The sequence below is a fragment of the Polypterus senegalus genome, chromosome 8 (genome assembly GCF_016835505.1).
Source record: "Polypterus senegalus isolate Bchr_013 chromosome 8, ASM1683550v1, whole genome shotgun sequence".
NCBI lineage: Eukaryota > Metazoa > Chordata > Cladistia > Polypteriformes > Polypteridae > Polypterus > Polypterus senegalus.
In genome coordinates, this window is record NC_053161.1 from 171,339,049 (window position 1) to 171,483,227 (window position 144,179).

Consider the following 144,179-nt stretch of genomic DNA (forward strand, 5'->3'; position numbering starts at 1 on the left):
GGGCCGAACTCAAAATGTGGTATACAAAGATCCATAACAAATAATTATTGGTATATTTTCCCTCAGTTTAGAAAGGTTTAATTTTTTTCTTTAAAAAATTTTAAGTCAGTACTTTGCTGCTGCGAAGTGCGGGTATTTTGCTAGTACTACTTAAAAATAATATGCGTCTGGCTAAATAATTTAGGATTCTTTACATGATTTATTCAAGTAAATTCTTCTAAAAAAATCAAGCCTTAAAAACTGCTTAAAAATAATATGTGCAATATTGTTACCATATTTTTTTTAAGTAGATAGCACATAAGATTTTTTACAGTGTAATTTGTTTATATAGTTTTACAGTTTATTTGCAGTGTGTAAAATGATCAGCGTTGCAGTAATTGTGATGCTCTTTGCATGAAAAAAAAAATACATGTTCCATTAAAATTTCACATTTTCTTTGGAATTGTAACGTTTCCTTAAAATGTGCAGCTAAAAAGTATTTGTCGTTCAAGGGTGCATTATACACCAAGTATGTGTCAGTTTAAAGGTTAACTATCATTGTCAAAACCTTGATATACACATTATAGTACAAACATCAACGTTAACACGTCACACTAATTTTACTTGATAAAACTTACCTCTCGAGAGATGGCGGTGGCATCACAGCTCCTGGATGCTTTCTTTGGTACGACTGTGTGCAGTCTTGACAAACAATAACAAGCGATACTGCCCCCAGACGTTTATGTAGTGCATTGCAGTTACAAAAACCAATGTTGTTCTTTGTGACTGGAGCCTCTATTGAAGGTTCTGTTTATGACGCGTCGACAATAAAAAAAACCTGCTTTATCAATGCAGCCTTACCAATCAATGGCATCAATTCTTTCATCCTCCATTAGCTGCCTGCATACTCTCATAAACAAATGTGGCCAGGCATTGTAGTGCACAAGGAGGAAACCAGGACGCACTGCACTAGCATAGGGTCTGACAACGGGTCCAAGGATTTCATCCCAATACCAAATGGCAGTCAAGGTGTCGTTGTCTAGCCTATAGAGGTCTTTGCGTCCCTCCATAGATATACCTCCCCAGACCATCACTGTCCCACCTCCAAACTGGTCATACTAACGATGTTAAAGGCAGCATAACTTTTTCCAAGGCTTCTCCATACCCTTTCATGTCTGTCACATGTGCTCAGGGTGAACCTGATCTCATCTGCAAAACGCACATGGCGCCAGTGGTAGACATGCCAATTCTGGTATTCTGTGGCAAATTCCAATAAAGCTTCATGGTGCCAGGCAGTGAGCACAGGGCCCACCAGAGGACGTTGGGTTCTCAGGCCACCCTCATAAAGTCTGTTTCTGATTGTTTGGTCAGAGACATTCACACCAGTGGCCTGCCTGCTGGAGGTCATTTTGTAGGCCTCTGGCAGTGCTCTTCCTGTTCCTCTTTGACAAACGGAGCTGATAACAGTCAGTCCTATCCAGCTCTCCTACAGTAACGCCTGTCTCCTGCAATCTCCTCCATGCCCCCGAGACTGTGCTAGGAGACACAGCAAACCTCCTGGTAATGGGAGGCACGTATTGATGCGCCATCTTGGAGAAGTTGAACTACTTGTGCCCACTCTGAAGGGTCCAGGTATGGCCTCATGCTACCTGTAGTGACACTGATCATAGCCAAATGCAAAACGAGTGACAAAACAGATGAGGAGGGAAAAATGTCAGTGGCCTCCCTCCACCTGTTAAACCATTCATTCCTGTTTTGGGGGTCGTCTCATTTTTGTCCTCCTTAGTGGACTTGTTGTTCATTTCATGAACACCAAAGCAGCTGAAACTGATTGACAAGCCCCTCTGCTACTTAACTGAGCAGATCAATAGCCCACAAGTTTCATTGACTTGATGCTATACTCGGATTAAAAAGTGTTCCTTTAATTTTTTTCAGAAGTTTCTCAATATAAATAAAAATCTGTTTTGCACGTTTACGAGATTACCATATTTTGATTAACAGTAGCTTATTCATAGTTTATTATAATCCATTTTTAGTTACCATTTTAATAATCAGTTTATCCAAATAGCAAGTCAAACAACAGTTCGTGTGAGCGCGCTTACCTCTGCATGATTTTAAGATCGGAGTGTGAATTTTGAATGCCATCACCTCTTGTTTTTATGGCTGGGACAAAAGGCGACTCATTCACCAAGGCTCGATTTTGTGCCAGCCACTTGTAAGGGGCGTATTTTCTGACCTACTTGTATCTTTTATATCATTAATAAGGCCTCCGTTGCTTCACATTGGTTTGACGATATCTTCGCTGTTTAAATCATCACAGTTGTTGCCTGAGCTGTTCCTTTAGCTTCTCACTCTTGTACTTAATGTTTTGTATACACAGAAATCAAAGAGATAAAATGTGAAAATAAATAACAAGGTGGTCCCTCAACTTCATATATACATGAGAATAATTCAGTAAAATTATATGACCTATATTGCACTATTTTTCAGAATGCAGAAACTTGTCGGCAACATAGTAAGTTATGAATATTTTATTTACTTTTTAATTGCAGGGAGCACAGATTTTTTTCCTTTGAAATGTAGTGAGTTAAAGTAAGCCTCAGACAAATAAAATACTTGAGTAAATATACAAGTAGGCTACAAGAAAATTCTATTTAAGAACAATAACATATTTGAAAATTCTATTTAAGAACAATAACATATTTGTTTTACTTCGTTTCCTCCCACAACTGATCCATTGCAGCATCGTTAAAAAATGCTTTACCTTTATTCTGTGCACATTTTTCTTCATGAATTTTCTTCTGTTTACGTTTTTCATGCCATCTTAGGTATCAATGTAACTTTCACTCCTGTTATTTTCCTCCTGACGTGATGTGCGGCTCTCAGAGAGTCCTCGCATCATACCTGTCGGTAGACGTCATTCATTGCACGACAAGAAAGCCTGGTGATAATCAATGATGGGGCTTATCTGGCTACAAACAGACAGGTAATGTTCATACTCCCTAAATATACTGAGGCTGAACTTACAGCTTGGGAGGCCCTTAGTGGCTTCAATGGCCCTCTGCTTCTGCCGAGTCTGCATAGTGCAAGAAACTGCTCTGTATATTGTACACATTTTTTATGATTTACATTTGTAAATGTTACAAATTATATGTATTTGCTTGAGGGCAGCTGTTTGATTAAAAAATTCAATTGCAATTATTCGCACAGTTCAAGTTTCTAATCAAAGGTCACTTTATATTAATTGCAATTTATCATATTTCTTTCAAGGAAATTTATATTGTTTTGTATAAAGCAGAAATAACTCAGTGATTGCTTTCTAATACAAAACAGTTTTAATAATCAGTTGCTTGAATGTTAAATTATTTCAGTTAATTTATTGAACACTTTCGTGTAACAGAAACAATTGAACAAACAGTGAAGCACAAATCAGTGAATGTCTCAAAGTAAGATATTTTATTTATGTATGTATATGTTTATTTATTTTTGTAGCTTTTAGTTATGAATTTCCCCAAAAGCAATTCTTCCTGTGTACTTAGTATCATACCAATCGTATTTGTAGTAGGGATGCTAATTAATGTTACACCCCACAGACTTCATGAACTCCCAGACGCATGGTGGATGTTGTAGTGGTAAGTCGCATTTTCAGCTTTCCCCAAGCCCCAATTTCTACTCTTATTCTATTTAATTGACATGTTTATTATTTGGTAATTCTCAAGTGTTAAATAACTTATGTTCTTATATACAGTTTTGTATGTTTTAGTAACAAAACAAAAAAAAAATAGCATTTCTTCTTTTAGTGTATTGCCACAGCATTTTAACATAATTCAGAACGATGTACAACATGGCAATATGTACATTTTATTTTATATTTTTTATCTTACATTTGAATATATTTTGTATTAATAGTTTGTGTTTATGATTATTAGTAATTGATTTGATTAATTATTTAATAAACATTGGCGAGAATTTATTTGTATGACACCCTGTTATTTATTTATTTTTTTGGGAAAGGTATGCTATTTTATTTTTTGTTATATAAAAATAAAATATATAATATTATAAAGCTGAACTATTATTTATTGTGTGAGGCTGTGTATATTGCAGATTTTTTTTTCTTTTTTTCTGATGAAATATGTATAATATATTTTAATAGTTCTATATGTAATATGTATGTTATGAAAACAGAGCTAGACGCATGGTGGAGGCTGTAGAGCCTTTGGTGAGAAGCGGTTTGTATGACGCCCTGTTCTTTTTTTAGTTTCTGGAAAGGGATAAAGGATATAAACTTCTGATTCTCCTCTGTGTTAATTTGTTTTTGACACAACACTTTGTAGGATGGATTCCAGTCAGTTACATGTGCTTACTGTCCAGGCAGGAGTGAACAGCACTCTTCAGTCAAGACAGTTCAGTTGTGCTTCTCTCCGGTGTGAATCCCGGTGTGTCTCTGCAGAGAACTCCTCTAACAGAATTGTTTACCACATTCAGTACAACAATATGGCTTCTCTCCCATGTAAACTCTAGTGTGGATCTGAAGACTGATCATTCGTGAAAAATGTTTACCACATTCATTACAGCAATATGGCTTCTCTCCAGTGTAAACTCTAGTATGTCTCTGAAGACTGATCATTTGTGAAAACTGTTTACCACATTAATTACAGCAATATGGCTTCTCTCCAGTGTGAACTCTAGTGTGTCTCTGAAGACTGATCATTTGTGAAAACTGTTTACCACATTCATTACAGCAATATGGCTTCTCTCCAGTGTGAACTCTAGTGTGTCTCTGAAGAAGGTGCATTTGTGAAAACTGTTTACTACATTCATTACAGCAATATGGCTTCTCTCCAGTGTGAACTCTAGTGTGTTTCTTCAGACTGCTTATATCTGAAAACTGTTTACCACATTCATTACAGCAATACGGCTTCTCTCGAGTGTGAATTCTAGCATGTTTCTGAAGGTTGCTCATTTGTGAAAACTGTTTACCACATTCATTACAGCAATATGGCTTCTCTCCAGTGTGAACTCTAGTGTGGAGCTGAAGACTGTCCATTCGTGAAAACTGTTTACCACATTCATTACAGCAATATGGTTTCTCTCCAGTGTGAACTCTAGTGTGGAGCTGAAGATTGTCCATTTGTGAAAACTGTTTACCACATTCATTACAGCAATATGGCTTCTCTCCAGTGTGAACTCTAGTATGTTTCTTCAGACTGCTTATATCTGAAAACTGTTTACCACACTCATTACAGCAATGCGGCTTCTCTCCAGTGTTAACTCTACTGTGGATCTGAAGAGCACTCCTGCCCGAGAATTCTCTGCCACATTCCACATTGCAGTGATCTTTGTTTCCTGTATAAAGTTTAAAAGGAAAAAGAAAAAAGTGCTTATTTTCAATCCACTGCCTTACTTCAACATTAAATCACATATAAATACATTATGGCTGAAATTAGGAACAACCTTTGATCGTCATAAGCAATTATAAAACATTAGTTTCACATGGAAAGACACTTCATTTTTTCATGTTACGTTCTCTATTACAGCTACTCACCAGGTGCATATGTATAAAATTTACTCATTCTTGGAAGCCATGCACGTAAGCCATTTCTTATCCAAAAGTCAGGATTTATAAAACAAGAACTTGCCGTGAAAATTGGCTGAAAGTTATCGCAAGGTTTAAGCATTCATAAGTCCTATGTGGACATTTGTGGTGTTGGCATTTTAGCAACTCCAGGTGGCAAAAAGAAGAACTGAATAGAAAATCTCATTTCACTGCACATTTCACATTCTGATGTTTGACAGGCTACATAAGGAGTGAGTTTTGATGTATCTCAATGACATTTTGGCTCATGATGATGACTGAATTCTAAGCTGATTTAGACTCCCTACTGTCATCCTCTTTGAATTGTGTGCTGAACTGCAGCCTTCGTTACAGAGACCATCACACAGAAATCACACAATCCCAGTTCTCTTACAGGTCTTAACAGCTATGAGTTATTCAGCGATGGCGGCTTTTCAGTGTGAACTGCCTGACCGGTGAGGAATCTCTCAGTCACCCTGAGGCACGTCATGCCATCTGTATGGGTTAGAATATTTAAGATGTTAGAGATACATGCAATATCATTACCATTGGGCTATGTAAGCTGTGATCAAAATGCAACCTGCAATCTGCAGCAACTTCTTCTGTCATTAGCAGTGGTGATCTTCATTGGCCTACCAGTCCCTTTGGAATTACTAATCTCACCAGTGCATTATTTTTTCATAATGATATTCCAGACGATTGGTTTAGGTCATCCAAATGTTTTACTGATGTCTTGAATGGTCTTATTATTGTTTTTCAGTTTCATAACATTCATTTGACATTTATTTGCACAACCCATGTCCTCATGTTGAACAATGGCAACTACAGAGTCCAAAGGTAGTAAACCAGCTGAGGTGTCTTATTCCTGCTTGACTACGGCAATGAAACACACCTGAGGAATCACAAACACCTGTGACACCAATTGTCCCAAATGTTTTTGTGTCCTGAAATGGGGGGCATCAATATAGAAAAAGTGCTGTCATTTCTACAAGGATTAACTGAAATGTTTGCAGATCCCCTTAAATGAAAATCGGTAATGTGTACTTTAATCACAATTGAATTAATTAATTTGTAATTTTAAACTGTGGAGCAAATGGTTAAATGAAAGAAAAATGTTTCTTTGTCATAGCCATAATGGAGGGTCCTGTACATAACACAATGCCACGCCAAGCATGAAAAATGCACTTTCAATAATAATAAGACTGTGTCCTGACATTTGTCCTCAATTAAACTAAAACAACTTGACACAAAAACAAACATCAAAATGGCTTCTTTAAATCACCAAAGCAAAAGAGAGCAATGGATGATTGACGCCTCCATGCGAGGGCCTATAGATGATGCTGTGACCTCGGAGAAAAATTAGAAGATGAGAAAACCGAGGAAGAGCGCAGTTGTTGGTGTTTCAGCTCTATAGGGGAGTGGCAGGTGACACTGAGACTGGTCACCTTTGTGACACACTGGTGACATTTATATTCACCATTATAATGTTTACAGGTATCTAATTTCAGGACATATTTATGTTAAGTAAAGTAAAATTTGCCAGGTTTTACTCTCTGTTTGATCCAATGTGTGTGTTCATGTATAGAATTATTATCTCTGTTATGGCTGCAATCATCAAGCAGTCCAAGCCTGCACTCAGTGAAGAGTGCTATGAAGAAGAAATACAACTGAAATAAACAGTAGCGTTACACAAATTAATCAGTCTTGAATTAAAATTGTTCAGTTTTTTCTCATTATTCTGAAATCAGCTTGTAGTTGGTTGACTGGTCTATCGATTTCATGCCATAGAATATGTTAAACTGATGGCACGCGCAGCACTGACAGAAATAAAATCAAGTATTTCTCATAAAATAATTGCAATTTGTCATTTTAGATAGCCAACCATTTTCTTTGTTTTTCTTTTTTTAATTTTATTAATTTTATTCTAATCATTCCATACAAATAGATCAATTTTTACAAAAAAATAGGATTGAAAAACAAATCGACTCCCATCCCTGAGAGAGAGAGAGAGCATGGCCAACAAGGTAAAACTTAAGGCCTGGAAATATACCTAAATTGAGGAGTTTTATAGGGCAATAGAGATGGATGGAGAAGAAAAAGAAATACGAAGATAATTGCTTCCTCGGTGCCTTAAGCACTTATTCTAAAATATTATTGATTATATCGTGCCAGGTTTTGAAATATTTCTGTACAGATCCTCTAACTGAATATGATTTTTTCCAATTTCAAATAGTATAAAACTTCGGTTTCCCATCTGACTTAAAAGAGGTGAGTTAGGATTTTTTCAGTTTATCAAAAAAAGTCTGCGTCCCAAAAGTGTAGTGAATGCAATCACAGTTTCTTTGACTTCTCCACTTTAAACCCATCTGGAAGGACACCAAACACAGCTGTTAATGGATTAGGAGGGATTGTGACACCGAGGCTGTCTGAAAGGCACTTAAAAATTTTGGTCCAAAATGATGTTAATTTGGTGCAGGCCCAAAACATGCGACCCAGTGAGGTTGGGACTTCATTGCAGCGTTTGCAGGTTGGATCCTGCCCTGGAAACATTTTGGACAGTTTTAGGCGAGACAGATGTGCTCGATTTATAATTTTGAGTTGGATAATTGTATTCTCTGCACATATGGAGCTCGAGTGAATTCCCTGCATTGCTACCTTCCACTCCTGTTCTGATATATTGATTAAAAGATCTTTTTCCCATTGTCCTCTTGGATATTTAAAAGGGAGGGACTGTAAAATAGTTTTATATATTGCTGAGATGGTGTCCAAGTCCTCGAAATTGAGCAATATTTTTTCCAGCATGAAGGAGAGTGCAAGATGAGGAAAATCAGGCAGGTTCTGTTAAACAAAGTTCCTAATTTGAAGATAGTGAAAGAAATGTGTAGCTGGAAAGTTTGATATGGAATGTAATTGTTAATAGAATGCAATGATGTTGTGTATATAAAGATCTCTAAGCAATTTAATCCCAAATCTTTACCAGATATTAAAAATTACATATGTTTACGAGGGTTGAAAAAGGTGGTTCTCTTGCAGAGGTGCCACAGATAAAAGCTTCTCCATCTTAAAATGCTTTCTACATATTCTAAGTGAGTGAAGTACAATTGGGTTATTAGTATATTGCTGATAACTTGCATTTATTGGGGCACAAAGCAGAGAATTTAAAGAAGTAACATGATGTAAGCACAAAAGCCAAAATGTGCTTACGCACAGAGAAACCCAAATGCAGGAATCTGTGCGTTCGCCAACTTCCACGTTCTTCCGCTACATAAATCCTGGTCAGCGTGAAAAGTAACACTAGTGCATGCACCTTCTGTCCCACCTCAACTCTCCCCAGAATTACGCCTTTTTGAATATGCAAATCAATATAAATAGCCCTTAAGCTGAGCCTTCTGTGAAAAGACAATGAAAAAGGACAGGTAGAAAAGCACAAGGGAAAATATAAGAATTTCAGCAAATACCATGTGGAGGTAAAGAAAAAATATACTATGTGTTAATTTAAACTGTGGTGTAATCAACAAAAGGAAGTTGATCGAGTGACAGTGTGTTGGAGAAACTTGAAAGCTCATGTTCAAAAAGTCGCACAGTGCCGGAAATAAAAAAGAAGTTGTCACATATCAAAGTCGGCATGAAAAGCCGAATTGTAGCCCACTATCTGAATGTCATATGAAAGCTTATTAGGGTACAGAGAAAAAAAAAGGCACACAGTGGGAAAAAGCACAAAATGTTAACTTCAATATCGACATTTCCACTTATTTATTTCATTATTTTGTCATTAAAGTAGAATATCATAATAGTTTAATTAACCAGTTTCTCATATCACATCGTAAATAGAAGTAGCATTTTAAATGCTTTGTTTTGTATGTGATCTTCTATGTGCTCTATGTGTGTGAATTATTACGTGCTTCTTAAACCGGCTCTCTTCCTCTGACAGGACACAGAATCCATTACATTCGTGATATTACAACCCTCTGAATAACTAGAATACTGAGATGTATATGTGATATCATTTTCATGATGATAGGAGTTAAAGCACATTATTAAACATGGGTTTCACGGCGCAGTGATTGTGCGTGACCTTTAATGTAATAATTTATTGCAGCAGTACTCAGGGGTGGCTCTAGGCTCGTGGCGGCCCTGGGCAGAGGAAGAATCGGTGGCTCCTTCACCCACCAATGTCATTATGGTATCTTATGCACGGCGGATGGCCACGTCCGCTGCGGAAACTGCATAGCTGCCTTGTGCTCATGACACAAGCGTTTAACTTTTGTAAATTTGCCGCTGCGATTTTAGCTGTGTCGTTATTTACTCTTTCTGTTTTATATTCAATATATATTGGCATGCCCCCCCCCTGCAGTACTGTCTCTTTCAAACGTACTAACCTCCAATTCATGTCCTTCCTTTTCTTTCTCCAACTAACCGATCGCAACACAATCAGCTCTGTAATAGATGTTAAGCCACCTGTAAGCTTAGAGTGATTCCTCAAAACTTTTAAGGAACATTGAAATATCTATCTATCTTCATAGTACATATTTAATTGTTCTGTCCTTCACACCAGTCCCAGTGAAGCAGGGCGAGGCAGGAACAACCAATAATTATTAACTATTATTAATGTATTTGACTCTAGGAAGAAACTGATTTGTTTGGATATAAATTCTGTACAGTCATCTGCTAGGTGAGTGTGTGGGCATAGTGACTTTAGCTCCAAGATCAGAGGTGCATGGTTTGAAATAACAACAGCATTGTACTTGCAAGATTTCATCATATGCAAAAAATTATTATATAAAAAGAAATAATCAATTCTTGAGTAACATTGATGTACTGGTGAGTAGAAAGAATATGTTCTTGAGTTTGGGCTTAGAAACCTCCAGGGGTCTGATAAGTTGTGGTCAGTTACAAACTGTGTAATTGTCTTTGAAATGTTAGATCTCATCCCCCCATGACGGGAGTCCTATCTAAGAGTGGATTTAAAACACAATTAAACTCCCCAGCCATTATAATTTTATGAGTGTTCACATTGGAAATGGATGCAAATACATTTTGCATGTATTCCTTATCATCGACATTAGGTGCATAAACATTTATCAAAATCATTTTACAGTTAAATAAGTTGCAAATGACCATCACATATCTACCTTCAGGATCAGATACCACATCTGAAGCTACAAATGAGACTGTTCTATGTATGAGAATTCCAAAACCTCTAGTTTTCTTTGTAAAGCTAGAATGGAACATTTGCCCAGTCTAGTCCTTTTCCAACCGGAACTGATCCTTGCTTAGTAAGTGGGTCTCCCGTAAAAATACTATTTTAGCGTTTAAACCTGTTAGGTGAGAGAATAATTTCTTTCTTTTTAATTAATGATTCAGGCCATTAACATTCCAACTCACAAAGTTAACTGTCCCATCATGGAGACATTGAATTTTTGATGTCATTTTATAGTCTTAGCACTAGAATTACCAGAGCCTACGAAAAAACTCGTAATTCCGTCCCACCTTAAACTGCTTCTTAAATCCCTTCACACCTCTCCGCCAGCGCCCTTTGTCTTCTAAATGTGCTGATAAAGAGAAGCTAGGAGCAGCAGGCTATTCCATCCCCCCACCAATTTAGAACGTGCACGAACTTCACTCAGCTCATGCCTTGATTGAGTATCTGGGAGTGAAGTGAAGTTTTAGAGTGGAAATAATAGATTGTTATTTGGATCACACACATTTCATGTCTGTTCCGTTTCTACAGTAATCTGTGTCAACACATTGTTAAAAAAGAAATGTTTTTTATATTCTAGTAGTAGATGACAAAATGTAGGCATAAACTATATAATGTATGAAGCTTGAAGTCCAAATAGCAAAGAAACATTTTCACAAGAATAACACAATTGCGCTTTTATTCAAAAATATAACTGCAGAAACAAAAATCCGCCTTAAGATGCGACATTGACAGCAGTTTATTGTAACTGCCTCTGTGGTTCAATAGAATTAGTTCCCGCTTGGGAATCAAAAGGTCACGAGTTCGATCCTGCGCCACTTCGTTTTAAAAAGTAAACTGCTCTTAGTCTTACTGTTTTAGAATGAAAGCATACACTGGATTTCAGTCTGTAACAGCCGGTGCAATTTATGATCCTTGTAAAGGTTAGCTTTTTTTTAATTCACTTTTCATTCTCTCAGTCGCGTTCACAATCAATCCATACAACCCCATCTGACACGGCTGTTTTCACTAAAGACGTGCTATAGCTCTGCAGTGTACCACGATGCATATTAACGCCCCACCCACCAACCGGGTTCTGACACACAAACGCTGGCGAAGCTGCCTTCTTTGTATCTCACTGTCACTTGCTTTTCTTTTTATTCAGTTTTATTGAGTGTTCCTGCCAGTCCCCGCATGTTGCTGTATGCTGTTTCTTTTGTACTCCAGGACATGCAGAGGAAAGAATGGTAAAGAGCAGTAACTTCGGCGCTATATGCAATAATCAGACACTCCCCATCTGCCCGTGTCGTTCAAACACAGGAACATATATTGGTGTAAAGTATAACAAAAGTGCACTTTTATTCAAGTGCACTTTTTCCATCGCCTTTTCCTGTAAGAAGCAATGTACACACTTCTCTCTATGCTGTGGTTTCTATTACACACCTGAAAGAAAGAGACAATACATGTGAAAATATAATCGCACTAATGCAATATTATTTGAAAACGAACAGCGTCAGATCAGGTGTGAATTTATGCAGGAACTGGAAATTCTCTGATACGGGACCGTGTTTTAAAGGTAAAACACGAGATAACTAGTTCGATATAAGCCCCTCATACACACACACACACAGTTAAATAAGATGCAGCAGAACCCTTTTAAATTACGTTTGAGATGTCTAAATGCTATATGAATTAATATATTTATAATTTGTATTAAAATTGATCTAAAACAAACCCCTATTCTATCCAATTTCAACCATGTTAATCCTCCCCTCATGAAGAAATCCGGTTAGTTTTTTCTAAAAGTTTGAATGCCTTAATCAGATCGGATATCTCGGGCTAGAGAAAGGAACTTTAAAAATACTCCCAAAACCGCTTTTTCGAAAGCGCAACACCCACTACCTTAGCTCCAGGCGGCGGAGTTGGGATGTGGGCTCTGCGGAATCATACTTCAGACGTTAGGACCGCTCAGGCCGTTTATGACCCTTAACCTTGTGGTCGGAGCAAAACAGATGCGTGCGTCTGTTTAATCAAATCTACGAGTTACAACTGAATCTATTAATCAAATTCCGGATAACCATTAACCTCGTGGCCGGATCAAAACTTTGGGAAAGGTGAAAAAGGTCTTACGGAGATACGTACAGATGTTTAAACATATCTATTAAGCAAATTCCAGACTTTTTTAGCGTCCGCCGAAAGTTGTTGTATTTAGACACCGGACAAAGGCCATTACACGGATGTCCGGTTAAAATGATTGGGGAAAATATCTGATATTACAGATCACAGGGGTCACATTCCAAAACAGCCAGCTCTTTCGGGTATATAAATAAGCCGCTGTCGGACCCCAAACCCATTTCTCTACGCTTCGTTCAGAACAAGAAAGATGAATTTCTCCCAATACGGTTTGTCAGCACGAATTTATTAGAATAATGTATTATAATTTTAATGACTACATCTAAATGAAACCTAATTTTTCTTCATACAGACGAATCTGCAACAGCCATCATCAACGACCCCCAGGTAAGGCTATTCATGATTCTTATACGCGTTAAATGAACATGTTTTAAAAACTGAGGTCTGAATTCTTATATTTTTTCTTTAGAGCTGTTCATACCAGTCGATTCGCAAAATGGTAAAAACCTTTTTTAATATATCTTGTTTAATACACGCATGGCATGCTTATTAGCATTTAGGCCGAGCCTTCGTGTATCGGCGGTAGCGCGCGCGTGCATGTATAAGCGCTTACGTGTTTGTCAATATAAAACTGTTTATAACATGCTTCTTCTGGGCTGATCCGCTCATGAAATGGGATGATGAGTCTATAAACGTGTCTTAACTAACTGCATGAACGACGTGCGTGAGTGAATATTTGAGTATAATTACTGGGTTGTAATGGAAAATGTCCAGGAATACAATAAAGTTATTTCAAAATGTGCGGTTGATTCCTTTATTTTCTTTTCTGTAGAGTTATATATACACAAGTAGAATCGCGAATCGATTTTGATTGCCCAGGTGAGAATTTTTATTAAAATGATAAAATGTTTACAACGTGTCTATGTGCGTACGTGTGTGCATGTGCACTCTTGTCGTGCCTGCGATTACTAGCTTTCGCACATGAGCTTTGCTAAATGAAATGTAATACATACTAGGGCCTCCAAAAGTCCGGGTGATTTTAGACGTATCAAAAGTATTGTTGAATCATCGGGTAAATGAATATTATGACGTGTTTCTGTATTTATGAGATTATATTTAAAGACCTTGAGACCCGATTATTTTGAAAATGATTTTATCCAACTTAGTTTAGGGGCTGCTCATGCAATTTGTTAAAGTGCTTCGGGTAGTTACAAGTAGACTATTTGGATGAATAGGGATGATGCGTATTAAAACATTCTGTGTTAATTAACCGGTTGAGATGTGTCTGTGTGTGTGTGTGTGTAAGCACGTGTAGATCAGCTTGTGTATATGTGTGTGTGTGTGTGTGTCTGGATTGGAGCTCGTGCATTTGGTTTCAGCCACTGCAAGAGTTGGAATTGGGAAATGTTATTTTAAATAGGTATGTATTTTTTTTGTAGATGAAAATTCTGTACAAAACTTCTCAAAGGGATTACCCTGATTTGTACAGTCATGGTAAGTGTCCTTTTCAATTTATGGATGAAACTTTGGGGAGCACACTTATCTGCAGATTTTGTGAAAAGAGTCCTTTAACTGAGAAGGTTATAATTTTATTTTCAGATTCAACTCTCCCGGGTGTTTTAACGCAATTGCTGCAAGGCTCAGACAATCTAGCACTTTACGAAAGCAGGCAGAATCCACAAACACCAACCCCGTCAGAGATCAGCATTCGGGGTCATTCTCCAGCACCATCTCAGAACAGCCGGGGGTATTCTCTGACATCATCTCCGAGAAGCCTGGGGCATTCTCCAGCACCTTCTCTGAGAAGACCTGGGCAATCTCCGGTACCATCTCAGAGAAGCCGTGGGCAATCTCTGACACCCTCTCAGAGAAGCCGTGGGCATTCTCCAGCGCAATCGTCGGCGTCATCTAATTCTAGCCAGCGTTTAGATAGATAGATACTTTATTAATCCCAAGGGGAAATTACCAACATCGCTTCACTCTGAGCGAGGATCTCGGCGAAGAAATCGTTATTCATCCTGATATTCCCATCGGCCTGACCATGCCCGAAGACATCGCGAAAGACTGGTGCAGTTGGGCGACGTTCTTCGCTGGGCACTGGAGCAATTTATAGAATTAGAGTCTCCTGGGTACAATTCCGTACCCGACATGAGTTTACATTTGCTGCATCTGTATACTTTTTCCAAGGTTCTACCCAGAAATTAAAGGATAGGTTTTATATTACTTTTTTTCATTAAAAATAACATTGAATGCAAATTTTTATTTTCTGTGCTTATAACTGTAACCTTTGTTTAAATTTTTATTTTCTGTGCTTATAACTGTAACCTTTGCTTAAATTTAGGTCATGCCTGAAAATGGGTCTAGCGGTAGCGGCAACGAACGCGACAGCAGCGACAGTGGTACAGACAGCTTCCGTGAACATCTTATAGGGCGCAAAGGTAGGAAAAGGCCGTCCAGTGAAAACCTGAGACTATTAAAAAAGATGTCTGATAACCTTGAATATTCTTTAAAACCCCCTAAAATACCTACCCATCCGCGATCACCTGAAATTGTTCAATCACCAACCCCAGTGACATATCCGGTCGACAATTTTGATCTCATTGATACTTCGCTCCAGGTTTTAAATTCTGATTAAATAGCCGTAGTTAACGCTCTGTTGGAGCTTTTGAAGATTACCTCTTCTCAGGACAGAACGTCTTCAGGCCCTTCACAACAACCAAATGCCCTAAACACAAACGTGAAATCCCCACAACCTTCTACCTCAGGGAACTCAGGACCTAGTAAGATCAGTCTTCAACACTCACCTGTTGATGACTTAAAAGAGCCGGATACTTCCGCCCCACATCATCAGACAGGATCAGGAGTGACTAATTCGTCCGGGGTAAACTTGAGTCTCGAAACCAACTCTCCACAGCCATCTACCTCGCATACGGTGAATCCATCGTCTCCAGAGCCGTCGGTAAGTTCCCCACATCCCTCTACCTCGCATATGGTGAATTCGTCATCTCCAGAGCCGTCAGTAAGTTCCCCACAATCCTCTACCTCTCGATTCAATAATTTGTCTATAACGGGGCGTCCAAAATATAACAATATCGAGATTAGACACCGATTCAATTTTTCTGAGGCCTACACACTTGATTCATTCGCCGAAGTTTTTAATCATATACACGAGACCCTTCAGCAAATATTAGACAGTTTTACGAGCACTTTGAATCCTATGGATCTAGTTCAGTTAGAATTACGTGCCGAATCTCTCAACCCCAGTGTTTTTTCCCTAACCCCCGCGGGCATGCTTTCTGTTGAAGACTTTTTTAATCAAATTGAATTACTTCTCCAGAGTCACGCTACTATTTTAGCCGATTCCAGTCTGATGCTAATCGTTCAGGTGGTTAGGGTTCCATCTGGTGGCGACGGGGGTAGGCGTAAAGCCTGTTCCCTTTTCAACGATGTAATCCTTCAAAAGAAACGGAAGCACCTATGGATCTCTTTTAACTGGGATGATCAGTGTTGTTTTGCCAGGGGTTTGCTGGCTGTATTAAACGATAGGTTTAGAAACAATCAGAAATTGTGTGAACAAGAGGCTCGCCGTCTGCACGTCGGGGCCGGTTTATCAACGTTTTCAGATGTCGAAAAATTTGAGAGGCTACTAGGAATTAAAATTATCGTCTGGTATAGGGAACCGAACACCAGCGCTCTATTAAAATTTGAAACGTGCCGGGTCAGAAAACCAAAGACGGCGTTCCTGTTTTTGCACCAGGAGCATTATTACGGTATTTTGAATCTAAAAGGCTTTCTGGGATTTTCCTATGTCTGCGATTTCTGTTACACGGGATATTCTATACCGTCACGACATCGCTGCGAACAGCACTGTGACATCTTTTTATCTACAAACTGTCATTTGGTTGACGGGGAGGCTTTTCGATGTCCCGACTGTTGTCGTTTCTGTCGATCAAGGGTTTGCTTCGAGCTCCACAAAACACCGAAATGGAATGAAAAGACGTGTCGGTCTGAAAGTATCTGCGACGTCTTTAAAGTCTGCGCTCTCTGTTATGAGAGATACAGCTTGAAAGCCGGTTCAAAACCTCACAAGTGTCGACCCAAACACTGTCGCGTTTGTACAGCGGTCGTGAAAGAGTCAGATGAAAATCATCAGTGTTTTATTCAAAGCTTACCGCAAAGACCAAACCACTAAAAATACATGTTTTACGATTTTGAGTACCTTCAAGATGACGGTACTCACATCCCCAATTACATCCACTGCATGCATTGGAACGGTCAATCGTGGAGACGGTCCGGCGAGGACTGCGTAGCAAAGTTCTTTCACAGATATCGATGTCTGAAATACAAAGATTACACGTTCATAGCTCACAATTCTAAGGGGTATGACGGATATTTCCTCATGAAATATCTCGTCGAAAGCGGGCAAACTCCATTTGTAACATCTCAGGGCTGTAAATTAATGTGCTTTATAGAAGAAGACTAGCAGAATACCCGAGCTTCGCAGCGGAGAAGTAGTGTTTTAAAGAAGGTACAAAAAAGAAAAGGAAAAATTTTAAAAATAACGTAACATGATTGTTAATGTAATTGTTTTGTCATTGATATGAGTGTTGTTCTCATATCTATCTATCTATCTATGTTGTTCTCATATCTATCTATATATATATATATCTCTATCTGTCTATCTATATATATCTCTATCTATCTATCTATATATATCTCTATCTATCTATCTATCTATCTATCTATCTATCTATCTATCTATCTATCTATCTATCTATATATATATATATATATATATATATATATATATATATATATATATATATATATATATATATAGCAAAATACCAGCTTGTCAGCTGAGAAGTAGTGTGTTAAAGAAGGAAAGAGAAAGAAAAGGAAACATTTTGAAAATAACGTAACATGATTGTCAATGTAATTGTTTTGTCACTGTTATGAGTGTCGCTGTGATATATATATATATAGCAAAATACCAGCTTGCGATGTCATGTGTTAAAGAAGTTATGAAAAAGAAAAGGAAACATTTTAAAAATAATGTAACATGATTGTCAAAGTAATTGTTTTGTGTATTTGGTGGCAGCGACACAAAGTTGTTTTTGGTAGCTGCATCAGAAAATGTACCACAACGTCTGACACGCCTCCTTTTTACTGTTTTCTCACAGCTTGGATTGCTGCTGTCATATATATATATACACACACACACATACACACATATATATATAATATACATATATATATACACATACATATCTTCATATCTACATATCTATATACATATCTACACACACAAATTATATATATGTTTTTATGTATGTATGTATGTATGTATGTGTGTGTGTGTGTGTGTGTGTGTGTGTGTGTGTGTATATATATATATATATATAATCTAGATAGGGGTGTGTGTGTATATATATATCTATACTAATAAAAGGCAAAGCCCTCACTCACTCACTCACTCACTCACTGACTCATCACTAATTCTCCAACTTCCCGTGTGGGTGGAAGGCTGAAATTTGGCAGGTTCATTCCTTACAGCTTCCTTACAAAAGTTGGGCAGGTTTTATATCGAAATTCTACGCGTAATGGTCATAACTGGAAGCAGTTTTTCTCCATTTACTGTAATGGAGATGAGCTTCAACGCCGTGGGGGAGTTTCGTGTGACATCATCACGCCTCCCACGTAATCACGCAGTACATAGAAAACCAGGAAGACCTCAAAAAGCGCTGAAAACATGCATTATATAATTGAGAATGCAGCGAAACAATAAGAAGCGAGCGAGTGACATATGCAACCATATTGATGAGTTCTGCTACTTCGGAAACAAAGTACGGTGTAAACCTACACTTTAAATTAAGTTCATAGACAGGCTGCCGCTGGCGTTTGTAATTTAGTGCCTGCCCATATAAGGCCGTCCGTCAGCGGCAATCCAATAGCAAACTGCCACTAAATATTCACGGGTTAAGGACTGTGCTTATGGAGAGGAAGATGAGATGGTCAGGGTGGTGTTTGACACAAACTCAGCGAAACTGCGAGAGAAAGTTTTAAGTGCCAGGACTAAGGTAACATTAAATACAGCCACGGACATAGCACCAGATGGCACCAGCACAGCTGGGAACCTTCGATGCATGTACACCGAGCGGCTCACGTGAACTGACGCAGTGCACAGATAAAAGGCAACAGTTCCAAAGAGTGCTGAACAAAAACCGAATTACACAATTGAAAAGGCAGCAAAAAATATGAAGCGTCTCATACATACAAGCATATTCATAAATCCAACTACTGCGAAACAAAGCACACGTTGGAAAAGTCAATGTCCGCTAAAGGAAGACAGTGTAAAAAACCCGTGCATGCAGTGTGTCAGGTCTCAGATAAAGAAGAAGACGAGCTGTTTATTGATGCAGTAAGAAACGAATCGATGAATGAAACCTGTCCTCTTTACAACGATTGACAAACACGGAATGTAACTTGAACACAACACATCCTACAAATACGAACCTGATTGAAAGAAATAATGATAATCAAATCCTTGATGACAGCAACACTCAGTAACACTCACAAAACAAATACTGTATATTGACAGTCATGTTACGTTATTTTTAAAATGTTCCCTTTTCTTTTTCTACCTTTTTTAACACACTACTTCTCCGCTGCGATACGCGGGTATATATATATATGTATATATATATAACCCGATCTACATACTCGAATAATGGATACTTTATTCGCCATCAGTGATTGTTTTGGTAAAGCCATACTCAGTGTATTCATTAGATGAACGGTAAAAAAGTAAGGGCAAGGGGAGGATGACTTATTGATGCATGCAGGCTGTAGTGCGCGTCAACTCTATCTGAATTGCGAGATCACATTTGAAAAAATATATCTTTTCAAGTTCTATTTAGTCCATATGTGTCAAACTCAAGGGCATGGGCCACATCCGCCCGGCGTAATTATATCCGCCCATGAGATCATTTTATATACTGTATTATTGTTATTAAAGCCCGGGTATATGAAGCGCTGGTAACACAATAAACTACAGATCCCATAATGCAGCGCTTCAGCTGCCTTGCCGAACAGTTACCGCGTTAATCAAGTCTACCTTAAGATGCTGCAAGTTATTGCGAAGCTAGCTCACACGATGCTGAAGAGAAAAGTTGATTCTGAAAATAGAGCCTTTAAAACCGATGGGAGGCTGAGTATATGTTTACTGAACCCGTGTGTCTCATTTGTGGAGCTAATGTGGCTGTAATTACAGAATTTAATCTAAGACGGCACTATAAAACAAAACATCAGGGTAACCTGAAAGACCTGAATGCAATGCAGAAGATACAGAAAGCAGAAGAATTAAATAAGAATCTGACACTTCAGCGGACGTTTTTACCCGTGCACAATCACAAAGTGATTTCAAGTGAAGCTGCTTTTATGGGAGACACAAATGGACCAGTGCACCTTGCCCCACTTTCCCTGTTGCCAAGTAATGTTAAACCAAGTCGTCACTACGGTGTTCCCAAATCGCACTTTGCTGATAAACTGAGCGCACTGAGTTTGCACGGCGCTTTGGTGACTTGAAGAACAAAAAAAGTCCGTCTACATGCGGCTCGAACCTTGTGCATGTTTGGTAGCACATATCTGTGTGAGAAGCTCTTCTCAGTGATAAAGACTAACAAAACAGCACACAGGAGTCGCCTCACTGATGAGCACCTGCAATCCATCCTGAGAATCTCCACAACACAGAACCTCACACCAAACAGAAACAAACTTGTTGCCAAAAAAAGATGCCAGGCGTCCAGCTCTAAAATGACATATGAGCAAAGACAACTGAATGATTTGATTTGTTATTGCTGAAAGGAACACATTTTATTTATATTTCCAGGTTTTGTTATGCAGCATGTTCATATTTGAATTTGTATAATTTTGACAGGATATATTTTTATGGAGAGCAAAATCTTTTGGGATATTTAAAATCTAAGTTTATTTTTATAAAATATAAAATTACATAAGAGTAAAGAAATTTGAATGTTTGTTCTTTTAACGTTTACTTTATTTCTAACTTGTATAATTTAGACAGGATATATTTTTATGGAGAGCAAAATATTATAAGTTGTTTAAGGTTTGAGTTGATTTATTCAGGAATAATATTCCTGTCTGTTTTTACCATTCCTACCAAAGATATTTCTGTCGACTAAATAAAAATTCCTTCTATTTAAAATTTAAATAGAACTTGAACAAATACGATAGTTCATAATATCCACGCAGACTTGCACGTAAGAGCGGGTGTAATCCGTTTTAACAAACAGCGTATTGCACTGATACGAAATAGCTGTGTGTGTATATATGTAGATATGTATGTATATGTATATATATGTTTATATATGTGTGTGTGTGTATGTATGTATATATATCTGTATTTGTGTGTGTGTGTGTATGTATGTATGTGTGTCTGTATTTATGTGTGTGTGTGTATGTGTATATATATGTAGATATATATATGTATGTATATATGTGTATATGTATAGATATGTATATATATATATGTTTGTGTGTGTGTGTAAATATATATATATTTATATTATATATATATATATATATATATATATATATATATATATATATATATATATATATATGACAGCAACACTCATCGCTCACAACAGTGACAAAACAATTACATTGACAATCATGTTACGTTATTTTCAAAATGTTTCCTTTTCTTTTTCATTGCTTCATTAACACACTACTTCTCCGCTGCGAAGCGCGGGTATTTTGCTAGTATACATATACTTGTGTGTATGTTTGTATGTGTCTATATGTGTGTGTATAGCTTTGGTCACTGAGTGCAAGGGAAAAATAATGAAATATAGTCTATAAGTTATTAAACAGTAAAACATTAACGTTTTAAGAAGTACAGGTACATTGAGCACTACCAGAGTGGTTGCGGGTAAACTACATTTTAAAGACTGTGTAACAAAACAGGTAAGTAACTAACAGCAGCTAAAATGTATATGGATCATCTCTCGGTAGTAGATCCCTTTTGAAAGGCGCTACATGACGGCTGTGGTATAGAAATTACATTTTCTATGTGAATGTTCAAATTTGTGCCTCTGGTAATGTGCCTTACCGGCATTTAAAGAAAATTATTTTTGTGTCCTCTGCCGTGTTAAGAGAGAAAGGCTTTGGTTTGGGATAAAAGGAAAAAAGGTGTAAAGAAAGGAAAGTTGCCTTTTCTTTTATATAGTATAGAGAGATGTGTTCGCTGACGTTATGATCGCCTTTTGGCGACAGTCGCGGTGGGTCTTGTGTAGACTGGTGAGACGTCCCCGCCATTAATCGGCTGTGATGGCACTGTGAGTCCTCCACTCGTATGCGTGTGTTCATAATCTGAGCTAAGGACCTGATAATCGTATACGTGCAAAAGAAAGTGTGAATCGCCTTAATATTATTTTGCCGTGGTGTAGAAAAGGGGTCCCGTGTTTGCACTTGTCTGGGCTATAGCTCAGGGGGCGGATGAAAAAAATTAAAAGTGCTCACTTTGACTTAAGGCAGAAGCACAGTCAGCGTCTCAAAGGCCGGCACAGCTATGCACGCTGGCTGCTCGACTTTGCTGGGCAGGAGACCACAGTTTTGCAGACACGTTCATGATATCAAAAGTCTCAGCTCTTTGGAGGTCATTCATATATTATATATATAGCAAAATACCCGCTACCAGCGGAGAAGTATTGTGTGTTAAAGAAGTAATGAAAAAGAAAAGGAAACATTTTAATAATAACGTAACATGATTGACATTGTCATGAGTGTTGCTATCATTTATATTCCTGCCTAAATAAGTCACCCTCGCTCTTACTTTTTACCATTCATTTAATCATGGCTAGTGGCGGAAAAATTATAAAATGGAAGGAGGATGGCTTTACCAAAACAATTATTGATGGCGAATCGATTATTCATAAAGCTTGAATTGGTGATCTGTTTTTCTGTGTTAACCTCATATTTTTTCATACTTCTTCTCAAACTAAGGTGGTGCGAGGGTAAAATGAATCGGGATGCGCTGATCAATGTAATCGGTGTACCAGGAAATCATGCATTGACAAAGCTCCCTTTGCTTGTAATGCAAAGTGTGATTAAATGCATTATTTTTCAACGCGTTATGGAGCACATGCATCGAAGCTTCTCAGCTGTGCTTGTGCTAAGAAAAGGAAAGATTTTAAAAATAGCGTAACACGCTTGTCAATGTGACCTTTTGTAAGTAGTGCCTGGAGGATTCAGTGTGTTGAAAGTCTAGATACAGCGTGTGTATTAACTTGAGGTAAATGGGAGGGGAGATGATGACGTGACTCCCCCACCCGCCTTAACTGTCAATCCCCACAAACACAGTCTCTCGGAATTTGCATAAGCACACCCCTTCACCTACAATTTTAACTTAGTTACAAAGTGATCAAAACTCTCGTTTATATCCTGGCGTCTCTCATTAAACTTGTATCCCGCATTACCTGTGGGCATGTGAAACGCCAGCGGTAGCCTGTCTATGAACTTAATTTAAAGTTTAGGTTTACACCTTGCTTTCTTTCGAGGTAGCAGCACTCATGAATATGGTAGTATATGCCACTCGCTCGCTTCTTATTGTTTCGCTGCCTTCTCAATTATATAATGCATGTTTTCTTAAGCGCTTTTTGTAGGTCTTCCTGGTTTTCTACGCACTGCGTTGACAGTCAGTTCACGTGATTACGTGGGAGGCGTGATGATGTCACACGAACCTCCGCCCCCTACGTCTTTGCAGCTCTACTCTATTACAGTTAATGGAGAAAAATACCTTCCAGTTATGACCATTAGGCGTAGAATTTCGAAATGAAACCTGTCCAACTTTTGCAAGTAAGCTGTAAGGAATGAGCCTGCCAAATTTCAGCCTTCTACCTACACGGGAAGTTGGAGAATTAGTGATGAGTGAGTGAGTGAGTGAGTGAGTGAGTGAGTGAGTGAGTGAGGGCTTTGCCTTTTATTAGTATAGATTACAACTTGAGATTTATCGACTCGTTGAACTTCTTACCTATGAAATTGAGCAGTATGCCCAAAGCCCTGGGATTCCATGCTCAAAAAGGGTACTTTCCCCATTTCTTTAATACCGCTGAAAATCAAAATTACATCGGACCATACCCGATCCTAAATATTACGGCATTCAACACATGATGAGCCAGGAAAGAGAGGAGTTTTTGTCTTGGTACGACTCGATTAAAATCGGTACCTTCAACTTTAGACAAGAAATGGCTACTATTGTCGAAACGACGTGGTTATTTTGAGAACTGCCTGTATGAAATTTAGAGATGAAGTGATCGGGATCGGTAATATTGATCCTTTTCAGTGTATGACCCTAGCTTCTCTCTGTCTGTCCATGTACAGACAAAACTGCATGCCTGATAATGCAATTGGAATCATTCCTACTGATCATTACAAAAGCACTCACAAAGCTTATTCTAATGCTTCTATTCAGTGGCTAATGTTTCTTTCCGAGAAGGAAAAAATAAACATTCGACATGCGGAAATCACGGTGAAGTCAAGATGGGGTCCTTTTATCTAGATGGTTACGCCGAAGTTCAGGGTGTCCCGACGGCCTTTGAGTTTGCTGGCTGCTTTTATCACGGATGTCCAGAGTGCTACGATGCGCAAGCCAAGCACCCTCTTACGGGGACGTCTTATGCAGAATTGTTTAAAGCGTTTGACGATAAACTCATTAAATTGCGGAAAACTTTAATCTGACGGTGAAAGTGCTTTGGGAACACGAATGGGAGCGCATGAAAAAGAGGACGGAGCTTCAGGATTTCTTAAGGCGCTTTGAGTTTCCTGAACCTATCAATCCCGTGATGCCCTTTATGGAGGCGCACCAACGCTATCAAATTATACCATAAGGTCAAGGTGACGAGCAAATGCATTATTACGATTTTACAAGTCTGTACCCCTACGTCAACAAAACAAAAACCTACCCGATCGGCCATCCGACCTTTATTTTTGAGGAGTTTGGCGATCTTAAGCAATACTTGGGCTCATTAAAATCACCATGCTAGCCCCTCGCAATTTGTATTTTCCGGTCCTCCCTTTAAGAATTTGCAATAAATTGATGTTCGTTCTGTGCCGTACGTGTGCAGAAACCCAGACAACCACCGGCCTTTGCCATCACAATGATCGGGAAAGGTCTTTAACAGGAACCTGGTGCAGCTCGAAATACTCAAGGCCTTAGATAAAGGGTACAAAGTTTTAAAATTCATGAGATATGGCACTACAAGCAGAGTACGCAGATTTATTTTCCGAGTACATCAAAATTCATCTGAAAGGCAAACAGGAGGCCTCTGGATGGCCATCTTGGGCGTGGACGAAGCGTCCAGCGGCGCTATGTTGACGACTATTTCTTAAAAGAAGGCTTTATTGGGCGTGAAAACATAGCCTCCAATCCCGCCAAGAGACAAATTTCCAAGTTATTTCTGAATTCTCTTTGGGGAAAATTCGGTCAGAAGCCTAACCAACTGACCACGACGTTTGTTAAACACACCCAAGAATTCTTTGATTACCTGTTCTCAGACATGTACTCCTATTTTGGCTTTGTCAGTGACGAAATCGCTCAGGTGCAGTGGAGGTATGCGGATGACCGATACGTGGTACCCGGCCCTGTCAATGTGGTGATCGCCGCTTTCACCACGCCTATGCCGGCTAGAATTGTACAATTGCTGGATCGTTTAGGACCGAGGATTCTGTATCATGATACAGATTCCATTATCTTCACAGCATCGCCGGACAGTACACACCGCGCTCGGCGACTATTTAGGCGAACTCACCAGCGAACTAGATCCTGATGACTACATTGAAGAATTTGTTTCTGGAGGTCCAAAACGTACGCGTACAAAACGTTCAAAGGCAAGGTCTGCATGAAAGTAAAGGGTATTACTCTCAATCACCAAACGGCTCAAGAGGTAAACCTATATTCGTTAATGGATCTAGTGCATAGTTTTGTAGAAAACGATCTCACAAAAGAAATAACCGTTCATGGTATGCAGATTCATAGGAACAAAAGACCCTGACGTTGCAAAATCGCCCACTCAGAAAGAGATTCAGAGTGGTGTACAACAAAAGGGTTCTCTTGCCTGATTTCACATCTCTACCCTATGGATACTAAAGAGGGCTTTGATGTAAGACTTCAACACCCGTTCTCAAAAATAGTCTCGGGACCCTCCTGTTGGGCAAATCGCATTATGTGAAAAAGCTTTTGGAGCACACAGACCATGTGCTTTCTTGTCGCCCTGACAATATAGTCTGGTTTTATAGTTGTTGGCAGCCTCTGTACGACGAACTATTAGCCAGATTTCCCAAAATCAAATTTTTGGAGGGATTACCCGCTTCCTTAAGCGACGATGAACTACTACCGCCTGATCGAGTTAACTTGGTGATCGTCGGCGATTTGATGGAACGGGCGAGCCATAGCCAAGAGATAGAGAGGGCCTTCACAAAATATACTCATCACAGGAATTTGTCCATCATTTACTTGGTCCAAAATTTATTTTTCAAGGCAAGAAAAGTAGAATAATAAATCTGAATGCCAATTACATCACCCTTTTAAAACCCGAGAGATAAGCTGCAAATCACTAATTTAGCGTCAAATGTACCCGGTAGGGTGAAATTTTTCTTGGAGGCCTTTGAGGACGCTTACGCGACAACCTTACGGTTATCTGTTGGTGGATCTGAAAGCCCAGACGCCTGACAATTTGTTTACGTATCGGTATGTTTCCCCGATGGCCTGCGCGTACGCCATGAAAAGATAAAGACGCGATTTTCCGGTATTTGAAAAAGAGGCATGTCGTGCAGAATAAAAAGAAATCTCCCTTTGCTCAAGACCCTGCACAGGGTCTCCTGTCGCCGAAGAAAAGCGATGCTGAGCGAGGCTCCTGACGATTTCATTTATGCTCTGGCCGAAATAGCTCTCAATACTTTAAAAGGCCATGTCCCCCTGACTTCTAGGCAGTTCAAGTTGCTGAAGAAGCATCGTTGCGCCGTTAAAAAACTCAGCGATAAAAAACTGCCCGTTAAAAGAAAAACCCTTTTAAATCAGAAAGGAGGTTTTCTCGGAGCCCTGCTAAGCGTGCCATTCCTTTCATTACTAGTTTAATAGCTTCGAGTATAAATATGGAATACACGTAAGATGTACCTGGTCCCTCAACAACAAATGGCTCGGTGGCATCAGAAACCCCCGACTTCCAACGGCATTTTAAGCGCTACGGAAAGTGAACTGGATAAACAGATGAAACACGTACTTGAACGATGATTTGACGTCGATGCAAAAGTAAATCTTTATACACCGTCTTGCAAAGATACCTTACCTTTGTGAAAAAGCGGATAAAGAAACCGGTTCTCTGACATTATTGATGCCTGTCAGAGCCAGGAGGTGCCGCCAGAGGCACTCAAAGATGCCCTAGTACCCCAGAAGAACGGGTGTATGACGAGATTTTAAAAGTGCTCGGATAAATCAAAGAAATATACTGAAATAATTTTACAGAAAATGGCGCATCACCCTAATACAACCTATTGGAATGGCTTGGGAGAGTTTGTGTTTCGTGGAGAACCGTTACCCGGAACGAATATGGTCGATCTAATGCGGAACTTACCCGCCCGTCATAACATACCATCCTATCGGAGACCTAGGGGTTGGAAAGAATTTATTAAGGCCCTGGCTGGATTGAACATTCCGACCTCGGCCGTACCAAACATGGACACTAGAGAACTTCTAGAGAGTTTCAAACCAACCTCCCCAGACGGGCTTCTGCTCTGTCTCTGCTGCCTCTGCTGCTGCGCTACCGATACACCTGTTGGCAGGAAAACCAGATCTCAAAAAGAATGAATGGATTCCTTATTGAAATGTAATTATATTTTTGTTTAATAAAATATTATTTTTTTACACAGTTTGCCTATTCTTTATTAAGATAATTACAGGGTCCAGAACTTTGCATGCAGGGTTGATCCTGAAAGCTTCTTAAAGTGTTCTTAGACAAGGTGTTGACAAAATTTTGAACCATATCATCGTTCTTGGTGACTTCATTAAAATACAGGTTCATGACCTCTTGATAAGAGCGTCCTTTTCCTCTATGATGCAGGAAACAAATACAGTGTTGTCCGAGACGGTGGAAAACCAGTTTTGAAGCTGCCGGGTATGGTGAATAATTTCTTTACAGTTTCTGTTTAAAAAGCTGTATATTTCCTCAGGAAAATAGATAAAGTCTGGTGGAGCTCCATAGGAATCAAAAAATTCTCCAATTCCGTCTTCTCTGAGATGTATCGCCAGCCAGTGTTCTCGGGTTGTTTTGACGGTGAGTATTGACGATGATCATGGTCGGAGCTCCGTAAGTATCTTTTAGGCAGTTCGTCAGAGCCAACACTCCGTAAAACAGATTTTCTGTGTACGGATTACTGGACATGAGTTTGTTGATCTGCAGGGTATTCATGCTTTTTAGTAATCATAAAGTATATTTCTTCTCTGGTTTATTTCAATAATGTTGTCAAAGACCGTACACTATTAGATTCACAGTATGGGGTAGGGGCTGCCGAAAGCGGATTTCAAATCTCATGTTCCCTGTTTTCATCAATGAGAAATGGTCCCCGCATTCTTGATCTGGCGTCAAATCAAAGGCAAACAGGGTGTAACCTTTGAGAATTCAGAACGGCTGATGGCTAGAGGCTGGTCTTTCAAGTGTTTTCCGTGGCCAACACCAGGTTGTAATATTCTCGGCGGTGGTGTCATTAGCAAAATTGGGCTGAAATGGTTTGGCGGGAATCTGTTCTCCGTCCAAATACAAGGCCAGGAATTCCACATGGTTATGTTTGAAATTGAAGGGGTTTCTGGCGTAATCCCGGAAAAGGCATTATCCACCATGCCTAGGACCACGTATTTGGTAATTGTCCCAAGAACAAATTCTCCTGATTGCTCACCCGAATCCCGGCCGGTAAACTGAGAACTTTCATATTCACTCTTTCCAAGGGGTACTTGGCGTTGGCGTTTGTGAGTGCGTGTCGTGCCCCAATTTCACCGCCGCTGAAACTTTAACTTTCTTGACAAAAGAGCTGCTAAAATGTTTACTTTGTAACGCTTCGGCATCTCCGGACATCAGACAGAATTCATTTTGCTCGACCATTTTTATTCTGACGTCCACTCCGTTTAGAATTAATTTTTCTTGAAAAAATAGGTCGGAATGAATAGATCCAAGGAGTTCTACTGTCTTACCCTGGGCCGTATAACCGTTTCTTTTTTTGAACCCCTCATTCGGACCGTCCCAAGGTTGTGTTTTCATGTTCGTCGGCTGAGTCTTTGTAAAAAAGACCCGTACCAAATTGGTACTTGAGAGTTTCACTGCTGTAATTTAACAATCCCTCAAAAGGGCCCTATATGGGTAAAGGTTGGAACTCTGTGATATTAGCGATCTCCCAGGGTTACATCCACTTGTGAAAATAAAGCGGCTATCGGATAATTAACAAAGGCTACCTTGGCCACGGGGGGTGGATTAGTTCCGTCGGCATTGACGATTTTGCATCGGACGTGTAGAAGCGTGTTATTCAGGTCCAAGTAGTCTTCCCCATTCCGGTAATCAGAAACTCCAGCGGGGCGACTTCAGATAGAGCTGAGAGAGGGGGGACCTCGACATAGATGCTTTTTTCTACACTAGTCTGAGTATAGGGTACCGTAAACAAGTCCAGTTCGGATTTCACACACTCTTGAGACATTCGATGAACGAAAGACATCTTGAGTTAAAAAATGTTTTTCGATTTCTTTTTCTCTGGTAGCGGACTTATCCTTGTGGCGGAGAGAAGAAAATGAAGTAAAAGCTGAACGCGTCTTTTGATGATCGGGCTGTCGACCCGGAGGCCTCTTACGTTTAGTTTTCCTCATCACCATTAGACCAGCCCCAGCTTGATTTTCTTCGTTTCCTCGAGTCATCGCTCCTGACATGGCTCCAGCCACCACGTCTTTGACAATATTCTTAGCGGCTGATTTAATGTGTGGTTTGACAATTTCGAATCCTCTTTTCAGAGAGGCAAAGCTCTTCTAAATAGTCCTCGAAATATCCCTCCGATCCCAGAGCCGTACATCACTGGGGATCCAGAGAACCGGGAGTCCGTTACCGGCTTGGGCTTCATAATAATGCACGTAAGGGTTGGGGTCCAGGTAAGATCTCATCTCAGTATTAGTCGTGTATACACCTCTTGGAGGGTCTGAAATGTAACTTGACTATGACCTTGCCAAACTGAAATGGAACCGCTTTGTTCTGATCCGTCTTTATTTCAATGGTCAAAGTATCAAACTGATTCTTGCTGACCGAACGTAGTGCGGTTTGTCGTAGGTGATTGTGGTAATCTTATTCATCTCATCCTCAATATGTACGCATCTCAAGAGAGGGACGTAGCTGTCTCCGACTCTTTGGTGAGAAACAATGTCGCTGTAGGCGTACAAGGAATAAAACCCGCTCTGATATCCGCGGGTAAGGAGCTTCATTCACCAGACCAATAGTTTTGTCCGGATGAGCTCCTAGAATCCTACCTAATTGTCCCTTGACATGCAGAGTTTCATCCTTCACAGTGTTTGAGAAATAGAATCTACGCTTTAGAGCTATAGCGAATTTGAGGGTCTGATGAACGGGACTCCAAGAATTTGAATCTTTCAACACCACTTCATTCATCTTGTCTGACACTTTCTCGACACTAGAGTAATAGCCCACGGGAATACTATAAAATTTAGCTATTAGCGGATTCACCAACATAAATTCATTATCCGGTTTGTCTAGGGTATTCCAGGTGTGCGGATACTGAATTTCGGCCAATCCAACTTCCCAGGGGCCCTGTAGTTCGATTGGGGCTAATTTGACGGTAAATTCGCGATGGTATTATTAGGGAAAACATCTTGGGAAGAATTGCTGGGTAGTACAATGTAAAAGCTTTTTCTCTCCATTGTGACCAGACCGTGAATGAAATACTATTTTTGATTCTCAGTATTTAACGTCTTGCGCGTAGCTTTCAGGGATCCAACTGTTAAACTTTTCGGGCCACGAACCATTTCACCAAAATATGCTTTTTTCTACGGATATTTTTTTTCGCCAAAATCTTTTCAATCCTAAAGACGTCCGTACCTCGAATCTTTTGTAACTCGGCGTCGTAAAAGGAACCTATAATGTCTTCGCCGTCATAATCCTTGAGCTTGTAGACGGGCGGATCCCTGGGGACTAGTTCAGAAACGGTAAATACCTCGTCTGAAAAGGTTTGTTCGTAGCCCTTGGTAAAAGGATTCGGGATTTTGATACTCTGACTATATCGGCGACTTTGAATTTATATTTTAGATTTCTTTTGGTTTTAGTTAGGCCGTATAAGTTTTTAAAGACTTTCCAAGAATTGGAACTACTCACCTCAGCAGGGGCCATTTTTATACCTCGGTGATAGCTGAGATTATAAGATTTCACCAAGTCCTGTAGCCCCGGCAGATAGGACCGGGTATTCCGGGAGCTGAAATAACGCCACATTTTGGTCTTCAGAGTTCGATTGAACCTCTCCACCACCGAAGCCTTTAATTCACTAGCTGTGGTGAAATGTTTTATCCGTGTTTGTTGATCAGGCTTTGAAATTCCGATTGAGAAACTCTTTACCGCTATCCGTCTGAAGTTTGACGGGTACTCTACCTTCCTCCAAAATTTCTCGAAAAGCCCTGGTTACTTCTTTACCCGTTTTGTTTTTCAGAACCCTGACCCAAGCGTATTTAGAAAGAATATCTATACAAGTCAGTAGATACTTGTAACCTCGGTTATACTCGGACAGGTTTGTCATATCCACCAGATCGACCTGCCATTGCCCGTCAATATTGGAAACATACACCTTATTCCTTTTAAAATGGATTCTGGCCGGTTTATGTATCGTGTAGGTGTATTGCCCAGATAACCAATCTGACACTTCTTGGGACCCAATATGGTGACCCGCTTGCGAGAGCCTCTTTTCAAGGAATCCTTACCCCCAAGGATCCGGGATTCTCAGAGTTATAATATGTTTTTCCAAGACCTGCTCCATGCGGTGATAAAACAGACACTGACACCAGTTAAAAAATTAGAAAACCTTTATTTAGAGTCTGAATTTTTCAGGCGTTGTGTTTCAGGCTCAGAAAGACTCATCAGCTCTATCATATCATCAAATTCCAGGTCATATTTAGTCCACAGATTCATATGACCCTCATGATTAATATTACGGTTACAAAACTCATTTGCCACACGGCGGGTTACACAGTAGGAGTATTCATCCATTTCATAAAATGACTGCATTACAGTATCATGAATAGAGCTGGTACTTTCAAATTCATCTACAGTCTTTTCAATCACTACACATATTTTGGGAATCGGCAGTAGAATATTAAAATACCCGAGAACTTTAACAGCTAGTCGTTTCAGCCAATATTTACGGAGAATCTTCTGAAAGCGACCTTGGCGTAGGATTTCAGGTTCAAAGAGGCATGTATGCCTTACCTGGGCAGGGTGATTTATACCACAGCCTTGACATTCTTTTTCTGGTCGTAGTAGACAATAATGTCCAGCAGAGAAGTCATCAGACCTTTAACAAGCTGCAGGGCCTTTTTCCAGGTTTCTGGCAGTACCCCATCGGGGCAATCCATATTTGTCTCAGAAAGTTCTATCAACATCATTTCCTGTGGAACTTGTTTGTGCACCCAAGGCTGTCCTGGAGCTCGGTAAGAGGTTTCCGTCTGATCGGCATTAACGGAGACGGCCAGTGTCCGGCTGATCACCATTGGCTGTGACGGGTGAGGCCCTACTAGACCAAGGAAACTGGAATCCGCTGTCTGTCTCAAGGTCTCTTGACCAGAGAGTGTAATCAGGCCGTATAGTAAAATAACGGGTCAGATTCTTGGTGGTCCTGAATGCAATCCATCCGGCCAGAGTTATAGAAATGGTAAGATTCAGGTCTTGAAGCTGCAGTCTTAGGCGGAAACCCGAGGATGTTACGCCATCCGTCATTTCAGAGTCCGGAGCTGACTATATGCAGAGAGCTTTTAAAAGCTTCAAAGAATTCTGAAACGGTCTGATCCTTTGTCTGGATCCGTTGACAGACTGAGTATTTATGGTAAGAGGTATGGGGCGTGGCGTAAATAAAGGGGTTTTACAAGTCATCATCGCCGATTCGAACGATGTTTCAACCAGTTAGTCCTTTACCGCCCATCGCTTCAGCTTGCAGAATTCAGTCCTTGAATACTACAGGCGGATGACATTTTTCCTTATCGACGCGCATGATTCTACCATTGTTTCACGCACAACTTGACCTGATCCTCGTCGGTCGCTCCAGCTTGAAGAAACTCAGGAACCAAACATCTTTTAACCTTTTCAAACGATCCTTAGAATAGAGCCTACGGAACTGATGCTTCACTGGGGCATCGGTCATAGATTCCATTTTTTTTTTTCTTCACAGAGTGTTTAGAACTGAGGAAAATGCACGCTTTTATACAACAGTTTCAGAAGTGTCCCAGAAAGTGGAGGGGCCAGACATCATGTGCTGCAGTGAGGCTTAGGCAGGCCATTCAGTCTGGGTATGGATAGGAACATGCCTGAACTTGTCCAGGGACCGGCTGCAACATGCCTGAACTTGTCTTTGGAAGAGGGGGCTGGGAAGTGGTGGGGTGGTGATGGGTTCAGGGGGGCCTAGGCAGCCCTTGGGCATGTCTGGACTTGCCCTACCGAGATGATTCAGTGCAGGTGGCCAAGCAGGGGCGGGGGGTTCAAGGGGTGGGGGCATCCATCAAATTACCCTTGACAGTTTCCAGGGAAAACAGATGGCCGGGCTAAAGGTCATCAAAGATCAACAAACAACAGATGGGTGGGGGTGGGGACTTCCTGTCATCAATCAAGAGGGGGCCGGATAAAGGTCATCAAAGGTCAACAAACAACAGATGGTTGGTGGGGGGTGGGACTTCCGGTCATCAATTAAAAAGGGGTGTAGTTTAATCTCATCAATCAAATTGGGTTAAATTTTGACAGAACCCACCTGACATATTACTACTATGGATCTCCAATAACAATAGATTTAAAGATGAAACGTTCCTTTCAGCTGATTTGTGTATTATCTTTGTTTTGTAGAGTGAAAAAAAGGAAGGAACCTGCAAATGTTTGGGCACCCCAAGTGATTAGAGGTCTCCCTTAGGGCTTTGGTTAACTCACAATCATCATTTGGAATGGCCAGGCGATGCAAATTGCAAAGCTGTATTTATTCTCGGACTCCTCAAACCTCAACAAAATTCAGCATCAGAGGTTTGCAGATGAACATCTAAAGAAGCCTGATGCATTTTGGAAACACGTCCTGTGGACTGATAAAGTCAAAACAGAACTTTTTGGCCACAATGTGCAAAGGTGTGTTTGGAGAAGAAAGGGCACAGAATTCCATGACAAGAAAACATCTCTGACTGTTAAGCATGGGAGAAGATCAATCACGTTTCAGGTTTACGTTGAAACCAGCAGTCCAGGGGTATTATTCTGTTTCTTAAATTGTGTGTGGTGGAGATACACTTATATCAGTCTATAACTACAACAACTTTTATTTCAATAGTACGTTTCCATACAAAAAAAGTGTAGCTCAAAACTGCTTTACAAGAAGAAGAAAGAAAAAAAAATGAAAGTGAATAAATAATAAGAATAAAGTTAGGCAATACTAATTAACACAGAATAAAAGTCAATTCTGCTGGCCAGGGAGGACCAAAAAACAAAAAATCTCCAGACGGCTAGAAAACAAACAAAAAAATCTGCAGGAGTTCCAAGGCCACAAGACCACCCAGCCCCCACTGGGCATTCTATCTTACATAAATGATCTCAATCAGTCATTATTGGTTTCAGGCTAAGAGTAGCCAGAGACCCCCTCTTCATACAGAGAAAGTAAAGGTAAACAAAGTAAGAGTTTTATAAAATGATTTTCCATTCATTAAATAGAAACTGGAAATATTACAAAAAAATTGATGAGAACAGGACATTCAGGCCAACAAATCTTGCTAATCTGATCCACCTAATTTCTCTAAAACAACATCAGTTCAAGTTTTGAAGTTCTCTAAAGTGCTACATTCCACCACACTACCTGGTAATTTATTCCACGTGTCTGTGGTTCTCTGTGTGAAGTAAACCTCTGTAATGTTTGTGCAAAATTTCCCTTTAACAAGTTTCCAGCGGTGTCCTCATGTTCTTGTTGAGCTCTTTTTACTGTAACAGTTCAAGTAAAGCTCCACTGCTATAATTCCCTTGATGATTTTAAATATTTCAGTCATGCCTCCTCTTATTCTCCATTTGCTTAAACTGAAAAAGTTGAACTCTTTTCTGATAATTCATTCCTCTCATCCCTAGTATTAGCCAAGTCGCTCTTCACTAGACTTTTTCTAGCACTGCTTTGTGTTTTTCATAGCTTGGAGACAAAAGCGGCACACAGTAGTTCAAGTGAGACCTTACCAGTGCTTTATAAAGCTTCAGCAGAACCTCCTGTGACTTGTACTCTGCACATCAGGGCGCTATATAACCTGACATTCTGTTTGCCTTCTTAATGGCTTCTCATCAAGTGTACTTTTAATTTTCAGACCAAATGTATTCAAATCATGCACTTTTACCTCCGACATGTAATACTTTACATTTACTTACATTAAATTTAATTTTCCATAAATCTGCCCAAGTCTGTATGCTGTCTAAGTCTCTCTGTAATAATTCAACAGATTCTAGATTATCTGCCAATCCACCTGTCTTGCTATTATCTGAAAACTTAACCAGCTTGTTATTCATATTCCTATCTAAATCATTTACATATATTAAAATTAGCCCTGCGGGACACCACTCTTAACATCAGCTAATTCTGATGAGGTTCCTTACACCATCACCCTCTCCTTCCTGTGTCTGAGCCAATTCTGCACCCATCTAAAAACATCACCCTGAACTCCCACTTCTTTTAATTTGATGCCCAACCTCTCATGTAGCACCTTATCAAATGATTTCAGAAAGTGAAGATAAATAGTATCTCCTCCACTTTGATCGTATCCTTTTGTTACATCCTCATAGAATTTCAGCATGTTAGTAAAACACGTCAGCATGTGTTGAAACGAGGGAGTTCTGTTAAGTAAAACTCTTCTCGCCTTGCTCAATCTTTTCCTTAATACTGTAATTCCTTCCATTGATTTATCTGTAATGCATGTTAAGCATACTGGCCTATAATTGATTGGATCCTTGTCACCTGTTTTATATACCGGGATAATATTTTCCATTTCCCAGTCAATATAAATTTCCACAGTGTGTGATGACGTCCTGAAAATATGTATCAATGGTTTATATATGTAGTCACTAACTCCCTTAAGCACTTGAGGATAAATATTATCTGGTCCTAGTGATTTGCCTGATTTCAGCCTATTTAATCTCAGCAGCACTTCTTTCTCCACAATTTCCAAATCTCTCAGTACCTCCTTAGTAGTCCCTGTTACCAATGGGAGATTTTCCACTTCCTCCCATTTGAAAACTTCAGGAAAAAAGACAAGTTTAGAGCATTTCATATTTCAATGTCTATGTATTATAATTCCCCTTTACTGTTCCTGATCTGCTTCACCTTCTTGGATGATGTTTAACTACAAAAATACCGAAAAAACCTCTTGATCTATCTTTTGCTTTATCTGCAATATTCCTCTGCAACTTTCTTTTAGCTTCCCAGATATCTTTCTTAATGGTTGTCCTCTTGTCCTAAATGCCCTATTATTAGCCTTGGGATACTTAGTCTTCTATCACTTATTCAGCTGTAATATTTGCTTTGCAGTTTCTATTTTATCTTCTTAGTTACCCCCCACATAGGTCTTATTCACTCCTTTAAATCATTGTGTATCATATGAAAAATGTTTAAATTCTAACTAGTAAAGAATCCCAGTTACTCTGGACTGTTTGCTGCTATGCCACCAGTTAATTACTGACTTGCCCGCTACTGCAAAAGCTTTCTCTTCACAATGCCCTGCAAACATAAAAGTCTGAACACAAGTACCTTTTCTAAATATTCAAGTAGCTCTTTTGTAGATGACAAAGAATAGCAAAACACCCTTGTAAATAGCGAAAAGGTATTTAAACACCACCTCTGCTTCTTAACATTAACCAAAACAAAAGTTATATTTAATTCATTCCCACACAGAAGTAACACATACACACAGCCTTTTTCACTTTACAAAGCAAGAATGATGTCAGCGTGTCACTTCAAGGTGTTGGTCCAATTCAATGCTTCAATATTTCATCAAGATACTTTTTAAAGCTTTCCACAGGAACTCTAGAAGAACTTAAGAGCTGTATAAAGTTGGAAAATTAAAAAAACCATTGGAAACCAAACTGTCTACAAAAATGGAGGAAATTCAGAACTGGAGTGGGCATCCTGAAAAGATCACAGTGTGAAAGCAGAGGGGAACAGCAAACGGCCTGCAGAAATCTCGAGGATATGATTAATTCTTTGTGCATGTGTCCATGTTAAAAAAAAACATGAATGGTGTTTATGGAATGACAACACCAAGGAAATCAGTGCGATCGAAACAAAAGCATCACTGTACATCTCAAAACTTGTATAGGATCTCCTTGATGTTCCAGAACAGACAATGATCTGTAGACAAATGAGGAAAAAGTTAAACTCTTTTGTCAAAACAGGTGACACCATGTTTGGAAGTAAGAGAGAACTGAATATCGATACTAAAACCCCAAGGTAAAGGGAGCATCATGGTATGGGCCTGGAGAGCTTAACGTGATTAAAATATTATAATATAATAATTAGTAAAACAATACACAATGGGCGTTCGGAAAATCGAGATTCCACCTTATGAGAAGGATATAGCAGTCATAGCGGCCTCTAAGCTATCGACATCCCGACAGTGTTCAGAAGCCATTAAGAAGGCTAACAGAATGTCAGGTTATATAGCACCTTGATGTGTGGAGTACAAGTCACAGGAGGTTCTGCTCAGGCTTTATAACACACTGGTGAGGCCTCATCTGGAGTTCTGGATGCAGTTTTGATCTCCAGGCTACAAAAAGGACAGAAGCACTAGAAAAGGTCCAGAGAAGAGCGACTAGGCTGATTCCAGGGCTACAGGGGATGAATTATGAGGAAATATTAAAAATGCTGAGCCTTTACAGTTTAAGGAAAAGACGATTCAGAGGTGACATGATTGAAGTGTTTAAAATTATGAAGGGCATTAGTACAGTGGATCGAGACTTGTATTTTAAAATGAGTTCATCAAGAACACAGGGACACAGTTGGAAACTTGTTAAGGGTAAATTTCGCACAAACATTGGGAAGTTTTTCTTTACATAAAGAACGATAGATACTTGGAATAAGCTACCAAGTAGTGTGGTAGACAGTGAGACGTTAGAGACTTTCAAAACTTGACTTGATGTTTTTTTTGGAAGAAATAAATGTATAGGACTGGCGAGCTTTGTTGGGCTGAATGGCCTGTTGTCATCTATAGAGTTCTAATGTTCTAATAATATAATTCAAAATAATATCAAGAAATCTGACAGAAAAATATCAGGATAGCAGAAGCTTAACAAAAGCTGAGGGATGACACAGGACAATGAGCCCAAACACAGGAAGTCATTAAAAAGTGAAAGGCTTAAACATACAGAAATGGGTGTTCTGGAATAGCCGAAAAGAGACATGAGATGCCGTGGCCTGACCTAAACAGAACTGATCAGAAAAGATCTCTCAGGGATGTAGGAACTGAAAAGGTTTGTAAAGTAGGAATGGGCTAAAATTCAAGGCTAATTTGCATCTACACAAAGGGTTTGTTGGAGGCCATTACTGCTAAAGAAAGGTTAACCAGTACGTAAAGAAAGGAGGGCCACGGAATGGACTGTGAATATTTAATGATGTGTTCAGGACTGACAAGAAGTTGTCCAACTGTTTGTGTATTATTAGTTTAGGACAACTGTGGTTGCCTGTAATTGCAGCATAGCTAAATATCAGACCGCATTGTTCAGAGCAATCCACGCAGATACGTATTCATGGAATTCCAAAGGGTTCACAACTTTTCTTTCAGTTGTATATTTGTATATCACTCTTTACCCAGGACCTGTTTAAGACTTCAGCGTAAAATCACTACAATGGAAGAATAGCAAACTGCTAAACCATACATTAACACAGATAAAATCTGAAACTACATTTAAACATGCAATAAAACACAGTATTTCTCATAAAAACCACAAGACTCAACCTTTCAGGCCCATAAACCCCAATCCTAAAACTTACACATTTTCATTTTACACTTACTTTTTCCAGACTTCCTTGTAGGTGGTGGCTGATTTTCCTGAGTTCTAACAGATGTAGTTTCCTCAGCCATCTTTGTATCAGACTCTAATGATTCAGAGTCTAAGTCTGTCACCACTCCATCTTGAAACCCATCATGAAGAACGCCTTCCTCAACACTCATCAACTTTGCATGGTTATGCATCTCAATACTGACAGACTTCTCTTCAGGTTCTTCTTTAATGCTCACTGACTGCAGTTCACTGTCTTCCTCCTTAATATTTACAGTTTTCTCTATGAAACTCATGTCCACATCACAGGTCTCCTGTTTCACATCCATTGAGATGTTCCAGTAAACAGCAGCTTTTTCTTTTTCTCTGTAAAAAGAACAGGAATCAACTTCATTAAAACTTCATCACTTATGTCTAAAGATATTTGAATATCATTTTAGAACATGCTCTATATTATGGTTTATGTAAAGTTAGAAAGTTCATAGTAAGCTGACAGTAACTCATTACTCTTTATTTCAAACTAGCAAAATACCCGCGCTTCACAGCGGAGAAGTAGTGTGTTAAAGAAGTTATGAAAAAGAAAAGGAAACATTTTAAAAATAACATAACATGATTGTCAATGTAATTGTTTTGTGACTGTTATGAGTGTTGCTGTCATCAAGGATTTGATTATCATTATTTCTTTCAATCAGGTTCGTATTTGGAGGACGTGTTGTGTTCAAGTTACATTCTGTGTTTGTCAACTGTTGTAAAGGTAACAGGTTTCATTCATTGAAGTGTTCACTACCAAAATCGCTAAAGGCAAGGAGGCACGTATTTTGAACGAAAAGGGAGAAGACAGCGAAGGAGCTGAAAAGTGAGAAGGAAAACTGTTTAAATAAAGAGCTGGGAAGGTGAATGGAAAGAAGCAGCCAGCGGTAAAGCAAGGAAGACTCCGTAATAAGGACGGTTGGGTGCACATAGAAGGTGTAACAATAGGATTGTTAAGCCTTACGATAATGTTCCCGCACGGAGGGTTTAGAGAGACGCACCGGGAGAAGTATAGAATAGGGAACCCCGTGTGACTGTTCTGCTGTTCTCCTTCGACAGTTCTGTGGCTCTACATATTTGTATGCACCTCTCTAAACTTGCATCACTGGTTCCGCACACAATTCGGTCACGTATAAGGGAACTTTTAATCTCCCCGAAATTGCATGTGCCTGCTAACACTCTCAGATCTGTGACGTAGTCGTCTATATTTTCTCCCCTTGCCTGATTTCTTGAAAAAAATCTGTACCTCTCTACAGTTTCGTTTATTTTCGGGTTGTAATGTTCATCAAATTTACGTATCATCAAGCTCATGGTTAACTCATCAGGTCTTACATCACCGGTCAGTGCCTGACACAATTCTCTGCCGCGCTCTCTAATAAGATAATGGAATAATCTGACCTTAGTGTTTTACTCTGCCTCCGGCATTGCAAGTTCTGTGAATAAACTCGTCCTTCCATGTTCTCCATGACTTCACCAGGGGCCTCATGTATAACGCCGTGCGTAGAATTCGCACTATAACATGGCATAAGCACAAAAGCCGAAATGTGCTTACGCACAGAAAAATCCAAATGCAGGAATCTGTGCGTACTCCAACTTTCACGTTCTTCCGCTACATAAATCCTGGTCAGCGTGAAAACTAACGCTCGTGCACGCGTCTTATGTCCCGCCCCAACTCCTACCAGAATTACGCCTCTTTGAATATGCAAATCAATATACAGTAAATCACCCTTAAGCTCAGCCTTCTGTGAAAAGACAATGGGAAAAGCACAGGGGAAATTATAAGAATTGCATCGAATACCAAGTGGAGGAAAAGGAAAAACATACTATGTTTAATTAAACCGCGGTATAATCAACAAAAAGAAGCTGATCGAGTGATATAGCGTGTTGGAGAAACATGAAAGCTCAGATATCAAAGTCGCCGTGAAAAGGCGAGTCGTAGCACACCATCTGAGTGTCATATAAAAGCTTATTAGGGTACAGACAAAAAAAAAAATAGGCACACCGTGGGAAAAAAGCATGAAATGTCAACTTCAATCTTGAAATTTCCACTTTAATCACGTAGTTTATTTTGTCATTAAAGTAGAACATCATAAACGTCATCTTAAAATCGTTTAATTAACCAGTTTCTCAAATCACATCGTAATTAAAGTAGCATGTTAAATGCTTTGTTTTGTATGTGATCTTCTATGTGGTCTATGTGTGTGAATCACTACTTGCTTCTTAAACAGTCTCTCTTCCTCCGACTGGACACAGAATCCATTACATTCATGATATTACAGCTCTCTGAATAACTAAAATACTGAGATGTATACGTGATATCATTTTCATGATGATAGGAGTTAAAGCAAGTTACTAAACATGGGTTTCAAGGCGCAGTGATTGTGTGCGACCTTCGATGAAATTATTTATTGCAGCAGTACTCATGGGCAGCTCTAGGCAAAGAAAGAATCGGTGGCTCCTTCGCCCGCCAATGTCAATATGGTATCTTATGCACGGTGGATGGCCACGTCCGTTGTGGACACTGCATAGCCACCTCGTGCTCATGACACAAATGTTTAACTTTTGTCAAAATTTGCAGCTGCATTTTTAGCTGTGTCATTATTTTCTCTTTCTGTTTTATATTCAATATATATTGGCGTGGCCGCCCCTGCAGTCCTTGCTTTTCTTTCTCCAAGTAACCGATCGCCACACAATCAGCTCTGTAATAGATGTTAAGCAATCTGTAAGCTTAGAGCGCCTATTCTTCAAAACGTTTAAGGAACATTGAAATATCTTCGTAGTACATGTTTAATCACTCTATCTTTCACGACACTCCCAGTGAAGAATATAGATTATTTAAATGAAGTTAAAGTTTTACCTGTATAATATAATAAACATATTTTGCTGCATTTCAACTTAAAAATTATATCATCATCATATGTAAATACGCGCTTTATAAAGTGACTCAGGTTGTGCAATATTATAACTGTAGTGCAAGTTTACAGTCAGGTAATTGTACTTATAAGTACAAACAGTTCTACAAGGAGCACTTGATTGAGTGCGTTTATAGTTCTTGGGATGAAACGGTTTCTGAACCGCGAGATCCGTACAGGAAAGGCTTTGAAACGTTTTGCCTTGGCTTGAGGTAGCGTTTGCTTGAGTCTGTATCCCGATAATTCTTTTTCCGATCAGCTGCTGCTGTGATTCCCCACTCAGATACAGTTATATAAATACTCCGAGTTGTGCAGTGAGAGTAATTTGGAAAAAGATGATCCGCTGTGGCAACCCTAACGGGAGCAGCTGAAAGATGAAGAAGAAGAAGAAGAAGGTGCAGTGAGAGTAACAACGCTAAAGCAGTTATGGTATTTGGATTACTATGGCTATTCCCTGTACCATTATATTGTTACAAGTTAATTACAATCATATGCATTACACTGATAAACAATATGCGGTTAATTTCAGTGTATTTATAAAGCTGCATCAGGAAAATAAGGAGTAACCACACAGGAACAGTAGCATTGCTTTGACGCTTGGTGCCGCCAGTCTGCAAAACCGAGCAGAGAACTTGCGTACGACAAGGTATGAGGTACCGTGGAAAAGTGCGTGGCTTTACGCCAAGTGTAGGTTTTATACATCGTGATTTGAACGTGGAAAAGTTCTTACGCAACATTTCTCTGCGTACGCACCGTTTATACAAGAGGCCCCAGGTCTTTAGCATCGAGGCTTAATGTCAGCGGTAGTCTCAGACCCTCCATTTTCCTTTCTGTTGAGCGTCTCCGCATCCTGAACTTTTAACAGCAAACTCACGTGACTTTCGGCATAGTTCTGTCACCTACGCTGCCACCATGTTTCTCTCTCGAGATTATTAAAAGGCACAGACTCACGCTTCCAGTTTATGTCTGTTTATTTCACAGTAGTTAAAGCCAGAACAAAGTCAGTTCACGTGAGCCGCTCGGAGTACATGCATCGAAGCTTCTCAGCTGTGCTTGTGCGATCTAGCGCGATCTATCTCGCGAATATCGTATTGGTCTCAGGCATGACAAACGCCAGCGGCAGCCTGTCTATGAACTTAATTTAAACTTAAGGTTTACACCATGCTTTGTTTCCGCAGTAGCTGCACATGAATATGCTTGTATGCATCACTCGCTTCATATTCTTTTTCTGCCTTCTCAATTGTGTAATGCGTTTTTTGAACAGGAGGGTTGTTACATCACACACTGCATGCATGGGTTTACCTTTCCAAGTCCTGCAAAGTCAGTTCACGTGAGTCGCTCGGAGTACATTCATCGAAGGTTCTCAGCTGTGCTTGTGCTATGTTGTGCAATCTTGCGATGTCCACGGCTTTATTTAATGTTAGCTAAGACCCGGCATTTAAAAGTTTCCCTCGCACTTTCTCTGAGTTTGTGCCTGACCATCTCATCTGCGTTTGCATAAGCACAGTCCTTCACCTGCGAATATTTCGCGGCAGCGTGTCTATTAGATAGCTGCTGACAGATGGCCTTATATGGGCAGGCACAACTCCGCCTCACACGGCGACAGAGCTGCAGGCTATAGCCGTATATATGGACGAAAGTAGGTTCCAGTTATGACCGTTATGCGTAGAATTTTGAAATAAAACCTGCCTAACTTTTGTAAGTAATCTGTAAGGAATGAGCCTGCCAAATTTCAGCCTTCTACCTACATGGGAAGTTGGAGAATTAGTGATGAGTGAGTCAGTGAGTGAGTGAGTCATTCAGTCAGTCAGTCAGTCAGTGAGGGCTTTGCCTATTATTAGTATAGATTATCAGATGTGAAACAATCTTGCGAGTGAAGTGAATATCTAACAGGCTGAAACAAGAAGCTCAATCTGCTTTGGGTAACCCTAAGACCAGACAAGTAACAATCAATTACTAACTTTCATGAATATTCTAATCAAAGGGAATCTTGATAAGAGGAGAGAGCTCAGGTGGTATGTAGGGATGACCGTTATTTGGTCCGTTCTGAAAGCTGGTATCGATACCAAAGTCAAAAACTTAGTACTGATCTAACAGCACCTGGCAAAGCAAAGTTAGATGTGTCAGTGCATCTTTAGAATATGGGGGGGAGAGAAAAAAACAAAACACAGCAGCAGGACACACTACTGGAGCTGCGCGGCAATAACACAGACTTCAAATTGTTAACTCCTTTAATACTCATTAACAGGCCTTACCAGTTGTACTTTATGATATTGCAGCATGAGCACATAGGAGTAGGGAGAGAAAAAAAAAATCCATGTAATTTTCCTCCCAGTCAATTTATGAAAATGTATGCTCTTTAAATTGGATTAAGCAGTTTGTATAAACACCACGATGGCATCATAAAGTATTCAGAGCCTTTCTGCACACTTAACTGTGTTTTAGGTTTCATTTTAAATGAATACATTTGAGATGTTTGCCCATCAATGTACACTGAATGACAAGATGAAATTACAATTCAGAAAAGTTTAAAATTATTTAAAAACGGAACTCTCTCATTTGTACAGTGTAAGTATTCAGATATCTTGCTGTGGCACTTCATATTGTGTTCAGGTGCATCCTGTTTGCTTTCATTCTTCCTGAGATGCTTTTAGAACTTGTTTGGAGTCCACCTTTGGCAATTTGACTAAATTGGACCTTGTTTAGAAAGGCCCTCGTGTATCTGTGTATGTAAGGCCCCACGATTCACACTGCATGTCAGAATGAAAACAAAGCCAAGACATCCAAGAAACTCTCTGTAGACCTCTGCAGTCAAATTGTGGTTAGGCATAGATAAGGGGATAAAAATACATTTCTGAAACTGTGGACATTTCCATGAAGACATTGGCCTCAATAATTGTGAAATGGAAGAAGTATGGCACCACCAGGATTTCACCTAAAATGTGGAGTCCAGCCAAACAGAGTAACAAGAGTTGATCATGAAGGTGACCAAAGACCTAATGGTTGCTGTAACAGAGCTTCAGAAGTTATGAGAACTGGTTAGAAGAACAACCATCTTGGCAACACTCCATCAATCAGGAATTAATGATAGAGTAGCTACATGGACATCACTCTTGAGTTAAAGGCATATAACAGACCACTTAAAGTTTACCAACTGACATTTAAAGGACTGTGAGAGCCAGGGGAAAAAGATTCTCTTGTCAAATTAGACAAAATTTGAATTCATTATATTCAGTCTAGTCTAAAATCAACCAGATATTATTATCTTTATGAAAACCTGACTGAAATTCATCAATAAGCTCATTTATCCTTCATTTCAGTCTTTTAGCAAATATGGAGGATAGTATCGTATAATCACTGTTCAAGAGAGTTAAATGATGCGAATTTTTGAAAAATAGAACATCTTAATTAGGCTAAAAAATTAAGGTGATGACGCCCTGTCAAAATGAATTAGGTCATTTGCCCATTTCAATAACTTTGAAAGTTACATTTAAAAAACATGAAATGGGTCTATAAACTTTTATAAAATTCTGATGTTAGGCCATCATTCCCAGGGGATTTATTATCGTTTAATTTTGATGGCCTCTTTTATTTCATTCATGATTATATTCTGGGACCCAAATATGTCAATGGCCTCATCGAGATTAGCATCTAATGTGTAAAGCTCTTTGTAAAAATTGGTTGTAAATTCTTCAGTTAATTTAGGATTCTCACAAAGGACACCATCATTTATGATCTTATGAAGCATGTTGTTTTCAGCACTTTTTTTCGAGATAGAAAAAATAAAATTTGCTATTCTTTTCTCCTTTTTCCAACCACTTTCTTTTCATCTCACAAAAGCCCCCTTTTGCCTTTGCCTCATAAATTTTATCTAACTGGTTTTGCAGGACATTTGATTTAGTTTTGTCTTCAATGATGTTACTTTCATTGTTAGGTAATTTTTAAATACCTTGTGTTAGTTTAAGTACCTGAGATTTTTGTTCTAAAGCCTTTACCTTCCCAAAAGAGACAATTGTGTAACAGCTATTATATTTTATACGCTCACAATTTTTTACCAATTCTCCTCATTATTAGCCAATTTCCAGCACTTTATGGTATGCTTATAAATCATGTCCTTTAGATCTTAATGGTGTAACAGCCTGTTATTTAGCTTCCAATAACCACTGTCAAACACGAGCGATAAGGGGACAGCTAAAAGGACCCAACGAGCCTTGAGAAACCGCAAATTGAGAAACTAAGGCAGCGCATTAACGCTTCTCTCTTTATTTTGCCAGGAAAGACGAGGAACAAAAAGCTAAGGCACCTTGAATTTGTTCCGAAATCACCATCCTGACATCCAAGGAGCTTTGCATTACTCCCGACTCATCCTGATGACTTCATCTCCAGTCGCTCATGGATGATGTCACCTCTGTCAAATAATCATCCATGTCACCATTCCTTCTTCCATCAGTTTTACTTCCGTTCCTAATCCCATAAATTGCTCTGTGTATCTGACATTAAATGTCAATCATTTATTAAAAACCTGACCATTGTAGTGAACAACAAAGTTTTTCCCTTAAACCAACAGTATACGGGGACTGATTCCCCAACATTTAATCTGTATTTTCTTCACACCACACATTCTTTTATTTTTTCCTTTGGAATCTAGGTTTAATTTAATAGTAATCATTTTGTGTTCTCTGAACATAGCTGGTAACATTTCAGCCTCCCTAGTAAGAGACATCAAGTCCTGTGAGATTAACCAGAGGTCAATTCTTGAGTGAAAGGAGAGATTTTGTTTTCTACTCCAAGTAAACTGCTTAGTTTCTGGGTTGCAATCTTTCCAAATGTCAGTTAGCTCAAGATTTTGACAGTGGGTCTGAAGTCAGCTGCTGGTAACTTGAGGTCTTGGTGGATACCTGCCTATAGTATTATCCGAAATTTAACTGAAATCACCTCCAATTATAATGTTTGCTGATGGATATATATTTATGAAATATTTTATGACATCATTAATCTCTTCAAAGCGTTCTGTATTCAGAGCACTAGAACAATAACCATAAGTATTGCGTATGATAAGCATTTTGCCATTGGTTTCAATCACTAGTTTTAGCAAATGCCCGTTTTTATCTCCCTTGGTGCAAATAACTTTTTTTACTTGAGAAAATGACATCTCCTTATGTTAACAATATCCTGACTCATGACCCCAGAGAGATATCTTCCTATGATTCAGAATTTATCAGAGATTGTATGCCTCATTTTTCAATCATCAGGTAACTGATTTTTTTTTTAAAGTTTACAATTTGTAATTTCTAAAATCAGTGACCACAATTGTGAATTCTGTGAGAAGCCGTTTACTACCGAATAACTGGATGACATTGTTAAAAGTCGGCCAAACAATATGGCTCCTGTGCCAGAAGGCCTACACTTTTAATTTTATAAGATTTTTTAGGACTCTCTGAGAGATCTTGCGTATAACACATTTAGTGAATGCATTAAATGATAGGAACTCACTGCATGAATGAAACAGGGCCTTACTGCATATCACTAATACCCAAACCAAATAAAGACCACTGCCATTTGGATAATTGGCATCCCATTACATTTTTAAATTCAGATTACAAGTTAATAGCTTCTCTGTATTCAAATGGACTTAAACCCTGTTTGGAAGAATTTATTTCTAATACCCAGTCTGGCTTTATGAAAGGGAGGCATATATCTAATCAAATTAGATTCTAGATATTTCAGACCATCCAGAATTTATAAATCAGGATGCACTCATTCTTTTTTCAGACATCAACAAGGTCTTCGATACTATCAAACACTATTTTTTTTATTTCGATACTTTAGATACATTTGGTTTTGGCATTATGCTTAAATATATGATACATTAATATACATCATATATATATATATATAATGGTATAAGTAGTTGTGTGTCTCTGTCATCTGGCAGCTCTCCTCATTTGTTATCTATCTCCGTTTTCTTTTCCTTGAGGCAGCAGAACTCCATTATTTGTATGTTACTCATTGTTCCAGAATTGAGGGCATTAGAATTGGTGACAAAACCCTAAAAATCGGTCATTTAGCGGATGGGACTTGTCTTTTTTTGATGGATGAGTCACAGGGCTCAGTTGTATTAAATGGTCTCAGCCTCTTTTCAATGGTGTCTGGCTTATCTGTGAATGAAGGGATAGGTGAAATCACATATGCCCATCATTCAGATAAGCGCACTATTAATGGAATTGCTTTGAAACAATGTGTTAGGTATCTTGGTGTTGATAATTGCAAAAATAACTCTGAGAGAATGTCTAAAAACTTGTATCCTAAATTAGACCAAATGAAAAACATAATTAATTCTCAGCCACGGAGATCTTACAATTTATTGAAGGGTCTTATTTGCAAAGGTTGAGGGCATACATATCACATTTCGTGTCCCCTGCACTGTCACTGTATGTTGTGAAGAGAATGTGCAATTCCATTGATTCCCTATTGTTTGTTTATTTGGAAGAACAAGAATGAATCTATTAAGAGGAATACATTGTTAAAACGTTATAGTGATGGGGGCCTTAATGCCTTGGAATTTCAGACAATTAATCAGGTTTTCAAATTAAACTGGATTAAAAAAGTTCCTGTCTGGGAGATTTTCTTTGGTATCCCACTTTTGGTATGTGAACATAGCGGTGGCCTATAATTTTTGCTGTCTTGTAATTTCAAATGTAGCAAACTCCCAATTAATCTTTCCAAATTTCACAAACAAGCAATTGATTCTTGGAAAATTGCATTTACACATATTTTTCTCTCCCCACACTGGTATAATCTGGAATAATGAGAACATAATGGCAGGCAACAAATCTTAATTTATAAAAGAGTGGGCTGACCAGAACAGTCTTTATGTTTCTTATCTTCTAAATGAGCAGGAAAATCTTTACATTTTTGATGATGTTGTAGTTTTAACAAGGGCAAATGTTTCTTTAAAAGATTACATAAAGGTGAATAGGAGCATTCTCCTAGGAGCTGTTCAAAGTCCACTTGAGTTACGGCACTTTGTCTAATTAAACTCCATGACTTTAAATCAATGATGTTAATATTGTGGACAAGAAATGTAATAATTACTTTATCAGAAAAAAAAAAAAATTTGGATCATACCATTTCAAGAGATTATCTTAAATGGAACGTTTATACCCCAATTCATATTATCATTCTTATTATCCTTGTAACAGATGACTAAGTAAATTTTGCAATGATGTGTTTCATTTTTGTTCATTTTGCAAAAAAGCAGATGAAACTATCAATCATTTATTTTGATAGCTGTGCCCAATCGAAAGTATTTTGATCAAAGGTTCCTGCTCGGTTTTTTATTTCTATAAATGTGTACACATTTTCTGAAAAGATGGATTTATTTTATTTATTTTGGATGCTCAAAGACTTGAGACTGATTTGGACAACACCTTAAAACATTATTGTCTTTTGGGTAAATATCATATTCATAAAGCCACAGCCATAAACCTCCTCCTTGAACCGTCACCTTATCGTGGTGGAGGGGTTTGCGTGTCCCAATGATCCTAGGAGCTATGTTGTCCGGGGCTTTATGCCTGGTAGAACCACCAAGGCAAACTGGTCCTAGGTGAGGGATGAGACAAAGAGCGGTTCAATAAACCTCCAATGAAAATAAAACTTGGACAACGTTTCCCTTGCCGGACGCTGGTCACGGGCCCCCTCTGGAGCCAGGCCTGGAGGTGGGGCTCGATGGCGGCGCCTGGTGGCGGGCCTGCACCCATGGGGCTCGGCGGGCACAGCCCGAAGAGGTAACGTGGGTCCTCCTCCCCATGGGCTCACCACCTATGGGAGGGGCCAAGGAGGTTGGGTGCAGTGTGAGTTGGGTGGTGGCGAGGCGGGACCTTGGCGGTCTGATCCTCGGCTACAGAAACTGGCTCTTGGGGCGTGGAATGTCACCTCTCTGAAGGGAAGGAGCCTGAGCTAGTGCGCGAGGTGAGAGGTTCGGCTAGATATAGTCGGACTCACCTCGGCGCACAGCTTGGACTCTGGAACCAGTCTCCTTGAGAGGGGCTGGACTCTCTACCACTCTGGAGTTGCCCCCGGTGAGAGGCGCCGAGCAGGTGTGGGCATACTTATTGCCCCGACTGGAGCCTGTGCATTGGGGTTTACCCGGTGGGCGAGAGGGTGGCCTCCCTCCGCCGGGTGGGGAAGGGTCCTGACTGTTGTTTGTGCGTATGCCCGAACAGCAGTTTGGAGTATCCACCCTTTTGGAGTCTCTGGAGGGTTGCTAGAGGGCATACCTTCTGGGGATTCCCTCGTTTTGCTGGGAGACTTCAATGCTCCGTGGGCAATGACAGTGAGACCTGGAAGGGCGTGATTGGGAGGAATGGCCCCGATCTGAACCCGGCGGTGTTTTGTTATTGGACTTCTGTGCTCGTCACGGATTGTCCATAACGAACACCATGTTCAAGCATAAGGGTGTTCATATGTGCACTTGGCACCAGGACACCCTAGGCCTCAGGTCGATGATCGACTTTGTGGTCGTGTCGTGGGACTTGCGGCCATATGTCTTGGACACTCGGGTGAAGAGAGGGGGAGCTGTCAACTGATCACCACCTGGTGGTGAGTTGGCCGATGGTGGGGAAGATGCGGTCAGACCTGGTAGGCCCAAGCGTGTTGTGAGGGTCTGCTGGGAGCGGCTGGCAGAGTCCCCTGTCAGAAGTAGCTTCAACTCCCACCTCCGGCAGAACTTCAACCCGTCCCGAGGGAGGTGGGGACATTGAGTCGAATGGGCCATGTTCCGTGCCTCTATTGTTGAGGCGGCTGACGGAGCTGTGGCGCAAGGTGGTGGTGCCTGTCGTGGCGGCAATCCCGAACCCGTTGGTGGACACCGGTGAGGGATGCCGTCAAGCTGAAGAAGGAGTCCTATAGGACTTTTTTGTCCTGTGGGTCTCTGGAGGCAGCTGATAGGTACCGGCAGGCCAAGCGGAGCGGCCGGTTGTTGCTGAGGCAAAACTTCGGGCATGGGAGGAGTTTGGAGGCCATGGAGAGCGACTTTGGACGGCCGAGGAGATTCTGGTCCACCGTCCGGCGTCTCAGGAGGGAAGCAGTGCAGTGTCAACACCGTATATAGTGGGGATGGTGCGCTGCTGACCTCGACTTCGGGGCGTTGTGGGTGGTGGGAGGAGTACTTGAAGACCTCCTCAATCCCACTAACATGCCTTCCAATGAGGAAGCAGAGCCTGGGGACTCTGAGGTGGGCTCTCCCATCTCTGGGACTGAAGTCACCGAGGTGGTCAAAAACTCCTTGGTGGCAGGGCCCGGGGTGGATGAGATCGCCGGAGTTCCTTAAGGCTCTGGATGTTGTAGGACTGTCTTGGTTGACCGTCTCTGCAACATCGCATGGACATCAGGGACAGTGCCTCTGGATTGGCAGACCGGGGTGGTGGTCCCCTCTTTAAAAGGGGACGGAGGGTGTGTTCCAACTATAGAGGGATCACACTCCTCAGCCTCCCTGGAAAAGTCTATTCGGGGTTCTGGAGAGGAGGGTCCGTCGGATAGTGAACCTCGGATTCAGGAGGAACAGTGTGGTTTTAGTCCTGGTGCGGAACAGTGGACCAGCTCTTCACCCTTAGCAGAGTCCTGGAGGGTGCATGGGAGTTTGCCCGACCGGTCTACATGTGTTTTGTGGACTTGGAAAAGGCATTCGACCGTGTCCCTCGGGGAATCCTGTGGGGGGTGCTCGGGAGTATGGGGTACGGACCCCTGATAAGAGCTGTTGGTCTCTGTACAACCGGTGTCAGAGCTTGGTCCGCATTGCGGCAGTAAGTCGAGCCCGTTTCCAGTGAGAGTTGGACTCCGCCAGGGCTGCCCTTTGTCACCGATTCTGTTCATAACTTTTATGGACAGAATTTCTAAGCGCAACCAGGGTGTTGAAGGGGTCGGTTTGGTGGACTCAGGATTGGGTCACTGCTTTTGCAGATGATGTTGTCCTGTTTGCTTCATCAGGCCGTGATCTTCAGCTCTCTCTGGATCGGTTAGCAGCTGAGTGTGAAGCGGCTGGGATGAGAATCAGCACCTCCAAATCCGAGCATGGTCCTCAGCCGGAAAAGGGTGGAGTGCCCTCTCAGGGTTGGGGGAGAGATCCTGCCCCAAGTGGAGGAGTTCAAGTATCTCGGGGTCTTGTTCACGAGTGAGGGAAGAATGGAGTGTGAGATCGACAGGCGGATCGGTGCGGCATCCGCAGTGATGCGGGCTCTGCATCGGTCTGTCGTGGTGAAAAGGAGCTGAGCCGTAAGGCAAAGCTCTCAATTTACCAGTCGATCTACCTTCCTACCCTCACCTATGGTCATGAGCTATGGGTAGTGACCGAAAGAACGAGATCGCTTGAATACAAGCGGCTGAAATGAGTTTCCTCCGCAGGGTGTCTGGGCTTTCCCTTAAAGATAGGGTGAGAAGCTCAGTCATCCGGGAGGGGCTCAGAGTAGAGCCGCTGCTCCTCCGCATCGAGAGGAGTCAGATGAGGTGGCTCGGGCATCTGATCAGGATGCCTCCTGGGCGCCTCCCTGGTGAGGTGTTCGGGCACGTCCAACGGGAGGAGGCCCGGGGAAGACCCAGGACACGCTGGAGGGACTATGTCTCCGGCTGGCCTGGGAACGCATGGGATTCTCCCGGAAGAGCTGGAAGAAGTGGCGGGGAGAGGGAAGTCTGGGCCTCTCTGCTTAAGCTGCTGCCCCCGCGACCCGACCTCGGATAAGCGGAAGAGAATGGATGGATGGATGGATGGACAGCCATAAACACAAAAGCAAACTTCAGATTATTAACTTGTGATATAGAATTCCTCTTCATGGTATAAAAAGAATATCAAGACCAGTAAACAGTAAAGTTGCTCAAACATATTACTTACTTCAAATTATCGTTACTAAAGTGATTCTGTGAACTCTTATTAATGTGATTTTTTTATTGTATACTAGGGGGCTTTGCCCCCTGCTTGCTTCGCTCACCAACCCCCTTACCTGCGCTATGAGCCAGCCAATTCACATCTCTGCTGCTCACAAACAACAAAACTTTTAATTCTCACAGATACGCCTCTTCAATGGGAAGAAACATTACATTTCCCTGATGCTAACACGAATTAGACAATCTACAAGTCTCTGACTTAAAGTTCAAAGCCACACAATATCTACATACTCCTGTCATATCACCTATGTCCATATTTTCCATCTCTTTTCGCTTTTTCCTTTACGTCAATATTGCATTGAATTTTGATTCCATGTTTGGAATTACATTGTGACAACACAACGTACAACTGCCCGTGAGTGAATATTGTTTCTTTCTCTATACACGAACTATGTCTGACAATAGCATTCACACAAATGAGAAATGATTGAACCGTGTTCATCGTTGTAAATGTTTTAGATGTGGGCAGGACTTTTTCAATCGCTTTGCAAAGGGGCAAATCTCTTCATGGGGCTTGAAATTTTCTCTCACGGGATTTCACTTTCATCAAACAACCAATCTTTTCATTCTTGGGGATATGCCTCTTCATTGGGAAGAAACACTACTTTTCCCTGGTAGCAACACAAATTAGACAATCTACTAGTCTCTGACTTAAAGTTTAACTCCAAATGATATATTCGATCTCTTTTCGCTGTTCCATTATTTCACCGAATAATAATTTCCGTTTGCTGGCGCTAATGCAATCTTTACTATCATTTTTCTGGAAATTTAAAAATTTTCGTACTACATTATCTCTAACCTGCTCTGCATGTGTATCGTGCCAATGTTTTTGAATTCTTTACGAGGTTCTGCTTTGTCATCTACTCTTTGTCTTTTATTTCCGGCCCCGGGCGTGGTTAAATCTCTTGACACAAAGTCTCGTCTCGCGGAACATGAAAGTGTTTCGTCACAGGATAAAAAGTCTTATCTCCCAAGATTTTTTTATTATAATAGAGAGGTGTAATGTCTATGTATCTGTAAAGGGCTATAATTCAGTGTTTTAAAGAAAATGACATTTCTGTGTGTTGCTTAGTGTAATGGGCTCTAAACCAGTAAAGGCAAAATTCCTGGAAAATTCTGCTAAGTTGTTGTTGATGGCTATGTACAGGACATAAATATTTACAAAACAGTCACCTTCTTTGATTAATCATACTGTTTTGATTTGTATCTCATCCACAAAGAATATGATGATACAGAACTGCCTGCTTCCTTTGAAAACAGTTCTGGGGACATTGGTTTCGAATCGGGTACTTCTTGATAGCTGACAAAAAATGCTATTGTTGAACCAAAGTAAATGTGTTTACACTGTTGTTCTGCAGAGGAAATTGGCACGCACCATTGTTTAACTGATCATCATGTTGATCTATGCAGAGATTGAAGCATTTACATATGTTTGGGTAAATGAGAATAAAATAGAACAGAGAAGTATGGTCTGAGACTCGTGATTGCTGCCTGCTTCTTTTATGCTTTTTCACCATATCGCTGTGGCTACACCCTGTAGTACCCTGATAGTGTTCAGCTCTGACTGAAGAGCAATCCCCAGGTGGGATGAAGATAATGTGGTTGTGATATCGCTGCCAATGAGCAGCTACCTTCTAAAACACATGTAGCTGTGATCTCTCTCTCTCAAAAAATGCCAAATGTTACTCATTAATAATCTCTAGGTGATAATGTGTGCTGAATAAACAGGTATTGCTATCTAACCAGAAGTAAGTTACCCTACAACACATGGTGACAGGTAGACCCACTCGTTCGGAGGCTGGTGCATGAATGACGATGGGGAACTACTCTACCCGGCTCCCTATTTCTGAGTTCCCGGCTCAGTACGGCACCCAAACCTGTGTCTGAAGCATCGGTCTGGAGGATAAAAGGAAGTGAGAAATTAGGCGTCCTTAATACAGGTGCCGGAGTAAGGGCCCATTTCAAGTCACTGAATGCACGCTCCGTGTCTTCGGTCCACACCACATGTAAAGGGGCCCTTTTCTTTGTTAGGTTCGTCAAGGGCACTGCTCTCTCGGAGAAGCGAGGCACAAACTGGCGGTAGTAACCCGCTAACCCCAAGAAGGCCTGCACCTGCTTCTTGACCATCGGACGGGGCCATTCCAGGATGTCTTTTACTTTGGTACACTGTGGCTTCACCAGCCCTGCTCCCACTAGGTAGCCTAAATAACGGCTTTCGCACATCCCAAAGTAACACTTACGAGGATTGATACGAAGTCCGGCTTTCGCTAGCACTGTGTAACATTCCATGATCTGCTTCTCGCAACTGAAGAGGGCACCATGGCGGATGTTTGCCGAATGGCAGACCAACCACATGCGTAACCTGGTAGGTAACCACCCATACAATCAGGTCGGGACTCAGACTATAAATGCAATGAATATAAATATATATTCAATGGAACCTCGGGTCACGAATGTCTCGAACACGTACATTTCGGGTTATGACCAAAAAGTTCGCCAAACTTTTGCATCTGTTTGCGACCACACACTCGGGTGTCGAACAAGCCAGTTTCCCTTCCAGTTCGTACGCGCTGATGATTTCCGCACGTGTTCAGTCTCTCCCTGTGCATTCGCTGTGAACTCTTTGTGCTCTATTTCGTTTCCCTTCCGGTTCGTATGCACAGGTGATTTATGAACGTGTTCAGTCTCTCCCTGTACAGTACATTGTTCTCAGTCAGGCGTGTATCACGCAGAGGGACTTTACCTCAAAACTGTAATTTCCTCTCCACCCAGTTCCTCCTCACATCCTTCATGCAAGAACTCGACTCATGCAAGTTTAGTTTTCTTGGTTGTTTATGGTTAGTTTTTGTATAAATTATGGATTTTTCAAATGTTATTTTTTTCCCTGTGCTTAAAACTCATTAAAAAAAGTGTTTACAGCGATCAGTTCATAAGGCTATAGCGTGAACTCCTGCAATGTTACTTTTCTCTGTTCAAGGTTTTCTCAGTGTTACTCAATGTTTTTACATTTAGTTTACTATTACACTGTGCATTATGTGGTATAATTAACTATTTTTGTACTTAAAAAATTTTTAAAAATGTATACTTACATACAGTTTGTACAGTCCAGAATGGATTAATTGTATTTACATACAATCCTATTGGGGAAATTACTTCGAGTCACGACCAAATTGGTTTGCAACCAGAGTTTTGGAACAAATTACGGTTGTGCCCCGAGATTCCACTGTAATTTTTTTTTCTTTAGAGTGGACATTTTGCATTTTAATGCCTCAACTTCTGGTTTTCCTGATCAGTGTGTTTATTAATTTCTTTGTGCAGTTCAACTGGCCCATCAGTGTTATTGTTAATTGTAAATATTTTCTTAGACACAGTTGCTCTTCTTTTATCCTCAATAATTGTGAATAGCATATTGTTTTCCTTAGTTCCAAAACTGCGGTTTCCTTGCCCTTCCCAGAGTGCTGGCTCAATCAACGGATGTACAGATTAACACAATTGGAGTTAACAGTTTCTAGCAGAGCCTCCTCCCGTAAACAACGTGGCCATTTTAAGATCACATTTTCAATCAAAAGATACTTTTTGTGTAAATGCAGTTTTAGACAAACATACAGTTTAAAAGAATGGGAAATATTAAATGAAGTGTGCTGTATAAATTGGACTAATGGAGAGTCAACACTTTAAAGCTCAATGAATATATCACAACTTTGTAATTTTATGTTCATGACATTAAATACAGTGGCCTCCATAATGTTTAGGACAAAGATGCACTTTTTTCTTATTTCCTCAGTTTAAAATTACAAATCACACAGTTCAGACATGGTGTTTAAAGTGCACACTGCAGGCCTTAATTTAAGAGTATTGGCATACATTTTGCTCTCACCATGTAGAAATGACAACACTTATTTAAAAAAAAAAGACCCTTATTAGAGGACACCACACCATCTGGGGCACAGCAATGGCAGGTTTATTAAAGCCGTTGTCATATTCACGACTTTGTCGCCTGTCCCTCATATGTAATGACTGCTTGAAGTCTGAGACTCATAGACATCACCAATCGCTGAGGCTCTCCTCTGGTGTTGCTCTGCCAATCCTCTCATGCAGCCATCTTCAGCTGCTATTTGTTTTGGCGGTTTGTCCCCTTAAGTTTTCTCTTCAGCAAAAGGATGTCCTGCTCAGTCGCATTTAAATTGGGTGACTGGCTTGGCCATTAATGAATATTCCACTTTTTAACTTTGATAAACTCCCGTATTGCCTCAGCAGTATGTTGGAATCATTATCTTGTTGTAGTATGAAGCATTGTCCATTGAGTTTGAAGGCATTTACTGGCACTTCAGCAGATCAGATGTTTCTAAACACTTCAAAATTCATTTTGCCACTGCGGTCAGCAGTTCCATCATCCATAAAGACAAGTGTGACAGTCAGGACCTGTGGCAGCCATACATGCCCAAGTCATTAAACCCCCAGCACTGCCATGTTTACCAGAGGAGGTGGTCTGCTTTGGATCTCGGGCAGTTCCTTGTCGTCTCCACACTTTTGCCATCATTCTGATGAGGTTCATCTTTGTCTCTTCTATCCACAAAACCTTTTCCTGAGAATTCTGCAGACTCTTAAGTCCTTTTTCACAAATTTGTAATCTGACCATCCTGTTTTAAGGGTTAACTAGTGGTTTGCATCTTGCAGTGTGTCCTCTGGGTTTCTGTTCATGAAGTCTTCTGCTGATGGTCGTCTCTGACACACACACACATCTCCCCCTGAACACTGTTTTTGATCTGTTGCACAGGCCTTTGGGGCTTTCCTCTACCATAGTGAGGATTCTTCTGTCAGCAGCAATGGAGGTCTTCCTTGGCTTACCAGTTCAATTGCGATTCCTGAACCCACCAGTGTGTTCCTTCTTCTTCATGATAGCCCAGACAGTTGATCGAGGTCATCCTAAGATTTCACTGATGTCTCCAATGGTTTGATTCTTGCTCATCAGCCTTATGATGGCTTCTTTGACTTTCATTGACACAGCTCTTGTCCTCATGTTGAACAATGACAACTACAGACTACAAAGAGTAGAAGCGAGCTGAGGTATCTTAGGAAGCCATGAAACCCACCTGAGGAATCAAACACCTGGGACACCAATTGTCCCATATATTAAGGTGTCATGAATTGGTGGGGGGGGACCATGGAAAGAGAGTGTTGTCATGGAAATGTCTGCAAATCTCTTAATTGAAAGTCTGAAGTGAGCACTTTAATCACAATGTCAGGATTATTTGAATTTGAATTTTAAACTGGGGAGCAGAGGGGGAAACCTGGAAAAAAAAGGTCTTTGTCCCAAACATTTTGGGGGGCAATGTATAGATATCTTAAAAAAAACATACTCACTGAAAAAAATATTTTTTTGATCTAGCTTATTTTACTCATATAAATGGGTTTATTTTACATACAAATGGTAAAATTTTGAATTTATTTATATTTAACAGTTTACCCAACAAAATACAAGGACTTTTAACTTCACATTACTTATTATATTGCCTCTACTAAGTTTTTTGTCTAAATCCAATTATACATGGTTGGACGGTATTTTACTTTTGCGCAGGCACACAGAACAGTTTCTCATTCGTTCACAGTGACCATCATAGTTGTTTGCTCACTGAAGAGCTTCTGATTTGTGCACATTAATCACCTGATTTATATTCAGAGAACTGGCGGGTCTTTAGTAACAGAAGCCATTTTTCTTTACATTTCTTTAAATTGGTAAGATATTCATTATTTACATTTGATATCAGTCTTTTTTATGTGCACAGTTTTGTTAAGATGTTAATAACTTACATTCCATATAAGCTACGATAATGTGAACAGCTTCTTAAGATGTTTATGTACTGCCGCTTAATCGCAGGCATTTACAGTAGGTAAGTATTTTTGTTGTTAATGTGTCCACAACTCTAAAAAAAGAACTGACTGAATTATAGCGTGAAAGTGTTTGATTATAGTATTTATTACAAGTAACTTTTATTCTCCTCGTAATCAAAACCTGTTGAATGTCCTTTTTTTCTTCTGTTCCAAACACCATTTTTCGAGCACGATAATCAAAGTTTGCACAATTTGCAACTGGATTTATAAATTACATACAGCAATTAATTATCTGAAGACACATAGATGTACAGTTGCTTGTGTAAGTTTAAAAAATCTTTAACGAAGATCTTACATTCAGCTTACGTTTTTAAAATACTTGTGTGTATACATTATCGTTAGTTTCAATATAAAGGTAGTTCCTGGTTAGAAAAAAAAAAAAAGTTTCAGAATTGGTAACTTATGATGCAAGAAAAACATCATTGCATGAGAGAAAACTGGGAAACTTAAAGAAGACTACAAGCCATATCATTTCTGCATTATTAAGTTGTTGAACTGATATTTTATGTAATATATTTTTCTGATCATGGCACATATAAATATGGTTATTTCTAAGAGGTATACATTATTTTCTATCAGAATTTTTAATATATTCTTTTAGTATACTATTTCGAATGGATTGTAGGTGGCAGCCTGTATTAATAGGTAATTTGTATACTAGCTTATAAAGCAGATATAGCTCCGAGTTATGTAATTATGTCATTATGGTAATGATAAATTATTCGGAAATCACAAGTAAAATTAATTTTGTCATTTGTTTACTATTTTTCACAAACACATTATACATTCATGCATAATACAGTAAAAATGTTTTGTGTGTTTAAATTTGACAGGTAATCACCAGTAAATATATATTTTTAGCTGCACTTGATACTACTCCATGTCTAAAATCACATACTTACTTTTAATAATTAACGCTACACTATTTGCAGTTCTTGCAAGTGTGAAATGAGGCGGTATTGTAAATGCTGCAGATCTGCTTAAGCACTACTGACTTCTTCATAGCAATTTTGGACATGGTCAGATTTGTGCAGAAGCAAAGCACCCATGTGTAAAGGAGCCAGGCTCTTAGTCTGGGTATTATGGTTGGCAGACCATCTTAAAATATAAAATGGCCAATTACAGGACAACATTAAGGTCCCTTGGATGCCCTGAGCTGAAGTCATTAAAGAAGAAGCAGTTGCAGGAAACGTCTTCAGCAAGAAATATTACAAAACCTAAGAAGGCTGAAGTGAATTGTCTTCCACCTTATCCAGCTGGGGAAACGAAACAAAGTCTTGAAAAAGAAAGAGAGGGGCTTTTGAGTGAGGTGAGGAAGAAAGATAATTACAGCGTTATCAGCCAAACAATGGCCAAAACATTTTCTCCCCGAAGGATTGAAGATTTCAAAGCAAGATGGCCAGCTTTCTTCAATGTCACTCAGGTACTGAAAAGTGTAAGAAATTTGTCTAACAATTCAAAATAATCTAGAATAGTTTCTTTTTTTCTATGTAATATGATGTAGTTTTAGAGCTTGTAAAAAAACACCTGTTTGTTATCAGTTCAGACTTGTTTGTAATTAGTTCCACTTTATGGTTTGTGTTCTGTAAGTGCAGATCAGCGAAGAATTCTTAAGAATCACAACAATCCATCTGGTTGGTTTATGTCTTCCCTGGATAAATTCACACAAAGGCTGATAAGCATTTTCCATAATAAGGGAGGTGCTGTAGAAAAAGAAATCCATATGATGCTAGATGTCTTACTCGGGGTAAGAAAAATAAGTAAATTCTTACAGAGATACAGTATATATTAAATGACCTGGTTTGGTTGCTTTTCCACAACTCCTCTTGATGCTGTTTTAAAAAGGAAAATACTCTCCAGAAGTGAAGAGATCTTGTTCTCTGGTCTTTGGTAAAATATCTTGGTGAAAATGTGGAGGATCTTCTCAAAGAGTATGTGGTAAGTGGATCACTTTTATTTTTTTTTCCTCTTCTGTTGTGGAGACACAGCCTGTTTCTCAATATTGCATTGACTGAGTGGAGTTAAAAGCAAAAAGCTCTAATCGATACGATGATAACTCTAAGAAACCAATAAATAAAATATATACTATATAATACTATAATATATTAGTAACACTATATTCTTTCACTCAGTAGTTTATATTACTTTAATTTTTCTTTGCTTTGACAGTATAATGCCCTATTGCATTTCAAAAATAACATATATGGATGTTGATGCATAAAACATTGAAAACCCAAGAAATGGCCAAGTCAAATTTAGAATAGGCTTGAAAGAAAAGCAATTGATTTCATTTGTTGGGTGATGCCCTCTACACTGGATATCATCCATCTTGATTATAAAACATTAGTAATCGGAGATTTTTTTCACAAACACTTTGATATTGTTTGGCACTATTCAGAATTAGTTTCTGTTAAATTGTATTGCATTACAATTTGCTTGGCTTTGTTTTGCTTTAAAGCCTGAGATTTAAATTCTTCTCAGCCAGCTCTACCAGTGTAGGACAAGGAACAGTTAAAGCGTTTATTTTTCAGTGGAGTACTCCTTTGAAATGTTGATGTATTTGTTATTGATATTAATTATGGCATTTAATTTTATAATTTTTTTTTATTTTAATTTAATTTAATAATCTCGGTAACTGCAGGTCTGACATTGTGTTCAGCAATACAGGGGCGCCGCAGGGGACTGTACTTTCTCCGGTCCTGTTCCGCCTATATACATCGGACTTCCAATACGACTCGGAGTCCTGCCACGTGCAAAAGTTCACTGACGACACTGTTATTGTTGGGTGCATCACGAGTGGGCAGGAGGAGGAGGAGTATAGGAAGCTAATCAAAGACTTTGTTAAATGGTGCGACTCAAACTACTTACACCTGAGCACCAGCAAGACCAAGGAGCTGGTGGTGGATTTTAGGAGGCCCAGGCCCCTCATGGACCCTGTGATCATCAGAGGCGACTGTGTGCAGTGGGTGCAGACCTTTAAATATCTGGGAGTGCAGCTAAATGACAAATTAGACTGGACTGCAAATACTGAGGCTCTTTGTTAGAAAGGTCAGAGCCGACTATACTTTCTTAGAAGGTTGGCGTCTTTCAACATCTACAATAAGATGCTGCAGATGTTCTACCACTCGTTGTGGCGAGTGCCCTCTTCTACGCGGTGGTGTGCTGGGGAGGCAGCATAAAGATGAAAGACGCCTCACGCCTGGACAAACTTGTTAAGAAGGCAGGCTCTATTGTAGGAGTAAAGCTGGACAGTTCAACACCTGTGGCAGAGCGACGGGCATTAAGCAAACTCCTGTCAATCATGAAGAATCCACTGCATCCACTGAACAGTGTCATTTCCAGGCAGAGGAGTAGCTTCAGTGATAGACTTTTGTCACCGTCCTGCTCCACTGACAGACTGAGGAGATCGTTCCTCCCCCACACTATGTGACTCCAATTCCACCCGGGGGAGTAAATGCTAACATTACTCAAAGTTATTGTCTGCTTTTACATGCATTGTCATCACTCTTTAATTTAATATTGTTTTTTTTATCAGTATGCTGCTGCTGGATTATGTGAATTTCCCCTTGGGATTAATAAAGTATCTATCTATCTAATTTTCTTTAGGATGTTGAAGCTGATAGTATTCAGTTTGACTGGAGTCAGTATGCTCTCAACCTATTTGTGGCAAAGAATGAAGGAGCTCCTGATGCAGAACCAGCAGATGTTGGTGTGATTGTTGAGGGAATTGGAGCTGTAAATAATTCTGGTAACTTTGCAACAGCATGTGCCATGTTACTAGGTTTTATATATTCATCAAATCTGAGTTACCCTAAAGAGCTCAGATATAGTCAGTCAGTCATTTCCCAACATGCTATATCCTAACAGAGGGTCACGATGGTCTGCTGGAGCCAATCCCAGCCAGCACAGGGTGCAAGGCAGGAACAAATCCCTGGGCTCAGATATACTTTAGAAGTATTCCAAAAAATTGTTTTTGGAATTGAATGGTCTCAAACTTAGCTCAAAAGTTCTTTCTTAAAAAACAGGTTAATTTGCTAATGTTAATGCTTTATTTTTTGCATCAACTTTATTTACTGCAAAATTAGAAAAGCATATTGTTTTGTATGTATGTATGTATGTATATATTACCATATTTCGGTGAAAAAAAGCATTGTTTACAGGATTTTTTTGCATTTACCTACCAATATAGAGGCCCTGTTTTACATAAGAATTTGTTAAGGTTATTAAAAGTTACAGCTTAACAGTTAAGCTTATTTTGTAAAAGTAACATACTGTGACTGGCAAACATTTAAAACAAAATTAACGAGCCCATAGAACGGTTGTAGGCTTTTGTGAAGAGAAAATAAAGGTAAAATAAAATGTACATTGTAATTGCTGTTAATCATAAAGAACATTATTGTAAAAATGTTTTATACATTAAAAATACAAAAACTGTTCTCTTGTGCTTTTTGTGTTTTCTCCACATTTATGACTTATGTTTGAACAGTTAAGAATATTAAGTTAGGCTTACTAAAAGAAATTGGCAATCGATTGCATAAACCTTTTTAAGTTTATCCATCCATCCATCCATTTTCTAACCCGCTGAATCCGAATACAGGGTCACGGGGGTCTGCTGGAGCCAATCCCAGCCAACACAGAGCACAAGGCAGGAACCAATCCTGGGCAGGGTGCCAACCCACGGCAGGACACACACAAACACACCCACACACCAAGCACACACTAGGGCTAATTTAGAATCGCCAATCCACCTAACCTGCATGTCTTTGGATTGTGGGAGGAAACCGGAGCGCCCGGAGGAAACCCACGCAGACACGGGAGAACATGCAAACTCCACGCAGGGAGGACCCGGGAAGCGAACCCGGGTCTCCTAACTGCAAGGCAGCAGCGCCTAGCTTTGAATAAGTTTATTCAAATTAAAATCTTCTGTTACTAATACATAAACAATTTGTGTAGGGTTAAATTATGAACTTCCATCCATCCATTATCCAACCCACTATATCCTAAGAAAATGTTAAAAATTCCTAAAAATTCATATCATATTTTTATTTTCACTCAACTCAAAAAGCAATGTTAAATTTACATTAAATACCATTGTAGGATTTACTTAAAAGTAGTGTTAGTTGAAAGAACTCAAAAAGGTGAATGCAATTGATTGACATAATTTTTTTTTTTTAAGTTTACCCAACAAGTTATTTTTTTCAGTGCTGATGTAAAGCACTTTTGTAGCATAAAGGTATTAAAAACTTGAATAAAAAATGCATCACCAGAAACGCCACTGGCAGAATAAATGCTCAGCTGTTCGGAGTGTACGAGTCAAAGGGTAAGAGTGAAGAGGGGCCGTGTAGAGTGTGGTCATGGGTCCACTTACAGGGGGTGAAGTGTGAAAGAGAGGGCTTTATGGTCAGTTCCACTGGAGTCTATACTGTAATGTCAATGGGCTCTTAATTTGGCTTTTTATTTGTTTATTTTCTTTTAAAGGTAGAATAGGCTTTATTTTCTGTCAATGTGTGAAGAAACTATGAAATATCAAGGATATTCAGGCTGTTAACATCAGTGCCCAGAATCTGACTTGACTTCTAGCATTATATGTGAGGCACACTAGGACCTGATGGACTCAGATGAACTACAAAGAAACATCTGTCTTGTTTTCATCTGTGAAAATACCTTTTGCTTAAGTAATGCTATTTTTTTACTTTAATAAACATGCATTTCATATACATAAAAGGTGACATGGTGGGATTTACTCACCTCTGATTGACATGACCAACACAGTTCGTCCAGTGCAGGGTGGAGTACCTGTCAGTGTGACGACTCTCACCTGAATAAAAAAGAAGGGAAACACGGCTATGTCGACATGTACAGCACAGTATAACACTTCACAGGGCACAACTGTGGAGCCCCAAACAGAGAAGCAGACTGGCAGCGTGGCAGAGGTGCGACGGGTTGGGAATAAAAACCCTGAGGCTGTGGGTGCAAATGTATCTACTGACAACGGGGGACCTTGGGCGAATCGCTTCACCTGCCTATGTTCCAAAAGGGGTTAAAAAAAAACACGAAACGTAACCTATTATATCATAAATGTTGTAAGCTGCCTTTGAATTCCCCCATAGGAGAAATAACCCATTTCTAATAAAGGTGTCAGACAAGTAATGAAATGGAAATGTAGAACTATAAACGGGCCGAAACAAAACACGGACTCTCCGCGTCACTAAGAATCCGCTCTAAGGCCTTTCATAACGGGTCCGCACCTCACAACGTCGACAAAGAAAAGAAAGTCTTTTACCTCGAGTGGCCAAATATTCAACAGGCTGCAGGAGACGCCGTGGGATCTCCAAATGGCAAAAATAAAATAAAAAAGAAAAAGAAGTAACGAAATTCATAAATCCGTTAGCCAAAGAGACAAATGAAAGACGTGATTTTCTTCTGAAAGAAACTTTCGGTTTGATAAAAAGTTTCCACCCTAAAGAACTGCAGGAATTCCATCGAACGTGGAGCTCAGGAGTGTAAAGCTAAACTCTGCCACCTAGCGGTCATAATGTTCCTCAATTCTCTCATTTTTTCCCAATTTATCCATCAGCGGGTTGAACACTCGGCCTTTCACGCCCCCAGCATTCAGCGTCTGTTTTCGGTCTCATTGGTTTCGTAGCAAAACGAGAAACGTTGATTGTTCTGCCCCACATGCTGTTATTTGTTCAGCTGTGTTCCCCCTTTATCTTGTCATTTACTAACACACCAGTCAGCCACGTCCCACACTCACAGTGGAGCTATAAAAGTCTATGAAACTCACTTAAATCATGTAGGTCTCATTATAAACATTTGAAAAGAATGTCTATAATGTGTACATTAATCAGCAAACTTATACATTATTTCAAAGAATAAATATTCCAGATTTAGGACTTGAACGGGTTGAAAATATTAAACTCAACTTTAACAAGAGAAACTATCCTAGACAAGTTTATATTATGTCATATAATATACACATTGTAGATGTGCAAGCATTGGAACATTGTGGTTGGGGCTTTGTCCTCTAAACCCTGCATTTGTCGATTCAAGTCCTGATAGTGACACTGTGTGACCACGAGCATGTCACTTCACCTGTCTGTGCGGTGCGGTTTCGGGACCGCTGGACATAAGTAATGTAACCAGCAGTAACTAAATGTTATGCTGGATAAAGGCGTAAATGTAGAATATTTTGCCTTTAGAATAAGTAACTAGTTTGCAAAAGCTGTGTGAAAAAGTACAGTCGTGGGTTGCAAGTAAGCATCTAACCAGAAGAGAATAAAATAACGACCGAATACATACTTAACTTCAGCCTTGTGTTCATTACAGCATCAATGGCAGATTCTGTTAAATAGTAATAATTACCAACAAGTTCTTTCGCAAACCTATTGTGCGGAAAAAAAATACTGCTCTGTTTAAACCCAGATCTGTCTCCTGTCAGATTCTCTTCACGCTCCATGACTCTACAGGCCCCCCGAGTTCCTGTTTCTTGCCCCTCTCATTTCCACTGAAGATCACGTAAACAACCAATATAGTTTGCATGCAGAACCATAGACATAGAATTACTAGACGCCGCATGACCAGCAGCATCGTACATCAACATCACCGCAATATTGTGAGTGGCACTGCTGTGGAGTGAAGTAATGGATAAAGATGCCTCATGTATGTGGTGCTTGGGATTGTGCAAACCGCTGTAGGCTCCAAACGAGATCGTGGGGGATTACATTTCATAGGTAAGGCTGAAAAATTGTTTTGGTTATATTTGGCCATTAGAGAATCCCATTTTACAATTTTAACTTTAGCTACGCCAGGCTAAACTAACAAAGCTTTGCATTTATGTGCTCAAGTGAGCTAACTATGTAGATTGTTGTTAGCCGTTAACATTTCTCAAACTCTGAAGGTTTCCCAAAGAAATCTACCTCAGGAAGCAGTGGGAGGTAGCTCTTAGACGGGATTTTGAGAAAGCTGTCCTGTGATGTGTGCCATGCTAGTTTCGTAACAGATGCTGTTACCTGCATTATATGATCAAAGCTAGCACTTGCTCACATTAAAAAACAAAACAGGTTTGATGCTTCCTTCTAAGGGTACAGTCAAGGTGGTCAAATATTATTTAATATTTGCCATTATTAGTGTATAAATGGATATAAATAATTGCATTTAAACAGTTAGCCAAAATCTTTTGTATGTAAACGATACTGTTTTAAATGTTATTGTTTTTTCATCAGAAAACCCGGTTTCCACGTCTACCTGTATTAGGTTAAATGGCACTTTTGCACTCACAATATGGCGGAAGCGCTGATGTATCATGTCAACTGGGCAACACAGTGAATGCGGCATCTCTCTCTATATGTCTATGTGCAGAACCGCAAGGATGATTAAACAGCATATAGAGATGAGGTGAAACGGCTGTCTGCATGGTGTAAAGACAAGAATTTATCCCTCAATGTCGACAAGACAAAAGAGATAATTGTGGACTTCAGAAAATCACATCCTGCCCACATCTCACTCAGCATCAATGGTTTAGATGTGGAGACTGTTAGGAGTACCAAGTTCATTGGTGTGCACATAAACTGAGGAGCTTACATGGATGAAAAACACCGCATCACTAATCAAGAAAGCCCAGCAGAGATTACACTTCCTGAGGCGGCTGAAGCGAACAAGTCTTCCCCCTTCCATCCTCACCATGTTCTACTGATGCACCGTTGAGAGTGTTCTGACCAGCTGCATCACTGTCTGGTATGGCAACTGAAAGAGCCATTTTCCTAGTTATATAAGATCCATAAATATTTTACTAGATGACAATGCATAATCTATGGGAGGTTCCAACCCCCATAAGTTGAGTGAATTTGATATATTCTAGCTATTTCTATCTGCTCTGGCTAAATATTCTCAGTTAGTGACCAGCCTTGCCATTTGTAAGGTGTAGAAGGAATGTGGTTTTAAACCGTGCCTGTGAATGTGCCCACATGATTTTTGAGTGTGTAAAGTAACGTGTAAAACATCACTTATTTAAGTGTTGAGCCGTACGTCTAAAGCATACAGAAGAAGAAACTAAGAGTCTTTAAGTATAGAAGAACAAGTAAAGAACTTTTAAGTACAGAAATAACTAAAATTTGTCAAGAAAAGGTAAGTCTTGAGAAGATACATTTTTCCCTTTTTTTTGTCTTTTATTCTACATGTGTACTACTTTTTTCTTGATTCTTGTGTGGATTATTTGCTTTTAATTTTCACTGAAAATTTTTATAACAAACTTTTGGACTGAGAGATTTCGTTTGGCACGCATTTTACCTGTGCTTTATCTCGCTTTATACTTCAGCGGCTACACTAAAGTTTAAAACCTGCCTAAGACTGAAACCTGCCTCGGACTGAAAGCTTGAAAATTGCCTTGGATTAAAAAGAAAGTAACCTGCATGTCCTAAGCCTGAAGCCGGACTGCGACGAAAGAAAGCAAAGACAACTTGAAAAGGCCTGACAGGTACTTTTAATCTTTGTCTTTGATCGGAGTAGGACATGTTTGAGAATTGCTAGTGCTCCTCGCGAGACTGTATAAATTATAAAGGAGCTTAAGTACTGTACTTTGTGGGATCGTCATGGCGTCTGAATCCAGAAGCCAGAGGAAATATTAAATGTCAAACGAACATCTGCGTGGTGTTAGCGGAAATCGCAACGATTATGATGTCACAAAGGAAAATATGTTTATTTTTTATTGTGTCTTCTATTTTTCTATTCATTTTGTAAAGCACTTTGAGCTACATTTTTTTTGTATGAATATGTGCTATATAAATAAATGTTGATTGATTGATTGATTGTTGACCGTCTCCAAGATGACAGAAAGCCGTTCAATTCAGTGACAACTAAACTTCAGTTAGAAAAGAATTACAAGTACAAACAATTATCCGATACAATGAATAACATAAATGATTTAAAACAAAATAGATTTAACTGCGAAAAAGTAGACCTAATTATCAAAAATCAGTTCCTCAATCTGAGAATGGAATATAAAAGGCTAAGCGACAAACTTTTCTCCATCCAGAGCAACAAAGATACACAGAAAATGTTACAAAAGGATTTTGATGCTAAAATGGAAACTTTTAATACATTATTAGGATGTACAATGAATTGGGTTTTGGAAGTATGTAAAAAATAAAAGCCTCAACCAGCAACTTGACTTTTCTGGTAAACAATTTAAGGATTACAGAACGAAAGATGACATTTCTAATGCAGTCTCTGTAAAAACTAAAAGTTGCACAAGTTCAGCGGCAACTTCAATTAGTGCCATCAGATCTCAAGAGGCAGCACACGCTGGCTAAATAAGAGAACCAAAGAAGGCAACAGGCTCTGGTTATGGAAGAAGCACAGCTGAAAGCCAAAAGAAAAGCTGAAGAAGCACAGCAGGAAGCTGAGGAAATATAGTTAAAGGCTAAAAGAGATCAATTGGCATTGGAAGCAGCTATCACAGAATTGAATGTAATACTGAGAGCTCTTAAAGGACGCAATCGAAGTTCAGAAAAACCAAATCCTAATAATGTTCTTCGGAAACCAGATGTGAGAAGCTTAAAACCACAAGAAGCAAGTATTTGTGACTTTCCACGTAACAATGAAAGTAAAAACAATCCTCAGCAATCACTTTATAATCAGCAAAATAAAGCACCAAAACCTCTTCAAGAACCACTTTAACGTTACAATCAACAGAAAGAACAGCAGTATAAGACTCAAGTGCCCTATGTGCCATACAGAAAGATCCCAATATTTGCCGGTGATCCCTTGAAATATGTGGATTTTATTGGAGCAGTTGACCGAGCTATCGATGAGGCAATAGGGAATCCGCGAGATAAATTGGACTTATTGGCACAGTTTACAAAAGGTTCACCTCACGAGATTGTTAAAAACTGTAAATATTTGTCACTGTTATAAGGTTACCAAAAACCCAGAATGAAGCTCGAAAGTCTTTATGGAAACCTGCTACAGAAAGCAGATGCATATATGAGAAAAGCCAATATGGCCGCAAATAAAGCCAAACAATGGAGAAGGTCTGAGCGATTATGCGAACCTTCTTGGCAGATGTACGAACATTATGCCCAACTTACAAAGCGAACAACAATTTGAAAGTAATGATGATCTTCGTACTAAAGTCTCCAAACTTCCTCAGGACCTATTAGCACCTTGGCAATACAAAGTTCAGAGTATTGAAAGTAAGGAGTGCAGACGAGCCCTTCTCACCGATCCAGTGAACGTTTTGGATGAACAGATAACATCAGCTTTGAATCCCGTGTATGGTTCAGCTCTACAAAGCCATACCTTCAAGAAGGAAAAGGACAAGACTGATCAAGAGGAGTATCCTTTGAAAGGCGTCCTGAGAGAAAGCAGTTTTGTTACAAATTTTTCTGCTGTTGACGAAAAAAGGGAAACAGACACCTCAGTTAAAATGGCGCAGATGGCTGGACATACAAGCGGTAAGCACTGTCTTTTTTGCAATGAAAATTACAATCTTAACGAATGCAGTGCAATTCAGAATCTAACTTATGAAAGTAAAATTGACTTTTTGAAATCTAAATCTTATGCTTTAAGTGCCTTAAGCAAGAACATCTTAGTAAAGACTGTGAAGAAAAGATTAAATGCCAAATATGCTCTCATTTACATCCATTAATTCTGCATATGAATAAGGAAAAAGGCACCGACGATAAAGCCACACCTCCTAACGAGGAGAACGCTAAGTCGGAAGAGAAGAACATTTCTGCTGCCCATATTTCTGTGGAACCACAAGAGACTTGTACTGATACCGGAGCCAGTAAAGAGTGTGTCTTAGCAGTGACTCCAGTGGAAGTTAAGCCTGAAACGAGTGAAAAATGTGTAGAAACATATGCGCTAATAGACTCTGGCAGCTCAGTTACATTTTGCACAGAAAGTTTGAAAGAGCAATTAAATTTTTCTAGAAGAAAGCCTCACATCTACATCAGCACTTAGACAAAGTAAATAGACAGAAATTAGTGAAGTGTACAGTCTTAACGAAGTTACAAAACTGTGGGAAAGAGCAAAATACATTTTTTGATTTACCAGAAGTGTTCACACTGAGCTCTGTACCAGTGAAAAGGGAGAACATCCTTAAAGAAGATGATGTCAAGAAATGGTCTTATCTAAAAGAGGTGCATCTACCGATTCCTAATTACGATTCTATTATTAATATTATTGTTATTAGGTACAAATAGCGTAAAGTCATGGAGCCGTGGCAAATCATAGATAATGTAGATGAAAGACTTTACACTGTGAAAATATTCCGTGGGTGGATTGTTAATGGACTGATAAAAGGCTCAGACAAAGAAAGACTGCAAAGATGTTCAGTCAATCATGTGACAGTAATGGAGGTAGAACAAATGTTACTCCAGCAATACAATGTAGACTTTCCAGAGCGCAGTTGTGACGAGGAGGAGGAAAAGTCACAGGAGAACATTAAATTCATGTGCATAGCTTCAAATACTGCAAGGCTAGTGGATGGACACTATTAAAACCTTTTAAAGATGAGACACTTAAAGTGCCAAACAATCGATGTGTTGCAGAACAACATGCTATTGGACTTAAAAGGAAACTTACAAAGTATCCAACATTCCATGAGGGTTACAAAATTTTCATGAAAGACATTTTAGATAAACAATATGCCATTAAGGTACCCACTGAACAGCTGGCCCTTGAGAAAGAGAGTGTGTGGTACATTTCCCACCATGGAGTATATCATCCAAAGAAAAATAAGATCAGAGTGGTTTTTGACTGTACAGCCACTTACCAAGGCTTTTCTTTAAATGAACAGTTGCTGAAGGGACTTGATTTAATTAATACACTCATTAGAGTTCTTACAAGATTCTGAGAGGAGACAATTGCTCTCATGGCAGACATTAAATCAATGTTTTATCAAGGGAAAGTTCCAGAAGAAGACACAGATCTTCTTCGTTTCTTGTGGTTACCGGAAGTTAATCTAAACAATGGACTAGAGGAATACAAAATGACAGTGCATCTATTTGGTGCAACTTCTTCACCGAGTTGTGTCTCTTATTCCTTAAGAACAGCAGAGGATGCAAGAGGCACAGCTCCAGAGGAAGCAGTTAACACTGTGCTGCTCAATGTCTATGTTGATGACTGTTTAACGTCAGTTGCTATAGAAGAACAAGCCATAAAATTGGGCAAAGATCTTCAAGCCCTGTATTTACAGGGAGAATTTTATCTTAAGAAATGGATAAGTAATAGCAGAGCAGTCTTGCTGTCATTCCCTGAAGAAGACAGTGCAATAGATCAAAAGGACTTAGACTTAAGCCACGCTTTGTTACCATTTGAAGAGCCTTAGGTGTCCAATGGTGCACACAGACTGACAGTTTCAAGGTCCAGGTAAGGCTGCAAGATAAGCCTGCTACAAGACGTGGTATTCTGTCAATGGTCAGTTCAATATATGATCCACTAGGATTTTTAGCACCAGTCATATTGCCTGCTAAGCTTATTTTAAGAGAACTGTGTAAAGAGAAATATGCATGGGGTCAAGAAGTGGAGGTTAAGTATGTCCGCCAATGTAAAAAATGGAAAAAAGATACTTGTGGATTACAATGTAAATAGGTGCATTAATCCGCCTGGATTTGGTCAAATAATTTCTGTACAAATACATAATTTTGGAGATGCTTCAGAAAACGGTTATGGCACTGTTTACTACCTCCTCCTGACTAATCTATATATTTAAATAAAAATTTTTGTGTTTGAAACGGAAATTTCATATGACCACGCAAAATGGAAATTACGTATGACCACAGAACATATTATAATACAGGAACTAATCACTTCGTTTGTGGATGCCATTTTTATACCATCTTTACAAATTGTTCTTATTTCAGTGAGAGTTATTTTACTAATATTGAAAAGAAGTAAACACAAACACGCTGATCTATCCCATAGAAGTGCGCCCCGCGTTGCCCTCTCCCAGTCCTCCTCTCTGGACTCCAGCGCTGAGCCATCCGCTACCAGGCGCGTTCTGACAGAGAAGTTTTATTTATTCATCCAAGTAACAGTCACAGAAACTGCCACATTGTAACTTTTTTTAATTAGCAGTACTTGATAGTAGAAGAGATGAAGAAAACAGCTTTACGTCTTTCTACTTTTTTACAGCGCCGAGCTATAAACAATGTGAAGACGAGACCGCCTTCAGTGGCGAGGGGTCGTGACAACAAAGTGGACGCTGGGAGGCACGGAATGTCGGGCTGCTACATCGGGTCTACAGCTTTGCAGTTTCGGGCAGCGTCTTCTCTTTTCGCACCGTTTGTGACACTTCAATCTGCACCATCAAAGCGTGAATTGCAGTGCACGCTACTTAATGTTCCTTAAGGGGAGTTTGGGTCACTAAAACCCTGCAACATTCAAGGTTGCGTTTCTGATGAATTCTTTTAAGGGGATGGAGGGTTTACATCTAAGAAGATGTACTGACCTCTTCATGTGAAGTATTGGACTTGGGAATTGTTTATTTTATAAATGCTACATTTTTTATTTTTCCCTTGCACTCAGTGAGCAAAGCCACTGGGTAATCAGCTAGTAAAGAAAATAAGAGACATTGTTCATTTCTAATTGGGAAATCAAGAGTGGCACCACTAAAACATGTAACAATACCAAGGTTAGAACTTACAGCAGCAGTGGTAGCAGTCAAAATGGACAAAATGTTAAAACAAGAACTACAGATTCCCTTCCAAGAGTCAATCTTTTGGACTGACAGCACCACATTATTAAGGTATATTGCAAATGAAGGTGCATGCTACAAAACTTTTGTTACCAACAGAATCACAGTGATAAGAGAGCACACACAACCCTCGCAATGGAGGTATGTCGCACCTGCACAAAATCCTGCGGATCAGGCATCAAGAGGATTGACAATAGAGAGCTTCATCAAAAGTAAGACTTGGATACAAAGCCCAAACTTCCTGCTACAGCCAGAGCATGAATGGCCTAAGAGACAGGATGAAGTGGACCTGTTTACTAGCGATGATCTGGAAATCAAAAGGTCTGTAGTGAATTTTGCAAGTGTGGAAGAAAAAAATCAAACCAGTAAAAAGACTTGTAGAGTACTACTCAAAATGGTACTATTTAAAGAAAGCAATAGCTTGGTTCCTTAGGAATATTGAGAGTTGGAGGAAGACTCAGCAAATCTGCAATACCAGAAGAGGCAAACACCCTGCAATTATTCAGAAGAATTCACATATTGCTACTCTCATTATGCAACAAGTTCATAAGAAATTGGGCATTGTGGGCGTAATTATAAGATGCTACACCGTGTAACTCCTGGGTAAAGGGTCAAGTCATCAAGACAATGCCAAATGCAAAAGAGGCAGTCAGAAGAGTTTGTGTGCAGATCAAGACCAGCACACTTGACAGACCTGTGAACAAACTGTGCCTGCTCCAGGAAGCAGCAAATGATTGAAATGACTCATTTTTCTTTTTGCATGCTTAAATTTTAATTGTGTTTGTTTTTTAACAGTAGAATTTAAATTTTAAAGTTTTTTAAGTTTGGTTTAAGTTTAGTAAAGTAGTGAAGGCTCTTATTAAGTAATGTTAAAGTAATTGATGGATGTGTAAGATCCATAAATATTTTACTAGATGACAATGCATAATCTATGGGTGGTTCCAATAACCCCCATAAGTTAAATGAAATTGGTATATTCTAAGAAACTAAGAATCTTTAAGTAAAGAAAAAGAAGTAAAGAACTTAAGTACAGAAATAACTATAATATCTCAAGAAAAGCTAAGTCTAGAGAAGATACATTTTCCCTTTTTTGCCTTTTATTCTATGTGTGTAACTACTTTTTTCTTGATTCTTGTGTGGATTATTTGCTTTTAACTTTCACTAAATATTTTAAAAATGAACTTTTGGACTGAGAGATTTCTTTTGGCATGTGTTTTACCCGAGCTTGATCTCGCCTTATACTTTGGCGGCTACAGCAACATCAACATGTCCGACCGCAAGCACTAGCAAAGGATAGTGAAGACAGCAGAGAACATTATTGGCGTGCCTCTCCCTTCACTACAGGACATATTTTACAAACGCAGTGTCCGCAAGGCCTGCAGCATTGTGCAGGACCCCTTACACTCCTCAAACTTCTGCAATCCAAGAGAAGCTACTGCAGCATCAGAGCCAGATCTGCCAGGCTGCAGGACAGTTTTTACCCCCAAGCTGTCAGACTCCTTAACACCAGGCTGCCCCCTGGGATTTTCAATGCAGCCTCAACCACCTCTAAAAACAGAACTTTAATACATGTGAGCCACTTTCCTATAAAAGGCAAGTGTGCAGGTAGAATAGAACTGAAAATCTCATACTGACCTTTAAGGATTTCGCACACCGCACTTTAACATTCTTTGATAACCTTCTGCTGTGAAACATTCTGACCTGTCATTGTTTACACATCTTAAACATCTATTATCATACACTGATAATTTCTGTATTATCTATATCTATTATTTATTTATATTACATATTTATTGACTATATTTATGTATCTAGATTGCATAATACCATACATTGCATCAATCTTGTCTTGTTTGTGTTTTAATTTAAATTTAAATTTTAATTCTATTTTTAATTACATTTTTTATTTGCACTTCATGTTGTTACACTGTGGACCCTGAGCGTCATAATTTCATCCATCTGTATACCTGTATAAGGTTGAGATGACAATAAAGTTTGCTTTGATATTTGATTAATATTTGACAAGGTGAAATGACTGGCTTAACTTGTTAGAACAAAAAAAAAAAAAAAAAACACAAATCAAAACAAGCCTACATTTCTGAGTGATAAAGAAAAGGTCAAGCATGTTGGGTCAATCCCATCAGCCCACAGCCTCAGGCTAATTCTTGTATTTATGCACCTACCTTCTCCAGAAGGACTTGAGCCTGTCAGATTCATGTCAGATTCTGGTGTCACATTGACAGAATGATGCAGTATGGAGCAGTGTCCACTCGGTGTGCATCCTAAACCAGGACCCTCTTCATCTGGATTAACACACTGCTTGTCAGACCTCTGCTTGAGGTCTTCTTCCTTCAAACTGTCAACAGTTTCTTTTTTCTGCTTAGTGATATAAGACATCAGCTCAGAGTCTACTGTAAAGTCTAGAGGTCCACTATCATAGTCCTCCTCCTCCTCTTTTATGCAGACACACTCCTGTTCTAGATGTCCAGACCTCCATATACAGTGCTCCTCATTGACTTCTATCCCATTCATCAAAAGAAGGCCCCAGGGTAGTGTGGGATTTGTCTCCTCCTTGTCCCTCTGAACTTCTGAGATGCCCTCTTCATATTTGTGTGTCTCATGACGAGGTCTCTGGACAGTTGGACTCTTCTTCTCCATATTGGACAACTAGTGAGTGTGGCCTCCTTGTTATCTGTAGATAGAGAGGAGAGTAGAAATAAGAAGAGCACCAAAAACACACTGAACACTTTGGAGGAGACTCCTTCACACACCCCTTGCAGCTCATCACAGTGAGACCCCACTTAAATGGCTGTTTCGGCAGGAAAATTCTTGTGAGTCCACACAGACCTGTGTGGGGGACACAGTGAAAAAAGGAGGACGAGGACCGCAAGAGAGAGTCATTCTGAGAAGCTAGTCATTGTGTGTGATTGCGTGAGAAAGGAGGAGGAGGATGAACATAAATTCAGAATATATGAACATCTGCATGACTGTGGTAGTTCACCTTGTGTTTTGAGATAATCTGACCAAAGAGGAGCATGGGGATTGAAAATAACAGTGGGCCCAGAAGAGCTGCTTATGGTACGCCATATACTGTACAATATTATGGAGCTCCAAACTACAATCTTCACAACTAATAAGACTGTTAAATAAGACTGAAACTAACTTAAGACACAGCCCAGAGAATAAGACTGAAACTAATTTAAAGATACAGTGGTTATGTTGTTAAATGCTGCACTCTGGTCTTGTAGAACAAGAACAGATTGGTGGCCTACGTCTGCCTTAACCCACAAGTCACTGACTACTTTAATCAGCAAACTGACACAGAGGATCATTTGAAAGAACTCCTAAAAACTCAACTTTTTTAATTTATTTTTCTCACAGCTGCATTTTGGCTGTTCTTCTAAGAGACCAAATATACATAGAATTGCCATCTTCATCTATATATGTATTGATTTATTTATGGAAGCTGTACAGCACTTTGGTTGACCTCTGTTAATTTAAATGTGGTCCTTAAATAAAACTGACTTGACTCGACTAGAAGTGAGTGGGGGCTACCAGAACAAGGGTGGGCTCGGCTAAAGGAAGGGCTTGACTGTCGGGACAGAGTCGGGAGGTGTGGGGGAATGCAAAACTGGACTAAACTGTTTGGAGAAGGTTGATCAAGCACATGGAAAAAGAAACAATGAGAAACAGAAAAAAGAAAGAAGAAAAATAAAAAGTAGAAAACAGAAAAAGAAAAAGAAACCAAAAAGAAACAGAAAAAGTTAAAAAGAAAAAGAAGAAACAAGAAACAGAAAAAGCAACAGAAGATAAAGAAACAAAAGGGAAGAAAAAGAAGAAGATAAAGAAGAAAAACAGAAAAACAAACAAAAACAGGAAAAAAAGAAAAAGAAACAAACAAAAAGAAACAGAAACAGCCTGCTTATAAGGACAAAACTCAAGCCTTGATCAAACTGTGGTCAGGCATAGATCAGAGCAAGAAGGTCAAACGATTTCTAAAGCTTTGAGTGTTCCCAGGAACACAGCAGGCATCTGGAATTGTGAAATGGATAGTTTGGAACACCAGGGGCCTCATGTATAAACGGTGCGTATGCACAGAAATGTTGCGTAAGAACGTTTCCACGTTGAAATTACGATGTATGAAACCTACACTTGGCGTAAAGCCACGCACTTTTCCACCGTACCTCATACCCTGTCGTACGCAAGTTCTCCGCTCGGTTTTGCAGACTAGCGGCACCCAGCGTCAAAGCAGTGCTACTGTTCCTGTGTGGTTTATCTTTCTTTTTCAGATCCACATTAGTGATGCGGCTTTATAAATACACCGAAATTAACCGCTGTGGCGAGTGGCTGGGGCTGCTGCCCAGCCGGGATGCCAGGGAGGACCGGAGGAAGGTTTGCGCCCTGGTTTGTTTGGGGGCCATGGGTACAGAGCTTTGATGCTCAACCCTGTAGGGGACCGTGGTCCCCGCCAGGGGGCGCCCGGTGCCTTTGGAGCCCTGGACCTCAGCACTTCCGCCATACCCGGAAGTGCTGGGGGGAAGACGACCGGGGACACCCGGTGTGCTTCTGGGTGCGCAGCTGGCACTTCCACCACACAGGGGAGTGTCGGCGGAGGAGTGTCGGGAAGCACCTGCAGCTCATCCGGGCATGTATAAAAGGGGCCACCTCCCTCCATTTGATGGCTGGAGTAGGGTGGAAGAGGACAGAGCTCAGAGGAGAGGAGTGGAGGCGGATCAGAGAACTGAAAGGCATTGTGAGAAGGCCTGGACTTGAGGGGAGATTGGTGCTGCGGCACTGGGTTTGTGCACTTTATTAGATTGTAAATATTGTAAAATAAATGTGTGTGGTGAAAATTTCATGTCTACCTGTCTGTGTCTGGGCTGTACCCCACACCGCATATTGCTTATTAGTTTAATGCATCTGATTGTAATTAACTTGAAAAAGTATATTGCTCCACAGAATGGACAAACTATTCTAAATTCCATAACTGCTTTAGTGTTGTTACTCTCACTGCACCTTCTTCTTCTTCTTCTTCTTTCAGCTGCTCCCTTTAAGGGTTGCCATAGCAGATCATCTTTTTCCATATTACTCTCACTGCACCACTCAGAGTAGTAATATCACTGTATCTGAGTGGGGAATCACAGCAGCAGCTGATCGGAAAGAGAATTATCGGGATACAGCATCAAGCCCACGCTGTCTCAGCCACGGCAAAACGTTTCAAAGCCTTTCCTGTACGGACCTCGCGGTTCAGAAACAGTTTCATCCCAAGAACTTTAAACGCACTCAATCAATTGCTTCTTGTAGAACTATCTGTACTTATAAGTACAATCACCTTATTGTAAACTTGCACTACAGTTATAATATTACAAAACCTGCGCCACTTTATAAAGAGCATATTTACATATGATGACGATATCATTTTTAAGATGAAATGCAGCAAAATATGTTGATTATATTATACAAATAAAACTTTAACTTCATTTAAATAATCTGTATTGTTAATAATTAAACATGTGAGGACACGGTGTCGCAGTGCTAGCAAGTTCACGTATTGTTCCTGCCTCGCACTGAATATTTGCTGAGGCAGGCGCGACACTGAAAGGATAGATGAATAGAATAATTAAACACGTGCTATGAAGATATTTCAGTGTTCCTTAAAGATTTTGAAGAATCATCGTTGTAAGCTTACAGATGGCTTAACGTCTATTACAGAGCTGATTGTGTGGCAATTGGGTATTTGGAGAAAGAAAATTAAGGACAGGAAATGGAGGTTAGTAAATTTAAAAGAGACAGTACTGCTACAATAAATTATTTCATCAAAGGTCACGCACAGCGCAGCAGCATCTTGTGTGAGACATGAACAATCACTGCGCCACCATGTTGTCATGTTTAATAAAATGCTTTCATTCCAATCATCATGAAAATGATATCACGTATACATCTCAGTATTTTAATTATTCAGAGAGCTGTAATATCACGAATGTAATGGATTCTGTGTCCTGTCGGAGAACGAGAAAGAACGGAAGCACGTAGTGATTCACACACATAGAGCACATAGAAGATCAAATACAAAACAAAGCATTTAAACGTGCTACTTTAGTTATGATGGGATTTGAGAAACTAGTAAATTATACTATTTTAAGATGAAGTTTATGATGTTCGACTTTAACGACAAAATAAACTACGTTATTAAAGTGGAAATTTTCAGATTAAAGTTGACATTTCGTGCTTTTTTTCCCCCAGTGTGTGACTTTTTTTTCTCTCTGTATCATAATAAGCTTTCATATGACACTCAGATGGTGGGCTAAAACTCGCCTTTTCATGGCAACTTTGATATGTGACTTCTGTTTTATTTTGGCATTGTGCAGCTTTGTGAACTTGAGCTTTCAAGTTTCTCCAACACGCTATGTCACTCAGTCAACTTCCTTTTGTTGATTATAATACTGTTTAAATCAACAAATAGTATGTTTTTCCTTTGCCTCGCTGAAATTCTTATATTTTCCCCTGTGCTTTTCCCATTGTCTTTTCACAGAACGCTGAGCTTAAGGGCTATTTATATTGATTTGCATATTCATAGAGGCATAATTCTGGGAGGAGTTGGGGCGGGAAAGCAGGCGCATGCACGTGCGTTACTTTTCACGCTGACCGGGATTTATGTAACGGAAGAACGTGGAAATTGGAGTATGCACAGATTTCTGCAACTAGATTTTTCTGTGCGTAAGCACATTTAGGCTTTTGTGCTTATGTCTTGTTATAGTGTGAGTTCTGCGTATGGTGTTATGCATGAGGCCCCAGGACTCTAAGAGTTGACCATGTGGCAAAATTGAGCAAATGGGCAAGAAGGTCCTTGGTCAGGGAGGGGACCAAGAATCCAATGGTTATTCTAATAGATCTCTTCTGAAATGGGAGAACTTGTCAGAAGGTTGGCCATCTCATCAGCAGGTGCAGGAGTAGCTAGATGGAAGTTGTTTTTGAATAAAAGGCTTTTGAATGACTCAGAGGACATAAGGAGAAAGATAATTTGGTCTGCTGAAATAAGAATTGAAGGGTTTGGACAGATCTTCAAGCACTATATCTGGTGAAGACCGGGCACTGCTGATCACTTGCCTGATATCACTGCTAGGCTGAACCCTATTGGTAGTGGCAGCAGCACACTATGGGGACAGGGTGACTGGTTAGAATGGAGGGAAAGAGGAATGCATTCAAATGCAGATAAATTCTTGAAAGAAAACCTGTTCCAGAATGCATGCCACCTCAGACTGGGGTGACGGTTCAATGACCTGAAGCATACAGCAAGACCACAAGTCTCTGATCATCCTTGAGTAAAGCAACCAAAGCCCAGACTTGGACATGCATGGAGATGGCAACCTACAGAGGCTTCCCATCCAATCTAAGGGAGCTTGACAGGATGTGCCAGGAAGAATGGGATCAACTGCCCAAATCCAAGTGTGCAAAGCTTGTAGAGACTAAGACAGCAAGGAGCTATAAAGGCCTTCTACAAAGTATTGAGTTAAGGGTATGAAAACTTCTATGAAGGAAAGATTTCAGGTTTTTGGACTTTTAGTAATTCTAATTAAACTTTGTCATTATAAATGTGGTCTGATGGGTAGAAAATGACAAAAAAATTACATCTGCAAGACAAAGTTGTGCAGATAGTGTAGTGGCCTCCATACATTCAGAATGCACTGTATAGTAGATTAGCAAAATTATGTAAAAGTTAGAGAGGCCACAGTCACTGCCGTCAACTGGTTTTAATGCTTTGTCGGTCTGTCTATTAAACACCCTTGTAGAGTCTTGGAAATCGAGTGATGGTAACTTAGTCCATGTGCCTGCTGCAAGAGCCAAACCTTTTACATGAATGTTAATGGTAAATCCTCAATATGTTTTTGCTAAATCTGAACAGAATGTGGAAGTTAACATAATGAAAGACTGTTTTATTCATGTAAGCTAAAACGTTAATGGAATGTCCATAATGCTCTGCTGTATTCCTGTATTCACACAACAGAGGATTGCAGTCAGACAGTTAGAAAGACACACCAGTTGTTAAAGAGGCACAGAACATTTTGACTGTTACGTTACAAGTGTACAGTGTGTGCAATCACTTATTGAAACTTTAAGACATGTAACCAAAAATCAAAAATGAAATATTGTAGACAAGACGATTTGTGTGTGTGTTAAACTTTACTTTTTTTTTTGTGTGTGAACTGTTTGCTTGGAGTTTCACTAAAGCCTTTAAAAAGAAGACGCTCGGACCATTGAGTAATTTTATATTTGAGTCATACTAACTGCTAGAGTCTTTCTAGTAGCTACATTTTGAATTATTTGGAAACCCTCAAACACATACAGCTATGCCCGTGGTTGCTTGGTATAAAGAAAAAGTTTCTGAAGCGATTCTAAACTCGTTCGACTCCTGCTTGAGATGAGTTTAGCTACAAACGACACTCTTGTCCAGTTTCGTATCACTTCTTTCTTCCTAGAACGGTATTGCGGCTGACTGGAAATCTCTAGCCGTCGCTTTTTATGACGTCACGAAATACGTCACCATATGACTTTCTAGTAATAGTTGAATGGGAGATTAATAAATGGGAAAGTACCACTTCCAGTTAACGAAAATAGCACAAAAGTTAATAGAAATCTACGTTTTGTATCTAATACACGTACACAAAATTTCGTTGACCTAAGTTAAAGCGTACTCAAGTTAAGTTTATATGCGCGCACACAGACATAATTCCACAAATGGTGTTTTCGGACTGGGGAGGTCTAAAACGTGGAGATCCGATAAAATATCGAAATGGACTTTTTGGAGGATTCCCATACTTTGTATACGAGAAAGTCAGGGAGGTCTAAAACATCGAGATTCATCAAAATCTCAAAATGGAATTTTTTACAATACTGTCCCTATACATCGTATGAAATTAATAAGTAAAAATAACTCGGTTAACGAGAAATTCTATTGTTTTGCTCGAACTGTATTTGGAGTGACGCGATCCCCTTTGAACGTGTTTAGGTTGCACTTATATGCATAGTAAATGTATTGTGTTTGCCACTTATGGATGCATCAGGACACAATTGGCCGAGTAGATTACAGTATGCAGAATTTCGAGGCAGCTCTTCGAGCAACTTTAATTTCTTTTTGTGGGTATTAAATAGAAAAATAACAGTCAGTTTGGGGGATTTCATACTCAGCGATACAACAAGAGAAAGAAACCCCGAGCTACGGTGCACTTTCTATTTAAGAAAACCGCCACCAAGCCGAGGTTGTGCAGCCATCAGCCGGACACTCACGGAGAATGAATGAGCAGTGTGCGGACTTTCAAACAAAAGCGGGAACATCGTCTTCTCAAGTTACTCAACTCGTATATGGCGCAACTACGTACCTTTCTCGTCCCGTGTCTTCCACCTGAATGACCAGCCAGTAGTGATGGGCCGCTCGATACTGAGGTTTCGACACCGTGCCGAGCTTTCGAAACACTGGAGCTCGAAGCGCCGCTTCAAGGCTTGTGAGAAGGGTCTGGCTGCAGGTCAAAGACTCGGCCTTCCACGCCTCCTGCCTTGCACAGTCCGCCCCACAACCGGCCACAGTCTGTAGAAAGAGATGGAGAAGAGCTGCTGTACAGTTTTTCCAATTCGAACAAGAAAAGGAGCTGAAAACGTTTTCCGACACGGAACAATGGCACAACAGAACCAGTTATGGACTCACAGAATAAAAAGCTCAGTATATTTAAAGAATCTTTAGATCCATTAAACAAAACTAATGAGATGCACGATTTTATACTGTATAGCGAATCCAAGTGTTCTCTGTTTATCGTCATTACTGACATATCCTATTTTTAAACATATCATTATAATTATTTTTTACCTCTTGTATTATTTCTTTTCAATATTTGTCACATCATTTCATTTATATTAACTTTTTCACTTATTTATGAGATGTTATGTAGAGAACCTGCAATGTTAGTGTACAATATGAAAGGTATTTATGTTTATCGTCGTCATTAACGTATGTTAAATATCTTAACTTATAGTTAACTTAGCTATTTATAAAAGCACGTTAGCGCTCCCTGCCAAATTAGTATCGCATATTATTTTTGTCTTGATTTCCACAGTCACATTTCTCCATGAAGGCAGAGAATATAAAAACAACTTTGATTACATTGATTAAATATCCAAATGAATCCAAGTGCCCTCTTTGTAAAAAGCAAAGAGACTACAGCATCCTGCTGCCTGCCTTCAGAGACATGAAGCCCACATTGTCAGGTATGTAGGTAGTGTGTATGCCAGGAGTGTGTGATTGCAAACAATAGTGACGTTTAGATTTCTGAACTGGAACTTTTTAAAATACAGTTTAAAAAGCGGAGCTAATCCGTTAGTTGGCAGATGTAACACAGGGTTTGTAACAAGCGGCCATTTCTATTCACTGTAAACCCGAACAAGTTAGCAAAACTAAAAAAAATTGAGGCAATAAGTTGCCACAAAAAATTAAGTTAATTAACTTAAAAGGTTAATTTTTTCAAACCTATTTTTTTGAGTAAGTGACTTGTAATATTTAACTCAGGTTAAATTAAATTACTGCATATTTATACTCAAATATTTTAGTAATATGTAATAATAATTAAAAATGTTATTCTCAGATCAAATTAAGAAAGTGTAACTTAAAAATTTTAAATTAAAGTATTGCCTATTTCGAGTTATCTAAAGACAAAATTTATTAGTTGTACTTACACCTTTAATTAAATAAAACTCAGGCATGTACTGTTGTCATTCAAAAGTTTTATTTGAACATTCACTGCAACATTAATAAATTGCTATGATACAAATACAAAACATACACAGATATACTGCAACAGGTTACATAAAATAACCTAACCTTCTTTAAATTTTAATCCTTTCTAATTCTTATGGCTACCTCTACATCAGTGTCAGATCAAATGTTCTGGATTACAGGATTTTAGTGTTCCCAATTGTGCCAATATGCTACAGATTCTAACAATTTTCAGACTGAAGAAGAATTTAATATGTGTACATCTTAGACTTCCTCTCATCTTACTAAGAATATTAGATTTGAAATTGTCTTTTCAAGTTAAGAAACTGTAAAATGACACCAACAATGGACGAGACTACAGCCAGCCATGAAGTAGTGCATGTTATTTGAATTATATTACATATTAAATGCACATATTGTTTATGAACATATTAAATTCTTACAAGTTGAACAAAAAAGTGAGCTCAGTACACTGGTTCAAACTCAACATTTGTGGTGAGACGGAGTGAAACAGGCAACATTTAACAACTACTGTGACTCAGTATATTACATATCAAACTAAGTGCCAAAAGTGCACTTTTTCAATACAATTCTTTTAAGGCTAGACATAATTTTCTCAGATCAGTTTCTAGGTATATATCATCAAATCATTCTTTAGAGTCTGCAGTCTTGGTGATAATTTGCCATCTTCCAAACTAAGCAAAATCTTTTGAAAGAATTCAAAAGTGTTTGTTAGTCCTTTGGGATAACTAAGATGTAGAGCATATATGAGACTGAACATTACCACAAGGGCATCCACAAACCTGGGAAGAGTAATTACAACTTCACTTTCGATAACAACCAAGAATTTTTCAGATTGGTAGTGCACTGGACTGCTGGTGTTGTCGCTGTTCACTGTAATAAGGGCCAGAGGTGCATTCACAAGCTCTGCCTCATCAATGTCCTGAAAGAAATGGAAACACAGCTATTTCACAATCAATAACTTTAAAGAATACACAATCACAAGCAGGAAGTTTAAAATCTAAAATGTGTGATATAAGTTTATAACCAACCTTGCATGTTCTCAAAAATCCAGACCAATCCTCTCGCAGAAACACAGGAAGTGCACGGAGAACAGTTGTACGTTTTGTGTGTATATCATGTAATTCCTAAGGAGAACAGAATTGTAGACAGAATTGCATTTTATTGTATAAATTAAGTTCAGAATTTAAACACCAGCTAAGACTGTCTAAAGCGAGAGTATAACTTAAACTAAACTGAAATAAATAGGAATTAGGCTGTCTTAGTTTTTCATTTAAACTGTGTCCAAAATATGGTGACTAAACCAAACACAAACCCTGCATTGTGATCCAAACAATATCACCCCCTTAGCAGCAGCAAATAAAGGTGTGGTCAATGCCCTAACCCCGAAGCATCCTAAGCATTATGTTGGCTGTGAAATACACATGTAGTGATATTCTGTAAAAATACAAGTAGCCAATGATTTAGCACTTTACTCAAAATAACAGTAACTAATAACACACATACAAGTTGGCTAATTTTTTAATTATTATCATATTTCACTTCTGTAACTTTGAAAAAGGCAGTGTAGTACCTGTTCGTCATGGACTTTCAAAATGCCAGCCAAAGAATCTAAAATCTTTCTAGTTTTGCATGCCTTCTGCCTAAACAAGGTCATCAAGCGTGGCATGTGACGATCAAGCTAGGTTCTGGTTTGTGATCCGCTGGAATTCTGCATACACCTAAGTAAACAGTAATAGAACATCAGTACATATCAATTGAATAGAAATATTATTTACACAGAATGGAGCATATGAGCACTGGAGCATCACTGAAACAGCAGATAAACCACTTTTCCTCAGACTCTATGCGCAGAGCAGGCCAGAGGTCCAGAATTTCTTTCACTGGTGGGCTGAATTGGATGATGGTCTGTCGTCTCAGGGCAAATGTGGTCTGCATCGTCCTTCCAATCAGAGGTAGATTTCTCTCAGTCTTCTTTAGCTCTTCAACGATCTGTTCCCTCAAGCACTCAAGAGATGTGGAATTTTCTCCCTTGGGAAAGTTGGGCAGAAAGTTAATCTCTGCACGCTTGGGTCTTTAAATACCAGAGTGTGGAGATTCATTGTCAGGATTATTTTGGCTTCTTTTGCCAGCATTTATAGAGACTTCAATGCATCCTGCCCTTATCATCTTGTTCCTGTAATTGCCCATTTTAAATAGCAGGCTGTTCTTCCAGCCATTCCACCCAGTGTTAGACCCTGCTTCTTTCAAACAATGATGTTTTGTGACAAGTGCTTCGGCTACAAATGCAATCTGTTTGCCACTTGGGTAAGCAGAGAAGCCATAGATAGTAGATGCAAGCTTATCCAAAATATCATGTTTTTGGTCTCTTGTCTGTTTAAGAGGTCTCCCAGTCTTCTCAAACTCTGCATTCTCTTCTCTAAGTTTTAACTCAACATCAAAAGAAAACATAGGAACTGGAAACAAATCCAAAGGCCATCTAGTTAAACGTTCAGGGCTTGATACATCTGACAGTATTTCAGTAGATGCAACAGAACTAGAAGAACTGAAATCTTCTTCAAATGTTATATGCAAAACTGATTTTTGTGGCAATTCTTTGATGTCAACCAGGGAGGTAAGTCTTCCATCAAATTCTGGATCTTCATATTGTAAGCTGAACTGAAGATCCAATTCCATTTGTTCTTTTATAATCTTAATCAGTGCATCAACAGAGGCTGGCCGTGAGCTAAGCTTTAATTTGTGTGCATGGTTTTTCTCAACTATCCGAAGAATCATTGTTTGTGAGCCTTCGGCTGCCATTGTACTATAAATTTATCAAAGAAAAAATAAAATAATAATTGAGAGAGAATTTGGTAGTTTTTAAAAACGCACAAGTTATTAGTTCAATCTCTACACAGTATAGCTGGAAATGGTATAATTTACATTATCATCCACCATGGAATATCTCTCAGTTCTGCATTAGTTTTTCATTATAGTATCAAAAACTAATCATCCAAATACCAACACTAAAAAGATAATGTGACAAGGAGCACAGTGTCAGGAAACAAAGATGCATATGGCAGAACAAGAGCTGGTGAGAAGAATCTGATCAACTCTACATCGGCAAATGCCAGGTTATTGTGTGTTGTATAGTATTTATAGAGTACATTACCAAATAAATGTCATGAGCCCCTTCATTAGTGAGGTTAAGGTCAAAAACTGACAAAGTATAACTTTTAAAGATTAAGATAACTGCAAAAAAAAAATAAAAAACTCAAATATAACTCTGTATTACAATATATGATGCAGTTATATAGAATATACACTGACCACATTAGAATTGACCAAACAAAAGTTGCAATTACTTACTATTTAAGGTTCCTAATCTTGCTTGAGTGGTATGTATCTTTTTGGAGTCAACAGCAGCAAACTTTCAATTCTGTATGCAGAAAAGGTGACTGTATCACTGAGATCAGAGAGCAGGTGAACAGACAAGCCTGTGGGTGTGGCTGACAGCTCATAACAGTGGCACAATGCCAGTTCCACCACTTCCTTCAGATCCATCAAAACTGCCCATATAGCACTACCTTCTGGCACAGCACTACCTACAAACAGTGGAAGCATTCTTAGTAGAGTGGCATTTTCATGTCCATTACCTCCAATTTTTCTTCGAGAGAGAAATGTTTTGGGAATTGGATGAGGTTTGTCCGATTTATCAGTGTGCTGGTATGGGAAGGATATAATCTTTTGGTTTAAATACTCTAAACTGAAGTACTTCAACTGGATCAGCTTTTTTATACAAAGAGAAAGTTCAAAGGGAACAATTCCCTCCAAAAGATCATGTAGTACATCCGGAGGAAACCCTGTGATAGGATGGAAGTACTGTAACGACTCACGCAGGACACATTTTCCTTTCACACCAAAATGGCTTCCTAATCTGTCATTCTGTAACACAGTCTGTACATGAAGGTCATGACTGCCCTTGTTTCTTGCGGTAAACTGACCTTCTCTGACTGCTGTGTTTTGAAACTGTTCATTTGTGGCCATACAAAACCTGCAGACATATTCTGATCTGAATGACTGTAGAAATCCACCTAAACCATGGGCAGCTAGATTGTCAGCACAAACACATAATATGGTGCCCTTTATATTTTGACCAAGAGATTCAATAAAGACACCATCCTCTTACAAAGTGCGAATATCACGGACCAATGGTGCAAGTGCTGCTGAGTAACCATAATTCTGGAGGTCTAACACTTTTACTAGCAAAGCTGTGTGCAATGCTGACCTGTATTTTGGGGGCAAATTGGCTAGGATCCAGTATATTGCACAACGTTTGTGAATTTTACGAGATGTCCCGAGAGGGTTAGCAATTTCAAGATCATCAATATAAAGCTGAATGGAAAAGCTGAACTCTTCTTTTGAAAGTAAGATGTTGTCACAAAAATGTGAGCCATCTTGGTATGTCTTATAATGGTTAAGGTCAGTGTTATGTTCTCTGATCTTGCTGAGAATGTCTGTTTTTTTAAACAACTCCTGAAGCATTGGAAGAACTGGAACATACATTATTGTATGACCAGGTTTCTCTAGCTGATACTCAACTGGCCTTACAAATGGGTATCTATTCTCAATAAATGTTCTCCTTCGTTTGGAAGATGACAGCTCTGCACCTTCTAAAGTAGAACTTAATAGAATGTTTGAATCCATGACTGCTTTGACTACTTCATTCAGAGTGGATTCTGTAACATTATGACCACACCTCAGCAAAATGTCATTAACTGATGATGACTTTATCAAGGGCTGGGACAATGAAAAAAATTGATTCAAATGGTCGACTATTTCTTGAGTACCTATGTCTGAGACATGAAGTATAGACTTCGTCTTTAAAAATAAAGAAGCTAAATTAAGCTTCAGTTGATTTCTTAGTTTGTCATAATTATCACCCTGTTTGTCATAATCATCCTGTATTTCTGTGCTCTGGGAAGACAACTCCTCCTCCAAAGCACTTGACTCTTTAATGCTGATGATGCCACTGCAGAAATCTGATGGAAGGTTATTTTGATGTACTCTACTCTTATGAGAATTAAATGAAGAGTACACATTTGTACTGTAGTTACAGTCCCTGTATGGACATACCACCATTTCATGGTTTTTTAAATGTCTTCTGTAGTGACAGAGTAATGCAGATTCAGAAAATGGTTGCTGAAATGTGCACATAGGACAGCTGAATACTGCACGCTCATTGTGTGTTTAACTGCTGTGTTCATGATATCTTGACAAATGAGTTTTCAAAGCATTCAGCGTCTGAAATGTGCACATGCAATTATCATACAGGCATGGTAGTGGGCTAACTCTTGAAAAACGACTGTGCTTCAGCCTATAATGTTTAAAGAATTGGGTTCTGGAGCTCCAAACATCTGAACACAATTTACAGCTCCAAGCCATTCTAGACACCACAGCCTGAAAACATATTAAAAAAGATTATTTTTGAGTGTACGTTTTTGTTATGACATTAATAATTGACAAAATGAAACAAAGATTCTGATTTTGAAATTTACAATTATTTTTAAAATGTATCAATGTAATCAAATTATCAAACCTGTTCACGGATGTACTGGCAGCTCTGTGACTCAGCTGAACACGAGTTGATTCTGTTTTAATGATTTTTAAAACAGTTTTTGCAATGTTTTCAACTGCACCTCACTGAAATACGTAAAATATTGAAACTACCTCAGTAGAGAATTCAATGCATACCTTTAAATACCATTACTGCTGTAATACACACCTTCATTTCAGATCTTAAAAATACATAAACGGTTAGCAGGATCCACTTCAGTTCGCATCGGAGCTTCTCAAAATGCACGCTCCTCTTCCAACAAGTATTTAGAAAATGTAGAAAAAAAGAAGAATATCAACGATCTTTCGCGCTTTCAAGAACGACACCACACCACATCGCCACTAACATCTAATTCATGTCATTAAGTACAACCCTTTGAAAGTCACTGCGTGTTGCTGGTAACAAACCACTTATCGATAACCATAAAGAAACTTTGAACTAGTTGCATTAGCGTTATAATGTAACTTACGTGATACCGTTAAAATGACAGAGTAATTTAGCAAGAGCCAAAAATTAGCGAAGTTTATTGGCTGTTCATCCACACTTCTTCGGCTTGTCTTTTTTCTACCACAGAAATAACACGGAGCTATTGCAACGACAAAGTCGTCGGATAAAGACACATACGTTCATTTCTGCACAATGGACTCATACATATCAACAAACTAACAAGACAACGGTTATTTTTTAGTTTATATTATATATTATTACAATAAATACTCAGCGTTTTTCCGTCTTTCTTTCCCGCGTCGCATTGGTGGAGGCGCATACAACAGACGTAATAATGCAGACACATTAACGTCATAACTCGAGAATTCACAGTGACAGTGACTTTATAATTCTGTGTATAAGATACTTAATCCAAAACTAAGTTGTACACCATCAAATAAATAAAGTTTACAAAACTCAAAATTATATTGCCAGTTAGAACATTATATTTTTAAGTTAGTTAAACTTTTAATAAAGATTTAATTTTACACAAGTTAAAAGAACTAAGTTATTTGGACTGCAGGGTTTACAGTGTTTTTTGTTTAAATGTCATTGTGAACAGTTTACTGTATGTCAGTATTTAAAATTTTTCTTTGATTCATTTTTTTACCCCTTGTATTAGGGCCTTGCAAGTCAGATGAATAGATTGGAGGAAGGTATATTAATATCGTCTTTTAGGGTAAATCAACGTTACTAGTTTTTCAACGAAAGCGATGTGACAGAGGACGGACGCGAATGCTGGGGTCGTAGATGACCGAGTCTGCGCTTCTCGAGAAGGGTATCGCTGCAGACCGGAGACATTATGGGCGGATCTGAAGGCGGGATAACTGTAAATACAGGTGGCTATTGGCTAATTCTCAACTTCAACGAATGAGATTGTTGTTACTCTAAAACGCACCTGTCCAATTATCAGCGTTTGAAATTGTCTATCAAGTGTAAGTTTAACCAAACGTTTCACAGTTCGTGATCTCTACCTCTTTGAGGTTCCGCCTTATAGAGTTTCCTCTTAAATAACCTGCCGTTGTACCAAGCGACGAAATTCCATTAAACGAAAGGAGACAAAAAAAAAAAAAAAAAAAAAAGAAACCGAGGCGATGAAACTCCATTAGACAAAAGAAGAAAAAGCGACGAAACTGATTGCTCTTATTTTTGACAAAGGAAGTAACTGTGCTTCGAAATGAAAACGTTTGAAAGTTGAAGTTTTTTTCGTATTTTTGATAACTTTGTTTGGCATGGTTATGTTTGTACTGTGAACCATACGTTTGTATTAATAATCATTTTCGCTGTAGTAATTGATTTTTATTCAGTGTTTGAAGTGGATCGGCACTCAGCGGTACCGGCAACTCTTCAAATTCCACAAGGCGAGTTTCATGAGAACTCCTCGACTGGGCATGGAAAACTAAAAATTTACAAGCATCTAGGAAACGCTTGATCAGTTATTCTGTCGTGAAGTAGGCTTTTGGAAAAGTTCAGACTGACTACAGTGGTGCACGATATTACCTTTTTTTCTTTTCAGTTTAGTTCCTTATGTTGGAGTAATGTGTCTAAATTGTAATACCAAATAATCTGCGATGTTTTTGTACAGTCAATTTTAATAGAATTCCGTGGTAGTTTTGTGCAGATGATGCCTGCCATTTCTAAACTGTTACTTTCCTGCAATGGGCAGTGCGCCACTAACTTGTATGTGACTCAGACTGAGTGTTGCGATTTGCACAGAGCCTTTTCAATTTAATTATAAGTGACATTTATATTTTTTTCCTTTCAGCCAACTTGCTACAAGAATATCTTCTGGAAATTGGATGTTAATGAAAAATCAGGTAAATTGCAAACACCCATTTCTGAAACTTGTCATTCACTTGTAGTGTTTGACTTTCACGTGTATTTTTATTTTCTTTCCTACTTTTCCTAGGACGTCCCTGCTGGTTCAGTAGACTGTGGAGTAGACACGTTGATGGTGTTTGAATATGAACTGTAAGTTTTATGTGACTTTACATTTGTGTTTAGATTGTGTAGGAGTTCAATACTTTATCTCTTATCCTCTCTCAGTCTGCTTTTTATCTGACTAGGAGGGACCTTTTGATTTTACTGTCAGTCTTTTAAAGATGCTGATAATAATTTTTTTATTTCTTCATGTGTGGCATACCTTTAATTGTGTCATTCGTTTAACGTGCCCTCCACTATTAATGACATCCCTTATAAAAATGTTAAGTTTAATAATATTTATTTCTTGACGAGGGCTTTGTTTTTCTTTGAATGAAATTGTTTCAATTAAAAGTCCGAGGTTTCTCGTTTTTTCAGTGCAAGATGACATTTCTTCAGCAAACAGGGATTTTTTTTAACCCTTCTTACTGATTTTTACAAGTGGTGTCAATAATAGTGGAGAGCACTGTATATACCCTTTTTATCTTAGGATGATGACATGCCTGTGACTTGCATATTACTTTAGGTAGTGTCCAGATTGGGGGTATTCATAATACTCTGAAATAATGAATGTATTCTAAAAAACTATTAAGATAACCACGAACGAGAGTTTTTGTAGTGAACCACAGAGTAATTCTCACAGTTTGAACTTTATTCCAAAGTGTCCACTTTTATGAGAAAACAAGAGTGTTCAGACCAAAACCAGACAGCTTGCATAAGACAAATACTTCATGTGACAGTCTGATGTATTTATTTGTGTGTCCACCGTGTAGGAGAGCAGGCTGGCTGTGTGGCTGCAGTTGGGCAGCTGACTCGAGAACAAGGGGCTCAGGTTTATGAGGCTGCAGAGATCAGCAGGGCCTCCAGGAGGACTCAACATGAAAAACTGTTGAATTTCATCATAAAGGGCCATGGAGCAGATGATCACTTGCTGGTAACTTAGTTCAGGTAACAAGTAAAACTTTGTTTTTGTAATCCATCTAGTAGCAAAGACCTGTGATGACTTATTAGCACCAAACTCTTGTATTTGCTTGTCCAACAGCTGCTGTGTCTGAAAAGATGTCATCGAAATGGTTTAAAAATGAAGTTCCTAAAGGTCACCAGGTAATGACCTCTATACAGTAGGAGATGAGGAGCTGACAGATGGCCTCTAGAACTACCTGATGAAGTGCTGTCAAGAGCTGTAGGTACTTTTAGAAAGATCGACACCCCGAGTTCACACCATTCTGGATATGCTGATGCCAGAGGATCATTTGGCTTCAGTGAATCTCTGAGTAGAGAGAGTATCTGTGTGAGTAAGAAGCAGATGGTCTGTTCATTGATGGACCAGCAGACCATGAGTGGTACGTCATGTGGTGTTGGGAGCAGACGGTCCTTTCTTTTTCTTTTCAGCACCATCTTTCTGTTAATCAGAATACCATTTTACTTGTAGTCAATTTAGACAAGAATATAAACTTAATACATGTAAATGTATGTTTAAAGTTAAATTTAAAATGTGCATTAATACACTTTTTAGTATTAGTGAAAGTAAATCTTTTTTTCTTTTTTTTTTTTTTTAAAGTGAGTGAAGAGTTTGACAAACTTGACCTTCAACTGTTGGAGTAGCAAAGACAGACAGCATCACTGAGGCATCTCAACTTGGGATTCCATCTCAGCGGCTCCTCTAATAAACGTGTCACTTGTTTTATTTGTCTTTGGCCTTTTTTATTTCTTTTTTTTTTTTTTTTTTTTTATTTCTGAATGTTAAACTGACTGTGCGTAATAGAATTGAGTATAATTGATTTAATCATTGATGTAAATAATAAAGGACACCTTGTTGATTAAGTTGTGCCATCTGCATTTTTTCTTTAATTTTTATAACTGCATTGTACAGTTTGATTACATTTTTGAATATTACAAGCAAACATGTCTATCCCCATTACAAATTATTTATATATAATATATAGAAGTGGGCATACTTCAGTATATTCCCTGATAAGTCTGTTTGTTAAAATGCACAAAGAAGATTATTTTTTCTTTCAGTTCAACTGACCCATCATTATTGTTAATCTATATATATAATTCACTAAGGGCACGCAAGACAGAGAGCCCCGCCCACCTACTCTAACAGAGCCCCACCCGCCAACTCTAAAACCATGCAATACGCTCGACAGAGCCCCGCCCGCCAACTCTAACCCTCCTCACGCATCATAGGATATGCACGACAGAGCCCCGCCTGCCAACTCCACTGATGGCCAATGAAGAGCATTGCAAGAAGTACATACTGCAGTAGGTGGGCCAATGGTATGTTCTTGGACAGGAATGGCGGTATCTTCTTGAAAAACTGCGTAAAACTGAATGCGATGGCGGTGCATGGGGTTTGCGAGTTGACACTGAAAGGAATTGGAATGAGTTTGTAAGTGCTTCTTGAGAGCAAGAGTTGTTTTGAAGTATTGCTGGCAATGTTCACATTGCATCATTCGTTCAGTGGAGTGTGATTTTAAATGTGCATTGAGATATTTCTGGAGCGTGAAGGTTTCTGAACAAATGTTGCATTGAAATTCCGGTGTGAAATGTGTTTGCAAATGTTTTTCAGTAAGAGGATAGTGGGAAGGTGACATCACATCAGCGTGGCTGCAGACAAATGTTTGTGTTGAATGGATTTGCACATGGTTGAGGAGATCCGTCTCTGTAAGGCACAAGACTTTCTGTTACCAGCATTCACTGCAATGTACTGGAGTATAAGACTATCACATCTGCTACCTCACAAACTGTCCTTATTCCCTGGATTTCCCTGACCCCATCAGATTCTAATTTGCCTTTTACTTTTACATGCACACAATTTCCTGTTAGATTGGCGTTTGCAATGACAATTAATAAGGCACAGGGCCAAACTTTCAAAAAGATATGCCTGTATCTGCCAAAACCGGTTTTCAGTCACGGACAAATGTATGTTGCTCTCTCAGGAGTTCCATCTTTTCATTCACTGACAGTTGTATCCTCAAACCCTCCCCATTTTGACAACTGTGTCTTTCAGGAAGTGTTCACAAATCAATAAATAATTATATGTGACGTATGCTAAGCCGCATGTTGGCTAGTTGTAAATATTTCTTGAAATGGTTGTACAATTTATACTGAATAATTATTAATAACATTTTGTTTTTGGTAGTGACAATACTGAGTGTTTTAATTTGTGCTGACCCAGTCAACTCACGTATTAACTCAACTAGAACTGATAGATTTGAGCAGAGCCCCCTCGTGTATCAATACCGTCTACAAATGGCACTTTGCTGGACTAGTCGATAATCCCACAGCTTGGAAACTGAGCATCCTGATCAAGACTTTACTGTTCACTTACAAACATAGTCTACAACAATAAGAGTCTTACATATCTTTATTTAGGAGTCACATTTTCAATAAAACTTGCATTGTCTAAAACTGAACATGAAGCTTGTATATACAGGAACATAATTAAAGGAAAAGGATTGAATACTCCTGATAAATGGAGAGTCAAAACTTTTGAAAACAAATCACATCTAAATGAGATATCTCTACTGCTATGGACTGATATGGTGATGTGTTAGGAACGAAAGGATGGAAATGAAAATGATCAACCTACAGAGAGAGGGCTGAATACAAAGACACCCCGAAAACCAAAGGGAAAAAATTATGTAGCAAGCAGGCAAGTCCATTTTGCCAAAATTTCATTGTAGCAAATCCAAATTGTACTGTGTAGTTTGTATGCCCGCCCAACACTTTCCTTCCCCCACCCCCTGTGCTTGTATGCAGGCCTGACAAGATAGGGACATGCTCCTAATGAAATGACGGATGGTGTTCTGGGGGATCTCCTCCCAGATCTGTACCAGGGCATCACTGAGCATCTGGACAGTCTGAGGTGCAACTTGGTGGTATCCGAGGAACCGAAACATAGTGTCCCACCCAGAGGTGTTCTATAGGATTGAGGTCAGGTGAGTGAACGTGGGGGCCAGTCAATGGTATCAATTCTTTCAACATCTCACTGCATGAGGCCGAGCATTGTCATGCACCAGGAGGAACCGGTATAGAGTCTGACAATGGGTCCAAGGATTTCATCCCAATACCTAATGGCAGTCAAGGTGCCGTTGTCTAGCCTGTAGAGGTCTGTGTGTCCCTCCATGGATATGCCTCCCCAGACCATCACTGACCCACCACCAAACCGGTCATACTGAAAGATATCACAGGCAGCATAACATTCTCCATGGCTTCTTTAGAACCTTTCACGTCTGTCACATGTGCTCAGGGTGAACCTGCTCTCATTTTTGAAAAGCACAGGGTGCCAGTGGTGGACCTTCCAATTCTGGTACTCTATGGAAAATGTCAATTGAGCTGTATGGTACCCAGTAGAGGACATTGTCGGGCCCTCAGTCCACTCTTATGAAGTCTGTTTCTGATTGTTTGGTCACAGACATTCACACCAGTGGCCTGCCTGTCTGCCTGCTGGAGGCCATTTTGTAGGCTCTGGCAGTGCTCATCCTGTTCCTCCTTGCCCAAAGAAGCAGATACTGGTGGGTCCTGCTGAAGGGTTAAGGACCTTCTACAAGGGGCCCTGTCCAGCTCTCATAGAATAACTGCCTGTCTGTCTATTGGTATCTTCTCCATGCCCTGGAGACTGTGCTGGGAGACACAGCAAAACTTCTGGCAATGCCACATGGTATTGATTTGCCATCCTGGAGAAGTAGGACTACCAGTGCCAGCTATGTAGGGTCCAGGTATGGCCTCATGCTACCAGTAGTGATGAAACATGAGGAGGGAAAAATATCAGTGGCTTCCTTCCACCTGTTAAATCATTCATTCCTGTTTTGGGGGTCGTCTCTCTTATTGTTGCCGCTCTAGTGCACCAAAGCAGCTGAAACTGATTAACAAGCCCCTCTGCTACTTCACTGACCAGATCAATAGCCCACAAGTTTTATTGATTTGATGCGATACTCTCATTCAAAACTGTTCCTTTAATTTTTTTGGGCAGTATCTATACTAATAAAAGGCAAAGCCCTCACTGACTGACTGACTGACTGACTGACTGACTGACTGACTCACTCACTCACTCACTCACTCACTCACTCACTCACTCACTCACTCACTCACTCATCACTAATTCTCCAACTTCCCTTGTAGATAGAAGGCTGAAATGTGGCAGGCTCATTCCTTACAGCTTACTTACAAAAGTTAAGCAGGTTTCATTTTGAAATTCTACGCGTAACGGTCATAACTGGAACCTACTTACGTACATATATACGGCCATAGCCTGCAGCTCGGTCACCCTGTGAGGCGGAGTTGCATCCCCCTTCATCACACTTCCAACGTAATTGAGTGCCTGCCCATATAAGGCCATCCGTCAGCAGCAATCCAAAAGACACGCTGCCGCTAAATATTCGCGGGTGAATGACTGTGCTCATGCAAACGAAGATGAGATGGTCAGGGATAGACTAGTGTTTGGCACAAACTCAGCAAAAGTGCGAGAGAAACTTTTAAATGCTGGGTCTGAGCTAACATTAAATAAAGCCGTGGACATCGCAAAATCGCACAAGATTGCACAAGCGCAGCTGAGAACCTTCGATGCATGTACTCCAAGCGGCTCACGTGAACTGACTATGAACGCAGTGCGTAGAGAACAAGGAAGAGCTTCAAAGAGCGCTGAACAAAAAACGCATTGCACAATTCAGAAGGCAGCAAAAGAATATGAAGTGAGTGACACATACAAGCATATTCATAAGTGCAGCTACTGCGGAAACAAAGCACATGGTGGAAAAAGTCAATGTCCAGCTAAAGGAAGACAGTGTAAAAATATGGTAAATTGAACCACTTCGCTAAAGTTTGCAGGACTGGGAAAGGTAAACCCGTGCATGCAGTGTGTGATGTCTCAGATAAAGAGGAAGACGAGCTGTTTATTGATGCAGTAAGAAAGGAACAACCCTCTGAAGCTGAACAAGCCTTTGTAGACATATCAATAGGAAAGCAAGGTGTAAAGCTTAAGTTTAAATTACGTTCATAGACACGCTGCCACTAAATATTCGCAGGCAAATCACAACTTAATACCAGGAATGCCTGTTAAACATCTTAGATTCACGAGTACCGATTTGGGTAGTGATCACTTCGATGAATGAAACCTGTTATCTTTACAACGGTTGACAATGAAGATGAGATGGTCAGGGATAGACTAGACAAACATGGAATGTAACTTGAACACAACACATCCTTCAAATACGAACCTGATTGATATAAGTAATGATAATCAAATCCTTGATGACAGCAACACTCAAAACAGTCACAAAACAATTACAATGACAATCATGTTACGTTATTTTTAAAATGTTTCCTTTTCTTTTTCTTAACTTCTTTAACACACTACTTCTCTGCTGCAAAGCACGGGTATTTTACCTACCAGGTAATGCTAACATCCGCCATGGTGTCTCGTTACTTGGTAGGTAACCACCCATACAATCAAATTGTGATTCAGACTACGAATGCCTTAAATGTAGTTACCCCGATCTACATACTGTCAAATAAACGAACCACACGCCATGGTGCAACGCAAGAGGCTTTGCATCTAGCGCTGACGTCCAAGGTTCGATTCTCGTGAGGGGGTGCAGTGAGTGTGTATGCCTGATGAGCCCAGAATTAGGGCGAAACACGTGTCGCATACTCTTTGCATTATTTGACAGTAAAACTATTTCAACCGTTCTATTATCTGCTTCTTGCAACTGAAACAGGGCACCGTGGCGGATGTTAGCCGACTTGCTGACCAACCACAAGCGTTACCTGGTAGGTACAGTCAAGGCCGAAATTATCGGCACCCCTGGAATTTTCCCAGAAAATGCACCATTTCCCCCAGAAAATTGTTGCAATTACAAATGTTTTGGTATACACATGTTGATTTCCTTTATGTGCATTGGAACAAAAAAAAACAGAGAAAAAAAGCCAAATCTGACATCATGTCACATAAAACTCCAAAAATGGGCCGGACATAATTATTGGCACCTTTTCAAAATTGTGGGTAAATCGTTTTATTTCAAGCATATGATGCTCATTTGAACTCGCCTGTGGCATGAAACAAGTGCTGGCAATATAGCAATCACACCTGAAGCCAGTTAAAATGGAAAAAAGTTGACTCAACCTTTCTGTTGTGTGTCTGAGTGTGCGACACTAACCATGGAGAACAGAAAGAAGAGCAGAGAATTGTCTGAGGACTTGAGAACAAAAATCGTGGAAAAATATCAACAATCTCAAGGCTACAAGTCCATCTCCAGTGATTTTCATGTTCCTTTGTCCACTGTACGCAACATAATCAGGAAGTTCACAACACATGGCACTGTTGCTGATTTTCCTGGACATGGATGTAAGACAGAAATTGATAAATTACTGCAAATGAAGGATAATCCAAATGGTGGATAACAGCCCCAATCAACTTCAAAACATATTCCATCTGTTCTGTATACTCAGGGTGCAACAGTGTCCGCTTGAACCATCCGTCAACATCTGAACAAAATGAAACACTGTGGCAGGAGAGCTAGGAGGACCCCACTGCTGACACAGAAACATAAAAAAGCCAGACTGGAGTTTTCCAAAATGTACTTGAGGAAGCCAAAATCCTTCTGGGCGAACGTCTTGTGGACAGATGAGACCAAGGTAGAGCTTTTTGATAAAGCTCATCATTCTACTGTTTACAGAAAACGGAATGAGGCCTAAGAAGAAAAGAGCACAGTACCTACAGTCAAACATGGTGGAGGTTCTAAGATGTTTTAGGGATGTTTTGCTGCCTTTGGCACTGGATACCTTGACTGTGTGCAAGGCATCATGAAATCTGAAGACTACCAAACGAAATTGGGGCGCAATGTAGGGCCCAGTGTCAGAAACCTGGGTCTGTGTCAGAAGTCATGGGTGTTCCAGTAGGACAATAACCCCACACATACCTCTAAAAGCACCCAGAAATGGTTGAAGACAAAGTGCTGAAGAGTTCTGATGTGGCCAGCAATGTCCGGATCTAAATTCGATTGAACACTTATGGAGAGATCTCAAAATTGCTGTTGGGAGAAGGCACCCTTCAAATCTGAGAGACCTTGAGCAGTTTGCAAAAGAAGAGTGGTCAGAAATTCCAGTTGAGAGGTGTAACAGGCTTGTTGATGGTTATAGGAAGCGCTTGATTTCAGTTATTATTTCCAAAGGGCGTGCAAGCAAATATTAAGTTGAGGGTGCCAATAATTTTGTCCAGCCCGGTTTTTGAGTTTTGTGTGAAATTATGTCAAATTTGGCTTTTTTTCTCTGTTTTTTCATGTTGTTCCAATGCACATAAAGGAAATAAACATGTGTATACCAAAACATTTGTAATTGCAACAATTTTCTGGGAGAAATGGTGCATTTTCTGGGAAAATTCCAGGGATGCCGATAATTTCGGCCGTAACTGTAACTACCCATACAATCAAATTGTGATTCAGACTACGAATGCCTTGAATATATATATATATATACAAACCGGATTCCAAAAAAGTTGGGACACTAAACAAATTGTGAATAAAAACTGAATGCAATGATGTGGAGATGGCAAATGTCAATATTTTATTTGTAATAGAACGTAGATGACAGATCAAACGTTTAATCCGAGTAAATGTATCATTTTAAAGGAAAAATATATTGATTCAAAATTTCAACATAACCAAAAAAGTTGGGACAAGTAGCAATAAGAGGCTGGAAAAAGTAAATTTGAGCATAACGAAGAGCTGGAAGACCAATAAACACTAATTAGGTCAATTGGCAACATGATTGGGTATAAAAAGAGCTTCTCTGAGTGGCAGTGTCTCTCAGAAGCCAAGATGGGTAGAGGATCACCAATTCCCACAATGTTACGCAGAAAGGTAGTGGAGCAATATCAGAAAGGTGTTACCCAGCGAAAAATTGCAAAGACTTTGCATCTATCATCATCAACTGTGCATAACATCATCCGAAGATTCAGAGAATCTGGAACAATCTCTGTGCGTAAGGGTCAAGGCCGTAAAACCATACTGGATGCCCGTGATCTCCGGGCCCTTAAACGACACTGCACCACAAACAGGAATGCTACTGTAAAGGAAATCACAGAATGGGCTCAGGAATACTTCCAGAAACCATTGTCAGTGAAAACAATCCACCGTGCCATCCGCCGTTGCCAGCTGAAACTCTACAGTGCAAAGAAGAAGCCATTTCTAAGCAAGATCCACAAGCTCAGGCCTTCTCACTGGGCCAGGGATCATTTAAAATGGAGTGTGGCAAAATGGAAGACTGTTCTGTGGTCAGACGAGTCACGATTCGAAGTTCTTTTTGGAAATCTGGGACGCCATGTCATCCGGACCAAAGAGGACAAGGACAACCCAAGTTGTTATCAACGCTCAGTTCAGAAGCCTGCATCTCTGATGGTATGGGGTTGCATGAGTGCGTGTGGCATGGGCAGCTTTCATGTCTGGAAAGGCAGCATCAATGCAGAAAAATATATTCAGGTTCTAGAACAACATATGCTCCCATCCAGACGTCATCTCTTTCAGGGAAGACCCTGCATTTTTCAACAAGATAATGCCAGACCACATTCTGCATCAATCACAACATCATGGCTGCGTAGGAGAAGGATCCGGGTACTGAAATGGCCAGTCTGCAGTCCAGATCTTTCACCTATAGAGAACATTTGGCGCATCATAAAGAGGAAGGTGCGACAAAGAAGGCCCAAGACGATTGAACAGTTAGAGGCCTGTATTAGACAAGAATGGGAGAGCATTCCTATTTCTAAACTTGAGAAACTGGTCTCCTCTGTCCCCAGACGTCTGTTGAGTGTTGTAAGAAGAAGGGGAGATGCCACACAGTGGTGAAAATGGCCTTGTCCCAACTTTTTTGGGATTTGTTGACACCATGAAATTCTGAATCAACATATTTTTCCCTTAAAATGATACATTTTCTCAGTTTAAACTTTTGTTCCGTGATTTATGTTCTATTCTGAATACAATATTAGAAGTTGGCACCTCCACATCATTGCATTCAGTTTTTATTCACGATTTGTATAGTGTCCCAAATTTTTTGGAATCCGGTTCGTATATATATATCCTATAGAAAACTACATTGATGTAAACCAGTTTTTCAGTATAAACCTATGACAAACAAGAATAAACAATGCCTTACCAGAAATAACATTGGCAAAATAAATTCCCAGCTGTTCAGATTTAACTAGATAGATAGATAGATAGATAGATAGATAGATAGATAGATAGATAGATAGATAGATAGATAGATAGATAGATAGATAGATGAGGGGAAGAGGAACAGGGACACCCGGAGTGCTTCCGGGGAGACAGCCGGCACTTCCGCCACACCTGGAGCACATCCGGGTACTTATTTAAAGGGGCCGACTCCCTTCATAGGGAGACAGGAGTTGGGTGGAAGATTGGACAAGGTCTCTGGAGGAGGCAAGAGGCGGCCTGAAGAAGAGAAGAGAGAGAGAAGGTATTGGATTGGCCTGGACTGAGGGGTATGGGGGATTGCGAGTACTAAACTATGAAAATAATGAAGAATAAACGTATGCTGGGTGACATGAGTGTGTCTGCCTGTCTGTGTCCGGGGCAATGTTCACAATAGATAAATACTTTATTAATCCCAAGGGGAAATTTACATACTCCAGCAGCAACATACTGATAAAAACAATATTAAATTAAAGAGACAGACCATAATTTTGTATAATATTAACGTTTAACCCCCCAGGTGGAATTGAAGAGTCGCATAGTGTGGGGGAGGAACAATCTCCTCAGTCTCTCAGTGGAGCAGGACAGTGACAGCAGTCAGTCGCTGAAGCTACTCCTCTGTCTGTAGATGATCCTGTTCAGTGGATGCAGTGGATTCTCCATGATTGACAAGAGCCTGCTCAGCGCCCGTCGCTCTGCCACGGATGTCAAACTGTCCAGCTCCGTGTCTACAATAGAGCCTGCCTTTATCACCAGTTTGTCCAGGCATGAGGCGTCCCTCTTCTTTATGCTGCCTCCCCAGCACACCACCGCATAGAAGAGGGCACCCACCACAATCGCCTGATAGAACATCTGCAGCATCTTATTGCAGATGTTGAAGGACACCAGCCTTCTGAGGAAGTATAGTCGGCTCTGTCCTTTCTTACACAGAGCATCAGTATTGGCAGTCCAGTCCAATTTATCATCCAGCTGCACTCCCAGGTATTTATAGGTCTGAACTTTCATCACACAGTCATCTCTGATGATCACGGGGTCCATGAGGGGCCTGGTCCTCCTAAAATCCACCACTAGCTCATTGGTTTTTCTGGTGTTTAGAGGTAGGTGGTTTGAGTCCCACCATTTAACAATGTCTTTGATTAGTTTCCTATACTCCTCCTCCTGCCCACTCCTGATGCAGTCCATGATAGCAGTGTCATCTGCAAACTTTTGCACGTGTCAGGACTCCGAGTTGTATTGGAAGTCCGATATATATAGGCTAGTCAGGACCGGAGAAAGTACAGTCCCCTGCGGTGCCCCTGTGTTGCTGACCACAATGTCAGACCTGCAGTTCCCAAGACGCAAATACTGAGGTCTGTCTTTAAGATCGTACATGATCCATGCTACCAGGTATGAATCTACTCCCATCTCTGTCAGCTTGTCCCTGAGGAGCAGAGGTTGGATGGTGTTGAAGGAGCTAGAGAAATCCAGAAACATACTTCTTACAGCACCACTGCCTCTGTCCAAGTGGGAAAGGGATCGGTGTAGCATATAGATGATGGCATCGTCTGCTCCCACCTTCTACTGGTATGCGAACTGCAGAGGGTCGAGGGCATGGTGGACCTGTGGCCTTAGGTGGTGAAGCAGCAGCCTCTCCATGGTCTTCATCACATGTGACGTCAGAGCGACAGGCTGCAAGTCATTCAGCTCACTAGGACACAATACTTTTGGGACTGGGGTGATGCAAGATGTTTTCCAAAGACTCGGGACTCTCCCCTGTTCCAGGCTCAGGTTGAAGATGCACTGTAGAGGACTCCCAAGCTCCAACGCACAGACATTCAGCAGTTGTGACGATACTCCATCTGGAGTCACTGCTTTGCTGGCACAATGTCTCCTCAGCTCTCTGCTTACCTAGGCTGCTGTAATTGTGGGTTGGGGGAAACTCTCTGCTATGCTGGTATCAGCAGATGGATGGGTGGTGGGTGCAGTACTCTGAGGTAAGAGTGGGTTATGGTGGTCAAACCTGTTGAAGAAGTTATTCATCTGGTTTGCTCCCTCCGCGTCTCTCTCAATGGTGGCACCCCGCTTCGAGCTGCAGCCAGTGATGATCTTCATCCATCCCACACTTCCTTCATGCTGTTTTTCTGCAACTTCTGCTCCAGCTTTCTCCTGTACTGCTCCTTCGCCACCCTGAGCTGGACTCGGAGTTCCTTCTGCATGCGCGTGAGCTCATGCTAAACACCGCCTTTAAAAGCCCTTTTCTTTTGGTTCAAAAGCCCCTTGATGTCACTTGTAATCCATTGCTTGTTGTCAGCATAGCAGCGTACAGTTCTTACTGGAACTACAATGTCCATACAGAAGTTGATGTAATCAGTTGTGCAGTCATCAGCCACTTCAATATTCTCACTATGTGACCCCTGCAGGATATCCCAGACCGTAGTTCCCAAGCAGTGCCTCAGAGCCTGCTCTGCCTCAGGGGACCACTTCCTGAATGAGCGTGTGTTTGTAGGTAGCGCCTTCAGTCTTGGTTTGTAGTGAGGCTGAAGCAGAACCAGGTTATGATCTGCTTTTCCAAGCGCATGCAGCGGGGTGGCGCTGTATGCGTCTTTAACGTTTGCATACAGTAGGTCGATAGTCCTATTTCCCTGGGTGAAACAATCCACATACTGGGAGAAGGCAGGTAATGTTTTGTCCAGCGTCACTTGGTTAAAGTCTCCAGCGATTAGCACAAGCGCCTCAGGGTGCTATGTTTGTAACTTATATCAAAAACTGTTATAACTGCTACTACTAATAATAATACATAGTGGGTCAGTTACAGTGTGCTTTCAGCAGGGAATTATCCTGAGGTGATCTCATCATTAAACATACAGTATTTACTGTCTTGTGCATACAGTACAATGATATTGTTACTTACCATACATGCCTCTCCAGAACAGTGATAATATAATAAAACACAACAAATATATAGAATACAATTTACAGTATAGATATATATTCAGGTATATTTCAAATATTTGTACCTAGTCTTTTTCTTACAATGTTTCTTATTTTGATTGGCTGTTCAGTAACTCTTTAACTAAAACTCTTTGAAGCCATACTTAGTGCCACTGGTTCTTTACTATTTGCCAGAAGGGAGGATTACGAAAAACACTTGTGCAGGATGGCCGAGTTTATAATAATCTTAGACGAATGTCTTTTAGATACCCTGGATAGAAGGCAGCTGGGTGCCAGGAATAGTTTGCGGCTTTCACCACCGTCTCCAGGGACCCAAGCCTGTGTGCCCTACCAGGATGGAATGCTGCCAGTGAAGATGGACTCCAGAGAGCACCTGTGAGACATCTCAGGAAGGCATTAGTGAACTTGGCAATAAACAAAACCTGCTGTTCCCTCCTCAGTTCCATAGTGATTGTCACTGTACGAAATTTAAACAAGCTCACCATTTCCACAGCACTCCACAAAAACAAACCACAGCTTAATCCATTCTCTGAAGTCTATGACCTGCTCCTTAATTTTTGGCCAATGAAAGGTCAGATTGTCCAGGGACCACTGAGTCAGCAGATAGACCTCTTGTCTGCAAGCCATTTAATAATTTTTGGTGGCCAGGCCTATGACGGTGATGTCAGTAGCATTTTTAATGATGGAGCTGGCGTGGTGTCCGGACACACAGTCACACCAGGGGATTGGCTTACTGCCCCATAGTGTGCCTGGGTTGAAGGTGAGCATAGAAGATATGATGCTGGCAATCTACAAAGTTGAGGTCTGCTCTCTATGAAGTCCAAAATCCAGTTCTGTTGGCACAACAGTGTTGAACGCTAAGCTATTGTCTATAGACATACCTCTGTAAGAGCAGTTTTTACATTATCTAGATTTGCCAAGATGATATGGAGTATAAGACTTAACTGCTGTACCAGTATGCATCATGGAGACGGTGAAATGGAGCAAAATTATGTACTAAGTTAAAATTTAGTAAGAAGTCTGAGTGAGTGTAGTTAATTCTAAAATGAGTTATCACATAACTCATGAGCTAACACATAGACTATTATGGACACGAAATGGATGTATAAACAGATAAGCACATTTTAAACATTATAAGAGATGTAAATCATGAAACACACATATATTCACTCTCTCTCATACTGTATATATATATATATATATTGTAATAAATAAAGAGTCTTTCAAAAATAGAAAAAGATTTGGGGATCGTCCCCATATATTGTCGTCCAGACAAAGTGAAAATATGGTTGATTCAGAATGACTTTTCAGTACAGAATGAATGAAACATGGTAACAAAATGGCGTTTAAATAACAGATGGGATGATGGGAGAGGAAATGGTTGGCAGGAAGTGACGATTGGAGGCGGGACCACGGAACCAACGTCATCGTGAGCAGACAGGAGTAGTTGAGTGTGGAACCGGAAGTGATGTCATTGGATGGGAACCGGAAGTGATGTCATCGCGGCCATTTTGGAACTGCAAATGGATGGGTTTATTTTTCTTCCAGTTTTCTGTAGGTAGAAAGAGATTCAGGTAAGTACCACGTGACAAATCCCTGTCTCGCGAGATTTCACTCACCTTTGGGCTCTTTGACTGCCTCCAACTCGCACGTGTGTAACAATATATATATATATATATATATATATATATATATATATATATATATATATATATATATATATATATATACTAGCAAAATACCCACGCTTCGAAGCGGAGAATTGTGTTAAAGAAGTTAAGAAAAAGAAAAGGAAACATTTTAAAAATAATGTAACATGATTGATTATATATATACAAACACACACACACACACATATAAACATATATACATATCTAGATATACACATATCTATATATATATATTGTGGCATCCGGCCGGGGCTGGAGACTGGCCGGGACGCCCAGGATGACCGGAGGAGGGCTTGGACCTGCTCCAGACCGCGAGGGCGTCCGCCCTGGTTATGTTGGGGGCCTCGGGTAAAGGGCTTGGAAGCCCAGCCCTGTAGGGACCCGTGGCCACCGCCAGGTGGCGCCCTGGTGCCTGAATATCCGGGAGACCAGCACTTCCGCCACACCAGGAAGTGCTGGGGGGAAGACGACAGGGGACACCCGGATGGCTTCCGGGTGCGCAGCCGGCACTTCCGCCACACTGGGGCATGTCTGCGGAGGAGTGCCGGGAAGCAGCTGGAGCCCATCCGGGTTCCTATTTAAGGGTCCGCCTCCCTCCAGTCATTGGTGGATGTCGGGTGGAAGAGAGATGGAGCTGGAGAGGGGACTGGAGGCGGCCAGGAGAGAGAGGCATTGTGAGGCCTGGACATTTGGGGGAACGGTGCAAGAGGCACTGGGGAGTGCACAGCTTGTAGATTCATTTGTAAATAAACGTGTGTTGGGTGAGACTACGATGTCCGTCTGTCTGTGTCCGGGTTCAAGTCCACAATGGCACCCAACGTGGGGCCAACCGTCTGGTGCAAGACGGGGACCCCGAAATAATAAATATTTTTGGGCGGCCAGCGCAGCAGCGACCCACACTCGCCGCGGGAGCGGCCCGTGCACAACCCCGCGAGAGCAGTTTACCCCAAAAACCGCCGCCCGGGCCGCAGAATGGCCATCCCCGGGTGCGGAGGAAAGAGAACGGGCATTGCCTGAGTGCAGCGGGCTCCGGGAGTCGCGCTGTCGCGATGGGACGGCCCAGCCGGCGTAGCGACGCAGAAGGCCACACCGAGGCAGGATCCTCGGAGTGACGGGATCCGGGAGGTGAGTGCCCTGCCCTGCAGTAATCGGCCCTTCGGGGTCGCGCTCACCTCATTTTCCACAGGGAGGGACGATCCGGATCCGCGTCCGTGGCAGGAGCACACCGGGCCACGGGCTGTCGACAGCGCAAGGGCGGCAGCAGAGGAGGCTGCGAAGTCGGAGCCACTGCAGCTCAAGGAATTGCAGCAGCTGCAAGGCTGCGAGGAGACACGCCACCGAACCCAGAGCAGGGGAGACAAGATGGCTGCGGGCCGGATGTCCCGCCCGCTGACAGGCACGGAATTGGCCAGTGTGTCTTGTGTGCCCGCCAATGGCGGTACAGAGGCGGGACCAAGGAACGCCAGTCTCGTGCCAAGAAGAGACCCGATTGGGCCCGAGGGAGTGGCCCACAGGAGGCAGACGACGAGTGTGGCTGATTGACAGGTAAGCCCACTGACGTCTGTCTCCTTGTTTTCGCTGGCGGCTCTATGGGAGCCGGAGGAGTCCCTTCGGCCCGCAGAGTCGCCTTTATTGCAGTTGCTGGGTGCTCTCGTCGTCCGGCTGGAGGAGCTGTGCTGGGTGGGAGAGGAGAAAAGTGTCTGGGCGAGGAGGAGTGGTTAGTGTCTTTGTGAGAAAAGTAGTTTATTTGGTGTATGAGTAGTGTGGAAGGTGCTTGGTGCACTCAGAAGAATAATAATAAAAAGTCTTGGACTTTTACCTGGTGTTTGGAGTCATCCCTGAGGGTTCAAGGGAGCACTAGCGCCCCCTACTGCCACAATATACATATACACATCCACATATATATATATATATATACACATATCAACATATATATACACATACATATACACACATATACATACATACATAAACACACACACACATATATATATATATATATATATATATATATAGATATATATATATATATATATATATATTGTAAAAGATGCAAGAGTAAACAGCATAAAGGTTTGGGGTTTCCGGCCCCGTATATTGCAGAACAATCCACAATTCAAAAAAACAGGTCAAAATATAAACACAAAACAGGTTCATATGCGCAACGCCATTCTAGGCGTCGGCGGCCATTTTATAAGGGAGAAGCCAGAAGTGGAGGAATGCTGGGAAGGAACCGTGAGGGAGGATCGGACTGATGACGTCAGGAAAGATGGCGGAGGAAGGGCCGAAGTAAACGTACTGCGGGAAGGCTTATGATGGCGGAGCGTCTTTTTTCCTGGAAGAAATCAAAGGAGAAAGGTTAGTACCCCGCCACTCCCTGCCGGCGAACGTCTTCCGAAGCGGTTTAAGGTTCGTCCGCGGTCTCCTATTCGCGCGTGTGTGACTATATATATATATATATATACATACATACATACATACATACATACATACATACATACATACATACATACATACACACACACACAGACACATATATATACAGTACATATATATATACAGATCTACATATATACACATATATTGCAGACAAATGGATGCTCTATCATGACAACGCCCAATGTCACACTGCCCACTCCATAACAGAATTTTTGACCTCAAAAGGCATTCCTGTGGTTCCCCAGTCCCCTTATTCACCTGACCTCAGTCCGTGTGACTTTTTCCTTTTTCCTAGACTGAAAAATGTCCTCAAAGGACGTCATTTCGGGAAAACATCCAAAAGAGTGAAACGGACATGCTGAAGATCATACCGGTTGAAGACTTCCAGCGCTGCTACCAACAGTGGGAACAACGTCTCCATCGGTGTGTAGCTGCCCAAGGGAACTACTTTGAAGGTGATAACATTGATGTTTGAAAAAAATAAAAACTTTGGTAAATAATAAATCAGTCTCATTACTTTTCTGACACACCTCGTATATACACACATATATATATATATATACATATCCACATATATACAGTATATACACACATATATACATATCTACATATATATATATACTGTATATAGCAAAATCCCCACGCTTTGCAGCGACGAAGTACTGCTTTTAAATTTTTATTAAGAAGAAAAGAAAACCTTTTTATACTGAGGGAAAATATACCAATAACTATTGTAGAGGACTGCCGGCTTCATGCTCCGGCCCTCACCCCCAGAAGGAGCTCTCCTGACAGCAGGATCGTGCCCCGAGTTCCAGCAGGGCCTCATGGACTATGTAGTGTTTATACACAGCCCTGCTGGATACCTTGGGGGCCACCAGGAGTCGCTGTAGGGGGGCTCGTGGGCTCTTATGTGCCCTATAACCCGGGAGTACATCACGGTCACGTGACAGGAAGAAACAACGTGCTCCCGGGTTAAAGAACAGGACTGTTTACCCTGACCCGGAAGGAATATGGAACTGTGGACTGATTGGGCAGGAACACCTTTGGGTCAGGGGCTATAAAAAGACACTGGGAAAGTCCAAACACTGAGCTGAGCCTGGGAGGTAGAGGGGCGAAGTGTCTGGGCGAGGAGGAGAGAATATTATTGTAGTGTTGTGTAATTTATGAGTAGAGTGGAAGGTGCTTGGTGCAATGTGCTAGAGAAAAATAAAGAGTCTGGGACTTTTACCTGGTGTCTGACGTGGTACCTGAGGGTTCAAGGGAGCACTAGCGCCCTCTAATGCCACACTATCTTTTAAGGATCTCTTTGTATACCACGTTGTCAGTTCAGCACTCCGGTTGTAATATGACCAAGCTGTGCACTGAGCTTACTCTTGAGAATGCAACGTATAGTTGTCCAGGAGAAAAACAATGTTGCCTCAAATCAATGGCAACCTTTTGTAGGGTCTGTCCCTGAGACTTATATCTTTTCAACGTGAAGCAGAGCCTTAATGGAAATTGGAAACATTTGAATTGAAATGGGAGATTAGAGGGTATAACGGGGATGCGAGGAATACATTGAGTGTGGAGAAACTCTAGAGACAGCGTGTGTATTAACTTGTGGATTTTTCTGTGAGTATTTGGTGGCAGTGTGACGAAGTTGCTTCCGCAAGACTGCGTTAGCTGTGGAGCTCAGCTCGGACCATATTTTTTTCCTACCTTGTCAATTGTGTAATGCGTTTTTTGAGCAGGTTTGATGCATGGAAGTGATCACTCGTACTGCGTTCAGTCAGTTCACGTGAGCTGCTCTCTTGAGTGATGTTGCGATGTTCACGGTTTTATTTAATGTTAGCAAAGACCCAGCACTTAAAAGTTTCTCGCTACAGCAATTTCAACTCCGTTATAAAGTGATCCAAAGTCTCGTTTATACCTCGTGTCTTCTCATTAAACTTGTATCTCGCGAATAAAATTCGACGAAGGCATGACAAACGGCAGCGGGAGCGTGTCCATAAACTTAATTTAAACGTACGGTTTACACCGTGCTTTGTTTCCACAGTAGCTGCACTTATGAATTAGCTTGTATGCGTTTTTCTTCAGCGCCCTTTGGAGCTCTTCCTTGTTTTCTACGTACTGCATTCACAGTCAGTTCACATGATTACGTGGGGGGCGTGATGATGTGACATGCAACTCCGCTCCCCACGGCCATCGAGCTAAAGTCCATTATGGTATATGGAGAAAAATAGGTTCTAGTTATGACCATTACGCGTAGAATTTCGAAATGAAACCTGACCAACTTTTGTAAGTAAGCTGTAAGGGATGAGCCTGCCAAATTTCAGCATTCTACCTACACGGGAAGTTGGAGAATTAGTGATGAGTGAGTGAGAGAGTCAGTCAGTGAGGGCTTTGCCTTTTATTAGTATATATATACACTCACCTAAAGGATTATTAGGAACACCATACTAATATGGTGTTTGACCCCCTTTTGCCTTCAGAACTGCCTTACTTCTACGTGGCTTTGATTCAACAAGGTGCTGAAAGCATTCTTTAGAAATGTTGGCCCATATTGATAGGATAGCATCTTGCAGTTGGAGATTTGTGGGATGCACATCCAGGGCACGAAGCTCCTGTTCCACCACATCCCAAAGATGATCTATTGGGTTGAGATCTAGTGACTGTGGAGGCCATTTTAGTACATTGAACTCATTGCATTGTTCAAGAAACCAATTTGAAATGATTCGAGCTTTGTGACATGGTGCATTATCCTGCTGGAAATAGCCATCAGGGGATGGGTACATGGTGGTCATGAAAGGATGTACATGGTCAGAAACATTGCTCAGGTAGCCCGTGGCATTTAAACGATGCCCAATTGGCACTAAGGGGCCTAAAGTGTGCCAAGAAAATATCCCCCACACCATTACACCACCATCACCAGCCTGCACAGTGGTAACAAAGCATGATGGATCCATGTTCTCATTCTGTTTACGCCAAATTCTGACTCTACCATTTGAATGTCTCAACACAAATCGAGACTCATCAGACCAGGCAACATTTTTCCAGTCTTCAACTGTCCAATTTTAGTGAGCACGTGCAAATTGTAGCCTCTTTTTCCTATTTGTAGTGGAGATGAGTGGTACCCGGTGGGGTCTTCTGCTGTTGTAGCCTATCCACCTCAAGGTTGTGCGTGTTGTGGCTTCACAAATGCTTTGCTGCATACCTCGGTTGTAACGAGTGGTTATTTCAGTCAAAGTTGCTCTTCTATCAGCTTGAATCAGTCGGGCCATTCTCCTCTGACCTCTAGCATCAACAAGGCATTTTCGCCCACAGGACTGCCGCATACTGGATGTTTTTCCCTTTTCACACCTTTCTTTGTAAACCCTAGAAATGGTTGTGCATGAAAATCCCAGTAACTGAGCAGATTGTGAAATACTCAGACCGGCCCGTCTGGCACCAACAACCATGCCACGCTCAAAATTGCTTAAATCACCTTTCTTTCCCATTCTGACATTCAGTTTGGAGTTCAGGAGATTGTCTTGACCAGGACCACACCCCTAAATGCATTGAAGCAACTGCCATGTGATTGGTTGATTAGATAATTGCATTAATCAGAAATTGAACAAGTGTTCCTAATAATCTAATAATCCATTAGGTGAGTGTATACATATATATATATATATATATATATATATAGTATATATATATATATATATATACACAAATACATCAACATATACATATATATATATATATATATATACATATACACATACATATACATATATACACACACATTCATATAAATATATTTATAGCAAAATACCCGCGGCTTCGCAGCCGCGAAGTACTGACTTCAAATTTTTATTAAGAAGAAAATTAAACCTTTTTAAACTGAGGGAAAATATACCAATAATTATTTGTTAAGGATCTCTCTGTATACCACATTTTGAGTTAAGGCCCTCTGGTTGTAATATGACCAAGCTGTGCGCTCAGCTTACTCTTGAGCATGCAACATACAGTTGGCCATGTGAACAGTAATCTTGTTTCAAATCTCACAGCTTGGATTGCTGCTGTCATAATCGGTTTGAGTTCCATGGTTTGTTTCAATGACGACAATATTTGCAGGACTTGTGTTGAAGTGACATTCGGCATCTGTCAAGCGTTGTAAGCATACAACTGGTTTCATCGATAACTTCACATCCAGCTTTTGAGAGTTTAAACATTCATAAACATCAAAGTGTCCACTACTGAAATCATCACCTGTGAGTCTAAGATGTTTAAGAGGCACTGGCAGTTGTCAAAAGGTGTAAAATATTTGGCCATTTCGGTACCCTTGAAAGCGACAACCGAACAATTCAGCGGCAGCCATCAACTCACAAGCAGAACCATAGGTGAAGGGCTTAAGCATTTCACTCTTATAGTGCTCCTTTGTAGTATAATTATCTCCTGTACCGTCATCAATCCACACCTTGAACCGTCCCAGTCATTCAATACATAAGACACAATGTTCCTCCGAATATGAAGAGTGAGCCTGATACGGCCGTGCAATATGTAACACAGAGAATGGAAAAGGTAGGTGCCATCTCCGGCATGGAAACCACTCGGTAAATGACAGTTCTTTGATCAATGGTGATCACTTCGAAAGACATGTTATTGGGGGTACGGTTGGAATGATAAAGGAAAACGGTACCTGAACAATGTAGTGTCTAAAGTCTAAAATACCTAAACAATAACTATAATCGTAATAAACAAACAATAAAACAGCAGAGAAAAAGGCTGTAGTTAACAGCAGGGAGACATGAATCCCGTGGCGAAGCAAGGAAGGGAATGAACAGTAGAGACTGGAGCGACGGACGGCCTTATATAGGCAGGCAGCCAACAATGTGGGAGGCGTTGGGATGGGGGACCCAACGGCACCTCACACGGTGACCGAGCTGCAGGCTATGAACGTATATATGTACGTAAGTAGGATTCCGTTAGCGTTGGGAACCCGCATACCAAATTTCTTGAAAATGGGCCCATAAGTAACAAAGACCGTTGAAAAGTTCAATATGGCAGCCGACAGTGGCATCAAACCACTGAAATAAGTACCAAATTTCAGCCTTCTACCTGCACGGGAAGTTGGAGAATTAGTGACGTTGGAAAGTTCAATATGGCGCCTGACAGTGGCATCATACCACTGAAATAAATAAGTACATTGGTTTTGGTTAGCGCAGGGAAGCCGCCTACCAAATTTCGTGAAGATGGGGCCATAAATAAGAAAGTTCAACATGGCGAACGTTGTCAACCGTTATGACCGTTATGTGTAGAATTTTGAAATGAAACCTGCTTAACTTTTGTAAGTAAGCTGTAAGAAATGAGCCTGCCAAATTTCAGCTTTCTATCTACACGGGAAGTTGGAGAATTAGTGATGTTGGAAAGTTCAATATGGCGGCCGACAGTGGCATCATACCACCGAAATATGTAGTACAATGGGATGCAAAAGTTTAGGCAACCTTGTTAATAGTCATTTTTTTCCTGTATAAATCATTGGTTGTTACGATAAAAAATGTCAGTTAAATATATCATATAGGAGACACACACAGTGATATTTGAGAAGTGAAATGAAGCTTATTGGATTTACAGAAAGTGTGCAATAATTGTTCAAACAAAATCAGGCAGGTGTATAAATTTGGGCACCACAAAAAAGAAATGAAATCAATATTTAGTAGATCCGCCTTTTGCAGAAATTACAGCCTCTAAACGCTTCCTGTAGGTTCCAATGAGAGTCTGGATTGTAGTTGAAGGTATTTTGGACCATTCCTCTTTACAAAACATCTCTAGTTCATTCAGGTTTGATGGCTTCCGAGCAGATTTTCAATTATATTCAGGTCTGGGGACTGAGATGGCCATTCCAGAACGTTGTACTTGTTCCTCTGCATGAATGCCTTAGTGGATTTTGAGCAGTGTTTCGGGTCATTGTCTTGTTGAAAGATCCAGCCCCGGCACAGCTTCAGCTTTGTCACTGATTCCTGGACATTGGTCTCCAGAATCTGCTGATACTGAATGGAATCCATGCGTCCCTCAACTTTGACAAGATTCCCAGTCCCTGCACTGGCCACACAGCCCCACAGCATGATGGAACCACCACCATATTTTACTGTAGGTAGCAGGTGCTTTTTCTTGGAATGCTGTGTTCTTTTTCCTCCATGCATAACGCCCCTTGTTATGCCCAAATAACTCAATTTTAGTTTCATCAGTCCACAGCACCTTATTCCAAAATGAAGCTGGCTTGTCCAAATGTGCTTGAGCATACCTCAAGCGGCTCTGTTTTTGCTGTGGGCGGAGAAAAGGCTTCCTCTGCATCACTCTTGCATACAGCATCTCCTTGTGTAAAGTGCGCCGAATGGTTGATTGATGCACAGTGACTCCATCTGCTGCAAGATGATGTTGTAGGTCTTTGGTGCTGGTCTGTGGGTTGACTCTGACTGTTCTCACCATTCGTCGCTTCTGTCTATCCGAAATCTTTCTTGGTCTGCCACTTTGAGCCTTAACTTGAACTGAGCCTGTGGTCTTCCATTTCCTCAATATGTTCCTAACTGTGGAAACAGACAGCTTAAATCTCTGGGACAGCTTTCTATATCCTTCCCCTAAACCATGATGGTGAACAATCTTTGTCTTTAGGTCATTTGAGAGTTGTTTTGTGACCCCCATGTTGCTACTCTTCAGAGAAGGAGGAGGGAAACTTACAATTGACCCCCTCTCTTTCTCATTATAGGATTCACTTGTGTATGTAGGTCAGGGGTCACTGAGCTTACCAAGCCAATTTGAGTTCCAATAATTAGTTCTAAAAGTTTTGGAATCAATAAAATGACAACGGTGCCCAAATTTATGCACCTGCCTGATTTTGTTTGAACAATTATTGCACACTTTCTGTAAATCCAATAAACTTCATTTCACTTCTCAAATATCACTGTGTGTGTCTCCTATATGATATATTTAACTGACATTTTTTATCGTAACAACCAACGATTTATACAGGAAAATAATGACTATTAACAAGGTTGCCCAAACTTTTGCATCCCACTGTATCATCACAGAAGGACTTGGATAGCGTACAGGCTTGGGCAGATTTGTGACAGATGAAATTTAATGTCAGTAAATGTAAAGAATTACACATAGGAAGTAAAAATATTAGGTTTGAATACACAATGGGTGGTCGGAAAATCGAGAGTACACCTTATGAGAAGGATTTAGGAGTCATAGTGGACTCTAAGCTATCAACTTCCCAAAAGTGTTCAGAAGCCATTAAGAAGGCTAACAGAATGTTAGGTTATATAGCACAATCTGTGGAGTACAAGTCCAAGGAGGTTCTGCTCAACCTTTATAATGCACTGGTGAGGCCTCATCTTGAGTACTGTGCAGTTTTGGTCTCCAGGCTACAAAAAGGACATAGCAGCACTAGAAAAGGTCCAGAGAAGAGCGACTAGGCTGATTCCAGGTCTACAGGGGTTGAATTATGAGGAAAGATTAAAAGAGCTGAGCCTTTACAGTTTAAGCCAGTGGTTCGCAACCTGTGGGGTGGGCCCCCCTAGGGGGGTGCAAAGTAACATAAAGGGTGGCGCAAAGATGTGGAAAAAAAAAAACAAGAATCAAAAATATAAAAAAAGACATCTGTTAAAATCCAAAACAAATAAAAAAAGACATCTGTTAAAATCCAAAACAAATTAACTTAAATTACATTCTGATACTAGACAAATAAATATAGAGATAAATGTTGATAAAAGTTAAGTAGGTATAATTGGTAAGGTAAGGTATAATGTGATTAAAACTGTTATGAAAATTCGGGTCACAAATACTTAAACGTTGAGAAACGCTGGTTTAAGCAAAAGGAGATTAACAGGTGACATGATTGAAGTGTTTAAAATTATGAAGGGAATTAGTCCAGTGGATCGAAACTGTAAAATTAAAATGAGTTCATCAAGAACATGGGGACACAGTTGGAAACTTGTTAAGTGTAAATTTCACAAAAACATCTGGAAGTTTTTCTTCACACAAAGAATGAGAGACACTTGGAATAAGCTACCAAGTAGTGTGGTAGACAGTAAGACTTTAGGGACTTTCAAAACTCGACTTGATGTTTTTTTGAAAGTAATAAGTGGATAGGACTGGCGAGCATTATGGGGCTGAATGGCCTGTTCTCGTAGAGTGTTCTAATAATAACAATAATAATAATAATAATAATAAATAACTGGTTGTTCTTTTCCCCATTGTCTAGATTCTAATTTGAACTTTCTTGTACAGGAGGTAATTTAATATTGCTGTAACACTTGACCTTTGTTTGTAGCTACTTCTTAAGATTTTCCATTATGTACTAAAAATATATACAGAACTATGAAAAAAAAAAATCTAAAGTGACCTAAGTGTATTCAGACTTTTGACTAGTAACATTACTATACCAAAAAAATTACACTTTTTACTGTGTTTGTCTTAGAAACTTTTGCTCTTTTTCCACTTTCCAGTAGAAAATCATTTAATATTGGCTCAATCTCTCTTCACTGTCTTCCTTAAATATAATTTGGTACCTAAAATACCAGGTTACAGAAAGGTTTTGCTTCTGATTAACTAGCATACGTGATATACCAGACAATTATAGGGCAGGGCAGTTATAAGTACTTAATCGCAGTTACAGAAATTTGATTTCGATCCGTTACACTTATCTATGGTCAATTATACTCAATAATGGACAATTACATATAATAATAGTTATCATAAAAAATAATGGACAGCTGAATCTGTTGATTTACTACTCCGAATTGAGTATTCTGAACAGCCCTGTTGCAATACGTTACACAAACGGACCTGCTTGTTGTTTAATACTTTCTATATCCTGGCGCCAAGGAGACCACTTCCTGAATGAGCGTGTGGTTGTAGGTAGCGCCCTCACTCTTGGTTTGTATTGAGGCTGAAGCAGAACCTGGGGGGTATTCCAGAAAGCTTGGTTAACTTACCATTTGGTAAATCATAACCTCTGGGTTGATTTACCCCAAACCCGCATACCATGAGTATGTCGGTTCCAAAACACCTGAGAAGAGTAAGTTCAATCAACCTCCTACTGGTTACCCAGAGTTAATGCGTGTGCACCGTGCATACATAAAGACGTTTTCAATGGATCGCCGATTTCACGAGTCCAAATGGAAGATCAAGGAGAAAAAAAGCGAGCGGCATATTTCACAGAGGTGGAGTTGGAGGTGTTAATGCAGGCGTTTGAAGAATTCAAGCCTACCATAATGAAAAAAAGTAATACGGCTGCATCGGCTAAAGAAAGAGAGTTGGCTTGGCAAAAAATAACAGACAGAGTAAATGCGTGAGTGTATTAAATTGCAAAATTGACATCGCCTCCCTTTTATTATACTGTAAAATAATGAAACACCCCTTCCGCAACCTTTTCACTGTTAAATCAATCTGAATGCATTCACTTTTCCTGCCATTCATTTCTTTAGGTTAAAATAACAATGTGTATTGACTAGGAATATATGGTTTCTTATTTAATAAGGTGTAATCCGTCTGGATGCAGAACTTTGAGGCAAGTCAAAATGAAACTTAAAAACATACTGCAAAAAGGTAATAGTTGATTACACGATCACTGAACTATTGATTAAACACGATTTAGTATATTCTGTCTGTCATGTAGCTAATAGAAAGCAAGCTGAAGCCCGTCTAACTGGCGGGGCCCACCACCACCTCCCCTCACCCCATCTGAGGAGCTGGCTCTGTCCCTTAATAAAGGGTGACCAGTGGTTGCTGGCATTCCAGGGGGCACTTCGTCACACACACCATGCACCACAAGTAGCATGGTGAAATGTAAGTTACCACTATGATTTGTTTTCATTATATGACTTAATAAATTACTATCTCTGTCACTTAAAGGCTTCTTCAACATGCTTAATGTTTTTATGCAGGCTGACTTTATTGAACTGCATATGCTGTGTAGGCTACTGTGTGCTTAGTTGTATTACTGTGACATGTTTTTTTCTGGCATTTTTGGGTTTTCTTTGATAATATTGAGAATTTTATGGGTTGTATTTTCCTATAGATACTGATAGAGGGATTGTATTATTGGACCCTACAGAAAGGACACAGTCTGTCACAGCTGTAAGTGTTTTGTTGTCAGGTACCTTTAGTTGCTTTTAGATATTTTTTTTCTTTTTGCCAGATAATGTATACTTGCATATTTCCTCTATAGGTTGAAGATGACGATGAAGAGTCCACATCTGCTGTGACAGAAGTGGACAATGCTGGTGGATCCACTGAGGTATGATGCATACCATTATAATGCATGCCCCCTTTTTACATTAGAGTAACAAACTGTCATTGTCCTTTCACAGTACATACCTGGGGATTTGCCCACAGATGACGGTCCTTCAACCTCAATGCACGATCTAAGCAGTGTAAGAATTTATTTGCAGTTGTCCATATTTTAATGTTATTGTCTGACAGAATCTCATTCATTTAATTATTTTTGGCTTCCTAGTTGCCAGAAAAGGAGCTGTATAAGGTCCATCTTCAAAAACAAATAAGAAAAAGTGACATGGAGATGGACCTTATACAGTTTCAAATGGAGGCGAAAAGGCTATCCATAAAAAAAGCAACATTACAAATAGAATATATATATATATATATATATATATATATAGAGAGAGAGAGAGAGAGAGAGAGAGTAATAGAATTAGATGCTCCTCGCACCCTTGTACCCTCAGACTATACGTCAGACACCAGGTAAAATCCAATGATGATATTTATTATAATAATAAAGTGCACAAAGCACGCTCCTCTCCACAATTCACAATAACAATAAACCAATCCTCCACTCCCAGACGCTTAGCCACCCTGCCTCCAAACTCAGCTCATCGTCTGTGAGCTCCCACAGTCCTTTTATATTCCCTGACCCGGAGGTGTTCCTTCCCAACAGTCGACAAGTCCTTATTCCTTCCGGGTCAGGGTAAATAATGTTTTTTCTCACCCCGGAAGCTGTCGCTCTTCCTATGACGAACTTCCGGGTCAAAGGGCATGAAGAAATCTTTGGTCCTCCCTGCAGCTCCCTCTCGTGGCCCCCATGGCATCCAGCAGGGCGGTACATAAAAACTACATGGTCCATAATGCCCTGCTGGTCTTCTGGGGACCTCCATGCTGCAAGGAGGGCTCCACCTGGTGGCTTGGGGGTATTGGCCGGGGTACATGGCCAGCCATATCTTACAGTACTCCCCAGTGACGAATCATGTTTGGAGCGGCCAGCCCCTGAGGGATGTCTTCCTCCAGGAGGAGTTGTTGTTGGTCCTGGCGAAGTCCAGAAAATTTTCCGGGAGAACCTTGGGGGAATATTAAATAAAAAAGGATTTGTATTCCACGTCCTCCCAGGACAACTTCGCCATCCATGTCCCGGTCGGCGGCATTCATAGCACAGCCGCCTTCCTCCAGTGTGTATCCCTCTGCGAGTCTGGAAACAGTCGGAAACTTTCGCTCCGCCCTTTGTCCACTGAGGAGGGTTCCACGGCCCCTGAGCTCTCAGCTCGCTGCTCAACTTTGTCAGGAGACCCCTTTTATTCTAGGGATCTCCAGTTTACTCTGGGCTTGTCCACAGTTTGGGTCTCTCTATTAGTGAAAGAGAGCCCTTTTACTGTCTGCACGCCCTTTGATTTATAAACAACATGGGTCGGGGTCTTTAGGATCGAATCGCTCCAAGAGACAGCACCATCCAGCTGCTCTGGCTCGATCGGTCCTTCCCCCGGCCGCTCCGTAAACGTTTCGGCCTCTCTTGTAGGGCACGCATCCATTTGGCACCCGCTATGGATTAAAAGCGGGCCCGGATCACACTGCGTCCCTATTACATTATATACGGTACCGACATTACCTGCCTGTACCGCCAAATCACATAACACGGGAGGCTCTCGGTCTAATCGCCACAGGTACTCACATACTCTTCTTAAAGGCGCCGCCGCCGCTCCCAGATCTCCAACGATCTTCTTAATCGCCTCTAACGTCTGCAAAATACTCCGTACGGGCTCGATTAATTTTTCGAGTTCCCGCATGTCAAAATAGTTAATTCGGCCGGGGTTTGGCTTACTTCCTGGTTTGCCATACCGTCCGGCCGGGAGCCAATGAACACGCCCGCTGTCGGCACGTGCTCTGATGGGTTCCGCACGGGTTTCTGGGAATTGGAGTTCTCTACGGACGAGGACCGGGCCGCCATCTTTGGCTGACTGCGATCTGCCTGTATTAATTTGTCGGTAGATCGACCAGCCATTTCCCGGCCCTCCTTACCTTCTCGTGGTTTGGCGGTGTCGCTCACCTCCCCTTTCCCCTTCGGAAAAATTAAGTCCGTCTTTTCCTGGGTGAAGCCACAAGCAGCTGAACACGGACGTTCTCCTTCCCATAATCTTCCGGGGTGTGTCACGTGTCCTTCGCCGGCACCCGTAATGCGGAAGTCCTTAGGGTTACTCGGCTGCCTGAACGAGAGCGCGCCATCGCCTTCAGGTTTGTCCTCTGCCTCCCGCAGAGCCTTCGGATGGACATCTGGGAGGTATGTACATGGGACATCATGTGTTACATTAAAAAGATTATAAAGTACATTCCCTGCACATACCTCGTCGGAGACGTCCTCTTCGAAATCTCCCTAAGCGCGTAGCTGCTCCATGGCTCATCTTGAGCGTAGGCAATGCCGAGCTTTAGACCTCCGCTGTGGCTGGCGCTCTGCTTTGTCGTCTTCTTCCCCATTATGGACTTGAAAATAGGGTTAGTGATGATTTTCCTGTGTGTGTCGTGACGTTGTCTTCCCGGGGTATTCTGTCCACAATAAATTTTTTAAATACAGGTCCTCTGCCAAACTGACGGCCAGAGAATCCTGCCGAAGCTACGCCAATTGTAATAGAATTAGATGCTCCTCGCACCCTTGTACCCTCAGACTATACGTCAGACACCAGGTAAAATCCAATGATGATATTTATTATAATAATAAAGTGCACAAAGCACGCTCCTCTCCACAATTCACAATAACAATAAACCAATCCTCCACTCCCAGACGCTTAGCCACCCTGCCTCCAAACTCAGCTCATCGTCTGTGAGCTCCCACAGTCCTTTTATATTCCCTGACCCGGAGGTGTTCCTTCCCAACAGTCCACAAGTCCTTATTCCTTCCGGGTCAGGGTAAATAATGTTTTTTCTCACCCCGGAAGCCCGTCGCTCTTCCTATGACGAACTTCCGGGTCATAGGGCATGAAGAAATCTTTGGTCCTCCCTGCAGCTCCCTCTCGTGGCCCCCATGGCATCCAGCAGGGCGGTGCATAAAAACTACATGGTCCACAATGCCCTGCTGGTCTTCTGGGGACCTCCATGCTGCAAGGAGGGCTCCACCTGGCGGCTTGGGGGTATTGGCCGGGGTACATGGCGGCCATATCTTACAATATATATATATATATATATATATATATATATATATATATATATATATATATATATATATATATATATTATATTATATAAAAATATAAAGCAATGTAATACAAAAAACACATTTTATTTCACTTTCATTGTTTTTCAGGAAATAAAGAAATGAACCACACCGCAGACCATTGCACACAATTTAATAAAAGTAATTCTGAGAAATCCTGTCTCTCAAAAGTCTTCCATCTCTGTTGTATGGAAAAATCTGTAGGGGTTCCTCTGGGCCATCTTCTTCAATACAAGGAGGGTGGCTCTCTCCTCTTATAGTGGCAATGTTGTGAAGCACAACACAAGCCACTATGATGTCGCATGCCCTCTCTGGACTGACCTGGAGCCCACGCAGACACTGAAACCTAGACTTGAGGATCCCTATGGTCATCTCCACCTTGGCCCGTGTTTGGCTGTGAGCCAGGTTAAAGCGTGTCTGTGGTCCAGGATCAGGTTTAGGGTAGGGTGTCATTAAGCAGGGCAGACAAGGGTATCCTCTGTCCCCCAGCAAGTAACCATTGTACTGTCCTGTAATGATTCAAGTGTACAACACAAATATAGTGCAAAGGAAAAAAAACTATATTTCATAAAGCGAAACATACCCTGCTGAAATGTCTGGCATAATGATGACTCGCGGAAAATTCTGGCATCGTGCACAGATCCTGGCCATTTTGCCTCAACATTAGCAATAATGTGGGTTGCCTCACATATTACCTGTGGTTGAAAAGTGGAAAACTGTAATGAGTTTACTGATTTTAACAAGGCAAAAAATTAAGGACACAAAATCCAGTTCTTACCTGCACATTGATACTATGAATAGATTTCCTGTTAACATAGTCTCCCCCATTCATTGAAGGAGCTTTAATAGGAATGTGGGTGCCGTCAATGCACCCAATTACATTTGGAAACCCTGAAATAGAAAGTCATATAGGGAAGTATCAAGTGTGTGTGCAGGATGAATACATCTATAGATATAAATAGTATGACTACATATTAAATATGCGTCATGAATTTTACTACAAAGGACAAACCTGCCACTCTGTGGAATTCCTATTTAATTACACGCAGAGGTTTATGGCCAGGGAACTGTACAAACGTGTGTAAGAAGTGTTTCAGTGCCAGACATACTGTGCGAACGGCTCTACACACAGTTGCCTTTCCCACATGCTCTGCATCGCCCACATTATACAAAAAATGCCCTGAGGCAAAAAACCGAAGTGCTATGCACAGAATGTTTTCTGTGCTAAGCGCAGACCCGCGGTTTGTGACATGTGCAATATGCGGTGCCAAGAGATGGGTCAAGTAAATTAACGATTCTTTTGAAAACCGATAACGCTCTTTTAAAAAATCATTTGGAAATGAAAAGACATCAATACGCGGTCTTATTACTCTCTCCCCGCGGAAAAACCTCGGATAATTTGTGCTTCCACGTCCACAGGATCGTCATCAAAAGGGCACGCCATGCTCAGTAACCTTCTGAAACAAACTTACCCTGGAACATAACCTGCTCGGTGGCAGGTTATCTTCAGAGAGTAAGCTGCTATGGTTACATACATACCCAGAAAGTTACCTCCGTTTTTGGAACCGAAAGTTGAGGTTATCCACTAACTTACCCTTAAACTTACCCGGGTATGTCACATAACCTGCTTTCTGGAATACCCCCAAGGTTATGATCTGCTTTCCCAAGCGCAGGCAGTGGGGTGGCGCTGTATGCGTCTTTAACGTTTGCATATAGTAGGTCAATAGTCCTGTTTCACCGAGTGTTACAATCCACATACTGGTAGAAGGCAGGTAATGTTTTATCCAGCGTTACATGGTTAAAGTCTCCAGCGATTAGCACAAGTGCCTCAGGGTGCTGCGTTTGTAACTTAGCAACTGCGGAATGGATGATGTCACTCGCCATCTCCGCGTTCGCTTGAGGGGGGATGTAAACAATAACAGCAATCACGTGTCCAAACTCTCTGGGCAAGTAATAGGGGCGCAGACTTACTGCCAACAGTTCGATGTCCCTGCAGCAAGTGGAGATTTTAACGCTTGCATGTCCTGAGTTGCACCACTTTGTATTGACATAGAGAGCGAGTCCTCCACCTTTCTTATAGATATATTTTATTTTTATATAATAAAAAATAAAATAACATACCTTTCCCAAATAAATAAATAACAGGGTGTCATAGAAATAGCTTCTCGCCAATGTTTATTAAATGATTAATCAAATCAATTACTAATAATCATAAACACAAACTTTTAATACATAATATATTCAAATGTAAAAAAAAAAAATCTAAAATGTACACATTGCAGTTTTGTACATCATGCTGAATTATGTTAGAATGCTGTGGTAATACACTAAAAGAAGTAATGCTATTGTTTGTTTTTTTTTTGTTACTAAAACATACAAAACTGTATAAAAGAACATAAATTATTTAACACTTGAGAATTATCAAATTATATACATGTCAAATAAATAGAATAAGAGTAGAAATTGGGGCTTGGGGAGGGCTGAAAATACGACTTTCCCCTACAACATCCACCATGCGTCTGGGAGTTCATGCATTCTGTGGAGAGTAACATTAATTAGCATCCATAGTACAAAATACAATTGGTATGATACTAAGTATTGGTATGATACAGGAAGAATTGCTTTTGGGGAAATTCATAACTAATAATAATAGTTAATAATAATAAATAAACATATACATACATAAATAAAACATCTTACTTTGAGACATTGACTGATTTGTGCTTCACTGTTTGTTCAATTGTTTCTGTTACACAAAAGTGTTCAATAAATTAACTGAAATAATTTAACATTCAAGCAACTGAGTATTAAAACTGTTTTGTATTAGAAAGCAATCACTGAGTTATTTCTGTTTTATACAAAAAAATATTCATTTCCTTTAAGGAAATATGATAAATTGCAATTAATACAAAGTGACCTTTGAATAGAAATTTGAACTCTGCGATTAATTGCAATTGAATTTTTTAATCAAACCGCTGCCCTCAAGCAAATACATAATTTGTAACATTTACAAATGTAAATCATTAAAAAATGTGTATAAAATACAGAGCCATTTCATGCACTATGCAGACTCGGCAGAAGCAGAGGGCCATTGAAGCCACTAAGGGCCTCCCAAGCTGCAAGTTCAGCCTCAGTATATTTAGGGAGTATGAACATTACCTGTCTGTTTGTAGTCAGATAAGCCCCATCATTGATTATCACCAGGCTTTCTTGTCGTGCAATGAATGACGTCTACTGACAGGTATGATGCGAGGACTCTCTGAGAGCCGCACATCACGTCAGGAGGAAAATAACAGGAGAGAAAGTTACATTGATACCTAAGATGGCATGAAAAACATAAAAAGAAGAAACATCATGAAGAAAAATGTTCACAGAGTAAAGGTAAAGCATTTTTTAACAATGTTGCAATGGATCAGTGGTGGGAAGAAATGAAGTAAAACAAATATGTTATTGTTCTTAAATAGAATTTTCATGTAGCCTACCTGTATATTTACTCGAGTATTTTATTCATCTGAGGCTTACTTTAACTCACTACATTTCAAAGGAAAAAAAAATCTGTGCTCCCTACAATTTAAAAATGAATAAAATATCCGTAACTATGTTGCCAACAAGTTTCTGCATTCTGAAAAATAGTGCAATATAGGTCATATAATTTTACTGAATTATTCACATGTATACATGAAGTTGAGTGACCAGCCTGTTATTTATTTTCACGTTTTATCTCTTTGATTTCTGTGTATACAAAACATTAAGTACACGGGTGAGAAGCTAAAGGAACAGCACAGGCAACAACTGTGATTTAAACAGCAAAGGTATCATCAAACCAATGTGATGCAACAGAGGGCTTATTAATGATATCGAAGATACAAGTAGGTCAGAAAATACGCCCGTTACAAGTGGCTGGCAAAAAGTTGAGACTTGGTGAATGAGTCGCCTTTTGTTCCAGCCATAAAAACAAGAGGTGATGGCATTAAAAATTCACACTCCGATCTTAAAAACACGCAGAGGTAAGCGAGCTCACACAAACTGTTGTTTGACTTGCTATTTTGATATATTGATTATTAAAATGGTAACAAAATATTGATTAGAATAAACTATGAGTAAGCTACTGTTAATCAAAATATGGTAATCTCGTAAACGTGCAAAACAAATTTTTATTTATATTAAGAAACTTCTCAATAAAATTAAAGGAACACTTTTTAATCCGGGTATAGCATCAAGTCAATGATCTGGTCAGTTAAGTAGCAGAGGGGCTTGTTAATCAGTTTCAGCTGCTTTGGTGCACTAGAGGAGCAACAACGAGACGACCTCAAAACAGGAATGAATGGTTTAACAGGTGGAGGGAGGCCACTGACATTTTTCCCTCCTCATTTGTTTTGTGACTCGTTTTGCATTTGGCTACGGTCAGTGTCACTACTGGTAGCATGAGGCCATACCTGGACCCTACAGAGCGGGCACAGGTAGTTCAACTTCTCCAAGATGGCACATCAATACGTGCCTCTCATTGCTAGGAGGTTTGCTGTGTCTCCCAGCACAGTCTCGAGGGCATGGAGGAGATTGCAGGAGACAGGCATTACTGTAAGAAAGCTGAACAGGGCCCCTCGTAGAAGGTCCTTAACCCATCAACACGACTTTGTGGTATCTGCTTCGTTTGGCAAAGAGGAACAGAATGATTACTGCCATAGCCTACAAAATGATCTCCAGCAGGCAGGCCACTGGTGTGAATGTCTCTGACCAAACAATCAGAAAAAGTCCTCTGATGGGCCCTGTGCTCACTACCTGGCACCATGAAGTTTGTTTGGCATTTGCCACAGAATACCAGAATTGGCATGTCTACCACTGGTGCCCTGTGCTTTTCACAGATGAGCACCTGAGCACATGTGACAGACGTGAAAGGGTCTGGAGAAGCCATGGAGAACGTTATGCTACCTGTAACATCGTTAGTTTGACCGGTTTGGAGGTGTTACAGTGATGGTCTGGGGAGGTATATCCATGGAGGGACGCACAGACCTCTACAGGCTAGACAACGAAACCTTGACTGCTATTTGGTATCGAGATGAAATCCTTGGACCCATTGTCAGACCCTTTGCTAGTGCAGTGCATCCTGGGTTCCTCCTTGTGCACGACAATGCCCGGCCACATTTGTTTATAAGAGTTTGCAGGCAGGTAATGGAGGATGAAGGAATTGATACCATTGATTGGTAAGGCTGCAATGATTAGTCAACGTAATTGACGAAGTCGACTGCAAAAAAATCATTGACGCAGATTTATTTATTGTCGAAGCGTCATAAACGGAACCTTCAATAGAGGCTCCAGTCACATAGAACCACATTGGTTTTTGTAACTGCAATGCACTACATAAATGTGTGGGGGCAGTATTGCTTGTTATTGTTTGTCAAGACTACACACAGTCGTACCAAAGCAAGCATCCTGGAGCTGTGATGCCACCGCCGTCTGACAAGAGGTAAGTTTTATCGAGTAAAGTTAGTGTGACGTGTTAACGTTGATGTTTGTACTACAATGTGTATATTAAGGTTTTGACAATGATAGTTAACCTTTAAACTGACACATACTTGGGGTTTAAAGCATCCCTGGACGACAAATACTTTTTAGCTGCACATTTTAAGTAAATGACACAATTCACAAAGAAAATGTGAAATTTTAATGGAACGTATTTTTTTCATGGAAAGAGCATCACAATTACTGCAACACTGAGTATTTTACACACTGCAGATGAACTGTAAAAAGTACAAAAAACAAAACAAAACTACTGCAACAATCTATTATATGTGCAAGGTAAAACTGACTCCATTGAAAATTCAGTAAATCACCGCGCCATCTGCGCTTGAACTGTCTGCTTGCAAACACACTGTGGTAAACGCTGATGATTGCAGGTTTGTCTAGTGCAGCGGCTGAATCCCAGAGACAGTGGTACTGCAGTTCTGCCTGGGCCGGCAGTGGTCGTGAGCTGGCTGCTCAACGAATATGCGGCACTGACTGATCAGTGTGGATATAAAAAAGATTTTTTTTCTTTAAGTTTTAAAAATTATATCATCTAAATGGTGGCCTTGATGGCTGATACACATTTGGAGCTGTTCTTGGAAGTTTCCATCACTTTTACTAGCATGTCAGGCGAAATTCCTTCAATTTCTTCTTGAATAGCCTGCTTTAGTTGGTCCAAGGACCGAGGACGATGTTTGAAAACCTCCTGTTGCCCTTACTCTTTGAACCCACAGCAAAATCATTTTCCGGTCTGAAACACTTTCATTAGCATGTAAACCGAACCGCGTGCGAAACACCCGCTGCGTCACAGCTACAGATTCGCCATTTTTGAAAAAAGCCTCCACTGCAAAGCCTCGATGCTCACCCGATCACAGCATGGTGACGACTGAAAACTTTATTATACCGTACCTAACGGAACGGACCGGACCGCACCCGTCTACCTGCTTTGGGGACCCCACAGTGATTTTCCGAAATGTGGAAGTTATTTCTGCTGCACCCTATATGTCGCTGCATATACTCGGCTTCGGTGTGCTTCCAAATTGCACTTGAAACCGACTCTAGCCAGTTTTGTGTTCAACAAATGTTACTTTCAGAATATATTCGGCTCCGGCATGCTGACAGTAATTAGCTTGTTACATATTTTAGTCCATTTTATTTTGTCATAATATAGTACATTGATAAACTACAACACTTATCCTTTAGAGTGTGATGGTTTAAACATCTTTCTCTATCTGCAAAATCATTCTTATGTATTCCTGCTACCTCTACTCCCTCTAAGCGTCTCTTCTCAGCAGCTGACATTGTCTCAACATTGTTTCTCATTGAGCCAGCCTCACACCAGAGCTTGTCGAAATGCTCACATTCCTGCACTGCAATCCGGAATATATGAACTGAATATTTTATAAACTGTACATTATTGTTTTATTTTGTTTGAATTAAAGCTTCATTTAAACTTTTGGACTTTAAGATACACCAGTGGCCATTTTTGGTTAAGTTAAATGCACTGTTTTTTGTTTAAAGACTATGTGCACTTTAGTTTGTATTGTTTAATGTATTTCTTTTTTATTGTGATGGTCACACTAATATAAAACATCTGATTATTTTCAAATTCATATGTTTCACTGGTTGTTATTTTAATTTGATTGTTCTTAATTTTAGTTGTGTTAATGCAGAGACATCAGGGTGACATTCACAGGTAGACAGACTTGAGCAGATGAGGTTAGACATGCACTGGACCCCAGAACAAGATGAGCAACCACAGGTCACAGGCATCAAAAAAGTCAGGCATGAAATAATCGTGACTAATCGGGGAAAAAAACTGATGCCCTGGTCCAGATCTGGGAGGAAATCCCCAAGAAATCAGTCGTCTCATTAGGAGCATGCCCCCCACGACGTTGTCAGAACATTAGAACAATCTAGACGAGAACAGGCCATTCAGCCCAACAAAGCTCGCCAGTCCTATCCACTTGTTTCCTCCAAGAAAACATCAAGTCGAGTTTTGAAAGTCCCTAACGTCTTACTGTCTACCACACTACTTGGTAGCTTATTCCAAGTGTCTATCGTTCTTTGTGTAAAGAAAAACTTCCTAATGTTTGTGCGAAATTTACCCTTAACAAGTTTGCAACTGTGTCCCCGTGTTCTTGATGAGCTCATTTTAAAATACAAGTCTCGATCCACTGTACTAATTCCCTTCATAATTTTAAACACCTCAATCATGTCACCTCTTAATCTTCTTTTGCTTAAACTGTAAAGGCTCAGCTCTTTTAAATCTTTCCTCATAATTCAACCCCTGTAGACCTGGAATCAGCCTAGTCGCTCTTCTCTGGACCTTTTCTAGTCCTGCTATGTCCTTTTTGTAGCCTGGAGACCAAAACTGCACACAGTACTCAAGATGAGGCCTCACCAGTGCATTATAAAGGTTGAGCATAACCTCCTTGGACTTGTACTCCACAGATTGTGCTATATAACCTAACATTCTGTTAGCCTTCTTAATGGCTTCTGAACACTGTTGGGAAGTTGATAGCTTGGGAGTCCAGTATGACTCCTAAATCCTTCTCATAAGGTGTACTCTCGATTTTCGACCGCCCATTGTGTATTCAAACCTAATATTTTTACTTCCTATGTGTAATACTTTACATTTACTGACATTAAATTTCATCTGCCACAAATCTGCCCAAGCCTGTATGCTATCCAAGTCCTTCTGTAATGATATAACGGATTCCAAATTATCTGCTAATCCACCTATCTTGGTATCATCTGCAAACTTAACCAGCTTGTTACTTATATTCCTATCTAAATCATTTATATATATTAAAAATAGCAGCGGCCCTAGCACTGACCCCTGTGGAACACCACTCTTAACATCGCCAGTTCTGATGAGGTTCCTCGCACCATCACCCTCTGCTTCCTGTGTCTGAGCCAATTCTGCACCCATCTAAAAACATCACCCTGAACTCCCACTTCTTTTAACTTGATGCCCAACCTCTCATGTGGCACCTTATCAAATGCTTTCTGAAAGTCCAGATAAATAATATCATAAGCTCCACTTTGATCGTATCCTTTTGTTGCCTCCTCATAGAATTCCAACATGTTAGTAAAACACGACCTCCCTCTTCTGAACCCATGCTGACTGTTCAGAATAACTCCTGTCCTTGCCATGTGTTGCTCAATCTTATCCTTAATAATTCCTTCCATTAATTTTCCTGTGATGCTTGTTAAGCTTACTGGCCTATAGTTGCTTGGATCTGCCCTGTCACCCTTTTTATATAATGGGATGATATTTGCCATTTTCCAGTCCTTTGGAATCTCTCCAGTGCACAGTGACTTCCTAAAAATATGTGTCAAGGGTTTATATATGTACTCACTAGCCTCCTTAAGAACACGAGGATAAATATTATCTGGGCCTGGTGATTTGTTTGATTTCATCTTATTTAATCTGAGCAGCACTTCTCCCTCTACAATTTCCAAATCCCTCAGTACCTCCTTAGTAGTTGCGTTTACCTCTGGCAGGTTATCCACTTGCTCACTTGTAAACACCTCAGAAAAATGTAAGTTTAGGGCATCTGCTATTTCATTGTCTGTATCTTTTAATTCCCTTTACTATTCCTGATGAACTTGACCTCCTCCTTAACTGTTCTTTTACTACTAAAATACTGAAAGAATCTCTTGGGGTCTTCTTTCCTTATCTGCTATATTCCTCTCCAACTGTCTTTTAGCCTCTCTGATATCCTTCTTAATGGTTGCCCTCATGTTCTCATACGCTACGGTTCTCTTTGCAGTCATTAGTCTTATATGCCTTATACAGCAGTTTTTCCTTTGCAACTTCTTTTTAAATCTTTATTAATCCATCGTGGAGTTTTTTAGTTTCCTATTACTTCCAAATTTAGGTATGTATCTGTCCTGCATTACATGTAAAACATTTTAAACCTGTTCCACTGCTCCTCGACTGTCTCCACATTTAAAAGCTTATCCCAGTCTATCCTACTTAGACTTTGTCGCATCTGCTCAAAATTAGCCCTACTAAAGTTCAACTTAACAATTTTAGTCTTTGCATCTGTACTCTTACAAAATACTGAGAATTGTATTACATTATGGTCACTTGACCCTAGTGGTTCAATCACCTCTACACCCTCAATTCTATCCTGATTATTACAGAATACTAAATCCAGACAGGCTTCACCCCTTGTTGGTGCTTTAACATGCTGTGTTAAAAACAGTGCTGATTACTTCTAAAACTCCTGCTCTTGTGCTCCTCCATCTGTAAGGTTATCCCAGTTAATATTTGGATAATTAAAGTCCCCATGACTATAATATCCCCTGTAAACTTGCCTTTTTGATATTACTAAAAAGATGTGTGTTGAAATTACTGTCTGAATTGGGTGGTCTATAACACACTCCTAAAATAGACCTTTTCCCTAATATTTTCCAGGCGAAGCCACATGTCCTCACTAAGATGGGGCTCATCATCCAACTGAAGATGACTTACATTTAATTCCTGTTTGGCATAAACAGCAACCCCACCTCCTTTTCTGTTCTGTCTATCCTTCCTAAAAATGTGTATCCCTTATGTTACACTCATCCCCATCTTTGTTATTTAGCCAGGTTTCCGTTATTGCTATAATATCATAATTATGCTCTGCTACATACAACTCCAACTCACTTACCTTATTTTTGATACTTCTAGCATTAAGGCAAGCTATTTTTAATGTGTTAATCCTTCTACCTTTACGTGTTTGCTTAAAATTTACATTACTATGCATTTTATTTCTACACCATTGTTTGTTCTTCCATGTATAGATCTAAATCTGGCCTGTCCTAAACTCCCTGCCCCCCCCATTCCCTAGTTTAAACAATCCTCGACTAGCCTACACATACGCCTCCCCAATACATTGGTGCCCCTCAGGTTCAAATGTAACCCATCACGGCGGAACAGGTCCCATCTGTTCCAAAAGGAGTCCCAATGCCCCATAAACCTATACCCTTCTACCCTGCACCAAGATACATACAAGCACATGGGGGCCATACAAATTACTGAGTATGATTTGGAGTTGCTGTGATGAAATTTTTTATCAAAATGGACTTGTCTGCCTACCAGATCATCTTTTCCCTTTGATTTTCGGGGTGTCTTTGTATTCTGCCCTCTGTAGGTTGATAATTTTCATTTCCGTCAAACGATGTGGTATCTGAGAAAGCAGAAAAAACATTATTAACTGTGATGATTATAAGTATTCCCGGGTCCTCCCTGCGTGGAGTTTGCATGTTCTCCCCGTGTCTGCGTGGGTTTCCTCCGGGCGCTCCGGTTTCCTCCCACAATCCAAAGACATGCAGGTTAGGTGGATTGGCGATTCTAAATTGGCCCTAGTGTGTGTTTGTGTGTGTCCTGCGGTGGGTTGGCACCCTGCCCAGGATTGGTTCCTGCCTTGTGCATTGTGTTGGCTGGGATTGGCTCCAGCAGACCCCCGTGACCCTGTATTCGGATTCAGCGGGTTAGAAAATGGATGGATGGATGGATGGATTATAAGTATCCATCTATCCATCCATTATCCAACCTGCTATATCCTAACTGCAGGGTTGTGGAGGTCTGCTGGAACCAATCCCAGTCAACACAGGGTGCAAGGCAGGGCTAGCCCACCGCAGATGAGTATAAGTATTTAACTCACAAAATACCATTGACTGTATTTTGTATTAATTATGCTGCAGAGAGCTATATGATTTTTTATTTCTATATGATTTGATCTTCATTTAGGTAGGAAAGGAATTAAGTTTATGCACAGAATATGAGACTGGCTTACATTCTTTTATGTGAAAATGCTGACCTGATATATATTGATATTATAAATCAATGTGATCATTTTCTTCACTCTTGCTTAAAAATATAAGACAAAAATGTAATTTATGAATTAATAAATAAGGATTATTAATCTAATCAAACAAATATAATCTAATGAAGATATTAAAACTATAAAAATGTACTCTCTTTATAACTAATGAAATGGGGAATAAGAAACTGCTTAAATTGGGTTTGTGTGAGAGGCACATTCCTTAGAAATGCGAGTGCCTGGCAGTACTTGTTTTCGCTCTACTCCTGTATGTCATAAATTAAAGATGTAGCCCATAATCTATGTATGACCTCAAATTGAACTGTTATGTTTTTTTTCTGTTCTCTCTTTGGCTAACGAATAAGCTAGGTAATATAAAGAGGATTTTTTTCTTTTAAGCAAGCCAGTGGCACTGAGCTTGGGGGGCTCCAGTCTATTCGGAGGCATGGGGGTTTTGGGGTGGCAGTCTCACAATCTCTCTAACTCACCAAGAATAAATAATAAAGGAATTGCTTTTAATTTTAAATTGGTGTTTATCTTTGTCATGTATTCGTTATACAGTACACTATTGTTGCCCTTTTTTTCCTTTGATAAGAACGGACGAGCAGACAGCATGTGCCTTTTTCTTTCTTGTCTTTATTGAACAACAACAACTAACAAAATGGGCAAGGCATTACCAATCAAATCACTAGGTGTCAACCCACAACCAGACATCAATAGCTGAACTGAAACGAACACTTATACTGATATATAACAATCTTGTCATTTTCTGACTTCAGCGCTGACATATCCTTTAGTTCCTAACACATTACAATGTCAGTCCATATCAGTAGAGAGCCAACAGGATTTTTTTCCCATTGAGATCTAATATGATTTTAAAGTGTTCCTTTAATTTTTGAGCAGTTTACATAGATGTTGTTTTGTCTTGGTAGAGTAATATATTGCTCTACTTTCCCCTTGTATTATTAATATGTAGCCTTTGTCAGAATGCAACAAATCTCACAGACTTACCACTGCTTGTAAGGTATTATAGTCTATAACTTCTCCCCACCTTCCCTTCTACATCTAGAACCTCAGGCAATTAGGTGTAGTAAAAGACAATCAGGAGTTAAGTTACAATTTAAACAATGTATTATTGGTAATATTCATAAATAATAACAATATACAAAGTACATTTGAATATTGGCAACCATACAACCTGATAAATGTTGATGTGTAGTTTCAGGTGGCACACATACTTGTTAGTTACTTGAAATGTCTCTAGTTAAGGCACCATTGGTGTTCAGCTTTCTTCAGAACAGGCCACATGCCTGTCTCAATATGGCTACTGAGCTGTGCTCTTCATTGTGTTATCCTTTTCAGTTCATGCATCAGTTTGGTTTGAGGGAGTGAGCAAATTTATAGATTCTCTGTCCACACTCATAGAGCCAATAGGACGTCATGGTACTTAAAGGCTTCTTATACAAGCCAGTTCCAAACAGCCATACTTCAGGCCAATGGAGGGACAGAATATCTTCATACCTGCCACCCCTCCAAAACCATTTACTGAGCTAAAGTTTCCCAGTTAGGCAGCCTGACTTTCCTATGGAGGTTGACTGAGAGACTTCATAGAAACATTAGCCAAACTTGTTTAAGACACTTCCCTCTAACTCTGTCATAAAATTCAAAAAGCCCCATTCCTAAAAGGCAGGGGTAAACATGAATGCTTCTCACTAATGTAACACTAATATTACATTGCTTTGCCTAAATTACAAATAAAGACATACAAAATATCTATCAACTTTTATGCAGATTTTCACATCACGTTAGATGTATACTATATGACATATGGTTTTGAAGAAAATTGAGCGTTGCATAAAGAGGTCAGACTGTTTAGCTAATATTTATATATATATATATATATATATATATATATATATATATATATATATATATATATATATATATATAAAGTTGATATATGACAATATGTCTTTGACACTATTTATCAGACTAAGGAAATCACAGCAATCCACAAAAACAATAATGAATTTTCAGCAACTACCTGAATTCTATTTTCAGTCCGTCACTGAACTATATCAACTAAAGTGTGCGTGTGTAGTGTCAATACAAATTACAAAATATAACTAGAGGGTTACGTGTCAGACTCTCAAAAATATAGAGCACAATGCCTTTGAGTGCATTAAGTCTTTACAAAGCCTCCTTTAACTGCTCATGTCTGCTCAACGTTTCGAACCCCTTCATGGTTCATTATCCAGTGAGCATGTCTGCTCAGCATTTCAAACAGCGTTTCACAATTTAATCCCAGTGTGCATTTCTGCTCAGCGTTTCCAACCGCACACAGCGATTCACTAAAGAGTGTGCATGCCTGCTCAGTTATTTGAACAGCTTTTCACGTTTCATTAATCAGTGCAAATGTCTGCTGAGTGCTTCAAATCATTATTTATCGAGCTCCATTATAAGTACATATGGTATCAGCAGAGTTCAAAAATTCAACAGATTTCCCAGGTGAATTAAATGTTTGTGGATGATCAATACATTTTAAATGATTTTGCCCGATAATACTTAGTGAGAAGAAACAATACTATAAATTATACATTGTACAAATACTGACTGGTAGAACACATTATACTGTGAGGAAGAGCTTTAGTAATATGGGTGACAACTCCTCTCTCACCATAATACACTCTTCTCATAAATATCCCTTCTTCGCCTCATGCAACATTTTCATGCAATGCTCAACATACGTCATATATGATACATCTGTATATCATTTTTTTTATCTTAGGAGAATTCAATGATACTCTCATGTCAGTACCGCCAATTTAACATACATACATTAAAACATACAGTATATTATATACATCTACTCAGCTTAAAACAGTAGTGGTGCAGCGGTAGCATTACCACCTTATAACAAGGCATGTGTGGGTTCGAGTTCCACGTCCACCCCATGTTAATTGTTACCCCGAAGAGTCTGTTTTTTTTTTTTTTCATTTAACAGAAAATTCTACTGTGGACCAATAGCTCGCTATCGAAGTGGGGTTGTATCGCCATAGATGGCCAAGGGGCACACACCCCTAGTAAAGATATATCAAACATAAATGTGCATCTTGTTTCATGTGTATAACAAAACAAATCATTTGATTGACGATTTCAACTGTTATCATGGTTGTTGATTGTGGGTTTAGGGGTTTAAATTTCTAAATATTAAATTAATCAGGTGGAATGTGTTCTAACTTTGAGTGTTGGGGGGGCTATACGGTAAATGTGTTAGTGACTGGGATTGTGCCTCTGTAACTGGAAGATAGGTGTCCAGTCTGTATCATTCCCAACCAATCATATGTGTTTTAGGAAATGTTTTATTATTGTACTTTGCTGTGACTAAGACAACTTTTTACTGATCACCTCTCTGGACCTTGAAGATGTGTTCACGAGGGAGGGATGCTGCTGGTAAAGGCAGATGCTTTTCGACAGCAGGTCCAGATATGTTTATCCTGCTGCTTTTTGTTGCCTAAGCACTCAAGAGGATCTTTAATGCTGAGCCACGTAAAATTTGATAGGTTCTTTTTTTACTATAAAGGTGGCTACAGTGGCTGCTGTTTCTGTTTGAAAGACAATTGTAATTGTGCAACATGTATTATATTCACATTACTCTTTAAATATACAGTACAGTAGATTTCAGCTACAGAGTGTGGGTCACTTAATACTTGCGCTGCTCACCTTGGAGTGTCCCGTGTGTGTGTGTGTGTGTGTGTGTGTGTGTGTGTGTGTGTGTCTGTGTGCCGGTGACTGATCTGAGCCATGTCTCTCAGCCATGTCTCTCAGCCACTCTGATGTGCTCCAGATTGACACCTGTAAATTTTTTGTGCAGCATAGCAAATTCAACCTGATCTACCACAGTGAGTTTGTTATCACCTTATTCAATGGAGGGATTCATGGACGTCAAATGGCAGTGCATAGAACATGGATTAATGTAAATACGTGAGCTTCCTTCCGCAATTAGTCATCACATTTTGATGGCGATTCTAAATGGGGATGATTTCTGAACAGATCTCTTATGCGATCCTTCCACAGTATCTCTCGAAATTATTTAGTTCAAATTGGTTATAAGATTTCACACCTGACCATTATTTTTATTAATTTTGATGACTCTTTAATTCAGATTGATCTCGGGTGTGCACTATGCCCAGAACTTGAAAAGCAACCACGCTAGTCAGTATCAGACAATGGAAATCACAGCAGGCCACAATAACAATAATGAATTGTGAGCAACTACCTGAGTTGTCATCTCATTTTGTCACTGAACTACATTAACTGAAGTGTGTAATGTGAGTACAAATTACAGCTAGAGGGTTAAGTGTCAGATGTTAGGTAGACTCTCAGCACATTCGAAGGTGGATTGGGTCGCCATAGGTGGTCAGGGGGTACTCATCCCTTGTTATATCAAACATAAATGTGGAAAAAAATCATAAGTAAGGATACAAAATAACAACAAGAAGAAGAAATACTCGCCTCAAAGAACCAGGCATGAGGAAGCTTGTCATCATTTGTGGTTTAACCAATCAGTGAAGACTTCATACTGTGTAAACAAGGTGCCTTGAATGCAAATCAGTTATGACAGCCAAGTGTATAAATAAGGGCTGCAAACTTTTTCTGCAGTGAGTTTGCCTTCTGCTAATCCAGTAGCTGCAAGGATCTCTCTTATTGCAAACAGAAATAAAAAGAGATGGCAAGCTTCCTCATGACGTTCTTTGAGGTGAATATTTCTTCCCCTTCTTGTTATTTTTTCATATATTTACTTATGGTTTTTCTTTTAGGTGATGATGGCTGGTAATTTAACCAATGACCAACAGAAATGGATACTTAAACTATACTGGAAGAGAGCTAAAAAGGTTAGAAATGGGCTAAACAATTTGATCCACCTACACCAAGTAGAAAAACAATTTACAGAATACGCTGTGAATTCAACAAAACTGGGTCGATATGAAGTGCTCAAAAAAAACAGTCGACCAGTGAGTGTTAACAACCAGGAAAATGACCTGTTAGTGATTCTGATATTTCCTGTGTGCCCCAGAAAATCAAAAAGAGAGCTTCCTTGGAGCAGGGTATTCCCCATAGATCTTTGATTTGTCTAATGCAACATTTATATTTGAAAATGTATCAGACAGGATTGATTCATGGGTTATTATAGGATGATCCGGAACGCCGTTTGCAATTCTGCAAAGTGGTTATGAATGAAGACAGACAAGTCAGTGGCATCATAGATAAAATGACATGGTCTGAGTAAGTACAGTTTAAACTTTCAAGGTTCTGTAAATCACCATAACCATGTTTACTCTTGCACAGAAAATCCCCATGTAACGAAAGAAGAACAGTTGAATCAGCCGGGGGTTACAGTTTGGATGGGTCTTTCATGTAACTCTTTCACATGACCTGTGTCTTAACAGGCTGAGGGACACGTTTTACCACAATTACAGATACACATTGATAATGAACAAGATGGAGCTCCACCACACTATGCCGTAAAAGTGTATGATTTTCTTGATGAACAATTATCCAACAGGTGGATAGGTCGACGAGGGCCAGTGGAATGGGCAGCACAATCACCAAACCTCACTAAGATGGGGCTCATCATCCAACTGAAGATGACTTACATTTAAACCCTGTTTGGCATAAACAGCAACCCCACCTCCTTTTCTGTTCTGTCTATCCTTCCTAAAAATCCCTTTATGTTACACTCATCCCCATCTTTGTTATTTAGCCAGGTTTCCGTTATTGCTATAATATCATAATTATGCTCTGCTACATACAACTCCAACTCACTTACCTTAGTTTTGATACTTCTAGCATTAAGGCAAGCTATTTTTAATGTGTTAATCCTTCTACCTTTACGTGTTTGCTTAAAATTTACATTACTATGCATTTTTATTTCTACACCATTGTTTGTTCTTCCATGTATAGATCTAAATCTGGCCTGTCCTAAACTCCCTGCCCCCCCATTCCTAGTTTAAACAATCCTCGACTAGCCTACACATACGCCTCCCCAATACATTGGTGCCCCTCCGGTTCAAATGTAACCCATCATGGCAGAACAGGTCCCATCTGTTCCAAAAGGAGTCCCAATGCCCCATAAACCTATACCCTTCTACCCTGCACCAAGATACATACAAGCACATGGGGGCCATACAAACTACTGAGTATGATTTGGAGTTGCTGTGATGAAATTTTTTATCAAAATGGACTTGCCTACCAGATCATCTTTTCCCTTTGATTTTCGGGGTGTCTTTGTATTCTGCCCTCTGTAGGTTGATAATTTTCATTTCCGTCAAACGATGTGGTATCTGAGAAAGCAGAAAAAACATTATTAACTGTGATGATTATAAGTATCCTCTATCCATCCATTATCCAACCTGCTATATCCTAACTGCAGGGTTGTGGAGGTCTGCTGGAACCAATCCCAGTCAACACAGGGTGCAAGGCAGGGCTAGCCCACCACAGATGAGTATAAGTATTTACACATTGACTGTATTTTGTATTAATTATGCTGCAGAGAGCTATATGATTTTTTATTTCTATATGATTTGATCTTCATTTAGGTAGGAAAGGAATTAAGTTTATGCACAGAATATGAGACTGGCTTACATTCTTTTATGTGAAAATGCTGACCTGATATATATTGATATTATAAATCAATGTGATCATTTTCTTCACTCTTGCTTAAAAATATAAGACAAAAATGTAATTTATGAATTAATAAATAAGGATTATTAATCTAATCAAACAAATATAATCTAATGAAGATATTAAAACTATAAAAATGTACTCTCTTTATAACTAATGAAATGGGGAATAAGAAACTGCTTAAATTGGGTTTGTGTGAGAGGCACATTCCTTAGAAATGCGAGTGCCTGGCAGTACTTGTTTTCGCTCTACTCCTGTATGTCATAAATTAAAGATGTAGCCCATAATCTATGTATGACCTCAAATTGAACTGTTATGTTTTTTTCTGTTCTGTCTTTGGCTAACGAATAAGCTAGGTAATATAAAGAGGATTTTTTTCTTTTAAGCAAGCCAGTGGCACTGAGCTTGGGGGGATCCAGTCTATTCGGAGGCATGGGGGTTTTGGGGTGGCAGTCTCACAATCTCTCTAACTCACCAAGAATAAATAATAAAGGAATTGCTTTTAATTTTAAATTGGTGTTTATCTTTGTCATGTATTCGTTATACAGTACACTATTGTTGCCCTTTTTTTCCTTTGATAAGAACGGACGAGCAGACAGCATGTGCCTTTTCCTTTCTTGTCTTTATTGAACAACAACAACTAACAAAATGGGCAAGGCATTACCAATCAAATCACTAGGTGTCAACCCACAACCAGACATCAATAGCTGAACTGAAACGAACACTTATACTGATATATAACAATCTTGTCATTTTCTGACTTCAGCGCTGACATATCCTTTAGTTCCTAACACATTACAATGTCAGTCCATATCAGTAGAGAGAGCCAACAGGATTTTTTTCCCATTGAGATCTAATATGATTTTAAAGTGTTCCTTTAATTTTTGAGCAGTTTACATAGATGTTGTTTTGTCTTGGTAGAGTAATATATTGCTCTACTTTCCCCTTGTATTATTAATATGTAGCCTTTGTCAGAATGCAACAAATCTCACAGACTTACCACTGCTTGTAAGGTATTATAGTCTATAACTTCTCCCCACCTTCCCTTCTACATCTAGAACCTCAGGCAATTAGGTGTAGTAAAAGACAATCAGGAGTTAAGTTACAATTTAAACAATGTATTATTGGTAATATTCATAAATAATAACAATATACAAAGTACATTTGAATATTGGCAACCATACAACCTGATAAATGTTGATGTGTAGTTTCAGGTGGCACACATACTTGTTAGTTACTTGAAATGCTTCTAGTTAAGGCACCATTGGTGTTCAGCTTTCTTCAGAACAGGCCACATGCCTGTCTCAATATGGCTACTGAGCTGTGCTCTTCATTGTGTTATCCTTTTCAGTTCATGCATCAGTTTGGCTTGAGGGAGTGAGCAAATTTATAGATTCTCTGTCCACACCCATAGAGCCAATAGGATGTCATGGTACTTAAAGGCTTCTTATACAAGCCAGTTCCAAACAGCCATACTTCAGGCCAATGGAGGGACAGAATATCTTCACACCTGCCACCCCTCCAAAACCATTTACTGAGCTAAAGTTTCCCAGTTAGGCAGCCTGACTTTCCTATGGAGGTTGACTGAGAGACTTCATAGAAACATTAGCCAAACTTGTTTAAGACACTTCCCTCTAACTCTGTCATAAAATTCAAAAAGCCCCATTCCTAAAAGGCAGGGGTAAACATGAATGCTTCTCACTAATGTAACACTAATATTACATTGCTTTGCCTAAATTACAAATAAAGACATACAAAATATCTATCAACTTTTATGCAGAATTTCACATCACGATAGATGTATACTATATGACATATGGTTTTGAAGAAAATTGAGCGTTGCACAAAGAGGTCACACTATTTAGCTAATTTTTATATATAGTTGATATATATAGTTGATATATATATATATATATATATATATATATATATATATATATATATATATATAAGTTGATATATGACAATATGTCTTTGACACTATTTATCAGACTAAGGAACTCACAGCAATCCACAAAAACAATAATGAATTTTCAGCAACTACCTGAATTCTATTTTCAGTCCGTCACTGAACTATATCAACTAAAGTGTGCGTGTGTAGTGTCAATACAAATTACAAAATATAACTAGAGGGTTACGTGTCAGACTCTCAAAAATATAGAGCACAATGCCTTTGAGTGCATTCAGTCTTTACAAAGCCACCTTTAACTGCTCATGTCTGCTCAATGTTTCGAACCCCTTCATGGTTCATTATCCAGTGAGCATGTCTGCTCAGCATTTCAAACAGCGTTTCACAATTCAATCCCAGTGTGCATTTCTGCTCAGCGTTTCCAACCGCACACAACGATTCACTAAACAGTGCGCATGCCTGCTCAGTTATTTGAACAGCTTTTCACGTTTCATTAATCAGTGCACATGTCTGCTGAGTGCTTCAAATCATTATTCATTGAGCTCCATTATAAGTACATTTGGCATCAGCAGAGTTCAAAAATTCAACAGATTTCCCAGGTGAATTAAATGTTTGTGGATGATCAATACATTTTAAATGATTTTGCCCGATAATACTTAGTGAGAAGAAACAATACTATAAATTATACATTGTACAAATACTGACTGGTAGAACACATTATACTGTGAGGAAGAGCTTTAGTAATATGGGTGACAACTCCTCTCTCACCATAATACACTCTTCTCATAAATATCCCTTCTTCGCCTCATGCAACATTTTCATGCAATGCTCAACATACGTCATATATGATACATCTGTATAACATTTTTTTATCTTAGGAGAATTCAATGATACTCTCATGTCAGTACCGCCAATTTAACATACATACATTAAAAGCGTACAGTATATTATATACATCTACTCAGCTTAAAACAGTAGTGGTGCAGCGGTAGCATTACCACCTTATAACAAGGCATGTGTGGGTTCGAGTTCCACGTCCACCCCATGTTAATTGTTACCCCGAAGAGTCTGTTTTTCTTTTTTTTTCCATTTAACAGAAAATTCTACCGTGGACCAATAGCT

General features: G+C 40.0%; 1 protein-coding gene and 2 long non-coding RNA genes across 3 annotated transcripts; 2 read left to right on the forward strand and 1 right to left on the reverse strand.

Moving 5' to 3' along the window:
* Positions 1–4,061: 4,061 nt before the first annotated feature.
* On the reverse strand, positions 4,062–83,208 carry LOC120533406 (zinc finger protein 260-like). Its single transcript, XM_039760269.1, has 5 exons — positions 83,029–83,208; positions 75,835–76,343; positions 64,699–64,768; positions 39,192–39,544; positions 4,062–5,328 (listed from the first exon to the last, which is right to left on the reverse strand). Exons 2-5 carry the CDS (start codon positions 76,307–76,309, stop codon positions 4,631–4,633), a joined length of 1,596 nt encoding a protein of 531 aa, XP_039616203.1. The 5' UTR covers positions 76,310–76,343; positions 83,029–83,208; the 3' UTR covers positions 4,062–4,630.
* Positions 83,209–92,295: 9,087 nt separating this feature from the next.
* On the forward strand, positions 92,296–93,815 carry LOC120533489. The gene is made up of 4 exons (XR_005634509.1): positions 92,296–92,333; positions 92,426–92,487; positions 93,210–93,384; positions 93,479–93,815. It is a non-coding gene; the product is annotated as an uncharacterized LOC120533489 (long non-coding RNA).
* Positions 93,816–119,433: 25,618 nt separating this feature from the next.
* On the forward strand, positions 119,434–120,099 carry LOC120533484. The gene is made up of 4 exons (XR_005634504.1): positions 119,434–119,500; positions 119,733–119,791; positions 119,883–119,951; positions 120,025–120,099. It is a non-coding gene; the product is annotated as an uncharacterized LOC120533484 (long non-coding RNA).
* The last annotated feature ends 24,080 nt before the right edge of the window (positions 120,100–144,179 follow it).

Coding starts and splice junctions, on each gene's coding strand:
- LOC120533406 (XM_039760269.1), bottom strand. CDS start 76,309: ATGGAGAAGAAGAGTCCAACTGTCCAGAGACCTCGTCATGAGACACAC. Junction 64,769..75,834: donor CTCAAGTCCTTCTGGAGAAG/GTAGGTGCATAA, acceptor TTTTTTATTCAG/GTGAGAGTCGTCACACTGAC. Junction 39,545..64,698: donor GTTGGTCATGTCAATCAGAG/GTGAGTAAATCC, acceptor TTCTTTTTACAG/AGAAAAAGAAAAAGCTGCTG.